At 40.3% G+C, this 144,179-nt stretch overlaps 5 protein-coding genes and 1 long non-coding RNA gene across 21 annotated transcripts; 2 read left to right on the forward strand and 4 right to left on the reverse strand.

The window, feature by feature from the left end:
* Nucleotides 1–6,220: 6,220 nt before the first annotated feature.
* On the reverse strand, nucleotides 6,221–15,222 carry COQ3 (coenzyme Q3, methyltransferase). 3 transcript variants are annotated; one of them, XM_074862134.1, is made up of 7 exons: nucleotides 15,121–15,222; nucleotides 13,792–13,915; nucleotides 13,268–13,420; nucleotides 13,019–13,118; nucleotides 11,182–11,424; nucleotides 9,847–10,006; nucleotides 6,221–8,399 (listed from the first exon to the last, which is right to left on the reverse strand). In XM_074862134.1, the coding sequence occupies exons 1-7, from the start codon at nucleotides 15,212–15,214 to the stop codon at nucleotides 8,203–8,205; spliced, it is 1,071 nt and encodes a 356-aa protein (XP_074718235.1). In that variant the 5' UTR covers nucleotides 15,215–15,222; the 3' UTR covers nucleotides 6,221–8,202. The 3 variants fall into 3 exon arrangements, with proteins under 3 accessions (XP_074718235.1, XP_074718237.1, XP_074718236.1); XM_074862136.1 differs by lacking the exon at nucleotides 15,121–15,222 and adding an exon at nucleotides 14,258–15,102 and having other exon boundaries at nucleotides 13,792–13,885; XM_074862135.1 differs by lacking the exon at nucleotides 15,121–15,222 and adding an exon at nucleotides 14,258–15,102.
* Nucleotides 15,223–19,049: 3,827 nt separating this feature from the next.
* PNISR (PNN interacting serine and arginine rich protein) lies at nucleotides 19,050–49,126 on the reverse strand. Of its 7 annotated transcripts, none has more exons than XM_074862144.1 (13): nucleotides 49,018–49,109; nucleotides 44,360–44,436; nucleotides 36,040–36,158; nucleotides 34,624–34,809; nucleotides 31,454–31,677; nucleotides 29,599–29,785; nucleotides 29,127–29,317; nucleotides 28,383–28,520; nucleotides 27,240–27,339; nucleotides 26,471–26,524; nucleotides 25,005–25,175; nucleotides 21,294–22,395; nucleotides 19,050–21,053 (listed from the first exon to the last, which is right to left on the reverse strand). In XM_074862144.1, the coding sequence occupies exons 3-13, from the start codon at nucleotides 36,125–36,127 to the stop codon at nucleotides 21,023–21,025; spliced, it is 2,472 nt and encodes an 823-aa protein (XP_074718245.1). In that variant the 5' UTR covers nucleotides 36,128–36,158; nucleotides 44,360–44,436; nucleotides 49,018–49,109; the 3' UTR covers nucleotides 19,050–21,022. The 7 variants fall into 7 exon arrangements, with proteins under 7 accessions (XP_074718245.1, XP_074718240.1, XP_074718244.1 ...); XM_074862139.1 differs by adding an exon at nucleotides 44,567–44,674 and having other exon boundaries at nucleotides 36,040–44,436; nucleotides 49,018–49,107; XM_074862143.1 differs by having other exon boundaries at nucleotides 44,360–44,674; nucleotides 49,018–49,107.
* A 4,226-nt stretch (nucleotides 49,127–53,352) lies between these two features.
* Nucleotides 53,353–60,577, forward strand: LOC141940736 (uncharacterized). Its single transcript, XR_012628095.1, has 3 exons — nucleotides 53,353–54,149; nucleotides 58,568–58,644; nucleotides 60,413–60,577. It is a non-coding gene; the product is annotated as an uncharacterized LOC141940736 (long non-coding RNA).
* USP45 (ubiquitin specific peptidase 45) lies at nucleotides 55,333–111,479 on the reverse strand. Of its 6 annotated transcripts, none has more exons than XM_074862145.1 (18): nucleotides 111,360–111,479; nucleotides 102,826–102,935; nucleotides 99,946–100,115; nucleotides 98,206–98,309; nucleotides 97,605–97,705; nucleotides 88,315–88,460; nucleotides 86,935–87,030; nucleotides 84,718–84,848; nucleotides 72,394–72,481; nucleotides 68,998–69,079; nucleotides 67,913–68,004; nucleotides 65,839–65,895; nucleotides 64,372–64,515; nucleotides 60,571–61,240; nucleotides 58,802–58,899; nucleotides 58,348–58,434; nucleotides 57,733–57,886; nucleotides 55,333–56,536 (listed from the first exon to the last, which is right to left on the reverse strand). In XM_074862145.1, exons 2-18 carry the CDS (start codon nucleotides 102,923–102,925, stop codon nucleotides 56,403–56,405), a joined length of 2,454 nt encoding a protein of 817 aa, XP_074718246.1. In that variant the 5' UTR covers nucleotides 102,926–102,935; nucleotides 111,360–111,479; the 3' UTR covers nucleotides 55,333–56,402. The 6 variants fall into 6 exon arrangements, with proteins under 6 accessions (XP_074718246.1, XP_074718247.1, XP_074718248.1 ...); XM_074862146.1 differs by lacking the exon at nucleotides 111,360–111,479 and adding an exon at nucleotides 111,144–111,225; XM_074862147.1 differs by lacking the exon at nucleotides 111,360–111,479 and adding an exon at nucleotides 110,155–110,173.
* Nucleotides 111,480–114,799: 3,320 nt separating this feature from the next.
* Nucleotides 114,800–117,509, forward strand: TSTD1 (thiosulfate sulfurtransferase like domain containing 1). The gene is made up of 4 exons (XM_074862152.1): nucleotides 114,800–115,100; nucleotides 115,291–115,461; nucleotides 115,617–115,776; nucleotides 117,087–117,509. The coding sequence occupies exons 1-4, from the start codon at nucleotides 114,815–114,817 to the stop codon at nucleotides 117,148–117,150; spliced, it is 681 nt and encodes a 226-aa protein (XP_074718253.1). The 5' UTR covers nucleotides 114,800–114,814; the 3' UTR covers nucleotides 117,151–117,509.
* A 2,890-nt stretch (nucleotides 117,510–120,399) lies between these two features.
* On the reverse strand, nucleotides 120,400–138,509 carry CCNC (cyclin C). Of its 3 annotated transcripts, XM_074862153.1 has the most exons (12): nucleotides 138,392–138,509; nucleotides 137,507–137,613; nucleotides 133,802–133,886; nucleotides 133,489–133,558; nucleotides 131,913–131,964; nucleotides 129,064–129,119; nucleotides 127,787–127,822; nucleotides 126,018–126,109; nucleotides 125,223–125,290; nucleotides 124,860–124,939; nucleotides 122,791–122,909; nucleotides 120,400–122,146 (listed from the first exon to the last, which is right to left on the reverse strand). In XM_074862153.1, the coding sequence occupies exons 1-12, from the start codon at nucleotides 138,421–138,423 to the stop codon at nucleotides 122,092–122,094; spliced, it is 852 nt and encodes a 283-aa protein (XP_074718254.1). In that variant the 5' UTR covers nucleotides 138,424–138,509; the 3' UTR covers nucleotides 120,400–122,091. The 3 variants fall into 3 exon arrangements, with proteins under 3 accessions (XP_074718254.1, XP_074718256.1, XP_074718255.1); XM_074862155.1 differs by lacking the exon at nucleotides 133,802–133,886 and having other exon boundaries at nucleotides 138,392–138,410; XM_074862154.1 differs by lacking the exon at nucleotides 120,400–122,146 and having other exon boundaries at nucleotides 124,812–124,939.
* Nucleotides 138,510–144,179: the final 5,670 nt, after the last annotated feature.

Below are 144,179 nucleotides of genomic sequence, written 5' to 3' on the forward strand. Positions count from 1 at the left end.
GACTGCTGCCAGGATTGGTTTTGTTGTAATATTAATGATCTCTCTGGGCATCTTGAGTTTCATATACATGTCTTTTTAATCATTCAGCTAAAAATAGCCAAGGTATAGCTGCAAAACAGTCATGCTGTGTTTCATTTGGATTTAGAGAAGGAGTTAATAATAACTTTAATGACACACAAAGGTACAAATACATAGGAAATTAAAAGCATCCAGAATCTAAACTACTTCTTCTGTGCTGTACAGAAGTACCTATATCTAAGTCCACACTAAGTGCAATTCCAGAAGTTCCCCAGAGTTTACTTTGCACTTTCTGGTAAACAAAGCCACTTGCTGAGGTGATGCAGACCTGAGACTGTCACAAAGGATGTAAATAACTCAGGGTTCCTTGCTTTTGCCAAAAAAAAGGGGCTTTGTTTGAAACCTCCTACTTTCTGCAGGTAAAAATACTCGGGCTGACAGCTGAGTATAGCTGTCTGCTACTCAGTTGACAGACCTACAGTTTCACAATTTTTTAGTTGTTTTTAATTTTATTACACTGTTTTACAAGCTTTATGGACAACTGACAACCCTCATAATGTCATGAGGGTGGTTACACCCTTCTAGAGTCAGATCTTTCATGTAAAACTTTCTCGGTAGCAGAATAGCGTTGGGAACCAGATACAGATTGCTTGCCATAGCCCGGTGCAGTCACTCCCAGTCTTTGCCCATTTGTAAGTGCTCTCCCATTTACAGCATCCTCTGATCAGAAGACGTAAGATTTGCAGTACATACTGCCATGACCTGCTTGGCATCTCAGTTCATATTTGATTAATAATAGAGATGTATGAAGTTTTTGCAGATTTCCTTACACAGATTTCCTTTCCTTACCATATTTACTCTTTTCAAAAGATCTATACGGTCTTCAGATTTTACCCCGTTAAGTAAGAAGTGTTGGTTTTTGTGGGAAAATGAGTTGTTTAGTGCATCTGCCTTAGATTAGCTAGCAACTAGCCTAAGGTGATAATGACAGAGATAAAAGTGCTAGCTGCTGCAGACCCTGCAGAAACAGAGCAATGTACCATTAGCGAGCACAAACCCTGTCAATCCAGGGCAACAGGACCACAAAATGGGATGAGATCATTCCAGCGTGACACATTTGTCTGCAAATCAACTCCCCGCTGAAGGCAGTGGAAGGAGAACAAGAAGGGATGGAAACAGGGGAGAGGAGAGCCCGTTCCAGAGGCTGCGTCCCTGAGGCTGTGCTTTCATCTCCCAAGAGCTCTGGAAATAAAGAGGGATGGGAGAGACAGCAGCAGAGCTGAAGGCCTGCTGTCTTTGTCCTGTGAGAAGGCGAACTGGTGAGCACCATAACAGATAGCATGATTTTGGTTTATTGTGTATGTGGTTCTGGAAAAAGGTGCTTGTCAAGTAGTCCTGTAGACAGAAGCTTTTTTCTTACCTACAAGAGGCTTCAGTCAGGGAGAGGTGCTGCACAACCCGCACGGGAATGTTGTCCTGCGTAGACAGGCCATTTGAAGTTTCTTCCATTATCCGCCATGAAGTCCTTCAGCCCATGTAGCTTCCTCCCTTTCTCATCCTTTCATGGGACATCATCTCATCTGGCTACAGCTTCAGAAACCTTGTCATCTAGGTTCATCTGGGGTCTCACCCTTCCTCTGGGGAAAAGAAAAACAAGGTGTCTCCAGAGTACTTTTTGCCAGCAACTATAGCAGGGTACACCAGATCTCATCCTCCCCACACACATTTCTCCTTAGCAGACACATTTTGTTGGCAGCTTTGGCAGGACTTTTCTTGCTGTGGTGTAATGAGAAATGCTGTTCTGGTGATTCAAAATTCAGAGGGTTTATTTTCCTGGCTGCAGAGCAGAGGCCTCCAGGCAAGCCTGTGATCAGGGAACCGCCCCGGTGTTCAAAAGCTTTGCGCTCTCAAGAAGTTAGATGGTCTCACGATATATTAGGATTGGGAGAGGCAAGGAGGGGGGTAATGGACATGAGGGCACCTCTCTTTGACATGGAAAGGAAATCTGGTACTCCTGTGTTTAGAAAGAACACTGGGGTTTACTGGTTTTTGACGTCCCTGGGCGTGGCAGAGACACAACGCTCAGTGCTCCTGTGGCAGTGGCGGGCACTCAACAGCTGTGGATGTGCCCGCCCAGGTCAGGACCTCCTCAGTTACAGCTGGGGAGTGGGGCAGGGAGCACCCTTACGGGCAGATCCCTCAGGGCTCTGGGGTAGCCAGGGCCCGTTGGTTTTGTAAAGAGTAACTTCAATGCGGATCAAGGGTGGCAAGGCACTGAGCTGCTCCTTCTCCAACAGCTGGAAGGCAAAGCTGGGAATTAAACCCCAAGTTTTAATGCTGGGGCTGTGCTTCATCGGAGGGCGTTCAGGGCAAATCTGCTAACTTTGACAGTTATTTAGGTGAGTTGGATACATTCTTCTGAGGTCTCCTTTTTATCGTATGTTTTCTTTACTTTCATTTTTGTATGTCTTCAGGTTGCATGTGCTTATTCTAATTCAGGAAAATAAACACTACATCTCCTTCTGTATCTTCTGTTATTACAAGTTTTTATAATACAACTACTGTACAAAGCAATATTAGCAGTTCAATCTCCAGGTTGTTTCAGGGTTGGGTTTTTTTTTTAAGTTAACACATCACATGAGGATGCAACAGAGGTTTCAGATTTATTAATGGAACACTAATGGTCTTCACAGTCCTTTTAAGCAGAAAAAAAAAATATATTTTAGAAAAAGTGAATATTGATTATATTGCTGGAGTGACTCCATGCAGGAATAAGAGCACAATAAAATGCAGATCAAAGTATATATCCTGAATCCCTAATGCACTGAGAGGTGGCTGTGCAATTAATGCATGTGTAAGTCAAGACAGGTCAGGTGATTTTACAGCCTAGGTGAAATCCCAGCCCTTCTGGCTAGAATAAAACATGACATCATTTTATCCTGCTTCAAGAAAATGGGACGTGTGTCAATATAAATAAAGTCTACCGTTAGCACAAACTTTAAATTATTAGAATGTTGTCCTATAACCTGGAGGAACCAGGGGAAACACAGGCTGATTTTTATCACGAACATGTCATCTGAAAATAATGTTATTTTTATTCAGATTTATAATACTGTTCAGTCTAAGCAAAATCGAATTATTTTGAAAGGGTTATAAAAGCAGGATTCTTTTCATTGGAGAAGGGGCTGAGGAAAATACGTGGTTATGATGGCAAGACAGTGCATTACACAGAAAGAACTCTTTTTTGGTCACTCATCATGAAGCAGGAGACAATGCAACAAAATTCACCCCGAGCTGGAAAAATAGAAGGTTATTCTGAGGGAGCACAGAACCAAATAAACCACAAACTCCACTTTAGAGGTACCGAAGGATGATTGTACACTAAGTGATACTATTCCCTTACAGGCCCAGCAGAAGCAGTAAGGGAGAAGCAGTGCAATTTCAAAGGGGAGGTGATGGGGAAGAGAAATTATGCATTTGGGCTTCTGCATTTTTCTCTTTAACAAGATAATATTAGTTATTTTATTAAATAAATGCTGACTCAAGTCAACAGCGTTGCAGTTTTAGGATACAAGTTGTTCATATCTGTGGGCATCTTGGTATAGATGGTGAAGATGTTTTGCTCTAGCTTATGCTCCCGATAAAAGGGAATTAAATGCAAAGTACAGTGGGAATACAGCTGCATGCAGCAGGGTAGGAGGTCCTCCACACAAACATGGGGAACACTATGAAGGAGGGAGCTGGCAGCTACTCATGATTACTAAGTGACTAGTATTCAGTTTGAAGCTGGAGGAGCCCACCTTTCCTTCCCAGGAGCTCAGCGAGGGGGTAGGCATTTGGAATAAGGCACTGGAGCTTAACATGGAAAAACAAGTGGGAGGCTGTGAATACGTGAACTGTTATGCTTCAGCCTGACACAGAACCACTCTCCCAACCACCAGTTCCTCTTTGAAGGCACACTTGAACCTGACTGCTCTCTATACTTTGGCTTCACATTTCTCATCTCCATCAGAATCCTATTTATCTTCCAGGCATCGCTCTTCTTCCTTCTACAATTTCTGGCTTTTCCAGTGCAGTCCCCATTCTGAGTACTCCTGGGTGCATCTCAAATCCCTGCAACTACAGTATCAACACTCATGTGATGACTCATGTTCTGTCTCACTTTCTCCTCCCGTCTGCTTCATCAGGCTGGCTAATTACAGAAACTGAGCCTTTTGACTTCTGAACTTCTAGACTGCATGCGATTATTCCTTTCAAGAATTTCTTAGAAGCATGCGGAAAATAAGCTTCCTTTTTTTTTTAATTAAAGCTGAGATTTCAATATAATTAAGGAATTTGAGAAGCCCTTTTCAGAAAAACTTTCTACAAGACAGTCTTTATTCTTATCTCTACTCACAGCCACTACACATTTCCTTTCCCACTACTTTCTCCCTCCTTTTATCCATTCCCTAGGAACCTGACACAGGGTGTTTGTGGAAATGTATGTAAAGAAATGGTAAAGTCCTGCAAAAATGGCCATGAAATGTCACCGGATCACCAAGGAACAATGGGCAATGAGATACCAGAACAGGACATCATGGAAACTTCAAGTTCTGTTTTTATTTAAAAAGAAAATTAAATGCAAATCTCCTCTTGAGGCTCTCATACTACTCAAATTGGGCTTGAGTGCAACTAATATTTCAATTATTATCTGAAAGTGCTGTTCCACAGGACAGGTTGAGTCAACCTAAAAGCCTACTGCCCCTCAAGGGACTGTTCTGCCCCGCCTTCTCCCTGGCCATGTGCTCCCACTGCTTCCCTCCTGGCTGGCACTAGTCCTCGACAATGGCAAAATTCAGCCCCCTGAACAGCAAAACTATCACCAGCACCCCAAGGAGGCAAAAAAAAAATAGTAAGATTTACAACTCAGACAAGCATCAGTCTCAGCAAAGAGCTGGGACTGGGACCGTGTGAAGCAATGAGACAACATGACGAGCCACAGCAGAGCTGAATACCTGAGACCACCCAGAACAGCATCATTTGTTCTGTGGGATTTTTTTTAGCCAGATTAGCTCCTTGCTCCCATTTGTTGTGTTGCAGAAACAAATAGCTGGGAACAGGAGAGTCAAGGGTCTACAACCAGAAATAAACACAGATGCTGAAAAAGAGCAAGCCCCAAATATGACTTTTTCCCAATCTCAAAGCAAGAATCACCTCTTGTCCCAGGTGCACGCGTGGTGCTATGACATTATTTTTTTTACCTCCTACCACCACTATTCCTGTAAGCGTCAAAGCTATGGCTCCATACTCATGAACAACTTGCAACAGGAAAGCCAAAAGATTTGCAAATTTATTTGACTTAAATTCTGTTCATTTCAATAGCACCTATTAAATTTCCACAGCAACTGAGCTAAGAAAAGCAGGAAATCTTGATTGGTTTCCTATGCACAGATTTTAAGAAAAAAGTTTCTGCAGCATGAATACATAGTACATATTCAGTGCACAGTACTGAATTTGATTACGCTGTGCCAGAGACACACATTTATGAATAATGCAAAGTTAAAAAAAACACAGCTAAAAAAGTAACATTTAGGATATTCTTGCAGTTTTTTATCTCACTAAATTTTTTTCTAGTGCATTCATTTACTTTCTGGCTTCAGAAGAGTTTGTTTCAACCAGAGGGATGAAATACAGCTAGAATAGTTAGGATACTCCACCAGGAGAGGAAAACTGAGGGCTACTGACCAAAGATGGAGCACATCAGGACATCTGCAGACATGCCATGGGTACAAGGACCTGTTCAAGCCGTCCCCCCTCTCCTTTGCCCACACCACTCACTGAACTCTCCCATATTGACAGGGCTCCTATACATGTGTAGGAGCAGATGGTCAGGTGCTTTTGATAAGGTTTTTGTCAAAAACGGGGGTATCCATGGGCAACCAGGTCCACATGCTTGCTGCTTAAATGCCAGCCATTGTTAATTAGGTATGTGATCCCTCTTGTGAGCCTGGGCAGAGAACCCAAGCAGCATCAAAGGCATTTTGTGCTAAGTGCAATAGAAATAGCAATGAAAAAAACAGTTCATTCCCCAGGCAGCTCACAGTTTAATGAAAAACTACAAGCAAGTGGGAAGAACAGAAAGGATGAGAAAGCCAGGATAAAAGCTGGTCACACAAACATCTGCATTTAGGGCTTTTAAAGCAAACAAAATTCAGCTGCTCTATTTCAGTTTTATCTACATTAGTTTTATTTCACTTGACAGGTCTCAAAACAAATAAGTGAAGGGGGGATTGTCCCCACCTTGTTTCTAGTAGGCTACCCCAGGAATCTGTCCAGGTCTCAGTGCTTTTCAGATACTGTTTCTTTCAATTCACTGTTGGCAAAATTTGAAGCAGTCATACAGTTGTAATAATTTAGATGGAAGTTGGTAACTTGGTTAGGGAAACTCACTCAAGCCGCATGGTTTAACATGACTAAATACACTGTTAGGAACAGAGACTGCTGGTTATCTGCTCTGGCTCCATGTTTCTCTCAGTGTCACTCGTCTCCTGAACACCATGCGCCATGCTGCATGCATGACCAATGGAGCAGACTCCCCTGCACAAGAAGAACATCAGACAGCATTAGTGAGACCATTACTGACACGCTGCATCCAATTTCCACTGTCATACTTCAGAAAGGATATTTACCACAAAATTTTATACCAACTCAGAACCTTATGATGTAAGGGTAACAGCTGTAGAGATAATCTCAGTCCATTTATCTAGGAGAAAATTAAGGGCTGACTTGACTCAAAACTACAGCCGAGAGGTCCTTAACCTAAAAAGTGAAGATGTCAAGACATCACTGCCTGGGATCTGAGGTTAGACCACTTCAACTGATGAATTTTTGGAACAATTTACTTACTGATGTAGTGGCTTCTCCATCACTAAACTTTTTACATGAAGATGAATCATCTTCTCAAAGCCAAGCTATAACCCAAAAAAATACTATAAAGCAGAACTTACCGTCATGGAAATGATCACACTAGATAATCCCTTTTTAGTCTTAATACCTATGAATTACTATTATTTCCATTATAAATTAACTATATTCTTCCAGGCATCATCCATCCATCATGAAACTTGGATCCCAAGGCAACATGAAGATACAGTAAAGCAGCAAGAATGCAAATGTGTAAACCAGTAATTTAGCCCACCAAACCTCTCCAGCAAGAGAAATGCACAAGCAACAAAGAAAAAATAAAAGTTTCATTTTCATCGCTGCACACACAGGCAGGCCACCCCTCTACCTGTATACAAGCTGAAAGAAAAAGGAGGAGAGAGAAGAGGTACATGGACACACACACAAGACATTTTAGAAAGTTCTATTTCCTTGTAAATCAACACTTTTCCTTACCCTGGCACTAGGACTTTAAGACTGCGTAGGTATGGCACTTAAGTTCTCAGACAGACTGCTAATATATCATTTTTCTAGCATAAAGCTCTGGTTACTTAGTAAAATTTTACCTGCAACTTTACATCCCTTTATTTGGGCAGAGGGTGAAAGTTGAAATCATAGGCACAGACACAAGTACCTTTATGGCGAAGAGGCTTCTGACAGCTGGGGCATGCTGGTCTAGGAGTACCTCTTCTTCCACTGCACAGTTAGCTCATGTCAGCTGTAGAAATAGCACCTGACAGAAAAGGTTTGCTGCTCTTTTTCTTTTTTTTATTCTCCTCTCAGGGAGGAGGCATAATATAGAAACAAGTGTTTGTGGTTCTTAAGTGTTTTGTATATTTGAGTAACTTAAATACCTAAGGCATTTTATTTCTCATATATTGTTACATTTTTTAACTCATTCTACATTTAAGCTATTATTCCATGGAGATCTGAGTTCTCCTGGTAGGACTGAGAATGCCACTGCATATAACAGCTTCCTCCAAGCTACTGACAGAAGAATTTGCATTTCCCTGTCCAGCAATTTGAAACTACCTTCTTATAAAAATACTTTCTCTTTAAAAGCTTTACTCATTTCAATTTTAAGATTCCTGAGATAATGGTCACTTGTTTTTTTCTGAGACTGCACTAAAATATTTGGCCAAAACCAGCATAAGCATTATTAATGCAAACAGCAAGCTTGTTGTTACAAAAGGTTTTATTATGTCCATCTGGGTAAAACCTTCTTTTCTGTTCCTGGTGGCAGTCCATCACCACACATCTCGGTCACACAGCAGTGCCAGCTGTGGCTGAGGGCTGTTCACTCTCCGACTCTGACAGGGCGTCTGTTGGGCTTGACTGTCCCCAAGCCCCAGATTTTACCGCGTGCATTGCATAGTTAACGCTCGTGCTTTCCATCCAGCTCCACGACCCTGAGAGGGGATTATACAACATCCCATTCACAGTCTTGACCGAAAAGCCATCTAGAAAAGAAAGAAGCCATAAAGCAACGGATGTTCTTAAATATCGTTAAGTCACTGCCACATCAAACCCTTTAGAACAGCAAGTCTGAAACACGCTGCCTCCTCCGAGCTGGGGAGCAGTGCTTCACAAGCTGGCCTTTGTCAGACGCCACCACAAGCAGTGGCAACAGGCACCACTGGTGACAGTGGGTCCTGCTGCTGGCAGCAGTAGCAATAGCTCTGTGCCAGGCCACGTAGCATGAGCACACTATATGGTGAGCCACTGCGAAGCGGTATGCGAGAAACCCCAACTTCACAACACCGCATCTGGGTGACTGGTAATGTTTTCTCTAGGTGGAGACATTCTTCAGATTGACATCACACACTTCGAAATGAAATTCTAAGTTATCTTTGGAAGGAATCTGCAGATTCCCCTTAGGAATGGAAAATATAAGAGGCAGAAGAATGCTATCAAGGACTCAGTGCAAGTAAAGAGTGATTTAGTACTCCCTGCTGAGCATCTCTCAGGTCCCTGCATGGCTCTGCCGTGTCCCAGCAGGATACATGAAGGAAGGCAGAAAACAAACACCCTATCAAAACAAATCACTCCACTGCACCTGCTTCTCCTTTTGAAGGGAGAACGGAAAGAACCACCAGCATGTGAACTAGTTATTAGTCATGTTCCTTACAGCATCACTGCAGTGTGCCAGGAAAAGACCTTGCCAAGAGAATAGCTCAACCCATAATCCAGCTTCTTTACAATGCACTAAAGCGAAGTGAAATATTCGGTGAGAGGGTTTTAAAACATTTGCAGGGAAGGAGGGCAATACGCAGAAATCTTCCCAGCTCAGTGCTGTCTATTTTAAAAGCAATCAAACCAGGGCAATTTAATTATTTCTTCAAATCAGAAACATACAGTTTCTTAACAAGTGACTAATGGATTTGCAGTATGTTTCATCTCCACATTTTTGAAGAAATTTTTTAGTAACACAATATGAATAAAGAACACAGATCAGCAACCAAAAATAAAAACACCTTCTCCCAAGGGGAAGATGACAAAGAATGCAGTGGCAGCAGTGCAGCTCTGGAGTGCCAATACAGTTATTTTCTCAAACCTGACCTAGAGCGTATGAACCACTTCAGAGCGTACATTCTGTCACCAGAACAGGAAGGAAAACCTTGGAATTTTTATTTAGACTATCAAACAGGGGGCAGCTGTAACAGTGATTTTGTCTGAGTAATCCCTGCATTCTTAGGACTCCACTTAGTTTATTTATTTTATGCAAAATCCAGTAAGCAGTCATATCTTTAAGCTAGAAATGATATGCATAATGTATGACTCATAACTCACACAGGAAAAGCTGTGTATTGTTGCTAGCACTCACCCCACCTAGTTTATCCCTTTGCCATTTCCACAGGGACCATTTGGATATCCCTCTGCATTCCCATCATATGGCCTGGAACTTACTTGATTCCAGGAGGCGCTCCAGTTCTTCAGGGGGAACAAACTTCTCCCACTCATGTGTTCCTTCTGGTACAATGCCCATTATTTTTTCTGCAACCACAATTCCCAGGATATAGGACAACTGTGTTTTATTGATTGTAGTAATGAATAAGGAACCTTCAGGCTAATTAAAAGATTAAAATGTTCAATTAGAAGAATATTTAAATTTTTTTTAATTGTAAATTTAATCACGTTAAACCACATAATTTGTCTATCTGCAAGTCTACATGCTGCAAGAGTAAGAACTAATTTCATCCCAGGATAGGTATTTACAAGTATACCATTTAAATACAATAAAGAATATAATGTTCTAACAGTATGACTCAGTAGTCCTCAAAGAGTCAACATAATCAAAGTCTTGGGTGGTCTGAAAGCCATTTTCTTGTCCCAAAAACATCTAACAAAGTCACTTATAACGTAACATTGCACAGGAAATGGATAAATAAAAGGTATTAAGGCATATACAGTATCTATTGTAAAAAGAAACGCTTTTTCAAATTAAAACCCAAGTAAAATGTGCAATACTGCCTAATTTTTGAGACTGCTGAATGTCATGCTTGTTTTAATGATTATGAGGTCAAAAAACAAAGCCAGAAATGAATTCTAAGTACTTACGAGGCTGTTTCGTAGAAATAAAGGATAATTTCTATGTCCCCAGCAGACTGAAAATTAGTTAAGCATTCCATTCAAGTAATCTATACTCCTTCTAATGACCAGAAAGATAAATCAAGGGATTAAAGGAAAGCTGCTGCTTGTGTACTGGGCCTACCATCCTTCTTTACAAATTGAACAGCATCAAGAGGAATAAAACAACACCCGATTATCTCCAAGCAGAACTATGACCCTTTAAAAGCAATCCAGGAGCACATCTAATGTGATGCTAGAGCTGGAATAGAATCTTGTGAGTCAGAAACATTATTACAGTCAGTTTCGATGCAGTCTGAGCCACAGCTGTCCATCAAGAGCAGCACTGCCATGTTTTCTCTCACCTGGGTGAAATCACATACAACTAGATTTCTTAAGGTCTTGATGCAAAGCAACACTGCAATGCTAGGTAATGCCATTAACACTTTTCTAAGGCAGGGCTGGGGAAACAAATTTCCTCTAACTTTAGTTACTGAAGTTGGGAAGCTGTACTTGCATCATGGAGTAGAATGGAAGGCACCTCGAGAGCACGGTTCAGGCTTCGAGGGGGAGAAATGAATGCAGATGTAGGTGTTTTCACATTCCTTCTAATGAAAGCCTTAATAGTAAAAGAGAATAAATAATTTCCAATAATGAAAGCAAAAACTCACTTACCTTTAACACCCGAGAGCAACACTTGATAAACATTTCAAGGTCAGCCACATGCTCCACTACTTCAGAAGCTACAATTACATCAAAGGTTTCCATAGACTCTTCCACAATCTCCTCCAGTGAACTGGACTTGTACTGTATTCTCTTGGCCAGGACCGGATCAAATGACTTGTGCTGATCTGCTGTTCTAATGTTGTCCTCCAGAGGATCAATTCCAGTAACTGAAGCTCCCAGTCTACCTAAAGGCTAATAATACAGAGTATAATTTATTCTCTGCATGAAAACAATTTACTTAAAGGTGTCTGCAACTTTGCAATGTACATACACGATACAGAAAACATCTATCAGAGAACAAGACAAGCAACAGTAAATTATAAGCTCTGATCCAGAAGTTTTATTTTAAATGTTTATTAAAGCAAGAAAACCCTTAGATTTGGGGAAGGTGGTGTTAATTTTCTTATAAAATTATATTCTGGAATATACACATTTAAATTGTCTTTTAGAACAAATTGTTCTGAATCCATTCCGTTATACCAAATAAAGATTTCCTCCACTATTACCCTCTGATAAAGAAAAAACAAAGGGGGAAAAAATCAACACAGTACTTAAAGGGGGGAACACAATGCCGTATTTAATTACTGTCATTACTTTCTTCAACATCCACCTGTAATGGTAAATCCTCATATCTTTTTAATGGTTACTTAATATATGATTATCTCTAGGACATTCTCACTGCTGAGAACTAAACACTAATGTTTACTAGGATAGCATCAGGCTTGGCTGTCACTCAAGTTTCTCCAGTGTCTCCTTACTCATAGGTTAACACCTCAGCCATCACCCCTTCTGAAACTGAAACAGGTTGCAGAATATGACCACGTGTATGTTATTCCAACCTGAAATTCACCGGTTGTTCAGCCTGAGAAGGTGATGCAGCACACCAGTTTTGCCAGCCTTGTCAGGGAGCAGGTTCTCACAAGACTACAAGATTTCGAACAGAATAAAAGAATAAAAAAAAACAAAACGGGGAGAGATTCAGGTCCCTTTGTAACACCTTTCAGATGCTGATGAAGCTCCCAGCCAGCCAGATCTGTAATCCTAAATTTGCAAACCATCCCTAGTCTACTGATAGGATATAGCACTGTTCAGAGCCTGTGGGGCCAAAGGGTTCCACCACAAATAGTTCCTTCTCAATCCCAAATTTGTGCAGACTCTCAGGAAGCATCAGCCCCAAACCAGGAGAATCTCTCCTGATAGGGGGGAGGTGTGTCTCAGGTGTTTGACATTATTCCATGCTTTTCCCATGAGATCAAAGTAAAGCAAGAATCCCCACCCCCAATATAAAAAACTGAAGATAAGCAATTCAAAGAAATTAATGTGTAAGAACAAGCTTATAATAGAAAATACCTCTGGTAATGAGGATTGTCATGACTAAAGTTTTCTTGCCTAGGCTTGTAAATTAAAAAGAGGAAAAAAACCCAGAAAAAAAAAAAAAAGTTGTCATACTGTGACTGCCCAGAGGAATACTCAAAGACTTTTACATCATTCTTCCGCTCTCTTTTTCTTTACAGTGTTTGAAATCTTATTTTTCTGATGAACCTCAGAATTTTAGAATTTCTCATTACCAACTCCCTCCTTTTCTGCAAACCACCACCACTATGCTAACCAAATATTCTATAGGGTTTGTAGAATGCACTGCACTCCAAAACATTCAGTAACTAATATATCGTAGAAGAGAAAAGCTCCTCCTTGGAGGATTAGAAATTAAGCACTGTAATAGTAAAACAATTCAAATACTTTGTACGCTTTTTAACAAGAGAAACCAGAGCACACCGTTTCTTACCTCACTTAGCAGTCCACCACCACAGCCAACGTCGAGAATCTTTACTCCAGAAAGTGGATTTCCCAGATGATAATTACTACTCATGTTCAACAGAGTATCTCTGAAAGAAAAGGGATGTGATTAAGGGCAAACACACAAGGTGGTTTAGTACATGCAATACAGTTACCTTAAGTACTGGTAATTTTTTCTTCTTTTATAATGTTTTCTGAAATAGTACATATTAAAAAAAATCTGTCTTTAAAACCATACCTAATAAATGGCACTCTAATATCATTCATAGAATGAAGGGCTGAATATTCTCCTTCTTCATCCCACCACTTATGTGCAAGGAGCTGGAATTTCTTCATTTCCTTTGAATCCACTGATGAGTGTGAAGTGCTGAAAAGCCTCTTCACTGTGAACCTAAATAATGAAAGCTGAATGTAATGAAGCTAATACTGATATTTCATGTCAGCTGAAATATGGGAAAAACAAATTCTGCATCAGAAAATGAAAAAAAAAGATAAAACCAATGATCCTTTAAAGACTCTAGTTATACTTAATTAATAACAGTTTTTATACACTGTATGTGTAATATATCTTCCAAAACAGATGGCTGCATACCTGTAATTTTTAAGGTAGTAATTAATAAAATAAAAATAGGCCACATCAAACATTTAAACATTTGTGAGATTTAAAAATGACTTCATGTGACACTGTCATAAAGTAAAATTAAATTGTTACAGGAAATTATAGTCCCTGACATGCAGGATTACTTTAGACACAATACTTACACGCTGCTTTTTATTTCAGTCTTAGAGACAGGCAGAGTACTACCGGATTTCAGCTGTATTTGCCAGTTGTAGTTCTGAAGCGTACCTCTCAGGCCTGTCTGAAAAGACAGATCAGCATGGTCATCTGCATAAATAAAAGAAATGCAACCAAATGGAAAACATCAGCTTTATGAGAGCTCACAGGCAAAAACCTAGTTTAACAATGCTGCTCTAGAACAACAATACTAACCATGCAAATCTTTACACATTTGCTCACTAAAGTACTTAGGGAATGCATGGGGATTAAATAAAAGAGCATATGTAGTTCACCACCCCAGTACTTTTCAAATTATGAATTATGTATGATGACACTTTTCAGAGCCTGAACGAAAAGGAACTTTTCACGTCGCTGAAACATTTCAGTTAGCGAGAATTTCACCAAAATGTTTACTCTGACCACAAGTTGTGCATACACATGGACACTTACAGTTATCAGCACTGGGCTCCGATTCCTGTTTCATTACATATTGGAATAAGAAATATACAGCTGCACACTCCATTTGTATTGTATGAATTGGTAAGGAAACGTAAGAAAACCTCACGGACAGTGCAGAGTCGGGCCAAGCCACTCGTCTCGAAAACCACTCTCCAGGGCTGCTTTGCCAACGCCCGGCTGGGCTCTCCCAGCGTGATGCGCACCCACTCCGCTCCAGCAGCGCCCGGCCACCCGCAGCGCCCACACCCCGCAGCGCCCACTGCGCCCACGGGGACGGCCCCGGAAAGTGGTTTTAGGCCGCAGCGAGCCACGGAGAGCTCTACGCGTACCCCTGGGCTGAAGGGCTGTAGAGGAGGTGGCAGGGGGACAACGGCTCCCCTGGGAGAGCTCCGTTAGCTGCCTGCAGCGCCCACCGGGACCTGCCGCCAAGGCCCGACGGGCTGGCGTGAGGCCGGCATGGCCTCACCCGCACGACTGCGACCACGCACCGGGTGAGGACGGCCAGTGCGCGCCGCCGCACACGCTCAGGGCCGCGCCGCTGCCCAGCAGGCCCCGGTGGCCAGGCCGCTCCCGCCGAGGCTGCCGGGCACCCGCCGGGCCGGGGGCGGTGGGGGGCAGGCCGCGGCCGGGACGCCGAGCCCAGGCCGGCCGGGTGAGCGAGGGAACGCCGCCGCCAGAAGCAACCGCCAGGTCGCAGCCAGTGGGGGGTTTGCTGGGGCCGTGCTGGGAGGGAGCCGGTAAGGCGACACCCCGTTAGGCCACTGCCGCCGCGGGGGGCGACGCGGGCCGGCCAGGCCCCGCCGCCCGCGGGCACCGCGCCGGGGCCCTCCCGCCCGCGCCCTCCGCCTGCTCACCGCCCGCAGCCCCCGGCAGCGCGCCCGCCGCCCGCCGGCGCCCGAGGGCGCGGGTGAGGGCTCGGGCCGCCGCCCCGCCGCCGCCGCCCCACATCGCCGCGGCCGCCGCGCTCGCCCCGCCCCGCTCCCAGCGCCGGGCGTGCGGCGGCGGGACGGTGCCGGCTGCCGCTCGGGGCGGGCGCCGGGAAGGTTGGTTCCGCCCGGCACTGGGGCCCGGCCCGGCTCTCAGCCCTCGCCAGCGGCTTCGCCGCCCCCACTGCTCCCCTCCCACCACCGTACAGCTCCGGGCCTCCCCCAGGCAACGGCTGCCGCTGCGTTAGACGTTGTGAGGCTTCCGCTGCTGGGACGAGGCGCTGCCACCCGCAGGGCCTCTCCTCCCCGGCAACGCCGCCGTTTAGAGTATTCTATACGATGTATTTATAGATATTTATAACATTTATTATTAAAGTTAGTGACTTTTATAAAATGTAAGGGAAACAGAACAAAACGCTGGGCAGCCCATTGCAAGCACTTATTCATAGAATCACAGAAAGGTTTGGGTTGGAAGGGTCCTTAAAGACCACCTAGTTCCAGCCCCCCTGCCGTGGGCAGGGACACCTTCCACTAGACCAGGTTGCTCAAAGTCCCATCCAACCTGGCCTTGAACGCTTCCAGAGAGGGGGCAGCCACCACTTCTCTGGGCAACCTGTTCCAGTGTCTCACTATCCTCACTGCAAAGGATTTCTTACTTATACCTAATCTAGGGCTACCCTCTTTCAGTTTAAAACCATTACCCTCATTCTATCCCTACACTCCCTGATAAAGAGTCCCTTCCCATCTTTCCTGTAGGCCCCCTTTATGCACTGGAAGGCCGCTATAAGGTCTCCCCGGAGCCTTCTCTTGTCCAGGCTGGACAACCCCAACTCTCTCAGCCTGTCCTCATCATCTTTGTGGCCTCCTCTGGACCTGCTCAAGCAGGTCCATGTCCTTCTTATGTTGGGGGCCCCAGAGCTGGACACAGGACTCCAGGTGGGGTCTCACAAGAGGGAATTAGAGGGAGAGAATTGCCTCCCTCAACCTAGTGGTCACGCTTCTCTTGATGCAGCCCAGGATACAGACAGTTGGCTTTCTGGGCTGCAGGTGGACATTGCTGGCTCATAGTTTTCCATTCACTAGTACCCCCAAGTCCTTCTCCGCAGGGCTGCTCTCAGTCCACTCATTGCCCAGCCTGTATTTGTGCATGAGATTGCCTCCACCCATATGCAGGACCTTGCACTTGGCCTTGTTGAATTTCATAATGTTTGCACAGGCCCATCTCTCAAGCCTGTCAAGGTCCCTCTGGATGGCACCCCTTCCCTCCAGTGTGTCCAGCGTGTTGTATTCAAGCTTATTTAAAAAAAAAAAAAATATTCCAGCTTAAGAGGTGGTTCAACAAGCACGAAAAAACACTTTACCTTTCCCTTCACAACAGTAAAGCACTGTGATGTCCTGATGCACTTTGCATTGTAACACTACTGATACAGCAGGGTTGGTGCCCCTTCTGCCTGCAAGACCCGGCCTGTACAAATGCCAATCCCTATTGTCCCAGGGGTGCTTCATGGCACACGTCGCCATGGCTTCACCCGGAAGCTCTGCTGGAAATTAACACAGTGATTTTATTTAAATTTATGCCCTTTTACTCCTGCACGTGGACCTGATCCTTGTGTGTCTTGGAACAAGAAAACACACCTTTAGCAGAGGCTTGTTCGGATGACACTGTGATTAGCTATCAGCTTTCAGTCTCTTTTATTACCAAGTAACACACTGGACTTGCTGGAGCAGGCCCAAATCACAAGACTCCTCACTTCTGGGAGAGGGGAGGCATGGGAGAGAAGTGATACCCAACAGCCTGCATTGCACATCTGTGGCATGAGAGCTCTTGGGCCCCTGACACGACCAGGCCTGAGACAAACTCCTGAGCGCTTCCTCTTGGGAACCATCCAGGCTGGTTTGCTGCTGCCTGTTGCAGAGGCTGCCGTGTCATGGTTCACAGGCCAAGTCTGGGCTGTGGCCCAAGAGGGGCAAGGCCGCCTTCCCCGCTCCCTCGCCCTGGCACTGCTGCCCAGGGCCCTGGACTGAGGCTCAGCTGAGGGTTTGAACCTACACGCCGCTGTGAACAGCTCTGGCGGTTCAGAGCTGACAGACACAGGAGCTCTTCTTCCCCTCCTCCTCCCCCTTGGCAGGCTTTGGCATTTTCAGATCCCTGTGGTGAGCTAGTTTAACATGCTTAAATAGTAAAGAACTAAGCCAATTTCTTAAAAGAATAATTTTCTGATGCTTTATTGAGCTGCAGGTCTCATGAGAAAGTCCCATGAACACCAAAGCTGGCAGGAAGGGAAGGGTGTGGAGCAAGGCAGGGGTACCGGCAGCATTCCCGGGCTTTCCGAGCAGAGGATCCCAGTGGCCAGGTCCCCCTGCCTGGCCGTAGGCATGCTGGCACCCACAGGCAGGAGGCACAGCCTGCACAAAGCCAGGGGCAGGAGCACCGTCCAGGCAGGAGGAGGTTTGGAGTAGTATAGCCAGTCATGGTTTGACTCGTTCTTCCCTCTATCTAATGCCAGTCTGTTTTTATTAACCGACCTCTCTCTGTGCTACAACCCTCAGTGCTTGAAACCTGCCCATTTACAGGTCTGTAAATACAATGTAATTCATCTAATAGTTAAAAGTTTGCTTTTTTTTTTTTAAGGCTAAATAAGGACTACTGAAAGGTCTCAAGCTTGTCTCAGCAGCAATTAAATATATGGCAAACCTGCTTGGTATCTATGTGCACTGCTTCCCTCTCACCTACTTTCCATCCAGCAAAGGTCCCGGTGCAGTGGACTTACAAGTCGTAAATAACACCTCAGAGCTTCTGAAAAAACAGAGCTCAAAGAAATCCTTTATGCTAAGACACATGGTCTCCTTAAGACACAAAACTAAGCCTTCCTTCAAAGTGTGCTTCTGCATATTACGTATGCAAATTATTTTATTACTTATGCAAATTAATTCATTATTTTTCATGTATTTAGCAAAGCAAATGCAAATTCTGGAGAGAGCAAGCCATTCCTTATGTTGCCATTGCTTTTATATTTGTGATTTTAAAAAATTTACTAAAAAGCCATTAAATACATGCACAATGGCAAGTATTTTACTGAACAGGGTAAGCTGGTTTTAAACTAGAGGTAGCTATTCAATTTTTCTATTATTAAACAGAGACTTTAAGATAATGGCTGTTAAAAGCAGCAGCCTAGACTCTAACCTCTCCCACAAGACAGGGCCTCAAAAACACAAATAACAAGACATTTTTTTTCCAAACCAGTTATTATGCCATATTTCAAGAAGTGTGTAGTTGCTCGTTCTTTAAAGTTAGAGTATTTTACCCGACTACACTTTTTTGGCCTATCCACGGCCCCAGCCAGTTCTTGTTCTTAAATGATCTAACAGGGCCTTGGGGTACATATTCACATTGGTTTTGTTGTATTCCTCTTCAAAACAATTTGCATGGAAACCATTTTTCACTTGATTCCACACCATTCCTTATTTATTAAAAACATTTTTCAAGGGAACTGCCTCCAAATGTCATGTTGCTGCATGACATTCAAAACTGTATGTCTTGCTCTCCTGCACTGCACTATTTTTGCAGTGTTTATTTTAAAATGTAAAAGAGTAGAGCAACAACCCAATTTAGCCTTTTCCAAAATTATGCATTCCCATTTTTGTATATATTTGCATATGTTTTCCTTTAAGATCACTTCAGTTGTATGGAATTAAAGACTGGATGTTACTTTAGCCTTTACCACTGGAAAAACATTCACAAGGGAGTTACTAAAACCCAAGAAGTCTAATGTATGTGAAGCTGATATAGTACCAATGTATTTTTAATTACTGGTGTGCTGAGTTTGTTGTTTAGTAAGATTTCTGAAACAGTTAAATACAGAGATCGTATGCTCTTTTTATTGGCATACAGTCACTACCCATAGAAGTGCATTTGTGTCAAAAAAATAATTTTCATATTTACAGGAAGTGACAGAATTCCAGTTGTTGGCAGAGTATATAAAGCTTTTCATACACAGTCTTTTTTATTATTAGACAGAAAATATAAAATCTGAACTGAAAACCAAATTCAATGCATCATGGAAACTGTATTCCTCAATAGCTTTTCTTAAACTTAATTCTAGCTTCTCTCTCTCTCAGAAAACATCCTTCTAAGACATCTGAATTGTTATGATACCTACTTTTCAAAAAAATCCTCACTTTTACCTAGAGCCAATAGTGTACTGAGATTGGATCAATACATTGTTATTTATATCCATACCAATGCAAGTAAAAGTAACGTGTTCCAAATTATGCCTTATTTAATATAAGGTATAAGTAAGGTATAACTGCTTACTCTATGTAAAAGGACTTAATTGGGGGTGTGTGTTATAAATAACTGATTAACTAATTATTTATCTGTAACAGTGTTTTGATAAACATGCATGTACTCACCAGCCATTAGCTTGCTTAATAAACGTATAGTTAAAATGTGATTCTTTGCACTGAAGCAGTTTACTTCTGCATCTATATGAAAAAAATTACATTGGCAAAAATGCTGCATAGCTGAATTCTGATTTTAGTTAAATGGATTAATCTGTTCATGAAGACATGCTTTGCAAGTTGCCAGTACTAGTATACTTTTCTTAGAAGATAGAGCCATCAAGAAGATCTTACTTTGATGTTAAGCCTTTTTTCACAATTGGTATCATACCAGACCTTCTAGGCACAGATCTCGATCTTTTCCTGAATTAATGTTCTTCTGTAACAGTCACGGGCCTAGGGCTGTGTAGTGTTGCTTTTTTTTAACTAGTATTATTTCACACTCTTAATAACAGCAAAAATTCATTTCCTGAAGAAGGAGGTAATCAGTGACCTCTTTCACTTTATGGTGATATTAAAAATAAAAATTTAGTCACACTGCGGTCTAATCAATGTATTAGCTTTACAGGAATCACAATTCTCATAACACTAACAAAAATAACCAGCTTTAATGTTTACTACACATTTAATGCATGTCCCAAAATGTAAAGTTAACCTATTATTAGTTTTCTAATGTGTACTGAGTGCCATTTATAAATATATTCCATAAAAACATCTAAAATACTGATTCTTGTTCCTGTAATATCCCTGAACATCCAGAAAGTTCTCTCTGAAAACTGGGTGAGGAATATAGTTCCAGAGCTTAACACTCACACAAGATCAGTTAGTTGCACATATTCCTAATGGGGTTCAGTCTGTTTAAGTATAGCTTGTATTACAGTGACCCATATTTTACACACACAGCATATATTACTTGCTAGTCCAAATAAAAAGATTATTAAAAATCTATTACACATATCTAAAGAAAAAATAAGATGTCTTTTCTTTGTTCTTCCACACTCCCCAATAGATTAATCTCATAGTGTCCATGGATTACATATTTTGACAAGTGTTTTATGTTAAAATCTTTTTCAAGTACTTTAAAAATTTGTTATACCAAAAAAAGCTGCCTTTTTCTTTTTTTTTTTTTTTAGAAGTACTTTCTACAATTTAACACAAAATTCAGGTGCAAGAATTTTAAACAAAAAATGAACTAAAGAGCTTTATTGACATCACAGTACATTCAATAGTAATTTTAAGAACATTACAGCTGAAAGAGAATGGCCTGTTTTATATTCATAATAAGCACTACCGTTCTTGAAAAAATGTAATACAAAGAAATCCTATTAGGTATTTAATTCTGAGCAGCATTTGGAAAAAATACACCTATTTACAGATAAAAAAAGGATTCTGGTTTCACCTACATAGCCACAATGTGCCTCTATAATGAGACAAGCCTTTTATAACTCATGGAATTTTTAAACGTCATAGCACTGGTGCCATAAATTCCTCAGCGTTTACGACGAAGAGGAGTTGTTGATCTGAAAAATAAAGGAAAAAGGGCAAAAAGTTAATTGGAAAAAATAAAAGACCCCCAAACCCACACACACTTTAGGCTTAGTAATTAATAGCTTTAAAAGATTTTCCAAAGTTACTTTTGCCTAAGACAAAAAATTTAATAAATACCATACTTTATTAAAAAAAGTTCATATGCCGTACACATGAAGATGAATATCAAAAATTTTTTAAAAGTCAGACAAAATACTTAAAAAGTATACTACCTTGATCGTGACTTAGACTTGTGTTTGCGGCTTGCCTTCTTACCAGACCTTTGAGATTTCTCCATGGAGCATGACCGAATATGCTTCAATTTCTTAGCCTTCTTTTCTTTACTGCTTCCTGGTGATTCAGAACTACTCCTCGCACTAGATTCAGAGCCTGACTGTTTTTTGCTATCTTTGGTAGAAATTTTTTTGCTTTCTTGTCTGGAATCCTGTCTTATTATTTTCACACATATTGAATCACTGCGAGAGAAAGTTCTTTCACTGTCTCTTTTTCTCTTTAATCTACTGTCATCATGATTGCCAGCCTTACTTTCTTTTTCCTCTTTTTTGGGCTTATCTTTTCTTTTTTCCTGATCTCTCTCCCTTTCTCTGTTCTTTTTTCTGTCTTTATCTACACCTCCACCCTGCTCCTTCTTCCTTTCTTGATCTTTACCCTCACTTTTATGTTTGTGCCTATTTCCAGTAGGGCTTCTACGCTGGTCTTCAGTTTTACGTCTATCCCTGCTCCTGCTGCGGCTTGCACGGTTAGCTCGCCTGTCTCTTGAACGGCTACTACTTCTACGTCTATCCCAGCTTCTCTCTCTCGAAGGACTCCGATTTCTTCGCCTCTCCCCTCTTTCAGCACTGCGATTTCTACTAGATCTTCTCCTTTCCCTTGTTTTCTCCCTGCTCCTACTCCTCTCTCTCCTATTTCTGTGGGAGTAACTCCTGCTTCTACTGCGCCTAACTTTATGTGAAGGCGTCCTACTGCGACTGTGTCTCTTCTTCCTTTTAGGAGAGGAAGAACGCGAAGAGCTGCGACTACTACCTGAGCTAGTGCTATAGGATGAACTAGATACAGTGCTGCTACTGCTGCTGCTTCTGCTATTGCTGCTAGTGCTACCGCTGCTAGAGCTTCTTGACCCACTCCTTCCTGTCCTCTCTTTACCCTCTTTTTTGAGTTCTGTATCAGGTGCGATTGCATTTGGAGATCTTTTCTTTTCATGAACCATATCTGCTTCAGTTTCTTTTGCCTCCTGGGATGCTGAGTTACTGTTTTGTTCTTTGTTGATAAATTCATTCATCTCTTTTGAAACTTTTTCATTTTGTAGCTTCTCTTCTGGAAAAAAAAGTATACGAAAGAAAAATGCAATAAATTTGGACTAATATGTCAATAATTTCCATACTGTTACTTTTGGCAAAACCAAATTTCCAAGCACTTTTCATAATACCTATAATTAATACACTGCCATCATACCAACTACCTACCAAACAACTTGTTATTTCCTATTTTTAGAATTCTAGAAAAATTGTCCTCCTGGTTTAGAAAAAGTGCACAAGCCCAGACACTTTTAGAAGTCCTTGCTGTTATTTCATGTTTCAGTGGTTTAAGATGAAGTTCTCAAACAAATATCCTTAGCACCAGAACTCCAGAAATTCATCTACACACACATTTTCCTCCTGCAACCTTTCTACACACCGGATCCTCCCCTCTTCCTTCCTACAACACTCCTCTAGTGGTACCGACACTTCCTGCTTGCCCTCCAGCCCTGTGCATCTGGGTTTGAGTAATCACTGGCTGGTCTAATGAAGTTGTATCTCCCACCCAGTGCATGGGTGGCCTCTCAAACTCAGAGCAATGTCAGCTGTACCTGTATGTTTTGTAGGCCTCATTACTCAAAAAAGTCATGGAGGAGTACCTTCTGCTGTAGTGACACATGCTTGTTTTTTGAAATAAAATATTGGGTTTATGGCTTTTTCCAAGGATAACTTATATTAGTCCTAAATGCTAACTAGTACAAGCAGTTTACATTTTTCCTTGTTTTTAACAGGCTTTATAGCCAATGAGTTGCAAGGGAGAGAGGAATAGCATAGAAAAGAGACTTCTAGATAATGTTTTGCTTAAGACTCAGCTCAAAAGTTAAGGCCACAGCATTTAACACAGATAGATGGTGAAGCTCTTACAAAATAAAAAGTTAATGTCAGTTGAGATTATATATAAGCTTGGTAGTCAGCAAATACTATAAACATGGTAAGACGACCACAGAAGAATTAAAAATACATTTGTTGAAAGTAATATAATGAGTAGCAGGCCAAGATTTTCATACAGCAAAATAAAGAAATTCAGATCCTCAGAGCATTTTCCAGAGGTTTCCAACTTTAAAAAAGTTTTACTTATTTCTATTCAACCTAGGAACCTTTGCATTGCTGGCCAAGTTTATCTCCTCTTCCCATTTTAAATTGAACCCACAAAAAAATAAATGGACATTCAACATTTTTAACCCAAAAATGGCCTTTTGATGTGGGCCATCAGTTCCTGAATTAACTTAGGGAATGAAACTCCATGCAGAAACCCAGTGCAATCCAAATGGCAACTGATGGCCAACTCTAACCTAGAGTCCCCGAGTTATTAGGTAACACAGGCAGAGGCAAGATACTGTACTGTATATTAGAAATCTTCTGCCTTTCCTAAACGCCACTACAAATGAGACCCTCTGTTTAGTATTCTTCGGTATTTTGGATGTATAGAATCAGACTCTTTATTCTAGATTTATATTTCTGTAAATAGCCCCATGGAGGTGTCCCCAAACTGACATCTGGCTTCCTGCACTAGGAAAACAGAGGTCACAGGCCACCACTCAGTCACTCTCCATACAGCTATCCTTTTACGCATAGATCTTAAAACACTCAGAGTGAGACAGGAATGTTAAGGAAACCAAAAATTTAGCTAGTTCAGCCTTTTATTAAGGGATACATATGTCTTATATTTCTAGGCCTTTAAAATTAAAAGGAGGAAATCATCCATCTTAAACTAAGAAAAAAGTATGCTAGCGTAATAACACTTTTTGCCCCAGCTTATGAACTTAGATCACAACTGCTTACCATTGTATTCATCTGTTGATCTAGACTGCTCTTCAGCAGTGCGAGGTGACTGTGATACCCTTTTGACCTATACTATTGGTACAAAAGGACTAACCTTACCTTGTGTGGAGAAGCAGAGGTAAATCACAGATTTATTTTTGTTTTCTTTAAAATCAAGCCTGCCACCTTCTCAGAGGCTAAGTGTGAACTGTCTGGGTTCAATAATCTTTCCCTGGTATTAGGTACAGAAACCCAGTTGTATGAAGATGCAGCATATGGAAACAAACCTCAACTACAACTGAGAACGGTGAGTTCAAAGAAACTGCAGCTTCCCACTGTACATTGTGAAAGGCACACTGCTCAAGAGTATGTAACAGAAAAGCAAGTTTTTCAGATGATGTGAAATGGGCTTTGGATACTTAGAGCATACAACTTTAAGAAATCAAGTTTATTTAAACTGCAGTCCAGTGCAGAAAGGTGAAATTTATCCCCAAGTCAAGAGTGAGATATTAATAATTCTTTAAAAAATACATTATACACACATGCATTTTTATAGTGATACTATTATTTATACAGTACAGTATCTGTATCATGTAGACACCGCGTCTGCTCTTTTAACACTGAAGTAGAATAGCTTATGGGAACCACTACGTATGTTTTTTTCTATTAGAAAGAAAAGAAGCAAACCCCATTCTGATCAAGTAGCTCAAGCATCTTTTTTGTTAAAACTTTTTAATTAAAGAATGGTATTTCTAAATTTGGCTTCATATTTTTTGGCTTAAAATGTGTTTCCCCTCCTCACCAATTTACATATACTTAGTACACTCCATATACAGCAACATAGTAGGAAGACATTATATGATTTACCTTCTAGCTGTTTTTCTAGTAGTAGTTGCTGTTCTCTCTCTTTTCTCCAAAATGCTTCCTGTTTTTGCCTGATTCTGTGTCGTAATTCCTCATCATCAGTATCAGATGATTCAGAGCCTCTGTCACTCCTCTCATCTTCACTGTCTCCTGATCCATAACCACCCAGTCCACCTGCGTGCATAAAGTCCAGTCTATCACGAGGAAAGATTAAGCTTTGTTCTTAATATTTCTGTGGGGCAAAGAGGAGAGTAACATTGCCCTTCCTTCACTTCCTCTTCTCTGAAGAAGTCACTTTATTCTGGTAAGTGCCAGTGTTGTTTGATGTGACCAAGGCCCCCATATCTGCATTGATGCTCACTGTCTGGTTCTACTCCTTCTGGAACAGCTCGTCTATTTTCGGCAAGTAATCACTGTGATCATGGTACTTTTTTCATTGTATGGAAGGGCAAAAAAGCTCCCTGCAGAGATTATAACAGTGCCTGCCTCTGTATCAGCAACTGGACAGAAAATGCCTGGGACCTTTCCCAGAAGACACCTCTGAAATGACTTCAGCCGCCTCCGTAGTCCAAGACTACAGAAATTCTGAATGCCATATCAATTTTTCTATATTGATCTAGAAAACACTGCATTTTGACAGGTACGGAGATGGAATAGAAATGAACTTTCTTCTCCCCTAGAGATATTAGTAACTACTGGACTGATAAGAAAGGTAAAGTCAATTTAAACATCTGACATGGAGATATTTTAACTTTTCTTCAGTCTGAGATTCTTACGATCTTTATTGAGTTAGTTTTAAAACATGCAGATACTTGTGATGATAACATTCAATCTAATTCATCAGAATTCCACGTAACGAACACATAACTGATCACTGACACTGGTGTAGTACGTTTTAGATGATAAAAAACATATTGGGAAAGATCTTTCACTGTTGTGTCTCAAGTTGGAATTTCAATCTTTTTCCCGTGTTGTTTCTAGTAATATATGATATGGGAGCCTCTGTGCTTATGTAGCTTTTCCATAAAATAGTAATTCCAAAGTTTATAATATTTTTATTTATAGATTTTCACATTACTCTTCTACCAACTTTCCCTTTTTGTTTGGATGGATCAAAATAGGCGAACAATATAAACCAGTATTCCTCTCTCTGAAGACTGTAGTGTGCTTCTGAAACAGTCATACTTTGAAAAGTAAATTTATCTAAAGTTTTTATGTATTTTCAAAATCAGGGCAAGATACTCATACACTAACTCACACTGACTAGTCCTTTACTCCAAAAACCATCCCACTTATATCAGTAGGATCACCTGTGGAACAAACAAAGGTGCTGATAGTAACAACATTATCAGAAAGTGACCCATACTCCTGGGCAATTAAAACCTAGTTTCAAAATGCAATTTCTAGAAACGCAAGGCAAGAGTGAAACTCCCCCTTTAAGCCCTCTCAAAAATAAGGAACATACTTACCGAGTCCAGTGAGGGAAGCCAGTGCACTGGACTGTGCCAGCTGTTTTGCAGGAGCTTTGTATCACATCAACAACAGGAACAACATGTTAACACAAATAGCCACGATTTCATAGTCATGAGTCTATGGTATTGTTAAATCTACTACTATTGCTGTTCTTTGGAGGGAGAGAAGAAACATTAAAAACGCATCATCCATTTAAAACCACTTCTAGATTTTTCTGACCATGAAGATTTAAAATTTAACTGCAAATTAATAGTGAACAGAAAAAAACCAAATATATACTCATAAATCACTTTCCAAGTTACAGCATCTGCACATAATTTTCAGGTTTCAGTAGTTACATATTTAGATTAACTCAGTTATGTTAAAAAAATCTGTTATGTAAGTACAATACATGTTAATAGTGAAAACAAACAGATTACTAATTGAGGACTCAAAGTTCGTCTCTTTTCACTTCTGAACAGCTAAGAACTTGAGATAAAAGATGATAGCAATAAGAAACAGCTACAACTCAAGAGCCATTGACACACAAGTACCATTTTAACTAAAATGAATTATATGAAAGAAATGGAATAACTGAAGTAACTCACAATACACTGCACAGGACAACAGTACATGATTACTGGATTTGAACTCTACCAAGTTGGATGCATTATACTGGAATTGTTCTTGGGGGGTAACTATGGAGGTTAAATGTTCTAGAGACATGCAAATATAGAATATTTACAGAAGAAACTAAAAAAAAAAAACCCCAAAACCCCGGCATACCTTTAGTTGCTTTACGGTGAACATCTTTGGCCACGTAATAAATTTCTTCATTTGTGACATCTAAGAGAATCTCTGTCAGCAGCATTTTTGTCAGCATCATCTGAAGAAAATTGTATATACAATTAAAGGCCAAAACCTCTTGAATAAATGCTGCATCCAACTTAGATCCATAGAGCTTCACTTCTTTTCATGGCTATGAAAGTATTCTCCTGCACATTTTATTTAATGAGTTCTTTCAACAGACATGACTTAAAAATGTAAATCTGAAACTGTTTAAATTTGACCTGATTTCAAAACTTTCAGAACAGTTTGTATTTTGACTGTGAAGTGTCTCCACGTGTATTACGCACAGCCATCCAGGGCACTGATTCCTCATGTCAAAGATGATACAACAAAAGAGTATGTAAATCAGAAATGTACTTAGACTAATCCCATTTAGTCTTTCAAAAAATAAAGAGCACATTTCTGTCTGGCATGCTGCCTCACTGACCCCAATCCTTCAAAAACCATCAGAGGTTACTTAGATAGGATTTTATTATTACATATTTACTACAAATATTGAGATGTTGGTAGGTAGCTCTCCAAGCTGCTCAGTCTGGCCATGTGTTTTACAAAAATACAGTCATGAAACTTTTCAGAATTCAGAGCCTTCATTAACAAGGTTTCAGTTGTACAATTAGCATACAACTATGAGTTCAAAGTATGAAGTTTCTGTAGACAGTGACATTGTTGCTGGTCTAGTACTTAGGCTTCTAGCACTTCCTTGAAAGAATACATCTCTTAAATGCCCTTTCGCAGGAACTGAGGTTGAAGCATAGATTTCAGATGGGTGCATTTAATCATTAAGTTTTCAAGAATCTGACAACTTAAACCAAACCACAGAATTAGTAACAATCAGTGTAAAGATTACAGTAATTACATTCTTTCACTACTGTGCTAAATATGAGTTATATAACCTAAATCCTTGTCTACATAAGACAGACAGCATTATAAAGACACATGCAAATATAACCCTGCTTTACTGTATGATATGTACTATACCTCTACTGACAGTATCGGGCAGCGAAAGTGTTTTACTTTGCTATGCCCGAAAAACATGAGCAAATTGACAGAAATACTTTGAGAAAACTGTATTATTAATACCATTTGATACTCCTTTTCTTCTTCTGTCATTTCTGGCTCACTTTGCTCCTCTTGAGGAGCTGGGGATGGACTCCTGCTGATTTTCCCAACACTTACAGCTTCTGTGTTTTCAGCATCTTCATCTTCCTCATCACTGTCCTACAAGAACAGCATCACACATTTAAGGAAAAACTTAGATGTAAAACTCATTAGTTTCTACTTATGATAGTCAACTTGATTTACTTTATACTGAAATCTGTATTACAGATATCATAAAACTCTATTTCTTTTCTCCCCTCCTCATAAACATGCAGGTACCTCTCTATCCACATGAGACAAGTAAATAGTTGTCAGTTCACTGCCAGACAGGTACTCAGAACTGCAAACAAGTGAGATAACTGCTAAAGTGAAGGCAACACAAAGCTTCCTAAATGGGCTCAGTTTAGCAAATACAGGTACCTGAATTTGTTCAGCTATTGATTTAGAATTCAAACCTTCAAAGACCATCTATGTTCCCAAAATACAGAAAAAAACCCAATTTCATCTTTCTTTGCTACTACAGATCAAATAATATACTTTTACCTCTCAGACCTTAACAACTTCAAAACACCAAGTAAATATCAACTAAGCAGCAGCTTAACTGTACTTTCAGCAACAGAAACAAAGAGATAACCAGGAATACAGAGTCTCTTTTTTGAAGAGACCAAAAAGTTGATACCTTTCAGAAAATACAAACCTGAGCAAAAAGCAAACTCTTCTACTTACAAATTTACTTTTCTGAGGTAACCGTGGACCATCCCCTTCTTCAGCCTCCTCACTTTCCTTTTTTTCTTTTTTAGACATCTGTGAACGTTGCTGCTCCATCCTCTCTTTTTCCAATTTTTTCTGTTTCTCCCGTTCCATCTTTTCCAGACCCTCACGAATCCAGGCAGGCAGAGTTCTACGCTTCACAGCATCTACATAAGCAAGGTTTACAGTTTTGTAAGATGAAAAAAACCTTCCCCCCCAAAAAGAAAAAAAAAAACCACAAAAAACAACCAACCACCAAGAATGAAGGAGCAAACCCTCCATCCCAATACAAACAAGCCACACAACTGATTGTGGGGAAAAAAACATTTATAATAGCTTTTTCTTTCCCTTCTTTTTTACTTTATTTAAAAAAAAAGTCTTCAAATTTTGCAATTCTTTTCAAAACATATCTTTTATGTTTTTTCATTAAGGAGTGGTTAACATGTACCAATCTGTGGAGGCTCCTGCTTCACAGGCATCGCAATAGGTGAACGCTGTCGGTCTCTGAATGAGGGTCTTTCCCTTCGATTTTGAGGAGGTGCAGGAGGTGCTGGTGGACCTGGCGGCCCTGGTGGTCCTGGCTGCCAATAAGGTGGATGAAATCCACCTTGAGGTGGACCAAAAGCAGCCCCATGCTGAAAGAGTAATGCAGTTTATTTTTCTTCACATGTAACACTAAATACAGCATGTGCGCAAGTCGGTCTACAGAAATCCATGCAAGTAGGAATCCATGATTTCTAGGCTACTGAGATCTCTCAATCTTTTTTTCTGTGGTCCCCAGGAAACAAGTTTTCCTTAAATACTTAATGAGTAAACTTAGATTTAAGAAGGGATACTAATGAAGCTGAAAGGGCTTCAACCAATCTCTTTTCATATTGTGCTAAACATTAAGCCCTATAATCACCATCTATCTCCATCAGTTCTTTGCCAGCTTATCATCAGAGCATGCAGTTAAATGAAGAGTACACAAAATTAAGGTTTAGAAGTCTAGCTATGTTAGCAGTCTTTCCTTGTAACTACGACGTGAGGACAAAAAATGAAAAGTTCAAGCTTTTATTACAACAGAACTTTGCACTGTGCACTTTCCAGTAATCATTCACAGATGTTATTAGTATGGCTGATTAAAATATTAAATGCATAAATATGCAAGTTTAGTACAGACCCTGGGTTCTGAGCAAGCTCTATCCAATCCAAAAGTCACAAGTCTTGAGGCATACATGAGGGGGTTTTTGTTTTAGTTTTTGCTGCCCAGAAAAGCGTAATGAAACTATTTAAGGGGAGAGTGTTTAGGAAGAAAGTTATAGCATCAATTTTTTTATTAGATTCTACTGACTGTCTATTTAAGTCACTAATGGTAGAAGCACTCTTCCACTATAATTTCAGGCCAAGCATCCCTCTGTTATTCACTGTAAAACAAGTTTTCTGTTGTACTTAGAGAAATTAATTTTAAGAGTTGGTCCCACAATAGTAAACAAAGGAAATTATAATAAACTAGTGTACTTGAAAATATTGGTTCATTTCCTAACAATATTGCTGAACAAGAGAATTTAATAATAGAGAAAAGTAGGCCAGAAGATAGAAGCACATTTCTGCCTGTCTTCCCTTGGGTTTGTTTATGAACAGGAGGTAGGTGTTTTAACAGGTGTAGTTCGTCATTTATATCAAGAGTTTTGAAAGAAAAATACTGAAAATAGGGGAAAGATCCAAAACTTCTTTGTGTTTAAAGATTTGTGCAATGTCCCCTGCTATTATTAGTGCTAAAACCACCTACAGATTTATTATGCTATGCAACTTGTATGCCAGAATGAAGAAAAAATGGGATGTGGATTTTTTAGAAATACCATTGTTTATTCAAAGAATCACAGTAGATAGATATGGAAAAGATCAATGGATCATCCAGTCTATCTCCCTGCAAATACAGGACTGTTCCCTATGGTACATTATCTGCTGTATTTCTGAACTTTTTTTTCCCCTCCTCCTTCTCCTCTTTTATTTTTCTTTTTAAACACAAAACTACATAATGTTAATTTATATACTGGAACACAGTGATTCATTTTAATATTGCAGACAACAGCCATTTCTCATGACTAGTATAGAAAAAACCCTTTGGCCTCAGAACAGAACTGAAAACTCTAAAGTCTCTTCTGTAAAGTATTTGGTAAAAATGTATCTTAGCAGATAACAGATTCTGTAGATGTTTGTAGAACTGAAGAATGAAAGTCGCCGCTAGATGATATTAGAGGAACACATCCACGGAAGGGACTCTGCGCGTCTACAATATTAAAGCAACAAATATGTTTCACCTGATAGTCAAACTGGTTCACTGGCCCCATTGCAAAGTTATCGGGAGGTCCCCCAAAGTTGTGATTGTTCTGGTTAAATATATGCCTGTTGTCAGGAGCAAATTCCCCACTGTCCTGACTGTTGCTGTCTTCAGATGGAGGAACAATTTCCATTTGACCTGGGGTTGGAGCCATCCACTGCTGATCTGGAGGTGGGTGAGGGGGTTGGTGAGGCATTCCCCATTCTGTTTAGGATTTAGAATACAATTCAATACCAAGTTAGTATGATTTATATGAGTCACCAATCACTCAAGTATTCTTGTATTTATCACAAGTTTCCTCAAAGCAACAGAGATGATAAACTTACGAAGAATCATAAATCTACAGACTGTATTATACTGTCTCAATAATTTCTTCAACTAAATGAAGGAAATACAAATAGCTGTAGCTGAACTAAAACATGGTGGGGGGCAGAACTGGACAGACACATAGACACTACATGATATTGAGTCCACCACAGCACTTACTAATTGTGTAAACTGTTAAAGCACTGCTCAATATTTCTCTATGTTTATGTTGTTTCAACTTTCAAAGTAATGAGCTATTTTATGTCTTTGCATAATAGACTTAAAAGACCTATTAAGGAAAGCAAATGGTTTTGTGAGCAGCAGAACCACTGAAACCTGCTTTCCAAAGTCTTGTGGCTTGACAATGGACAATTCCCTAGATTTGCCAATATCTAACAGAGGTCCCAGCATAAGCTACAGTCAAGCCCTCAAATGTAACTTACAATTGGCTAACAGAGTGAAAAGGGTTTAAGGAATGAATTAATAGCTAATGTGACCATAAGATTTATCTTCTTAGGAAATCAGTCTAAGAACTATGTCCACTATACAGATATTTGTAGACTGTGACAGAATTAATATCTAGTCTCTGAGGATAACTCCTACCTTCCATCCAGTCCTTTAATAATTCTTTCAATTTTTCTGATTTTTACTGTCCTTCCCATCTGCATCATAATTGGATCCATTACTGTAGCAACTAAAAGGGGTTAACATTGCTCTTCTACTTGGTTGTTCTTTTTTTGCATGTTCAAAGCTTATATCACTCCTTTCACTCTCCCTGTCATCCTGGTAGGTCATGTTTAGCTGATTAATCAAATCTTTTTCCGGAGTCAATACTCCTAAAGTAGTCTAAGGGACAGAATCCTTTATCCTTTAAGTAAAATTTACAAAAGTTATTGTTCATAAGGGTATGTGTTAACATTTGACACTATTATTTAAATGTCCAGTTTACTTGAAGTCAACTGACTTGGAAGTTTGCAAATCGCATACAACAGATGCTGTTTTCACTTGTGGAACATGAATCCCTTCACTGCTAGTTATGCAGTTGGTTTTCAGATTGCCATTTTGCTTTTTTGCTAGTAGCTCATAAAGGACTTTTGGATCCAAAACAAAACTTGGAAGGATATGGAGAAAGATGAAACTTTGTAGAAACAGAGTAAATACGTGAAGAGAACTTTGGCTAGCCATACATGCTATGATTTAGTTTGTCTGCTGTGACTACTCTTACACATTAAGAATGACATTGCCTAAATTAAGGGAAGCTGGGTCATATCTGCATCAGCACGGCCTTTATCAGTGTCCCAAAAACTGGGAAAACAATGTATTCTCCGAATGATATACCCAATGATAAAAAAATGCACTGGCACATTGTTTCCTGTTAACAAAAGCCATTACATTATTTTCTCTCCTAGAGCCAAGATGTTTTCCTGTTCTGCATTTTCTGGGTTACCTTGGGTGCCAGATATTTGTAATTATCAGCAAAATGTCTTGCTCACTTTTACCATTCTGTGACTATTTGCAAAAACTACCACTTAAGATATTATTCTCTTTCACCTCACAGTCAAAAAAAGCATAGGAGGAAGAACTCACCGCCACAGGATCGTATGAAAAAAGAAGCTGTCCAGTAATGACACAGTATTTCTGTGAAAACCTCTACTTGATATACAGAAATACAGCTAGAATACAATCCATGCACCGCCACATAGTAAAGTTAAAATTCTTACACGTGGCTACAATAACTTATAGCCCACGGCAGTTAAGTGAAACTTAAGTGAAACTGATGGCTACCTCCCTTTTGTTACACACATGTAAGAACTGCCAATGACATTTTAAGCCTACTTGTATTAAACATTGCACTTAAATAAATTTGAATAGTCACAGTGAAAACTGGAGGTGTTATTCTTTCAGTCATTAACAGAATCAAGCACGAAGTGCAGTTTTCACCAAGACAACAGAAGGCATGCATGCAGGCTTACTAACTACCTTGCTCACGCATGTCAAATTGCATTATAGTGCTGTGACATAACAAACCCTTCAGAAAACAACTTCATATCTACCCCATGCTTATTGGCAGCGTTATTTTATGAAGTTTTAAAAAGAAAATTAATTTTTGGCCAAAACTGAAGTTTTGAGGAAGTTATAAAGAACTGAAAACAATCAATACTAACAGAAGCGTTCAACCAACTTACAATAACTGAAAAATTAAGCAGATGACAATCAGATATGAAAGTAAAATAGGGCAAAGTATATGAAACATGCAATTAAAATGTATTTCACACACAGAATTTTGCCCATCTCCTTTTTCAAGACTTTAAGACACCTAAAGCCAGCATCTGCCAGTTATATTTTGAACTCATTCTACGTGGCAAGATCATGCCAGAAGCAGGTATTACGCTACAGGAGAGGGCAACAGATGCTCTTTAATTCTGAGGCATCCTGCTGCCTTCAGTGCTGCTATTCCTATTGCAGTGGGATAAGCAACAAAACACATAAGATGTAAGAATAAGATCCAGTGAAATAAAGATATTACTGCGATTCACATTTTATCTTTCTACAACATTCAGCAACAGAACAAATCTTCTGCATATGTATATTATAAAACCAATTTATTTATTTTATATAGAGATTACTGAGCTGTGTTACCAGACCTTTGTATCTGTACTGTTACCCACTTCGTGGAACACTTGACTGGAAAGTAGCAACTGTGATACTCAGTTAATTAGTTAATGCTACTGGTAGTTTTGCATCTTGAAACCTAAGGGATGGGGCATATTCACCCCAAAACTGTCTGACAAAAACAAAATTTCATTACATTAGAAAAAAGAATGAATGGGAAGGAAAACAAACCTGGCTGCCACATTCTGTTGAAGTTGGGATCCCCCTGAAAATTATTATGGTTGTTTGGACCAGACTCTATTCCTGAAATATCCTGTCCGTTTGGCATCATTCCTTGTTGTTCCACTACACTCTGTTGCCCTGAGGCTTCTCGCTGAGCAATCCATGCCTGAGCTAATGCAGCCCAGTCAATCTGGCCTAAAATAAACAGAGGAAATTTAAAAGGTTAGTATTCACATGTCTGAAGTCTAACACTGTTTCTCACGTACAAGTCTCATTGCTCAAGAGAAACAGGCGTTTACCTTCAGCAAGTACCATGAGCACCATTAAAACTTAGTCACAGTATACAGTAAAACTGAAAGCAAATGTCAGTATACATACTTGCTGAAGTAGAGTTTCTCTGCATATGTTCAAAACGCCATAAAGCAGATTATATTAGGTTCACATTAGCACTGAATGGGTGGTAGTAATACACTTTTTTCATAAGTGAACTAATTTTGGTATCAAAGAGATATATATACAGCCTTAAATTCTAAATTCATGAAGATTCAAGTGTAAGAAAGATACATAATTAGAAAACTACATTTTGCAATGTATACTTTTCGTATAACCCCTGATTTCTGGTATGCTATTTTATGTTACAGTTCTCTCCCCCCTTTTTTTCCTTTACTACCATTCCCACCAGTAAGTAAATAAATTGCACTCTCAGATGAGTATGTCTTCTGCTCGTTATCAAGTCAGGAAATCTCTCTAGTGAAGTTATAGAAACTGAAGTGATAGAAAGTAATGTAAAACCAGTGTGCCTGATCACTCTGCCCAAGTATTAAATACAGACCTCCACTCTTTTCATCCACTTCTTTATTTGTCTTGATACTTCGAATTGCTGTCACCTCACTCTCAATTTAAGGTAAATTATGTTCTACTGTTTAAAGTGGGGTTTTTTTTGGTGGGGAAACAAAATCCAAACGAGATCATGAGCATCACTGCTGTAACCTAAACTGAATATCATACTAATCTTACAGTGACAGTTTTTCTGTGTGTACATCTGCATTAGTACTTCTGCCACACAGGCACTCAATAAACAGCAGATTTTTCTTAAATAAATGATTCAGCTTGGCTAAGAACTGGCAGGAATACAGATTCTGCAAAAGTACACGAGATCTAAATGCTGATCTCTATGATTGGTAAAATGTTGATAATTTGTCCAGGATAACTCAGGTTGCTCGCCTGTGTTTTGCATATTAAATATTAAGTATGTCAAAACATTTGGAATCTATGTATGTTTTCTATTTTTTCTAGTTGTTCAGTATTATCTTGAGAGCAGCTATAAAAAAGCAACTATCAGTCATGCTCTGTAACAAAGGTTCAAAAATTCAAATGACAACAGATTTGAAAAAAAAAAATCCACAAAGCTTTCTATATACTTACTTGGATCTTGCTGGTGCTGAAATGACTGCATCCACTGCTGTTGGTTCAAAGGCCATTGCTGCCAAGGTTGTCCACCTTGATCCCACATCTTTTAAGTCTTTATATAGTCTATATTTCAACTAAAAATAATAGTTGTATGTTTAAATAGATGCCCATGAAATATCACATAACTGAAACTTACATAACTGCAGATATAGTTAAGCCTTGCAAAGCAAGCTGAAGCAATGCTGGCTTAATATTTTAAGCTGGAGGAAATGGTTCATCCTTTAGAGTAATATCTGAAAATATTACTGTAAGACTTCAGAAGCCTAGTAAGCTTTCTCTGTATTTTCGCAAAAAAATTAACTACAAAATGACGTTCAAGGAGAGAGAGACAAGTTTGTAAGACAAGAACTCATCTGACAATAAATGCAATTTAAAGTAAGTCAAAATATAAAAGACATTACTTAAATTATATCCTTGCCTGTTTCTTAGGGAAAAGATGTGTATTTTTCTACACAAGTGTCATGCAAGGCTGTTAAGCGAGACAAAGGAAAGTCACCAAATGGTAAAACACATCGTTAATGATTGCACTGGAGAACTGCACAGGTACAAGATGGTGTCCACATGCATTTTATGCATTGTACAGGCTCATTAAAATTTCTAAATAATATATGCCTTCAAACCTGAGAAAGAGAAAAAAACAAATCACTGCGTAACTGCACATTTACCACATGGTCCCTTAAAATCACGAGAAAACTTTTTTGGTGCTGTGGTGTATATCCTCACTGAGCAGGCAGCAGCAGCCCTAGGACCTGATGGCACGGGAGCTCCACACCTGCTTCAAGTGAAGCTCCAGGACCAGCTTTGCAAGAATTTGATGAGGCACAGCAGCCTGCCAGGTAGCTATGCTTGTAATGGCATACCAGTTCCTTCCGGGCATTTGTACCTCCCGCATACACCTAGCCTGCTACACACGGAGGACCAGAGAGCAGCCACCTACACTGCTCCAAACAGCTTTTTTCAAAGACAAAGCCTGGGCACAGTTTTGGGAACACCACTCCAGGAACTGTTCCCAAACATCAGTATGGGTAAGACTGCACTGAGTGTGACTCCCTCTGTCCTACCCAGCCTGTAAACAACTTCTCAACAGGCTTTCCACTCTCAATTAATATATCCTCACACCACTCAACACACAATCCTTGATTTCATACCATAAAAACATCACCCACATAGGCTGTTTCAAACACTCCAAACTTAAAAGAAACAGAGAAAAATTCATTCCCTGAGGTCACAGGAGCAGCACACAAGACCTTGTCACAGCCAAGCGCGATACAGAATAGATGAACACAGCCTGTCTGCTTCAGAGGAAACTAGCTCAAAGCAGGCGGTGCCACCCGGGTGGCCACCCAGAAACGTAACCGCAACCGTGCTTACTGAGCAGGACACACGCAGCCCCACAGACAGAGCCGGCTTTCGGCAGACAGAAGAAGAGCAATTAGAGTGGATCCTGCTTGCAAAGGGATCTCGTGCTTAGTGCTTACACGTTCATACAAATAATTGCATGACTGCATAGGAAGAGAGCATCACACTACAAAAATGCACAAGAGAAAAAAGCTGTACATAACATCGTGGGGTGTTGAGTCATGCAGAGATGAATGCAAGCTTGTATTTTGCATACTTCTGTCAAATTTTATTTTTAATCAAAAAAACATAATCACCTCTGTTTTGAGGCCACTTACATTCAAGCCAATACAAAAATTACATGTGTAAGGTTTGGAAAAATTCAGTTGCAAATACCTTTTTGGGGGGGCTTTAAACAAGACCAGATCAATTTTGGGAACAGGGAGGAGTACTGGGCAAGACCTATGTTACTATTTTCCCTGTCTTTTCTTGCCAAATTAAGTAGGGGTTTTCTTCCATTTCGATGATATCTTTACAATAGCTGAAGACAGTGTCATTTTTTTGCCTTTTAACATTTTGATCTGTACCTAGGAAATTAACTTTCCTACACCAGCAGTTAAGTGTAAGAATGGCTAATAATGCACTTAATGCAACATTTAAGCTGGCCCTGCCATACCCAGCTGAGTATTCATACATACGTATTTCATACACTAAGTATGAAGAAGTAACCTCACATACTATTTTCTCCCTAAAGTAAGAAGGTAACTGTTTCTTCCTCCACTCAGTTCATCTTTCCATCCAGAACCCAAATTCTTACAATTGTCAAAATAAACTTGTTTACATCTTAAAAGTTGTAACAATTGTGGTTCAAGATAACCACTAGCCTTCAAAGCACTTCACAGCCTCATGGTGCTGCTCCCTTTGTTTTCAGCAGTTAAATCACACTAGCAATAATAAAAATATATTTCAGTAATTCGGGTAGCATTTTTACCTAAATACATAATGCCTTGGAAAAAGTTTGTGACATTTCACTAAAATAAACGCAGCAGAAGATTTAGAAGATTAAATTGCTTCACCAATAATATAACATGCAGGTTTGCACATAACTGAATGCCAAAAAAAATCAAATTTTCAAACAGTTAAAGAAATATCAATTTCTCTTATGAAAGTGTAACAATATTAAGAGCACCTCTAAAAATTCAATTGAATTGGAACCTCCTACACACAGCTTTTACTTGATTGGATCAGATGAGATTTTTTTTTTTCTGGACTGGCTATATCTCTGTCCTAAAATCTTGGACACGCCAGATTTTTTTTTACGTGTTCCAGCTAACACAATTGGCTTGTAATAAACTTTTGTACCTGTTAAAATGCTTATCAGTTATCTGTTTCTCACGGATTCTGCACTGAAGAGGATGTTTTGTATTCTAGCCTTTTTTTCTTTATTCTCAGGCCTTGATCCTCACTAACTGAAGCACTAGTTTGGAGCGTTATGAAGGTCTAAGGTAACAAATGCCTCCAGATCTCCTCTGTATAACCTGCCCCTGAGACAGGAACTACCTTACTATTATATAAGGTGTTCAAAGAAATTAATTCCACATTTTTTTGTGGGGGAGATAAATTATTCTGCAGCTGTATCCACTGGCATCTGAAAAGGTGACCAAGAGACACAGAAGACAGGCAGTGACTGCAGGCAGCAGCAACAGCATTTGTTCCCCTCCTGGCTTCCCTCTCAGCAAGTTATCATGCCCTAGGACACCGAGGCCAAGTCCGCACTCCTACGGGAAGTGGTGCCGAAGGACTTCACCATCTCCCCATTAGAGAGCAGCACTGACCCAGGGCACCTAGCACTCCTCTGGGCTGCTCCCAAGCACGTTTCAGGTGTCAGCATGGACCCGGGACCCAGTGGGCAGTTAGGACATGTCCATTCTGGTTTAGAAGGTCAGAGACTTTCATTCAGTGCCAGCTGGCTTCAGAGCCTGAGTAAAACACACGGTCAGGTTTTAGTTGTTAGCATACATAGCTGCTTCTCCATCACTCTGCAATATAATATGGCCTAGAGTCTTCAACTTTCCCCAGAGAGATTATTTTACCTTATTATTGCTATTTTGGGGAGAGAAATCAGGTGGGGAAGTGCAAAGCAAGAGGTCAAGACAGGGAGTTGATTTCTATTTTGATGCACAACAGTATGACAAGACAGCAACAACTGTGTAAAACCTTGAAGAACTTCAACATTTTATTAATTCAATTTATGCCATCCAGAACAGACTGATTAAAAATCACTGCCATTTGAAACTGCTAATTTTAGTTTGTGAACTGTATTTGAAAGCTTTTAATTCTGTATTGCATTAGTACTTTCAATGTTTTCCTGAAGAAACGTTGATTTTCATAGGTTGGCAACTATAAAATATGCTAGCTTTCAAATACACAGATTTATTACCAAATTCAGTGCAAAAACTAATCAGAAATGTGTACTACACAAGTACTTAAGCAATTACATCACTTTCTTTATGTAACTGTATATGCAAAAGCCCTTTTTCAAATATCATGTGAATATTGGCCAAACCTCTTTCTAATTTTCTATTTATTTCAATTTGTCTTTGTCGTTGTGCTATATTTTGGACAGAAACAGGAATAGGATATGGAAGAAACAAAAATAGCATCTTAAAATGTTTGTAAAACTAACCTTAAGGTATACTGGCTAGAAGAGAAGACAACATGTATTCAAATTCTTTTAGAATTGAGAAATAAATGATGTGTTTTAGAGCCAGTGAACAGAAGAGGTCTGTTCTAAGGCCTCCATCTATATGGTGACCTGAAACAGCAGGACACCATCACTTTCTGAGAAACAGACTTCCCTGCTTTTTTGCTCCCCAGTTGGTTTCCTGCACTTTTTCCAAGTCTTCACAAACTGGTGTAAGGTAAACATGAAAAAGGTACTTGCTGTAAAATTTTCTCACTTATTACAGGGAGGCTACAGGCTTTTAAAGGTGGTTTATTGTCTTCACAAATTGTTTTGCTAAGCACTGCAGTGTTTAATGGTTTCATCTGCTTTTAAGTTTCTGAGGCAAAGTGGCTTTAGCTCTTCATTTTGAGTCATCATATTCTAAAAGATAACTAAATAAATGTTCTATACAGACACATCTATTAAATTACATGCACACAGACCATTTGATGTTATTCTTTTCTATATAAAAGTAACGTAACTTTGTATATTGCTGTGAAACTTTACTGAGAAGAGTATATAAGAACTTTTCAACAGAATTCCAAATATTGTCCCATCAGACATCACTGACATTTTCCTTTGCTAGTGATGCTATTTTAAATACGTCAAGAATAAAAACAGACGGAGGCAAGTCTTACAATAATGAACAAACCAGAAGTGAGAGATAGCAAAACAACGCTTTTGAACCTCAGTGCTATGAAATGGAAAGGGCACAATCTACTTCTAACAGAACTCACAAAACACAGCAAAGAAAACATAGCCTGTTCTCAGTAATTTTAAATTTACTGCAAGGGATTCACCCCCAATACAGGTGGGGGGGATGGAGGGAGAGGAGCCAAACCCAAAACCAGCAAACAACACCCCTCTCCCACCAAATCAGTAACTTAAAGGCTTGGAACAGCTGAAACCTCTTGTACTAATGTATGTGACAAGAAGCAAACATTTTCCTGGGACTCATCAAGTAGTAATAATGGAGAAAAAAGAATCAAAGTCCTCTCCCATCTAATTAAAATCTGCACTGCCAACACTAACTTAGGATGCTGCCACATGAATTACAGAGTTTTAATTTCTTACCAAGTTCCCAAATCAGCATCACCTGAAGGAAAGAGTCTTCACCTAACACAATGGACAGCTCTATGCCTACCTCCCACTAGTGACACAAGGCCAAATACACAGCAGAGCATCCAAATCACAGTGAAACAAGCTTTGTTTTCCACTGAAAGGGAGCGCAGGGAGGGGGGGATGAATACTGGCTAAAATCTACTAAACTCAAACATTAGCAAGACACTTACTAACAGAAGGGTACATCAACTGAGAAGACATTAAAACACTGGTTCCGATGTCACCAGTGTGTACAACAGGTTTTGAAAAGCAAACAGGTTCAAAGAACGGATCCATTTTACAGGTACCTACTTGCAAAGGAAAATGCAGATACCACCCTCCCTTATGACGATGGGTTAAGGTTCTTTTACTTAGCTGTTCTACCCTCCAATTCAATTGGATATAGCTTTTCTGCTTTCTCTCTCCCCCAACCAACACGAATAAACAAAAGAACATTTACTGGTGCTTCAAGAGCCGATCCCTGATGTCAGATCACACAACGGGAACCTGAATCTATTAAAAATCTGTTTACCAATGAAGAAACAGAAGCCAATTCAGGATTCTTTTTGTTTTATACAGAAACACAGTCACATGGGAAAAACACCCTGTCAATTCACATTTCATTTCAGTTACATGTACTTAACAGATTATGAAAAGTTAATGCGGTATCTCAAAATTCTGCTTGAATTTTTAAGAGCAGACATGTTCTGAAATATGTTCTGCTGTATGTTTAAAAAAGATTCCTATTCAAAGGCTGGATCTACTGGAACTTTATTTAATGGCAGGATCTGCTGAAGCTTTATTATAGCAAATTACTGGCACTAAAACATGCCACCTTTGGAAGGATTGCTGGTGAAAGCTCCCCTGCTGGTGATAAAAGCTGACATAGTGGCATAGATAGGACTTACCTTGATCCCCAGCAGACAGCAACCTCTGAGAGCCAAAAGCACCCAGAAGAATTTAAAGTTGGTGTCAAACTCTCTACTATACTTTAGTATTTCACCCAACAAAAAGCTAGGTTAAGACAGAGAAAGAACAGATATTTTAAAGGGCACCTTTCCACTCCTTTCCTTGATTGTGATGTGCATCTCGGCTACAGATCACACCTCAGTGTTAACCTGTCCTTTTAGGCAAGAGGCATCTCCTTCAATCTGCCTATTTGTCCACAAAGTAAAATATTTCCCAATATGGTTGTATGATGTGTCCAGACACACCACACACACTGAAAAGTATACAAGTAGAAGCTACTTACCAGTAACCAGAGTTTTGAATGATAATTTGTATGTTCACCTTTCACTCTGAGAGACTCCCCCCAGCACTCTCCACAAAACACAGTTACCTTGAACCAAATTACAGACTTTCACACCGATGGGAATGCCACCCGGTCAAGTAGAGCATGGTTTCCTGACCATTTCACAACGGCACAGTGCTTGCTGAAGGCCCCCGTAGTTAAGTTGCCCACTAACGTCAAAGATGGGCCCCCATTTTTAGGAAAGGCCCCCAACAGAACTTGAGCTCTAACGGACTCAGTCAGATTCCTCAGACAACTCTACATCGACAGGTTCATAGTGTAAGCTCATAAAATCTATTATCCAGTTCAACAGCACTTGTGCAGAGGTAACTATGCTCAGACCTCTCTACAACAGAGGAGCAGTTTTAGGGAGTGAGGCTCAGTCCTGCCAATGTCAAAAGACAAAGCCCACTTGTCATCCTGGAAATGCTATCTTCTTACATGCCTTATGACATTGGCTGCAGCAGAACTGAAAAATATCAAGAAATTTCCCCTGGAAAGATAAGTAAGACCTGCCCCTAAATAAAATTTAGTAGATCTAATGGATAATCTGAATTGCTCCAATTCATGCAGATAGTCCTAGACAAGAAGCACAGAGACTTACAAAGTTAGCTCAGCTCCAGAAAAGCATCAGGAAGATAACTAACCATACCTAGTTGGCCAGATGAGTACATTTAGCAGACTCTTTCTTCCTCCTTCTAAGAACCTCCCGTCATTGTGACTACATATTTCTCCCCCAGTATGAATGTCACACAGCCTCCGAACTACGCAAAACACCTTACATATCAACAGCTTTTGGAGAAAAGATCTGGAGATTCTGAATGGCTTGTCTCAGGAAATCCACGGAAGTGAAATATCTTGGCAATGAAAAACAAGTATTCTTTGGAAGATTAAATTAAATAGGATATTTGTTAGAAGCAAGATTACCTCAACTCCAAGAAATCAGGAGACAGCCTAGGACCCAGGCTGTCCCTAGGAGGAAAGTAGCAGGTACCTTCTGCTGTGTCATGAGCTGAAGAGATCAAGGTTAGGAACTCCTACATCAGACATCAACATCATTTGACCAGATCTCCAGGACACAGTCTGGCAGTCTGGTTTATTCAACCCTGTAGACAGGTAGACTAATGACAGATGATTCTGGAGCCTACAGAAGCAGAGCCAATAATCAAGCGCTTTCTGACGCAGAAGAGAGGCTGTTGCATCACCTTTCTGATAATGTTACTCATCATCCCTGAACAGCAGGTCCATGCGTGACGTGAGATGGCCTGACAAGTTTTACTTGTGATCTGAACTCTAATACATGGCTGCAGAAGTTCTTCTGGTGACTAAAGATCTTGTCTTGCAGGCCTTCCAAACAGACATTGCCTTTTAGCAAAGAAGTACCCATTATCTAAATAAACAAAGAAGCTGAAACTGCAGTCCATCATGCATACTTTGGAAATCCCTACACAGCTAGTCTTTGGATTCTACAGTTTAAAGTTTACTCTTTTTGATATTCCATTCATAGGTCAGGTATCTAGGTAGAAAACCAGATATTCCATCTCCTCTAAGATAGCCTGTCATTGCAGCCATTACTTTTTTACTATCTTTAGGTCTACAGAGTAGCTGAAGGAAAGGACCCCAAAAGGTAGGAATCCTGGTTTGTAATAAACCGCAAGTACTGTTTTTGAAACAAATTACTACTAAATAATCAGTGTCGTTAGCTAGGTAATCTTTCTGCATGAGCTCAAGGCAACACAACCAGCAAATGCACATCAATCAGTCTCTACTTGATGCTCTTTGTGGAATTCCTGGGCTGCAGGGGGTCATCCACGTCACACCTTGAGAAGCATCCCAAAAGCATCCTCTGTGGGCAGAGCTTCTCTGTCTCATATAGGCTTAGGCTCTGGAGATGGACCTAAAGGAAAATGGAGACGTCTCAGAAGCAGAGGTCCTTGAAATCAACAGTCTGATCTCTTGATCTTTTGTGTGAGTGCCTTGTTCCAACGTAAGGTCTTTTCCTTTCATTCAAGGTAGTTGATACTGACTCTGAAGTTTTGGCACAGTGACTGAAGGTTTATGGTGAATTTTCATGTTGAATTTTGTGGAACCATTCAGTTGCAAACAGGAAAAATCTAACCATGCATTCACAATACCTGGAGCAAAGCAGTTGGTAGAAAGACAGGAATCAGACCAATGACACCAAGAGTTCAAGCTGAAGTGTTGCTTGAGAGCTGTTTTCCCCCCTCCCCCACCCCCTTTCTCCCACTATGCTATTACTTCATCAGATTCATGAGATCATAGACATCACTGATGAGCCTGGAAGGACTAGTGGATAAATACTCTAGGGATACAACCCCAACAGTTCCCATGTTTCTCCCAAGGAATTACATGGCAGCTCATCCACGGTATTACTGCCATCCAACCAAGCTGGCATCCAAAGTCAATAAAGGACACAGACTGCATAAACTCCAAGAAAATCTACCTCAATGTACTCCAAACTGGAAGGAAATGTAGACTGAGCACTTCTTTCATGACTGTGTCACTGGATTAAAGAATACCTTACTGTAAGAATCTGTACACAACAGGTGTAACTGAAAAGAGATATGCAAAGGAAAAATGGCCTTGCACACCTGAAGGAGGAGCCCCTCTACCAAGAAGAGGAATTTAATGCAGAAGGGGTACCAGAATCATCAGCTGATGGCCTTAATGTGGGAGACCCAGGTAAGTCAGAACTACTGTGCAGGTGGAAAGATCTGGGAACATGAAAAAGCACTGCACCCTATGCACCCACGTAGGAACAAACTCTAGGAGTCACTACAGAAGGGCTGCAGACACACATTCACTCAGAGTCAGAACAAATGCATACCATCACTCAGACAAAAACATACCAGCTTCCATTTTATTTGGGAAAATGAATATTTACTACTATATTATACTCAGCTGCTGATTAGAAAATTAAACATTTATGGCATGAGTTAAGTTTGCAATAGATCAGAAAAAAAAAAGTTACAATAACTATCTTGACTGCTACTCTGTTTCACCCATCCCACTTTCAGTTAGCCAAAGACTTCTATACATCACCTACAGCATCACCCTAAGTAGTTGTAGGCATTTAATGCCCAGACACTATGCATCTTTTCTCCTCCTGAGAACCAGAAGCTATACCAATGTGCCTGCTGGAATCTATTAGAAAGATGTCCAGTCAAAAAAAGTGTAAAATCCTTCCAGCCCATTTACAATTGTGTATCACTAAAATGCTGGAAGACAACTTCAGTTACTCTAATGCATTTTTTAACATCAGAACAATTCTTTCTCAGATTGAAGAATAGAGGCTTTCCAAATGCATAACCAAGATCCAAAATACAGAACCAGAAAAAGAACTGAAGAAAACAGCTTGTTCGGTATCTACAAAGTTTTGCAGAACCTGGTTCACACGTCAGCATGTCTGACTAATATTTACAGTACTACTAAGATGAAGTAGGCTTGAACAAAGGCCAAATTAAAAAAAAAAAAAGAGTACTATGAAAACTTCTTCAGTGAGTCATTCAAGCAGTGTAGCTCCCAAGGTCTGTTATTTTAAACTTAAATTGACATACCCACTGAGCTGAAGCCAACCCTTTTAAAAGAACAAAAAGATCAGATATTGGCAACTCAGGTATCACTTACTTACTTTTTGTATTTTGACGATATAAGAACAAACGTATGCTTTGATTATCATAAAACACCAAAATCACTACTAAAACATTTACTATGACGGAAGCATCATAGTAACTTAAGTAGGTTGAGTCAAAACTCTACTGCGTTTGGAGGAAAAAAAAAAAAGTCAATCTGATTATTTTTTGCACATATCATTCCACTAGAAGACCTGATACTAGATTTTCAATTAGCCATGTAACACAGCATTTTTCTTGAAGTCAACTGTCCATCTGCAACTTCCTCCTTCATGAACATGCTCTGCACAAAAAATGGTAGTACCAATAACTAAATAAACAAACAACTATTCCTCACTGGTCATGAGCAGATATTGCCCTTAATGAAAAATACAGTTATTACTTAAGGAAGACAAATCAGCCAGTGATGAAAGTAAGACCATTTAATAAAACCTACTCACAGTACTATTTGTTGCCATGTACCTCAGTCATGAAAAGAAGGGAGACTGGACACTCTAGTCTCCATAGTATCTTTGCATAATCCTGTGCCTAACTGAAAATCAAACATGGTTAAGACTCTTCTCTACCCTTACAGGTTATATGGCAAGTTGTCCACTAAAAAATCGTGGAACTGTGCTAAATTTGTGGACTTTTCAGCCCTGCAATACCTCTGAGCCCAAAAGTGGAGAAACTACTCTTTCAGAGCAGGAGTTTGCATGTCACGTGTGACAAAGACAATACAGGAAGTCTCGTAATGGCATAATAGCGGAGATGACACAAGGTTTGCTGCTGCCCCAGACAAATTGGAAATCAGTATGCTGTCTTCTGATTTGTCACTGAATTGCCATTGATGCTAGCGACTTGTCCCTGGACAAAGCTGAGGCTCCTAGTTACCCCTGTGTTCTACAATCAGCCACTGCATCTGTCACCTCCACAAGGCGTACCATCTCTCAGGGCAGCCTGATTTTAGAATTCAAAAGGGGTTTCTTACTCCTACACACGATACAACTATTCAGCTGGACTGGACTGTTATTTGTAATCCTCTCTTTGTAAAATGATGCTTGAATATTGTCTGCTGGCAGACATGCCTTATGCTTTGAAGATTGCCATTTCTCATCTTTAAAAGGTAACTGATCCTTTGCCTTAAAACAAATCCTTTAGAGCATCCCTTGCCCCCTGCATCCCACACCTTTCAATGAAGATTATTCACATACAAACATTTACAGGTATGATGTAAGAGAAGAAAACAACCACCACCAAGGTGGCTGAATGCTCTGTAATTTGTTTCAGAAACTTGGTAAATTTCAGCTGGGGTAGCACATCATAGAATCATCCAATGGTCTGGGTTGGAAGGGACCTTAAAGTTCACCTAGTTCCAACCCCCCTGCTGTGGGCAGGGACACCTTCCACTAGACCAGGTCGCTCAAAGCCCCATCCAACCTGGCCTTGAACACTTCCAGGGAGGGGGCAGCCACAGCTTCTCTGGGCAACCTGTTCCTGTGTCTCACCACCCTCATAGTAAAGAATTTCTTCTTTATGTCTAATCGAGATCTATCCTCTCTCAGTTTAGAAGTGTTGCCCTTATCCTGTTACTACAGGCCCTGGTAGCAAGTCTTTCTCCATCTTTCTTATAAGCACTCTTTCTATAACAAAAGGCTGCAGTAAGGTTTCCCTGCAGCCTTCTCTTCTCCATGCTGAATAACCCCAACTCTCTCAGCCTTTCTTTGCAGGAGAGGTGTTCCAACCCTCTGACCACTTTTGTGGCCCCATCCTTAGCTATAAAGCCTAGCACATCCCATCCAAGTTTAGTTCAACACTGAACTTTGTGGGATTGTCTAAAAAAGTACTGGGAATCTGTGTGGATAAGTGCTTAATGCAAAAAGGCTTGGAAACCTGTGGTCTGTTTAAGGATCCATTTAGAAACATCCTGCATTTGCCAAGGTACTAAACCAGGCTCAGGTATCCTACAAATGTTGCTGTGTGCGATGATATTGTTAATTTTAGTTCTCTGGAGCCCTCCAGTGGAACAAACTCGTGAGAATAGCCACGAAAGCCATGAAACAGCACAAATACTCCACAAAGACATTTTATCTGCAGGAGCCAGCCTGTTGACCCAGTCAACTACCAAGTGCACGTGTTGCCGCCTAACTAGGTTACTGGCTAAATCAGTAGATATTCTCCCCTGCGCGCCGAGGGGCGTTGCTTCACCAGCCACGGGCAGCATTCCTCCGGCACGTCCAGGGCCGGCTGCGCGCTCCCCCCGCCGGCCTGCTTACGTGCGCTCCGCTCCTCACGGGCCTCTCCCGGTCACCCCGCCGGACCAACGGCGCCCGCGGCGGCTTCACCCCCGGCGGCTTCACCCCCGGCAGAGGCGGCGCCGGGCGGCCCCGGGCCCCCCACGCGGCCCTGGGGCATGCGCACTGCCAGGTAACGGGACCCGTCCCCGGCGGCCAGCGGGGACCCCCCGGCGGGGCGGCGGCGCATGCGCGCTGGAGGGGGCGGGGGGCGGGGGACACGGACACGGGGTCCCGAGGGATCCCCGGCCCCGGCCGCCCCTCGTCCCCCCGCGCCCCCGCCGCGCATGCGCAGCGGGCCAGCCGGGCGGCGGGGGAGGGCGAGGAGCTCGAGTCTTCCCTTCTCGTCCGGGCCGGCGGTTTCCGCTGGCGGCAGCGCAGCGCCGCCGGCTCCTCGCGCCCGGCGAGGAGCTGCCGCCACGGCGCGCGGCACCCGCCGACACCTCCCGGCGGGGCTGGGGGAGGAGGAGGAGCGAAGGGGAAGATCGGGTCAGCTCGACACCCGCCGGCCCCCCGGGAGCGCTGGCGAGCGCAACCTGCCCCGCTACTTACACTCTCCCCCGCCTCCCGCTGCAGGCGTTGCCGCTACTACCGCTCCGCGGCCGCTTTCTCCCCTCTTTCGCTCCTCGTCTTCACGAACAAGACAATATGGCGCCTACTGGCGCTCACCCGGAAGTAAAACGCGTCATGGTCTTGACCCTTGCCTGGAACACGCGAACGCCTCTCACCGCCATCTTTGCTAAGGGCTTGTGGGCGGGCGGGCGGCGCCTCCCCCCGTCCCGCGGCGGGAAGCGGCCGGCCGCGGGCAACGCCACGCCGCCGCCATCTTAACTGTGGGCAGCCACACAAGTTCCTGTCGCTCGCCGCTCTCCATGGCAGCCGCGACGGGGGAGGAAGGCGGGGCCGCTCTCCTGACAGCCTCCCCCTGCGCGGGGAGACGGACCCCGCCCCGACAACGGCCGCCGCTGAGGGGCGCCGGGGCCCCGCACGGCCCGGCGGCCGCGGGCCGCCGGCGAGGCCGCATCGGGAGGGCCCTCACTCGGCCCACATCACCTTGTCAGCGCAGGACCCCCCCGAGGCCTCTCGCGGCCGGGCTGCAGGGCGCCGCCGGGCTGGAGCGTAGTTGGGAGCGGTGGGAAGCAACCGGGATTCCCCTTCCCGCCTACGTGCGTTAGTGTGAGGAGACCCATGGGAAGCTCGTCCGCTCTGTGGCCTCCGCAGGTAACTGCTAGTCAGAGAGCATGATCGATGGTTCCAGTGCGGGGCGTGGAGTCTACGTGGAGAAGTTTATAAAGCTTCTTCATTAAGTGGATGTAACTCTGGGCATGGAAATATATAAGTAACTTACATGTTGCACAGCTGCAGGGTGTCAGCATTCTAAGTAAGGTCAGTGTATGCCTATCTGGAGCAGGACAATTCTTTAAGTGGTTTATTAAGAATATCCAAATTAACTTTTAAGTTATCATGAGATTTACCTTGAAATTATAATTGTATTTTAATGTATGAAGATAAACCAAAATCATCCTTGGTAAATAGTGCTTGTTGTATCAACATTGGGGTTGATTCTGTAGGCAAGGACTTAGTGGTTGCATTGCTTTTTTGTGGAATAGAGATTTTCATTAGCTAGCACATTACTTATCGCTGTGATCACTGCCTTTCCTTCCTTTAGCATCATCTGCCTAAATGCCTAAAACATCCCTAATCTCTAATCATTGGATAAAGCAACATTAATACCCACATGGAATACCAAAATAAATTAACTTTATGAAATCTATAGAAAATTGAAAGCTTTAAGAAACTTGTGCTTCACTTCGTGCAATGATTTCATTGTAAGATTTGTTGGTGGCACTTACACTACTATTACTGTTGACTGAAGTGTTCTAGATTTTCCCTTTGTGTCACAAGGAATGGCTGGGCCGAGAATGCTTTCCGTGGATAGAGGTGTTCTGGAAGTTTTAAGTCTGTCCAGCATCAACTGACACACACCTGGAAGCCTGAAGTGGTACTTCTGGATGGGCAAGCTTTAAGCTGACACTGAAACTGGGGATTTGAGGGGAACCCACTCTTGTTCCTGGTTTTATCACAGAATTACAGAACTCCGTTCTTGTAAAGGGAACAAACTGTCTCTTAATCTATGACCTATGTCACATGTTAATGCGGGAGAAATAAGTGGTGTAGCTCAAGTGTTCAAAGATATGGACTCATCTCTGGGTAGCTTTTCCAAGTGCAGTGAAGTTGTGACACAAGATGAAAGGAAAAAAATTCTCTCTTTAGCTGGGAAAAAAGTGGAAGCATTGTGAACTCAATTGTACAGCATACAGCTTATATTTAGGCAGTATAGTTCTCCAAATGCTCGGATGTTTTATTTATACATTTGTTAAATAATATATAGCATGGATGAAAAGACAAAATGAATAGAAGACAAATGGCGGTTTTATTCTGAGAAACTTGTTAAAGCACCTAGGATAGATTGGAAAACTGATTGGACTTGTTTTTTAAATGGTCCATGTATAAGGCCCTGTTTACTTAATAATATTTGGAATTAGACATCTACAAAGCAAGTGTACAATGTATCAGTACTGCAGTAAAATTCTAAAAATATTATGTAAATATCTGCAGAGTAGACTATTAGTTCAAACAGATTGAAAAAAGTAAATGAATGAAAACAAGGTGAAATTCTTAACATGCTTGATTTATTGCTCACAAGTATTGAGGATTCAGGAACAGGGTTTTTTTGATTACTTGGATTGACTTTTGTATAAGTGCAAGCACATGTGAACATATCGGGGATTTTACCCATGCATAAATGACAGCAGAATCAGAACTCAACTTAGTGAAATGGCTAAATAGGGAATGGCTGCCATTGACATCGTGGTTTCATTACAGAGTTCGCTGTAACGATCACCAGGTTACACAGCTCAAAACCAAAAAACTAACCTAGGAAAGCAATAAGTGTTATGAGGTCATAAACCTACTCAACATAAATGCCTGTCTGTTTTCTTTTATAAGCAGAACTGCAGCTTTATATTTTGTACTAGAAAAATATTGGAAGCTTCAATAGATGCAAGAAACATTCTTGACATTTAAAAATAGTTTTTCTGCTAATATCAGTGAAGACAGAAGTATTTATAACTTGGTATACATTCTATTTATATAAAGTAGTCTTAAAGTAGTTACGATGCATTGCAATTGTTTTATTACAACAAATAAATTCACTTAGACTTTTTATGTAGTGTTGTGCAAAGGAAGTGTTTTGACTTGCACTAACAAACTTCTGTCTGAAAATATATTTTATAATCTGTTTACAAAAAAAATAGACTTTGAATCATTTTGACTAATCACTTTCCTCCTGTTTCTGCAGTTTATTTATAAACCAACGGGCAAGGTACAAACAGCTAAAACAGCTGGCAAAATGACATCCTAAGACACAGTAAATAGATATAGAAGCAAAAATAATCCATTCTAAAATAATTAGACTGAAATGATTCTACTGAAAATTAGTGGCATCTCTTCCACGTAGATCTATAAATCTTTGTACAAATGCAAAAAAGTTTCCAGATGATGAAAACTGAGGAGCATAAATGTTTTGTTTAATCAGGGCTGCTGTGAAGCTGTTTTGTGAAGTATGCTATCACTTTTTAATTAAAACTGGATTTGCTAATTTTTGCTAATATTAGAGCTGTATTCAAATGCTTTTTGTTCCCATTTTAATACATCTTAAAGTTTCTCCTCAAGAAATTATTCCTTTCCAAATCTTTGTTACTAATATGTTCAAATAAGATTTTTTTATAATGGGTTGAGAATGTAGATGCATTAATTTAATGTCCCTTTATGATTCAGTTTGTGTTAGTATAAAAAAGTCCAAAGAGAAGCAAATGGTGAAGACATTTCAGCCTTTTAACGAATTTATATACCACTCTCACCTGCTACCACTTGAAATCCATAAGCAAGGGTGCTTCACTGATACACACAGAGGGGCAAAAAGGAATGGGGGGGGAAGGTTTGGCAGACTGCATGGATTTCGTTTTCTAAACAAAGATGATTACAGTGCGTATATTGTGGGCAGAGAAGTTTAGGGTTGGTTTGTTTGTTTTTCCGTCACCACTAACTATTTGTAGTCCTCTCTTAGGAGAACAGACTTACACAAACATGACGTCTGTAGATGTATTGGTGTAGATAGGTTAGTACACTAAATCACGTCCCCATCACTCTTTGCCTTATTTAGCAAAAATGGTATATAAATCCAAAGATAGCAAAGCGCTTTCTGAGGAGAAAGACTCTATAATTTGGACTAACTCCTTAGCTGATACAGCCATCTTTGATACCTCCACTCTGGGGAGATTTTTGTAGGGGGTTCCAGCTGCCCACATGCAAATCAAGTACTTCTCATAAATTATGTTTACTTACTGAAGAGTGAGGAACTATTTACTTTGCTTTCCATCTCATTGTTTTAAAGGCATTGTCTTGTGACTGGTCAGCAGAGGGCTGCTCAGGAGTCACAGCTTTTCTCAGATACCTGCAGGTAGAGCCAGTGTGGTAGGGAGAGGCAAGACCGTAGTTACAGTAGCTCTTCCAGTAAGAGTTTTGCTAGTTCATGGAATGCAAGTGATGGGACTAGGAAACATTATGGTATGGTTCAGGATCGATGAAAGAGAAGACATTGACACAGAGGCTTATGGAGACCCCAAAACCATAAAGGATAGATGAGGCTGATGAAGAAAACAGTGGTGTCCTTGAGAGAACAGAAGGGTGGGACAAAGAGAAAGCCATTTCTAAGCTATTCCACATGAAGTAGGCTACTGCACTTCTTCAGTGTGGGGGGGACACCACAAAGGTACGGTGTGGCTCTACAAAGAGTAGATGCTGTAGGCCTGAAAATATTTTTGGTCTGGTAACAGAAGATATTTTAAGGAGAGTCTTAAACTTCAGAGCCCTTGAGTTAAATTCTGAAAACACCGCTTTTTAAATAGTGTGCACATAGCTGGCAATTGCAGGAAACTGAGACTTTGCAAATAGCCTCTACAATCATGTTTAACATTTTAGCAAATACAGGATGTAAACCTGTTTTCCTGGAACGTTCTGACCTCTTGCAATCCTGATAAGGAACTATAACAAGTCTTCAATATGCATATTTATGTACAATCACTTGGGTGGAGCCAAATTTTGCCACAAGCCCCCCCCCCCCATCTTAAAGGACACACCAAGTGTGACTTGCATCTAAAATTGTGTATGACATCTCATGTTAGTCATCATTTTTTCATTCTAAAGCCATAACCTCACCTCACCATAACCTGCCCTCATTTTTAGAGAATGTTTCCTTCTATAATATTTTCATACCTGTTCCTGACTCTGAACTTAGTGGAGTTGCTGCTAACACTGTTTTTCATTTCAACTCAGGAAGCCTCATCCAGGAGCAACAGTGATGGCTATCATCTCAGATAGAGGCGTTGACTTTTTTTCATGCCATTTTCTCTCCATGTTCTATAAAACAACTTAATAGCAAGGAAATGTTTCCTGGCTGTTAATGGGGAAATAATCCTGCCAGCATCTTTCATGGCATCCTAGTCAGTATGTCCACTTGGGAAGATTTCAGCGGTCCAAACAGTGCGTGAACTCCAGTTAAAGAGAAGTGAAGACCACCTCAGGAGTTTCCTGAAAACAGCATTAAAATTAAGAAATAACAGGTTAAGAACCTTGTCCTGTTTCTCTCCTAGTTTTGTACTCTAGGGAGGTAGTTCTAGGCTAAAAAGTAGGAGATTAATATAGGTACTTAGGTACAGTAGTTTTACAGAAGTCAGCGAAACTAGGAACTTCACGCTTTAAAGTCTGTCTGCTTTAAGGTGGATGAAATACACTCCATCTGTGGTCTCCTAGCAAGATTGTGTCACAGAAGTGAAACTTAGTTGGTATTTGCTGTGACTCTTGCCCAGAACTAACCTCGAGTTTTGATCAGCTATATACACACATGGGAAGATGTGTGTAAGTAGATGAAGGGTATGGGAAAAATAAGGAGGTAAAAGAAAATTAACATTTTAACTAGTCCAAATATGATTTTTTTTCCTTTCTTTTTTAGTGTAGACTTAGGTTAAGATGTGTTTAGTTGGAATACAGATGGCTAAAGCTGACTGCTTGCTTTCTCTGAGTTTTACTACTTTTGGGTAGACTTGAGACAATTTTAATCTGTGCAGGGAAAATGATTGTGTTGCCCAAAATGCATAGCTTAACTTTGACCTAAACAGAGGAGTTTTCCTTTGGAAAATAAAACCCTGTGCAACCAGGGGCTCATTTTGTTATGACAATCAGTATGGCCTAACAATCTTTAGTGCCTGCACAAGTGTGTACAAGTAATGTGGCTATAAAATATACCTCAGCAGTTTGAGCAAATGCCGCTGTGGCAGGTTTTGCTATTTTCTTACGAAAAAGAGTAAATGCAGGTGGGATGAAGCTCTGAAGCAGAACTAGAGAACAGAAAAGTCATGCAAGTAGGTATGACAAGACATGATAGAGATAGTAATAGGGACAGCATGTTTTTTCACAAGAAAAAAAAAAATCCATAAATGAAAACAGCAAGCAGAAATAAACATAATGTTTTCTCTACCAAAGAGCAAGTTGGACAGGATGGAACTGTTACATAAGTAGTTTGTATTGAAGTAACTGCTTATTAAATAAACTAATTGCCACATAGCTTCAAAGTAGTCATCAGATTTTGACCTTAAAATATATCTATTACTCTCTGGAATGGAAATGAGAAATTACCAAAAGAAGTAACAACTCAAAACAGGGCAGTCAAACAGGAAACAGAAACAAGTTCTGCCACTACGATAACTGCTGTCCTCCGCTGGTGACAAAGGGAAGTCCAGACATGTATCAGAGGGCAAAAATCATCATTTACTGTCCAACTCACACACACAGTGCAAAAATAATTTATAGTTTATTACTCCTGTGAGAAAAGTATTTGGGAACAGATAAACAAATTCATGTTTAGAACCGAAAGTAACAGAATTACCCAGTTACACTTAAACCCCATACATATTCATACACAAGCTTATATGCTGTACATTGTCATAATTATGAAGTTGAAAATTTACTAAATACAGAAGTATTTGCAATTCTCTTTGCTAGTAGGTAAAATGACAATATATATTGATGGATTTATGGTGTGCATATATATATACATACACACACACGTCCCTATATATATATCAAGAGGATATACATATGCACACCAAGTATATATTTATATTGAAACAGCAGTACATTGCTATACCAGTGCCAGCTGGAGACAGCTGAAAGGGTACTGGGTATCTGAGGACCCACTGTCACTTTGTAGAAGCCATGTTTTCCCAATCTGTTCCCAGCAATATCAGGAAAGTGCACTGCAGCACTACCCAGAGACAGCTGTTGTTACTCCATTCTGGAAGCACCATGCTTTCCAATTACTACATGTGGAAGCAACACGATTTGACAGGTTCTTGTTTGCAGAAATCTTAACAGGTGACATCCAATCCAGTGATGGGAAGGATCTGGACTAGATCACAAAAAGTCAAAATACTTTATATTTTTACTGTACACTAGCAAATCCAGGCACTTAACGCTATCAGTATTTTTATTCTCAACTGTTCTAGAACTATGGATGAAAGCTTATCTTTATTAAAATCAAAAACAAACTTTCCATAGACCTCAGCAGAATAGGACATCATCTTACATTCTAACGGTACTGTATTTTAATGAATCCAGGAATTTTAAATGTTTGGCAAAGTGCATACTTTAAGAGAACCATTCAGATATTTATAATAGCTTGACTGAACTTCAGAGTCAACATATGATAAATTCTCTACAAGATAAAGGCACAATATTTACAGGTACTCTTACCACTGCAGCTTTAAATAGGATAAACTAAGTAACCACTACCATATTTTAAATTAAACTGTTGAGAATTATAGTAATAATCTTTCATAAAAAAGTAGATACGCTTGTGCATTTAGTACTCTTGATTCTGGAACCATCTGAACATGGGCATCACTAACATACACCCATTGTCCTCCTGATGCTCCCATGGCTTCTTTTAAACCTGAAATGCAAAAGCAAAAGAAGTTGTTTCTTCTCTTTCACATCATCATCAAACAAATATAGCGATATTTCAAAAAGCAAGAGAAGCTTCTAACCCACAAGGATAACTCATGACTTATACTGGACTGCATCTCTGTAGTTTGAAATTTACATGTCAAAGAGTACCATAAGAGAAACTGGTGGAAGACAGTGCTTACAGATGCACACTGCCATCACTTTTTTCATATTTTTTCAAAAAGACATGTCAAGTACAGCTTGTGGAGTTCTAATAGTAAGTTATACTAGCACACAACCAGTTCTGACATAGAAAAAAAATATTTCAAAAGCTGACCAGTGTGAAATTAAGAACACAAAAAGATCTGATCTGTTCTAATAATCATTGCAAGGGAAGTGTAAAACTGACGGTTCCGTTTCAAAAATAATACAAAAAACTGTCCTTCTGGGAAACGAGCTTCGAATGCACAGTGGTACTACACAGGATGGACAGGATACTGCTTGATTCTCACTCCCCCGATGAAGGGAAATGGTAAATATATTTACCTTGGTCTAACAGCTCAACATTCTTGCCTCCACATATCATTCACTAACAGATTCTATCCTAGAATCTTATTTCATTCTGCATATCCAAAACATATTAATAAGAACGAGTGTGCTGTTCTCAAAATACCAACAGAAACCCTACAGCAAGCCTTGTATCCTCCATGAAAAAATTCCTTGCTGTTCCCATTAAACCAGAGTATTCCAGATTTTTAAGCATTAAAAAAATTTCCTGTCCTAAGATACGTAAAATGTTCAAATACACAGAAAATTCAATTTAAATTGTCATGGATTCAGCCTGTTGTACTAGAACATTTTCAAATACCAACTATGCCAAATAATTACATTTACCAGGCACAATTATTCATCTGGACATATTATTTTGACTAGGAAAGGGAAGAGACGCTTCCATCAATTCTCTGTTTAACAACTGAACCAAAATTCCATTATCACTCAGCTCTGTGTGGGGTTAATACAGAAGTAGGTCATGTACCGGGTGTAACAGGAAGAAAAGAGAATTTATTTATGTGGCCCTAAAAATAACAGAATATTCTGAGCTAAAACAATTATTTGCTGTAAATCCCCTTCCAGATAAGGAGCTGTAGCCAGTGGTTGCTTTTGGTTTTACTCACAGAGAAAGGAGGCTCTGTTTGTACATACCCAGAACATTTTTAGCAGTAGAAATATGCTCTACTAGTTTCTTGGAGGGTGTCCTGACTTTCACATATGCCGCATAATGACCACCTCTCATTGACCCACTGTGCTCCACTATTCCGTAAAGACTATATAGCACTCTTGTACCATCCATAACATTCTGCATTCCCAGAAACACAGAAAACAAAGATAAATTATTTCATGATTAATTTTACAGATAACTAGCTATCAACAGTATCACTTTAAAAGAAGCAGACAGACATCTACAGCATTTCCAGTGGTGAAATACATCTATTAAAAATACTCAATAGTCTGTTAATTGAATTTAGTTACCATGGAAGCAGCAATATTTGTCCTTAATGCTGTTAGACACACTTAACACCATGAGGGCACCATAGCCTAACTAATACTAGTTAACATCCATGATATTCTTGATATGAATGGCATTTCAATTAGTTACAATTCTTATCTTGGAATACTCCTTGAAAACATTCATTCTATAATTTCTCTAGTAAAGGAAGGAATCATCATCATCTTCATCATCATCATCAATCCAGTTTAACTTGTGCTCAGGACAACAATTGCTGAAGTACAATAAAAAAAAAGATTTGAAATGTGTACCTTGCAAGATGCAGCACAAAATGGTGCTAAGTCTAAAATCAGTGGGAAATCCACATGCCTATTTACTTTCCGTAGACTCAAACCAGCCTTCAAAAGAAAAGAAAAGACTGTAAAATAAATATTTTTACTAGGAAGCTAAGGTGTATTACTATACTATTAAAATAAACCAAGAATAAGATTGTAACCGATTTAAACATTCTTTGTTGTGTTTTCAATACAGTGCCTGCTGCACATAAGCATGATGGACACGTAAGAGGTTTCCCTGGATACATCTGAATGGCTAAATGCATTCTGAAGGTATTAAGACAGTCAAAAAAACATAAGCATGTTTCAAATAGTGATTCTACCAGTTCTCCATAAAAAAGGGGAAATTTCGGTATGCACAACGACACTTAAAGAACTGCTCATACACCAGTGAGGCAGAGGAATATACAAGAGAGTTTTGGCCTTTTACCTGGTGAAATCTTTTCAAGTGGAGAATAAGAATAGCAGGAACTGAAGAAATCAGCAGCTGTTTCCGAGCATTTGTGTAGACACCTTCCATTTTCTTTTCTGTATGAATATCAAAATAATTTGTAAAGTGAAGGCAGTCATACAGAATTTAAGTATTTTTAAACATCTGACAGAATAGATCTATGTTGCAATTATTTTTTACATGTTATATAAAATGCAAGGGAAATTTTGTGGAGTAACAAGAATATTTTCTCATTTTTCTAGTTTTTAAATAAACATAATCTGCCAAATCTGAGCATTATTTTAGCTCATCCTGTGTAAATCAGATCAAAAGTTGGAAGCATGAACACTATCTAGATCAGCTTGCACACTGAGATACCTACATTTTCTGTTACTATAGCACCCAACTTTCCTGTTAAAACCATTTCACCTGAAATAAATGGATGATCACTGGAACAAGAAATGGACGGCACAGGTCTCTTTATGCTAATGTCCTAACCACTAAGATAGAGATTCATCTTCCATTCTTCAGTTCTTTCTGAATGACTACATACTTGGTGCTTATTTAAAATAGAGATCTGAGGGGGGGTGTCTACTTCAGGATGCCTCATAACCTGCTGGCTTGAGCACACAGGACTGGGATATGTGGACTACAGTCCCCCTTACAGTGCAGAGGGAATTGAACCCAGGGGTCTTACCAAAAGTAGCTTAGTGGTTAGCTATACAGTAAAAGGAAACATGCCACCAGCATTTTTTTCACTGAAAAAATTAATTAATATACTGGTTTATGCATGTCCAAAGGAACATATTTCTTTTGAGGGAGAATGGAACATTTAATGTAAAACTAGGTGACTTCTTAAACCTTTTGTTTTAGAAGAAAAAAAATTACTAATGATTAGTTGTGAACTGATTTTCCTTTTCCATTTTTCACTGTCCCCATGGAACCAAAATATTATTTATATAGCACTTACTCTCAGTTCAATAATGATAAATTAATGATGATAAAATTCTATTTCAATTTCTCTCAATTTACTCATGCTTAAATTGCTATGTCTCCAGATATCTAGAAGTGGACAGCAAATGGGCAACTTTTTGTTACTAAGACCTCCCTTTGTGTTTTATTTACAAATAATCATAAGAGCTTAATTTTTTACCCTTCTGAATTACTACACATCAAAAAAATTCTCCAGTCCTTTTTAAGGGTTTATTTTTCATTATATTTAAATTGGTTTTCTTACTCAGTGAACACTAATGGTCTGCTTGGGCTATTACAAACATCAAGGAAAACACTGTCACAAGAAGGTAGTTCTCTCATCTCCATTCTTACAAATATTTGTAAGGTTTTTTTGCCCCTCTTACATACTTAATTACAGTACTTCCCTGAGGATGTAAGTTGTTCGAGATGAATATTACAGCATTTATTTCAAAGTTTCTAGGATTGTAAAGAACAGAAACAGCCGCAAAGATTAGTGTCGAATGATGTGCCTATTGAGTTTATGATCATCTTTAAATTACTTATCTTGGATAAAATAAAAGAAAATATGCAAAATAAATTCTCAGTTACATCTACGATTATGTCCTAATATAAAATTTAGTCTTGTTGCCCTCACAGGATGAAGTTTTAAGTTGTTACAAGCAAGTTCTGCTTGGAGAGACATTTTCCGTTTAGCCACAAGGGGGAGGCCCATGCTGGCGCAAGGAAACAGCAGCGAGCGCTCAGGTTCGAAGAGGCAATTTTGTAAAGCGTCCAGACAGATAGAAGGGCTTTACCTGTGGAGTTGGTTTTCTTCTGATACTTTTGTTTCCTTTCTGTGCAGCTCTCACATAAAAGCTTGTTGTTCCCCATTAGGAGCTCTACAGAGGTGAACTGGTAAAGGCAGGACTGAACAGAACATTCCTTTGAGCTTGTTGTGTAGCTTTGGGAAAGTGTCTGGAAAGCATTTTGAGGGGTTTGGGACAGCAAGGATTTGTCTACTGAGAACATGGAATTATTCGATAAACCTAACACTGGATCTCCACGGCTCGATTTTTTATCTTCATTTAGAGTATCACAGAAGCTGAGTTTGGATATGGCACTGGAAATCATCTCTTCATTACTGTCACTTGGTTTGTTGTGTGGCATTTTAACATTTATGTGGTTGACGTGCAAACCAGACATGTTGCTGGATGGGCTGAAAGCTGTTTGCTTGGAAGCACTTTCGCTTTCTGAGGCTTCACTGTCTGCATCAAAGCTGCTTTCAGAGCGGCTGGCTTCCTTCTCACTGCCGTCCGTCTGACTTCCATTTACAGCCGAGTCAGCAGTTGCGTCTTTGGGGTACAGGACACCAGAGCTACCTTCCAGCTCAGGCTTTTTGTTTTTTTTCTGCATGATAACAGGACTTCTTTCTTCTTCATTCAAGGAAGCTTTTCTGGCAAGCCGTCTCTCCTGGTTCAGTTGATTCTGTAAATTACGGCATTATTATTTCAGTGATATACGGGAGAAACAGAAAACAGATCTGTGATCTAATGTAGCTTTTGAAACATGACAAATTCAAAGCAAATTAAACCTATTATTTTATATTCTCCCATCTCTCACATGTTTAATCTAGTTGATTTCCTTAAGATCTTTTTAAACCAATTTGGATTAGAAACCTATACCCCAGTCAGCTAAGAGCATTATACTTACTGTGAGAGCAATACTTCCCCCAACTAATTACATTCACTTTGTGACAGCTGTGGATGGCACATTTGAAGTGGTATTCACTTAATCTAACTTAAGCTTCTAAAAGGCTCTCATGTTTAAGCTAGTCCCCTAACCTCCCATCAGAGGCCTTAGCTGACGTGAAGCTCCAGAAGAAAATTCAACTCACCTTGTAGGCACTTGTCTTAGAATTAAATAAAGCATCCCTAATAGTATCTTTACTAATTTGTATATTATCTGAAGTTGATTTTTTTTAAAATCAAGACTCCAAGAAGAAAAAAAAAAACTTTGCTGCCACAGAAAACTAGTGCTGTAGATTAAAAAAACCCACAAAGCTCTGTAATTTTAGGTGATTTATAAACATTTGTGATTATTTTGTTTCTTTCTCTTGTTTGTATCTCTTTCCAGAGAAGTATCTCTTTCCAAAAGAAATAAGCAACCTTCCTTCCCCTTTGCTTTTTCTTTTATCTGAGTTGGATCAAAATTCCAGTGATGCCAGTAGGAATCCTTCCATTCACCTCAACCATTTGAGTCTTAGTCTCCTGTAAAAATCAGTGTCTGCACCTTCTTTCCATCCTTTCCTTTGTTTCTACTACATGTCCTTTTCCTACTTCTGTCTCATTCTCTTCCTCTATCAGTCTTTTATATAGTTATTCTGCTACATTTTTTCTTCACACATATTTAGTGTGTTAGGACCTAATTCAGGAGAGTTTTTATGGTCCCCAACTGGGCACAGACCCTTTCAGTAGGACTCAGATACCAGGTACAAGAATCTAAAATTGACATGACCTCATAACCTGTAGTCTAGGCATGTTCCTAAACTAAGGCTCATAATTCCCTGTGAGCATCAGGAGCCCTGCACTTGCATCTTCCACTTCCTGGCATTAATAAACTACCTTTAAACAAAGTGACACACAGCACGAGTTAAGCTCACATCAGTGTTTTTACAGAACAAACTACAGAAACTATCTTTCACAGGTTGCTTCCATAACAGGGAATCTAAGTGGAGGGAAATACCATTCTGCACACCTGATCATGTGCCTAAGCTGCAGCAAGGGTGTAACTTTAGACAGGGCTTTGGTTTAGTATTTCCTCCTGACTATCTTTAGGTAGCTTCTCATTTGGTAGAGAGGGTTTCTGGACTAGTTTTCTTTTGGAACCCACTCCAGGTTATGGGTACCAAAATGCTAGGCACTACAGGTAACTGCCTAACTTCCAGGTACTGAACTTTGTTCAGTTTATCCCTTAAATATATACCATAGACTCAATTCATGAGGAATCCTCAAGCACATACTCAGTTTTAAACTTTAAGCAAGAACTTAAGTCCAAATGAAGTCTATGTGAAAGACAAAAAGTACTCCTGAATATTTTCTTAAACAGGGTTTAAACTTACACTAAATGTACGACTTCATAATTCAAGTTCTTAAACTTTTAAGCAAGTGAACAATTTAGCAAAGAAAGAATAAAATCCCAATAAAAATTAGAAAATCCCAAATGCTATTTTCCATTAGGACCATTTCTTGTCTCAGTTAAGCTTGTTTGCCTTATAAATAAAGAAGAGGGAGAAGAACTTGCCTGAAATCACTGCTAGTGTTCGGGGGTATTATGTAAACAGCAGTCAAAAAATTCTTAAAATTGTGAAGCTCCCCATTTCAGGAGAAAAGCCTAATAAGGAGTGTTCAGGTACTCTGTTACCTACAGAACTACCTACAGGACACTCCCCATTTACACAAGCAAACTTACAAACTGATGAACTGAAGTCACATAACATCGACAAACACTGACTGAATTCAACAATTACTTGTCTTGGATTAGAAGTTTTACTGCAGAACAGATGTATTACACTGAAAATAGTTTTTTTTAAAAAGACTAAAATAATGATAAATACATGACTGAAAAGATGGAGGGGGAGTGGAGAATCAAAGCCTCACCAATAAGACAGACATACTTGACAGGTCACTTTATCTATCCTTATTGAAAGCAGAGTTGTTGGTTCCTTTGTATTAGTCTGGCTAGTCTAGTTTATTGAATCCGTACTATATTTTATTTTCTTAAATTCTGAAAACATTTCAGTAATTATGTTTGCATGTATCAACACTATTATTCACACTATTTCGGACTTTTCCATGTCTCTTCTAGTATAGATTCTAACTGGCCGCATAACCCTATATGGACAATAAAGCTTATTTTTTTTAAAAAGAGTTAGTGACAGTAAGAGCCTTTGTCATGTTTCATTGACAGCAATATATGTGCACAACAGTTACTACATGTTTCTTTTAATCTGTAAACACTAATACGTAATCAGTTCTGTTAGGCTGGTGTATTTGCAGAACCCTTTTGCTACCACCAGAAAGAACTGTATTAGGAGGTCGCACAGGAGACGGGCTGAACCTGAACCGAGCTCCCCAGCCCCTCGGGCTGCTGAAGGCCAACTGGGTCACAGAAACCATGGTCTCAGTCTCCAAGAGTCTCTGCTGGCTGTACTGTTTTTGTTGTACCCAATGCCAACTAATCCCTTGGACAGCACTAATGCAGACTTGCCTGCTCTCTTGGCCCGCATTACAGTTCTTGTGATTGCAACCAGAAACAAAACTAGGAGGACAACAAAAGAAAAGCAGCCAACAGAACCAAAAGCAACATGAATTGAAACTAACTTGCAGATTTCTTTTTTTCCTTACAAATGAAACTCTGTAACTGAAACTAAATGGTTCCAAATGACTATCATTTCTCACACTTCTAATAATGACCTAAATATTTTAAAACAAGTCTATGTCAGCTATATGTATACAAAAAAACCCTGTTGATAGGTGTCAAAATTCCCACCCCTGTAGCCCTAGAAACTTCAAAATAAGTTCAAGATAATTGGTTAGCACAGGTATTTAAGTTCTTACCTTATCTTTTGTTAAAGGATGTTTCTTGACAATTTTGGGTTGGTTATTCAGTGTAGTGATAGAAGAACAGTTATATTGACCAAGATCTGCCTCTTGTACACTTTTACCTTTACCTGTTCTTCCCAAAGGCACAGGTTTTGCAACCTAAGAAATTAGACAGGAAATTAGTAAAGGAAATATGCCAATTTTGTATTCCTTTGCAACCTACAGAAAAGATGAACATAGGTGGGTTTTTTCCTTTACTTTAGAAAATAGTAACCTACATAAATGCAATTAACCCCTGAATCATGGTTTAAAGCTACTTTGAAGTTTTGTCATAACACCCTGTCAACATGTTTGAAGGATCAACTGAGAGCCACAAGAAATAAGAATGATACAAAATTCCTCCACAGAATACATACCAAATAATCTATTCTAGTATTGCATAAGCACACACGTAGCTGTGCGAGATGTGAATTTATCAAAGGGGACATAGGTCCCTGTAAGTCAGTCTCTGGTGCACCTTATGATGTGATGAAGGAGCTGCTGCACATCCACCATCACATTAATGGCAGCAGCATATCTAGACTATAAAGCAAAGTGACAACCATAAAGTAATACACATCCTCAAGTAAGTGCAGCGACTGCTAAAAGCCAGCAGCACTCTCTCACACAGAGCCCGTGAAGTTCCCATATTACACGTGAGCCAGGAAGCACAGGGGCCCAGATACTCAAAATGCTCTTAAAGCTTTAACTCCCACAGACATCTGCACTCAATGCACCAAGAAAGATGAAGAATTTATTATGAGCAAAACTGATGTTTGGGGACAAGTACATTTTATACAGGACTAAATATTACATTAAATACTCTCCCTTAAATATACATGAATATATGCAGGATGGGGGAAGAACCACTCGCAACCCCACTCTCAAATGAAAACCCCAAGTCCCACAAAACCAGAGCATATGCCTTCAAAGGGACACAGTTCCTCTGCAGCTAACAGTGGCATTCTGTGAAATGCCAAAAACACCAGAACAAATATATTCAAAGTCTGTCCATTTTCACATCATCTTATCCCATAGTACACTTCAGCCCAAGGGACTCAGGTTCTCTAGATCCAAACCAACAGGCTACAATCTGTCTGGACATTCAAAAAGAAAGTTTATAAATCATTATTTTCATATAAGTCTATACTAAATCTACTACTAAATTGAGCCAATCTCAGACCTACATATACTCTAGATTACTATGGTTCCAAGTTTGGACTAATTTAAAAATATAAGCACTTATGGCATTGTATGTCTATATATACATATAAATAAAATCATATAATGAACAGACGTATGACAGTACATGTATTTATGGACAAGCATACATTTTTAGGCTTGAAATCAAAACTGTGTATATATAGATGAACATCTTCATAAAGGTATGTAAAAACAATCCACCAGAAGCAATAGTTATTTACCACGTATTCCGTTTCTTACCCTCTCCTCTATTATAGGAAGTGAAAGATCAATGAAAGGTTCTTTTACTGTTGAAATCTTGAAGAAAAAGAGAAAATGCATATTAAATGCAAAGAACATTATATGCGTTTAGCATATAGCTTCCTTTTTTAAATCAATTATCAGAAACTAGATAAAAAGCTAATTAGTTGCAATATGTATCAAACTACAATGAAGAACTTCCCACAAACTTTTTTTTTTAAATTTATTTTAAGTTAGCTCTGATTTTCTTTATAACACTGCACAAAATTTCAGCATACAGACATAAAGGGCAAGGCCATTCATCTGGGCACAAATTGGACCTAGAAGCAGTGTGGTGCTGAGTTTCTCTGAGCTCCAGAGTCATGTGGACCTTCTAGACAGTACAATTCTGCAGAAAGCTAACTTTCAGAGTTTCCTGATCCTGGAAAGGCATTTGACCTCATACACTGTTAAGCAGCAAGGACTAGTTAATGACAGTTAGATGACAGATTCTAACCTGATGTTCTCAGAAAGGATTAAGTCAGGCTTACTGCTTGCAGCCAAAAGCTTTATTAGAATTTTTCACACCATAACATACACTAGTAATTGTTAAAATAAATCCAATTACTGGGGAAAAGGGGATTGAAAAAAAAAACCCTTCTTTTCTGTACCGGTTTTATTTTGCCATCTATAAGCCATGTAAAATCTAAGCTGAAACTGGAAATATCTGGCAAAGTACACCTAAAGACATTCTCTCTCAGCACTCTCCATCTGCCTTTATGACTACAACATCTCATTCAAGCCTCTTCCTGAAGCTCTCTCCCTTGCCATTCTCAAATTCCTTCCAAAACTGACTTATCTTACCTCTGGATAGACTGCGAAAAACAAAAAATAAATATGTTAAAAAATTAAATCATGTTGTACATGTGAGTTACTGAACACAGTCATGCCCTCCATTACTGTCACTGTTGCCCTTCTCTTATATTTGTGACCCTACCTTCCACCTGCAACATTTGATATGGACTGTAGGCTTATTTTTACCTGTTGTACAAGGGACTCAGCATGGTTTAGGTTCCAGTAAAGCAAGAAATGACATCAAAGCTATTGTAACTATGATGACTGACTGCCCAATGAGCGATGTTCAAACAGGGGTTCCTCTTAAAGAGTGAGTTTGCATGAACAAACATTAGTCAAGATATCTTTGCCAATGCAGGCAAAGGAAAGTGAATACTAAACTTTTCCTCAAAGGGCTACAGCTAGCAAATTGCTGAGTCTTGTGAGAGCAGAATATAAGAATCCAGCAAAAATAAATGAGACATGCAAAATACATACAACCTCTATTTTTTATATAGTCAAAGTTCTTCATTGATACTAGTAGCACATTGAAGTGTAATCTGCACATCACACACAGGGAAGTTTACCTGGCACTGGAGGACTGTGCTTAATTATTCAGACTGATTGATTTACTTAATCTCTATAATATGAAATATAATGTTTAGTCTAAAACACAAATGTAACATTCAGTTAGAGAAGTCATGCAAATAAGATTTTTCTCTTCCAAAGTTAAAGAAAATTACAAGGATCATGGAAAGCATTTATGATGAAATGTCAGTAATATTAATTATGAAAGGAATATGCTGTTCATTAGAGTTATTACATTAATTATCAAAAATAAGGAAAAAAAGTAATTTTAGCATTTCCCCACTCATACTAATTCAAAGTAAATAATTCCCAGTTTTCAGGTATATCCCAGAATAGCAGGCAGGAGGATTTACATTTTAAGATAGTAGGTGTTTTAAAAATATCAAATAAAATTGGGATGTAACACAGATGATTACAGAATTTGGAACCTCCAGCCTTCAGTTAGATGTAAAATCAGGCCCAGTACTTGAATCCTTTTTAAATTTTCTTAGGTTTGAGAGGATAATGCTTTAAAGGAATAAATCATTTGAAATGAGAAACTTTCAATAAAGTCTTGTTTTTACAAACAAACAAGCAAGTATAAAATTGGCAATACAATTTTATACTTTCAAGACAATGTAATCAAACCAGTATGTGATCTATTCCACATCAAACCAAATTCCAGAATACCTACATTTTCACATTCCTCACACATGACAGTGCTAGTCAATTCACCAACAAAGATCCTATCTATGAAGTTCATCTTCACACCCTCTCTTCCATATGCTGAAAAAACATTGCCTTTTTTAAATGTAAAAAGTAACAGATCCAATGCCACACTATAAGTACAACAAAATTCTTTCTAAGATATATTATGAAAGCACAGTTTTAAAACATATTCAAAATGTTTTGAACACAATACAATAACTAATACATCATATACTGTATTATCTCAACATTTAAAAATATTTTAGTGAGACTGTTCCCTTTCATCCTTCCCTTCCCCACCTACTGTAACAGAATAATAATACTGTCTCTCAAGAAACAGCCTTTTAAATAAAATCTCAGTTTTCTTCTGAATACATAATATTGTGTTGCCTTGATATAGACACTAGGGTAGTAGACAGGTTGTCACCCTTTCTAAATGGTTTTTGAAACTATAAAACTCTAAAAAATGAGACAAAAGCCTGTTCTAATACATCTCTATGCCTTAACTGTTGCAGATTTGGGAAGGGTGACTTTCAAAACATCTTAATAATTATTAAGACTTTAATTAAAACAAAATCCCCAAAATTAGAACTTTTGCATAGACATGCACATAAAAAAATTAATTAAGAAACTCTCATCCTGAAAAAACATGCCTTCTTTTGAAACAGCTTCCTATCTCAGGTTTGTAATCATATTTAAAGTGCTGGCAGTATCAGTCAACTGACAGAAATCAGTTTTATTTATGAAAAGTGGCCTCTCTGAATGATACAGTAACTGTGGCTATATAACAAACCTGAAGATGCATCAGGCTATTTCAGAAAACTAAGTTATATCTATCATTCAAAGAGGCATTATTAAGACAGTGGGAGCCTTTTTCCTTGGATACAAAGATGCATGTCAGCAGACACTAAGTTCTCTATACTTTAGATACACACTAGGTGGCACTAGAATAATACATAATAGAAGTCTTGTAACTACAGTACTTCGGGTCTGCTGTTTGCAATAGTTTTGAAGAAAATCGTATTTAAAAACTCGTGCATTTTTAAAAGTTTTCAATAAAAAGTTGCATACCTTTGACTCTTCTTCTGGTTTCTTCATCTGCTGTTTTAGTAGTTGGATTATTAAATGCTTTTAAGATACCAGTTTGTATACGCTATAATTTGGGGGGAAAAAAAAAAAAAGGCAAGTATTTAAGTGTAAACATTCTAAAAACTATTAATATATTATTAGATTTTATTACTCTTATTTCCATAAAATAAGCATAATTTAATATTTTAAAACTACTGTTGTTATTCACTAACAGTGTCAAAACTACATGAGCTTAACTTAAGTAGGTAACCATCCAAAAATTTCCTCCCCTTAAAAAGGGAGCCATTGTAGAGCACTCAATAGGTTATCAAAAAAACTATGAGATTTTCAGTGAACAAATACTATCCATTTCTTCCACTGTTGGGGGAAAAAAATATACTGAAGAATGGACTATTACTGATTGACTAGGATACAAAATACTTGAAGGTAGATAAGTATCTTTTAACAGCCAGACTTCAATGAGTGTGTTTGGGCAGTATTTTTATTACTTCTGTTCATTTTCTAACACTGAACATTTCAAAGTTATCATAGAAAACCTCAGGAGAGATACAAAACTTTCTATGAACACATAAATGTCATCAACATTTGCTCAAAAATCCTAAAAACTTCATTTTTGAAAGAAGAATCAGAAAAAAGCAAATTCATACAGGTGAGCTGTAGCTGCACCTCAAGACAGAGGGTGCTCCCTCTGCTATTTCTCAGCTGCCCTGGGATAAGGAGATGCTGTATTCCTGAGAGGTGCACCCCAGCCGCAGAACTGCACAGGCTAGTACAAAAGTCAGCCCAACCTCCAACACGCTGCGGAGAGGGAAGCGGGAGGATGACTCGGGTCCCCTGACGAGAACACTGCCGCGTGCATGACCCGTGCTTCCCTTTTTCCTGGAAAATGGACTTGCTCTCTAATCCACAAACTCTAATGACATGTACAAGTCTCCCGTGTCAGTGCGCAAATGACATTTATAATTAAATGTGTCACTGAAGTCACACTTAGAGCAAGGTACCACTCTAGAGACAAATGGTGATACTAAACCTTCTGCAAGTAACTCAAACCCTATGTCCTAACAGGAAAAGAATAATAAATAGCTCTTTTTTGCAGGCAGCAAAGTACACTTTCAAGCCATATATTACAAAAGCATAGGATGACAGACAGCATCAGAGGCTCGGCTTCTAGTTCAGGCACCCATCAGACCAAGTCATACTCCTACCTTATGAGTATGTGACCTGGCTTGTGAATTAACTCCCGCTGCCCCAAGCTCCGCTTTGTTCTTCTTAAAGCCAACAATATACTAAAAGGGCTAATCAATAGGTAATTCATGAAGTTGAGAACCATAAATGGGTTTAGGGCCATAAGCAACCCTTTTGTTGAGATTAGCTCGTTGAACCATTTATTTAGGTCAAAGAAAGACATAGTCTTTGAATGGGCAGGGTGCTGTGGACAATGGCAGCAGACATTAATCAATTAGCAGCAGGGTTCAGCCACTTCAGGCCTGGTGTGAAACCATCTCCAGTCCACATTGCTGGAAACAGCAGACGCTATATCATCTTTATTGTAGTATCAACAAGCTTTTATCTTAAAAATCCACTTGTGTACAGCACTTTCTGAAATTTTTTTAAAAGGGACAGGAAAAAGTTTAACACTGGTGTCAGATACAAAATACAAAACCACAGAGAAGAGGCAGAACTGTAATGTGATTTTTTGTTAGTTCCTATAACTAGTGCCATGTTATGTATCATATATATTTCTCATCAAAACTCTTAGGGTTTAAAAACAATTAATCCCAGCAGGAATAGGGAAGCAGGGACAGCCACGACCAGCTCTCTCGCAGGTGGCTGGCAAAGCAGCAGCTAGCCCTTTCAGCAGGGCTGTTCCTTCTTCCAAGAGTAAAGTTTAAAAGCAGTGTGAAAGAGAGAGGTTAGTGGCTGTAACCCCTGCTACAGGGTTCTGGTGGCAAACACGCTGCTGCAGGCTGTCCCCAGCCGGAGCCTGGGACCGTGGTGGGGAGGCTGTGGGGGCAGCTGCTGGGCTCCCGCGGCAGACAGAGCTGCTCTGGCCGGTGGCCGGCCAGCGCTTGCCACCGGCCTGACGTTTGCTGTTTATCACGCCATCTACAGACACGAAACACGGGATCATTAAAAAAAAAAAAAAAAGAAAAAAAGAAAGAGAGCTGCCCGAGGGGATAAAGACATGCTTGCAGTAAGGCACCATTAGGGCAGCAGAGGGGTGTAATTGCAGGGCAGGGTGGGAGCAACCTCTCCCTGCCTGGTGATGGGGCAGCAGAAATACTCTACTGTCCAAAACGTAGTTTAAAATTCTTACCATCTTCCATTACTCTTTTGTAGTAGCTACTGTAGCTGTCACTGCTCTCTAATAATAAACGATTCAAAAGGCAAATACAAATGCAGGTTATCATAATGACGGCACATTCACTGGCGAAATAGGAGACTGACTTGAGGGGAAAGCACAATCACCTACTGGAGAAGCTTAGTCACTGTAATAATCCTGCTTCTGGTGAATGATCATTTGTGAAGCAAATACAGTTTCCATCTTTTATTACATGAAAATCAACAAACAAAAAAGTTTCCCTCTACTGCAAAAACATGACAACTGTTTTCTAACTGAAGCCAGCTGCTTCTGTCGTGTGTCCTGTTTGACACGTAATTTCATAAGCGTGACAATGTCAAGGCTTAGCTGTTTCTCCCTGTAGTTCAGTTCTGTTTACGATGAAGTATACTGCTGACAAGACCAATACATATTAATATTGTGGTAGGATAAGGATTTGTTCAGCTCACTGTAATGCCAGGAACTGGGCTCAGACACAGCTTCATATCTTATCTGCAAGATAATTCAGCTCAGATCATGACATTTGTCACATTACTAAATGAGAGGGAAGAGGAAGTATAGTGGTCAGTAGGAGATTTAAGGCCCTCCTTTTGAGAAGACTTAGAAAAGGCTATTTACCAAAATATCATCTGAAAAGAAGGGTCGAAGACTAAGTCAGGCAGATGAAATCTGGTATGGTCAAAACAGTTGAAGCAAGCAAACACATGCTTTCTTGCATTCCACAATGCAGGAGGCAGAAATAACAAAGGAAAAGAAACCAAACAAAACCACACAGGGTTAATATAATAAACTGCTTATATACTTAGCATACTTAGATCTAGATTTTAAATAATGAAAAGCAGCACCTTATTTATAAAACAAATAGTTCTTCACACTTACTTCACTCTTACTCTCACTCTTCTTCATTAAGTACTACACTCGTCATTAAGTACATCTTTAAAACATTGGGAACACGAAGAACATTGAAGCAATGACTTGTAGTTCACCATACAGTCCTTTAAAAACATGTTCTTTAAAAACATGCACAAAGACGTTACCTTTGTTTCTTCAATTCTCATCGCATCCAACAGATAGTGCAGAAGCTCCTGGCTGTCCTGCTGCTGGAAACCCTTAAATCGAGGAGCCCTACAAAAGAAGCAGTAAAGAATTTAAATCTACTTTGGGAGGTTCTTATTGAGACAATGTCTACATCAGACTCTTTCTGGATGCCAGGGGTACAAATCAGTACAATCCCTGCTGGACCTCACGGGGCTCTAGGAAGCTCCTGGTGTGGCAGCAATTACACCAACAAGGCTGCACTTTAACCTGGGTAGCATTTTGACCTTATTGGGTATGGCTTGACTAAAATACAGCTTTGCCAGTAGAGTGTCATCCATACCAGCAGCACTTTGATGACAGACTACACCAGTATTTCTGTATCACCAAATAGTCCCAGTGTCATGGAGGAGAGGGAAAGAAGATTTTCAAAGTGCTTCACCTCCCCTCTGCTACCTCACCCTTCTCTCTACCAAAAAGAAATATTAAATGTGCATAAACCACATATGTATATAGGAAACAGTATATAGGTTTATATATAAGAAACCAGAAACAGCACTATAATCTGAACTGAAAAAAAGATGATCTTGAAAGGGAAGGGAAGTCCCAAAGTGGTACAAACAAACAAGAACCGCAGGTTAGAATCCAAATGAGAATTTCTTAACTTCTTAAACAGAAGTATACATAAGCATCTCTTCCAAATGGCTCCACAGTCAATCAGTCCAGTAATCTGCAGCTTACTGAGTGAGCAATCGAGTAAGATAGTAAACATGCTAAAAATAAGTAATATTACATAGCATATGAATTTCAAATGCTATTCAAGAAATATAAGAGAAAACTGTAATAATATGATATTCTGATATACGTAATTTACACTGTATTCAATCAGATTCTATTTATGTGAAATTTCTTCAATTACTATTACAGATATTGGAAATAAATGCTCTAGACATAGGATTTCCATTCTAAGAGTATCACTAATGAGAAAAGACAGAGTTTGGGGCAGGTTTTCTTGGCAGAAGAGTTAATCACTCTTCCATTATCAGATAAGAGTTACTCCTATACTTGCTTCACAAAAGCATTAAAAGGACCTTTTAGCATCATGAATTATCAACTCACACCATACCCACATGCAAACTTCTGTCCTACAGTCTAACAAACTGTAATATTTCATGTCTGAAATTCATATTAAAACAGCAAACAAAACACAGCTTCATACATACAATGGAAAGAGCCTGAAACCAATGAGACAATCTCTTCGCTGTTATTTTGACTGAGACAATATATTTGATTCCAGATTCCCAAAACTACCAGGTTTGAAAAGGCAGGTAATCAATTAGCTACATGCTGTCTGGTTTTTTTTTTCCCCCCAAAGCTGCTTACAGGAATTGTGTACCCAACTGGTTTTGCGGGCAAAAAAATCTTAGATGACAGAGACTGAAATTTCACAAGTCTTCTGCACTAGTTCAAAGGAACCTTCCTGATCCACCCATCATATCAGCCAAGTATATCGAGTATTTTGCTCCCACTGCGCGCTGAATACAAAAACTTTACAAATTCCAGCTTTTTTTTTCAATTTCTGAGTGCACCCAAACGTGTTATCTGGACAACGCATGGAAGAACATAAAGTATCCACACAGCTGCTGTGATTTAATGTCGCTACATTTTTTGTCACCATTAGTTTACTTTACTAATCTGGATAGCCAGCATTAAAAAGAAAATCCTGATACACTTATCTTTTCTCATGCTATCCAAGTTTAGAAAATGAGGGATCGTGTGGTCCATCTCATCAGAACTTTATAACCCTTGGTGAAATCTTTTAAAATCTCATTTCCATGCTGCATCCGCAAACACAGGTGGCAGATACGCCAGCCCCAAGCCCACCAGAATCGTTCCTGTACGGCAGCCCCCCGCAGGGATTTCCCTGGCCATCCCCAATGGCAGCGAGCAGCATCTCGGGCTGAGCACATGAAGTGGCCTGCAGGAGAAAGCCACGAGGCTGCGGCTCTCCAGCTGTGATTTTGTTTGTGAGGTGAGTGATAAGCCCTTCTTGTACAACTGTGTGCCACAGCCCTCCTTTTTACACTAAAGTGGAATGAAGGAGGGTTTTTTGTTTTGTTTTTGAGATGCACATGAGCTAAAAAGCATTAGAGCTGCAACTGAAAAAGATACTGCTTCTGCATAAATAATGTCATTACCTTTTGGATGTCTGATATCGAACGACTGAAATTCCCAGACTATAAGTCCACTTTCTAGAATAATATATACTGACTACTCAAGTTAAACAGAGATCTAAATCACCAGACTGCAACAGCTTCTTTAAAAAAAAAATTCAGTGTACTTCCAAACTTTTAATCTCTCGAAATTAAAAGTCTTGAAGGAAATGGTCTACATGCCTTAGGATATATATATCTGTTGTCACCCTTGTCCTCTCAGGCTACACCGTCCTTCGAGCTGTTCTCCTCCGTGGCATCCGGCCACAGCACCAGCAGAGACAAGCCAGCCTGTGGGTCAGCCCAAGAGCACAGAAGGGACACTGGCACTGGCTGAGTTTGTACCAGTGTGCTTTGCTACGCCGGACAAACAAAAAACGAAGGCTCCACAGGAAAGGTGATTCTTTTTTAGCCTTTCTAGACCACCAGCAGCATCTGCATGACTCTCATAAGCCAAAAGAGGAAAAACATGTTTCAAACTACACTACCATCTACACCAGCGATGTTTTAGCCAACTGCACAGGGGTAACATCGCATCTGTTCAGACGCCATTCAGTAGTCTCACTCACAGCTATTCAAAAACTGTAGATTCCTTTTTTTACTACTCACAGCATCTAAATATACTCTAAATACCATATTTTACAGGCATAGATTACACAGAAATTACAAAATACACTTATGAATATGTGGATAGAGCCGTAAGGTGTTATTCTTACTAAGATAACCAGAGCTAGAAGGCTTCTTATAAACAATTTGGATCTCCAGCTTCTTGCAACCCCAAATGAGACTGTGAATTCACTATTAATATATTCCTGTTCACATTAACTATAACTTACTGGCCAAACCATACCTGTCTTTCCAGACAAGATACCCTTTAGATCTTTAATGACAGTCTTGGATCAATTAATCTAAAATGGGATTTGAAAGGGTGTTTTTTTGCATTTCCAGTAATGCCACTGAATGTCAGCTGTGACTCTCACTGCATACTGAGGAGAGCATGTGCAGGCGTGCACCCCTTCTGAAATCTACCCCAGGAGACAACTGGCTGAGCAGAGCTCAAACAAGAATTTTATCAAACTGGCAGAGCAGCCAGAAAAACCAACCACTTACTTGGTTACTCAGTTTTATTAAATGCATGTTAAGCCAGTTTTCATTTTCAGCCTCAGATTTCATGCTCTGACTAACCAGTACATCGAGCTGTAAATACATCAGTATTTTCTCCAGGCACAACAATCTTACTTGCCCAGCCACACTCTTCAACTGTTCTAGGGTTCCTGAAAGTAAGGTTTCTTTTCCACTCATACACTAAAGCTGCTCAGGTTTGCCTTGGAATTTTGTGCTTGTGGACAGGAGAAATTAAAGGCAATCAGAAAAATGCATCAGGCATGCAATGTGCCTACAACAGTAAAACAAAGTTGCGCAAGATGTCAAGATGCCAAGTTAGGGCACAGCAGCCCTGGGCTACAGGCAGGACAGTGACACAAGGGTCTCAGTTTTGAACCGCTCGCTGGAGGCACTTTGGGCTGTAACTGGAGAAGGATCTAAGGTGACGAGGCATCTAAGGTCAGTGCCTAAAATTAAGTGGAATATATCTGGACCTGCATATGCAAAACAACATGTTGACATTTACAAATATGACACTTTCACATTTGTACTTCATAGCTACTTTTCGACACAAAGTTGAAAATATCCCCAGTTAAAAATGATTTAATGATGCTGCTGTACTAGAACGCTTACTATAAAATCTGGAATCAGCAGAATGGGTGATTTTTTTAAGCATTCCTTTTAAAGACAAAATTTTTTTTGCATGTGCAGTTCAACTTAAAAAATGACTTTCAAATTTTAAAAAATAATCAATTAATTCAAACCTGAAATACTCCTCTTCAAAATTAAACATTTTGGTTTAATATTATTAAAATGCAATTTTTTGCTTCTATTAAAATCAGATGGTTTATTTCCAATTAATTATAAAAGCCATTTATATTAATAATATATAATATATATTAAAAAAATAAACAACGTGTACCTGCATGCACATGTTTATATACATGCACAGTTTCACTTTTCAGTTTGCTAAAACAGTTTTCTCATTTCTTTCATTGATTGGTCAGGAATCTGAAAGAATCTTTTTTATTTTTTTAACCCAGATACCAAAATCAGTTCAATTCTGAGAAACCTAGTTAGTCAGCCACAGTGCTTTCATTAGTTTTATTTATGATAAATTTCTTGTTTTCCCGGGATGGTGAGAATCAACGAGTATATTCAGACTATCTCCTCCAATGTATGCACATTAATAGCTCCAGCGTATAGCGAGAAAACAAAATCTTTCATTTACACAACCTGGATTCTGGTACTAATAATGATTTTTTTTTTTTTTTTTTGCCACAGAAGCAGGGCCACTGCAAGAGACATTATAGTAAAAAGGAAGAAAAATTAATAGTTACTCGACAAAGAAGCAAGCAAAAACTCCATCACTGTTACAGGAGGTTCTTTTCATTGTAGCCACACCTCACAGAGCTAGATTTTCACCGCAAATCAGAAAAAAGCCCCACACATACCTTTGTTACTGTTTATGGTTTGCAGTGTAACCTCCCACTGATGAACATACAGTAATCACTTCAGATTAAAATAATGTACTAAATGATATTTCAAGGAAAAATAATTTACCCGTATGTTCCACATTAGCTTAAATTAAAGGAGGAAAAGATGAACTCAGCCATGGCAGTTTTTCATTTCTTAGTCTTTCAGTCTACTAGCACATAGTGCATCCACAAGGACATTATTTAAGCTTCTCTGTGCTTGTACTAAATCCTCTTCTAACCTCACATAAATCTACATGCTTAAATTTTAACGGCAACAAGGACGATGGGAATGTAACAGCTACCACTTTAAAAGTGAAGTGGCAGGAAAAGTGACTTGTAAAGATGCTACATAAGGTCTGAGTCATTTACTTGGATTGATGATGTCATTGTTAACACTGCTTAATTTATAATCTGTCATTCATGTACACAGCATGCTATGTAACATTGTATCTAATTCTAAATATCTGTTGTTCTATGGAAACACATTTGAGATTACTGCATTTGTTTTCAGGGGGAAGCCACAAAAGAAAACCAAAAAACAACAATAAAGAAAAAGGAGGGAGGAAGGGAATTTCACACCACACAATGCCTTTACTGGAAACTTCCTACACTTATAAACCAGAATTAGGGGAAAAAAAAGGAATTAATCCATGCTGATACACAGAAATCTGACAACTAAAAGATGTGTGCTCTTGTCTCCTTGAAAATATGCTTCAAGCAAGATCCTTGGCAAAAGTGGGGGACTTGAAGATGGTTGGTTGAGTTGACCGCTCACAGATGTGCTGACATATGGAAGCCAGTGCCAATGCGATACAACCTGTTGTACAGTGTCAGCAGGATAATGACAGAACAGGTTGAATTCCTGCTAATGGCCATAAGTGGTGAAGGACAACTGTGACATCTACACGCACAGTACTTGTCTAGCCTCTCGTTACTCATCTGGAGACCAGTTATAATTGCTTGACTGTCAGTTAAAGAAATACTTCTCATGATAATCTACTTCCTAGAATGTTTTTTTAACAAAAACTACACAATAACATAATTTTTAAAAGGAAAAAAAGCATTAATACTTTTAATTCCTATCTTATATTGGAGGGAAATTAAGCAAAACTGGGATACAATTACAGTCAGTCAAGCATACCGCACCGAACTGCCATACCTTTACTGTCTCTAATAAAAATTGTCTCAAAATCGTCCTTTCAATAATTACTACCTTTGAGCAGAAGATAGGCTAATACCTTGGAACACTTTAGAAACAGTAATAAGTGCTTGGAAACAGAAAACGGAACATACTATTTGATTTTTTCCAGTAGAGCAAAATGCAGAGGAACCTCTTTAACCCTGCAGTACACTACAGTGAACCAAAGCAAAATGTTTACTTAATGTTAGCCTGAGAGAAGAAATTTTGCTTATCTGCAGATGAAGATGGTAATCTCTCAAGACTGATCAGTTACCAATGAAAGTTACAAAAAAAGCATGCAAAGGGACAGTTTATAAAAGTTACCACAATTCACAGGACTTACCTTTCCCAGTGACACTATCAAATACCTATTCGCTGTCATTACAGAATAGCTAGAATGAAAAGTTTTGTTCTTCCTAAAGCAATCATTCTCATTAGTGATCCCAAGCTATATGCAGCAATATGACAGAAAAGAGAGCAAAATCCTACAGCATGATTAATCCCCATGATTAATCTTATCTTAAACCTGCCCCACAGACGTAAGAGTTCTGCTACCACAATGTGCTTGACAGAAAAAAAACCAACCAAACATGGTCTTGCCCCAACATGTAACTAACACCACCAGACGTGCCTGTCGTATCTTGATGACATGGATTGACAGCACTTAGTTCTCCTTTGGATGTGCTGGCCAATTTCTTTCATCTTTTTCTGTCTCACCTTCCCCCAGTAGAGAAAATGAGGCACCATCACTTTCTTGTGATGCACCAGATCTCTGGTACCTTGAGCGAAAAGCACTTTTTAGAAGCAGCTCTGAATGGACATAATAGCTGACATGCTACAACAGAGCCATTACCCACTGGACCATCAGAGGGAAAATATGGCTCTTTTTACCAAGTAATGGAAATATCTGTCTGGGGAAATTTCTTCCTACTAGCTGGTAGCCAAGTGAAGGCCTTTATGCATGAGATCTTGCATCCCTACAAAAGAAGTCTTCTCTTTATATGGACATCTAATTCTTCTTTCTTCCTTCAAGTCCTGCTAAGATTTTCAATGGCACTCTGTGACAGGAAGTTCCACAGGTTAGCTCTATAAAATGTTGAAAAAAACCCTTTTTTTTCCCCGTAGCTTTAAATCTGTTGCCTTTCAGTTTCACAGACAGCTCCTTGACCTCTTATGAGGGCAATTAAATAAGCACAGCCAATTTATCTTCTATCAGTTATTGTATTCTCTTGCTGCCATGCCTCCTTTTCATGTCCTCTCCTGCCTAAACTCCCAATATTTAAGTCCGTCTTGATGTGAAGGCTTTGTATTTTTGTTACCCCTCTCTAACGCTCCAAACCAGCTTTATCTTGTAATGCTCTATTCTGGTTAACATGAACACTGCTACTGAGGATACACCTCCAATACACCAAATGAAATGATCAATTTTCTCCTTCATTGTTATCTACAAGCAATGCTTATGTAGCTCACCAATACCACACACATTGCAAATACTTGTGTTGTCCAAAATGCTGCACAGGTCGTCCTCCCGAGTGAAAGAAGTGAACACAAAACTCAGGAACAAGTGCAGATGATTCCTGCCAATCCACACTGCTTATATATGCAATTAAATCTACTTAGCACTCATAAACCTCACCCATCCAGCTTCATTAACTTGTTCCAAAAATTAAGGAAACTCTGAAATAAAGACATGCAACCTCCTGCTACTGCACAGAGAAGATTCAGTCTCCTCTGTCAGAGAGCTCCTGAACATGATGCAGCACCATCAGCAAGGCCTGTGGAAGCACGACAGGGACCCAAAATAATTCTTCACAATTGGTCAAGGAAACATCAACTGTGTGTTCTGCTGCTATTATCTTTAAATGGTAAGAGTCAAATGGGAAAAATAAGCAAGTTGGAAATCTTTTCTAAGAGATTTTTCTCTACAGCAATATTATTTTAAAAGAAAAGTCTCAAAAAGACTCCTAATTAATGAGAAAAACGCTGTTTCTTTCACCCCTTAAATCTAGTACAACATTACCTCAGTTTTGCTTAGCATTTCTTCTCAGAAGTGATAAATGCAGAATGCTCCAAGCATTGTTTAGGTTTCCCTCCAAAACTAATCAATAGTCCTAACTGCACATGACCTCCATTCTCTCAGTCCCACCCCTGTCTTGAGTTCTGCTTTCTGCACCTCAGAAGAAAGGATGAATACTCCTTGGGGAGGGAAGACTTATGTATGTTTTGTGACCACCACTAATATCTTTGTTAGGCAAGTCTTTTTTCCTGCGTGTTAACATAGCAATGTAATACCCCTATAAATAATTTTTTGGTGGAGGTTTGAAGCAGCTAAATACTGTAACTACTTTCTGGACTCATCACTTGTGTGCTGCAACATTTAGTTGTTACACAAATCTAAGCTTTCTTCCACCAATAAAATTAGTCAATCATAACAAATAAAGGAAATAAAATTTATGTCCTCTTAATACATCACTCTTGCATTAGTCACTAAGTCTCCAGATAAGTCAGAAGTCTGCAGTCCTGATATTCAGCATAGTGGAAAACCAACAGAAGGGCCCCGTAGCTATGCTCACAATCTGTCCTTGCAAAACATCTGACAGCTGCAACACTAACAAAATTAACAGTGGATGAATTAGTACCAGACGCTAAACAGTTGCTATAGAAAGATTCATCCATTTCTTTTCTTCTTCTCCCCTTCTTCAACCTGGCTACCCCACCACTTGATAAAATTAACACTCTACCATTTTTTTATTTTGTTATTTAATAAAAAAAAAGCACCACAAACACCCAAGACGATGAACTTCACACCGTGATCTCCCTAGACTCTCAAAGAAGCAATTTGCAGTTGAAGGACTGTGTCCCAGTTCTCTTACTGAGTTGAGCAGCAAACGTGCATCCACTTGCAGAGTTTCTCACTTGCAGGTTTTGGGATCCCACCCGGTGCCATGACAGAGCTGCAGCTGAACAAGGCAGCGCCTGCTCCCTTTCTTTACAGGCTCTGCCCTCACCTGACCACATTCCTATGTGCCTTTGCCCGCTCCTTTTCAGCTCTTCCTTCCTTCCTGCCTCCTTACGTCTCATTTCACTGAGCACTTTTCAATTTTTGAGTAAGGATGCCCAGTTCAAATATGAGCATTCAAACTCTTGCATACTGCAACACCTGAAGCAGGTGGAGTCCTGAAGTCCTACAATGACACCAAAAAAAGCAACTCTGGACATCAAATCAGAAGTGTTATTTATTCCAGCACTGAACTGGAAATGAAGGCAAGTGTCAGGTGTTAAATTATACAGCTACCTTTACTATATCTTGCATCAACTGATCCAACATTAAAACATGTCACCATTCAGCTAGGAGATTAAAAAACAAGACACCCAAACTCATCAATACCAAATTAATTAAATTTTTTATGTATTTTTAGATATACAATCCAATTGCAATTGCATCATCAGGGAAAAGTAACCATTTTTTAAAGGATTAGCCTTCTGCTACACATGAGAAAAATGTTATTAGGAAACTGTTGTGTTATTTTTGGGCTAGACAGTCCTGACAAGTAGATAGATCTAAGTATATAAAGAACAGCAGCATACCGTCACCTGCTGACAGCTTCAGCATTTCAACCATTCATGTTTCTAAGAAGCCTAGTAAGATCTGGAAGTGACTATACTATTAAGTAAAAAGTCTATATTCTGCACGACCACTCAGTGTGCATGTGCCTGTTTTGCAAGCTACAAGCAACTACTCAAAACAGTGTTATGGTAAAGGATGGGAAGACAATTCCTGGGTCACTGAGTCCAACTCTTGGTATCACAGACAAGTACATCCTATGCTATCTGTACAATCTGCTTCATAAATTCTTTACTGAAGAAAGGTATGGTCATATGCTGTAGACCAGGACTGAGACAGCAATGTCTGTGATAGGGAAAGAACAAATTAAAAAAAAAACAAACAAAACAAAATGAGGAAACAAGGCTGCAACTGGAGTCAGCAGACTGTTATGTAAAATATATAAAACCAAAACTTATTATTAGAAGTCCTTCCTCATGTCCTTCTCCCCAGTAGTTAACTGACACTTCTTTCTCTGACATACGTCTCTGAAATAGGAACATTTTTTTTTCAGTGTTTTCTTCCTTTTACACATTCATCCTATCATGTCTTTAGGAAAGATGCTGTTTGCGCTTTACCCGTTAAGTAAAACCAGTTTGTGCTAATGCATGTGAAGGCCACAAGTAGCGCATGCCTCTAAGATTACTTTGTTATGACTTCTTGGCAGGATTCAAAAAGCAGTTTATGGAGCATGCTGCAGCAACACAGACTTCTTCCTAGCTGGGACTCCTGCAATCTTGCCATGTTGTCTCTTTCATTTCAGCTTTGCTAAAGAGTAGAAAGCCAACTTGAAAAGATGAAAAAAGGCTTTGTAGAAACAGCGTGCCAGAACACTGCATTCATACTGTTTAAGTTAATATATAGTAAATGCATTCCGTTTCCAAAGATAAAGATTTTCCGTTCTCCTACTTCCACCACTGCAGACTGCTGAATTTGCTGAAATTCTCCCTTTCTTCTGTCTTGATTATGTCACCATCAATAACAAAGTAATGAAAAGACCAAAACCTTTTGTCATACCTGTGCAGCCCCTTACTGCCCTTTAACACCTAATTTCTTGCTAACAGGATGTGGCTGACACTTGTGGTTTTGATATGAGAGCTAGTAAAGGATTTATACCTAAGTTGTGTTCTACAAGTTAAGTAAGTAAGGAGTTAGAAAAAGAAGTAGGGATGAAGGCAAGAGATGGCAGAAGCTGACAGATACATGGCTAAACAGCAAAAGTCTGCTGCCCACATTAAAATATGTTTCAATTTTAGCTGGTAGTTAAAGTCTGTGCCCACCTTAAAAGATCAAAAAGCAACAACAACAAAAATATCTGAGATTTAATACTGATGTATTGTGTAGCCATCACTTTATGACTACACAAACACACACAAACAGAGGAGATACAAAATAGCTATCACCACAAAAATACAATGCCATCTGAAGTGCACTGCATCAGGATTATTTTACAATGAGTTTGCTAAGGTGGGCTTCAAAACATGTTTTACGTCAGCTTTTCCCTTCTATCCTTAATACTTACAGAGAAAAAACTACTATTCTTATTTAATCATTTCCTTTCCATTTCTTGGCCAAATTTTGTTCGTATAATCACATTTTTGAGTCAGCCCTGAAACAGGAGGAGGAGTGACGAAACAACATATTTTTCTTCCCTATATATTTTTCTTCCAGGTCAATAATGCTAAACAGAGAACACTGACTCAAAATCACTGTAAGGACACTTTATACACATCTCGTTTTACAGCTCAAAAAGAATCAAAAGGAAGTCAAGTACAATAGAAAAAAAAATAACATTAAGTTTCTGAAGTTTAATTTTGAGGATAAAGAAAAAGTAATAATGAATTTCTTTATCAGAATTAAATTGTCTCCGCTCCAGTCTAAAAGCTGTTTTCATATCTTAAACCCATGCTTGCACAGTGAGGTTGCCCTGGAATGCCATGGTAGGAGGCTGCAACTTTCCTCCTAACTCTCTTGCTGCAGAATGCTTAAAATGCCTTAAAATAATACTGTAGCAAATGAATTAACATGCATTACTAATGCATGTGAGATTTAATGTGAGATTCAGCTATATCATCCTCCAGTTACCCTGCCTCTACAGCTTCTTTTACTTGCAAAGTCAGTATTTAAATATTTGTATCAGCATTTAAATAGGTCTTCCACAGGTTTTTTAAAAAGCAAGATTGTTTGCATCATAATTGAAGGCACCTACAAAGCACCACTGTAAACATTTTCCACGCCAAGAAACGGGAGTTTCTTTAGGGCTTGTAAGCTCTTTGCAATCTGGAGCCATATGCCATTTCAGTACTGCTTCAAGTCCTTACTTGTTAGACCCTTTTTACTTTTGAATTGATGCCAAGGTCAGACATCATGGCAGAGGTTTCCCATTTAAAAGCTTACCCTTTTTTTCAAAATACCTACATACACTCTGCAGTATTAGCACAGCTTTATGCTAATATACAACAAAACCTGAAAGGTAATTCCATTTTCTTCAGTTTTATCATGCCCTCTTCTGCCCCTTCAAAGCCCACTGAAAGTGGTTATGGACTGGGCCATACATTTCATGAAGAGCAGGTACAGCCCCTCAGTGCAACAAGGAGCCCTGCAACTTGAAAACATGAAAAAGACATTTTCTGGACTGCCTGGTAAAAATCTAATAGCACCTTAGAAAGGACAACAGACGTGGCACATTTAGAAACATATCAGTGAAAAATAAAAATAAATAAATTAAAGATACTGACAGTACATACTTTTGACAAAGCTGGCTGAACAGCACTTTGGGGGAAAGTGGACCTTTTCCAGCCTCCCTCATGCTGTGAAGGAACAAGAACATCGCTGAAGTCAAAGGTCCTGGGCTGGAGAGGTTTACCACCAAAGGATCCTTCAAAGCAAAGGTAAATTGCACATCAGATTTCAAAGTTAATGACACCTAAGACTTATTTCAAGTTAGTAACATTTATGACGAACAACAATGTCACTTTCAGTCTTAGAGTGGTTTGGTTTGGGTTTTTTTTAAATGTTGATGTCACCTGCATGACTGAAATAGTTTAAGAGAAAGCTTATTATTCAAGCAGTAATAGTTGCAAACCCAAACAATTCTTGTTGAGCAAACTGGTTGGTAGGCAATTGTTTTGGAAACAGGCATGTCAATGACCCAGCCTGATTCTCACAAAAACAGACTACCTCTTGCATTACACCTGCTTTACTCTTACTCCCATGTGCACTGAAATTCAGTTGGCGAGACAACGGGGGTGACCTCCTCCATGGGCCAGCATAAGACAGAGCTCAGTGGCACTCTGTCTGCTCAACCTCAGGAAAGGGGAGGCCAGCTTCTCTGACCTGTGAGCCGCACACTGAAATTTCCACATATCCAACAGCCACAGAAACACACCCTGTTTCTCCAGGAACCAGGCACTGGGAAGGCACCAGCAGTGGTTCACAGCAGAAGCCAACAGCAGATGCCACAGGTCCACAGTGGCAGCAGGGACAGCCCCTCCTGGTGTGAGATCCATCCCTGCCAGCAGGTCCTGTGCCTGGAAGGAGCCAGCCAGCAGCCACCCAAGCCAGCCTTAAGAGCAGGAGACTCCTGCACTGCTTACATGTCACAGACCGCCAGCTCTCCCTAACATACTCCCAGGTTCACACATCACCACAGTGCTTCCTACTAGCTGGCCTGACTCTCACAAAACCAGATTACAACTTCCAGACAAACACAGAGACTGCCTCGTCCAGAAAGCAGATCCACACAAAACGTAAGCACTATGATACACACAAGTACAAAGTATTTGCATTATATACACTATCAAAAGGTGGGAAAATGCCCTTTACCAAGCCTGAAGCTGGGAGCTTCTACATTACTATTAGTTAGACTAGTGCAGCCCTCTAATTCTGTGCTGACATACAAAGACCAGAAAACAGAGCCTTTGCTCCAAAGATCTAATTTACATTGTAAGCACTGTCATTAAACAAAAAATAAATCTTTCAACCTTATGGCTGTGCAAGTTTTGCATCAAGCATAAGCCAACATACCACTGGCTTTCTAAGCCTCTGGGCACAAACAAGCTCCAGACCTCCACTGTGGCTCATGATAACTTAGTGAAACACATCGCTGCTCAGAACTGCCACTGGAGGAAATATAGACAGCAATGCAGTGAATTTCACACTGTTCTTGCCTGGAGAAGCTATGAACGTCACTGACAGCAACATACAAAAAACTTTGTAATTTCAGAGGTATCTGAAACAGAATCCCACCCCTCAACCCTCACTGCCACCAGAAAGCTCCCAGCGAACAGCAGAAAAAGAAAAAAAGAAAAAAAAAAAAAAAAACAAATCCTCTGTAAACTGCTTTCTTTAGCTAGCAGAGAGAAAGGGGTATTATCTTTACTGCCAACAATATATTATGAAAACCTAAGTCTCTAAGACATGACCAGGAACAGCAGCATATTCTTTTGGTAATAAGCACAGGAGTCTCTCTCCCATATGCCTGCAATGAGCTTGAGGACAAGAAAATTGGTGCTCCCTGAAATTTTGCTTCTCTCAGTTTAATCCTCTGGCCTGTGAAGCATGTGATAAATTTTACAAGCCTTATTAATGAAGGGCTGGGACAGACTGGAATAAAATATTTCGTGAACACTTTCTAAGCCAAATACACTATTTCCTGTATCATACATTCATACTGAAGAAATGAAAAGGGAAACAAAAATAAGTCAGTCACTCTTTCTTAAGGTCAGGCATTGTTTGCTTCTTCAGTGTCACAAAATATGAAATAATGAGATTATTCCTCCTCCTCTAGGGCTGAATAATTAGTTTTGTGAAAGGAGTGAGTTCACAGATATCATAAACTGGCTAAACAATTAAAAGGCAAAAGAAAAGGAGAGTAAGAGCATGTCTTTAACAGAGATGCGATGTCCCATCCTCCAGCTTCTTCCCACATTTCCCCAAATTTGTATTTCTCACTGCATACTTACCAGTTGGGAGTCTGAAGTATGACAGATTTTTAACTTTGTTCCTTTCTCCTTCATCTCATACATCAGTTCATTTAGTACATGAGTCTGTGCCAAGTTCTTAAAGAAAAAAAAAATAAATCCAAGACACACACACTGATCTTTCAACTATACATTTTTCTTTAGTCATAAATTCTAGCTTCAAGGATAGACAAAACCAGATATATTTCATAATGTACAACTGAGGTTTAAATTGGACCACTAGAAGAAACGGGTATCACTCTTATAAGTGCCAAGATCATTGATCTTAGACTGTCTCTAAAATGCTATCTAATTCTGTTCCTGTAATTCCAAAATAGTTTTCTAGTAATAACTTTGTTATTTTTGTTGAACAACAAGATTTGTTAGTTTGTTGGTTTTTTTTTCATGGTGAGACATTAGTATCAGAAATCATTTGTTTCTTTTAAACTCTGCAGTCCCTCTCATTGTGTCCCAAGAAGCACAAAGGCTTTGGCACACTGAAAAGCATTAACCTCTCTGAATTTAAGAGAGAAACCAACTTAAGATATCTCAGCTTTGTTGCTTTATTTTTGGTTAACTTTGACTGAAGATCACTTAGGTTTCTACAATGCCCTAAGTATGGACAGAGAACAATTTGCAGTAATTCTACTCCTTACAAATTTACTATTTGTTTGCTGCATTTTGTAATCACCACCATAAACACAAGGTAAAGAATGCAAGTTCAGAACACCTTTGTCGCAGTTTTCTCTCATTTGTTCACTCCTGTCTGCAGACATACAGATGTCTGATCAACTGACAAGCAAGAGGATGGTCCAATATAAAACCTGCTAAAGCTGCTGCTTTTTTTGAGGATGTTGGGTTAGTTGTACACTCAACATCAATAAAAGTGTATTAGTATAGCTCATTCCTCCTATTCTGATCAGAAAAAAACCCATAACCAATAAAAGTACTTTTTAAACCTCTACGATAGATGCAGTTATAAATCATCACAATGCACTGGGCAGACATTTACATTATACATAAAGTACCACTTTTCACACCCACCAGTATGGTAAATACTGTGCATTACTCATGACTGCTTAATGCTGAACTACAAATAAAACCATATGCTAGAGTACAACCCACACACATATGCAGTGTGTAAAACACTTGACATTTTCATTTGTCTCATTACTGTGAAAAATGCTACTGATCCAGGAATTCTTTTCTGTTATTAGAGGAAATACTGCTTGGATAGCAAGGAATAAAAAGAATTTGAAAAGGATCTTCAGAAAGCAGAATAAAGACTGGTAACGGTCAGAACCTTTTCTGCAGCCCACAGTTTATACAGATTAAGTATTTCTGAAATCTATTAGAGAAGTCTGTATGATCTTTCCATCTTACCTGCATGACAGCATTAAAAAAGCATGTATTTCCTAAATTATTTATTCCTTTAACTGGAACTGATGCACCATTACCAGAACTTTTTCCTTTCAGTATTTCACTTGTTTCACTGTTTTCTTCACGGAGTCGTATGATTTTTGATGAACCTATAATTAAACTATAGATTAACATTACTATATAATTGCATAGTTTAATCATTTCAGTCCTTCCATGGGTTACATTTGTAATTTTTAGCATATGTGGAAAGATACCTTGATGGTACTCTAAACTGCTTTACGTAATCTTTTAAAAAAAAAAAAAAGATACATCAGCAGTTAAACCCCTGGGGAAACAAAATCCCCCCAACAACTACACATATTCAACAATAACCATTCTGTAAGACCGTAACTTCTCCAATTACCCAAGCAATAAATAAAGTAAAATGGGCTCTGTTAGTTTATTAACAAGAGGCAGTTCAGATGTATGTTCATTAGGCACACTAGAGACACCACACAAAGACTGTTTTTTGGTGCATTTGAAGAGAGGTAACCAAAAGTTACCACCTGAATGCTGAAAGTCTTTATCAGTTATTGCGCTCTGTTTGAATTACCTCATATAACTCAGTCAGTGGCTGAATAGGAGTTGTTATCAGTTCCCCCAAATGCTACATTTGCTCCTCAACTCACCTCCCTTTGTCACAGCCTGAGGAATTGCTAACACAACCCAAATACATACAGTGCTAGTGTTATAATTTCAAAAAACAAAAATTAGATAAAACTGCAATGGAATATGCTACCAGTATAACGTCCACATATTTCCCTGTTTTCCTTATTATTTAAATAGATGAGGGACAGCAAAGTTAGACAGTCATTAACTTGTAGCCTAGAGGTAATGGAAAGACTTGAGATAACAATATTTAGCCTCCAATTCTACTAGCAACTTTCATACTGTCATGGTTGCAGGACTAAATATGAGCATTACTGACATCTGCAGTGTCTTAAATATTGATTAACAATGCATGTCAATGTAAGCGAGTTATGGACTTAATAGATGCCAAGAACTGTGATGCTGCAATCTCTGTCTTGACATATGAATTCATATATTTGTTCTAATGAGTTTCACATTGAAGTCTCATTAAAGTGTTCTTGAGAAATAACTAACAGACCTATTTACATTAATGAAATGCTCATGCCAAAAGGTTCTTTTATGTACACTCCTAGGTAGCTTCTTGTTTAGAAGATGAAAAAATATAATTAAATAAAAAAGAGGTCATTAAAATATCTATTGTATCTGGCAACAAGCTTCTGATGCAGTCTGTCTGCACTCTATAGTGCCATCAAGGCATAATTATTTTTCAAAATTGTATCTGAATTTGTCAAAATGCAGTTAGAGGTGTTTTGCTGTTTAAAAACATTTTTAAATGTTCTCGGTAATACTGCTTACACAGCTTTAAAATACTCTCCACTCGTGTAGAAAATCAAGACAGTACAAGGGCAAAGTAAGAGAACAAGTTCTCCTTGAAAAAGTATTTTTGAATGCAATGAATGCAGCTTGGGAGCTGCTCACACCCTGAAACAGTCACTGTTTTATGGGCTACACACAGCAACAACTCTTAACTGACGTGCTTACAAGGAGCACGCTACAGTTTCTGAGACTCATTCACCCACGCAGAGCTCCAAAAGCATCACAGGAGGAGGATGGGAGCTCCAAGTTTCTGCAACTCAAAGGCACTGCTCACTCTCAGAAAATTAGTAATATAAGTGGAGACTTCTTCCCCTCAGAAAAGTGTGCCATACAGAGTAGTGCTGGGGAGAAGAGAGGGTTAAAAAGAAAAAAAAAACCGGAAAAAAAAAAGCCAAAATTGTGTAAATAATTTGTGTATTAGTATACCACAGTTGTTGCATTTATCCATTGGCATTCAAAAACATCTGGGACAGCATCTTAAAGTAAACAATGTTCACAAGGCCATCTGGACAAAACTGCAGGCAAAAATTAAAGCATAAGCATATGGAAAAGCAGATTTTTCTCTTCCCTTTAGCAGTACAGGATGACAAATGTCAAACCTAGATCTGTCCACGCTTCACTGTGCTATGCTTTGCAGCACCACCTGGCTCTCCTTGCACAGCCACCAAATATGGACAGCACTGCCACAGCGGACCATATCTGCAGGGCAAACTCGATAAAAGCATTTCACTTCATGGTTAAATGGCAGCTTCACACAAGTAACAAGGTTCCATTTACTGAACCTTACATATAAATTATTTAAGGGAGGGAAAACAAAAGGCAAAGCATCCAGCTTTGTGATAAGAGCTGGATGAATATACAATTATAAAACACAATAAATGAGAACCAGACATCCGATTGCCACAAAGCTGGATAATTAGTATAGGGATAAGGAGAAGTAGTGTAAATTAAGAAAAGGCCTGTATGTTGGTACTGAAGTCTAGGAAGCGCCTTTCATTCAGAAGGCTTTAATTACTGCCTCTTGATTTTTTAATAATTTTACAAAGACAATCCATGTGACATTTTACTAGGTTTTTGTAGCTGTGAAGAAGTCTTGAAGAAAAGCTTTGCTTTGCCATTGCAAGCATTATCTGCTGCCTTGCTTATTCCATGCAGATATTTTTAAGGACATACACAGACCCAGAGGAGGGACGGCAGTGTTTAATTTAACTCTGCTCAGTGTCCCCAGCTCAGTGATAAATGACAGACAGGCCTGAAGCTGAATGTTTAGTTGACATGTGAAGAGTTGGTCAGTCTTAACAGAAGATGCTGGTAATGACTGTGATAGCTAATACTTCTACAGATTGGAGCTGGAGGGTCCTTCTGCAAGATTATCCCAAGGCTACAAGCATGTTATTAATCAAAAAGCTAATATGTAATTTTTTAAAGTGAATTTGCACTGAACTGTTTCATGGACTCTTGCCGACTCAATCTTGCAACACTGTAATGTTTTAACAGGCATGCTTTTGGATATGAAAAGTGACTTTTAAGTCAGTATAGACACAACAAGGACCCCAGCAGAAGGGCTCCATCGAAATGGCTGTCATCTGCTACTGCCCACAAGGGTCTTTGGCTCCTGGCCAAACAGGATAAAAGAAGTAGTCCAAGCCATCCTTGCACATGCAGTAAGTAATACCTGTTACAAAGGACCTTGTTAATGTTAATGAGAGCAAGGTGAAAAGCACAAAAGTAAGTAAATTTATAGATTGATTTCTGTCTGTAATTCACTACTACATCTTTTAAGAGAGTTGACATGGTGACCCTCAACCTCTTTGCCCCTCTCAGGCACTGTGGACAGGACAGCCGGGCCTGTCCCTCCACATCAGGGACAGCGTATCTGACTGACTGTTTTGGGGCTCACACATTCAGACTATGCCTTTGTCAGACTCCTGCCATTTTGTTGTAGAGCTGGCCTTTCTAACCCAGTCACACAGGGAAAATTCTCACCCAGGTTGTGCCTTGATCACAACAACCTCCTTTTCCTTTGACAGTTGCAGAGACACCCTACCAGAGCACTCTGCCAAGACCCACTGCCCAGCTCTCCATCCAACTCGTCACACCCTACTGACCACCTCTTCCTAGGCACCAGGTCAGCTTCTGCCTCTGGTCCCACCATGACGTCCACCTCCAGTGCTCACTCCTTCAGCTCTCAGACAGCTGCATTTGTGCAAAGGCACAGCCTTCGTGCCTGGCAAAGCTTCCCAACATCACCCTGCTCTCCCCCACGCTAGCAAACCCCCTTCCCACCAGACCCACAGGAAAGAGGACAGCAGTCTGAAATTGCTCCTCTGCTATACCTCTTGCAGCAATGCACCCTTTTCTTGCCACTCTGTTCTTCAGCTTTTTTTTTTTAACCTACTTTTGCTCACCTGCAGTCTTGTCTCGTAAGCTCTCTGGAGGCAGGGAACATTGTTTTATCCCACAGCTGCACACTACTGGCCTCATGGGTATGTGACTGCGATTCCTAAGCTCAACGTTAACATAGACAATGATTCAGTCCATGAATCAGAGCAAGTCGATGGACCAGGTGTACGAACACACACGGTGCTGACATATCCACTTGCAAAAGACATTCAGAAAACTTATTGCAGGTTCTCTATCAATTTGGCCAGTATTTCAAAAATTTGCAGTGCACATGGACTTCTGTACTGCCCTTGCTGAAACTGAGCTGTGCCTGGGGGTGCAGATGGTATGCAAGCAAAAAGCTAAATGACATCCAATTTTTCTTTCAGCCAGGGGAGTAAGCATTTTTGCTCATCTTTTCAATGCAACTTTTTTTTTAATTAAAAATGAGGGTTCCAAGAATATGCTCTTTTATTCCAAGGTCAGGCCTTTTCTATTGAATACAACTCTGGTACTTCAGCTGAAGGTCTTCACAGTAAAAGCAAGGTTAATAGATTGCCTTTCTTTTACCAAGTTCTCATCATGCTGTATTATGAAATGCTACTAAATTGTCTGGCACTCCTTTTTTATTTAAAAAATTTAAGTTTTTTTTCAACACTGTACAACAATGAGAATCTAACCCTTAGAAAAACAGCATGGTTCTCTTCTGAAATGGTCACTAGCTTTACATTTTAAAAGCCCAGTTTCCCTTGCAGTCTTATAATCCTACCAAATTAAAGACTACAAACTGCAATTTTATTTCTCTGATTCTGCCAGAATGTTATAAACTAAAAAACCTGTCTGCACAGTGTGAAAGCAAGCTATTCAAGCATCAGTTTTGATTCTCTACACTCAGATGACTTGTGCTACACCTCGCAAGCAAATATGTGGACAGGAAAGGGAAGAAACCATTGATAAAAATAACAGAATGTCTAAAAAATTTTTTGCCAATGATTCAGTTTTCATTTCTGTGCAATGTTTATAATTAACAGCAGCCCCTATCAAGTAAGTAAACTTGAAAGAAAATTTATGACCAACAACATAAATGTCTTTTTGCTGAAGTGTACCTTAGATTTGGCGAATCAACATACTCTGTTTTATTTGGCTAGTTAATTTTCTTTTTAAGTAGATGGAATGGATTATATCACTTCAAAACTGCATGGAGTGAAAATCAATTATGAAAGAATACAGTTATTTTTTTCAGTATGATCCTTTATCAAGGATGATAATATCCACAGACAAATGCAAATCCGAAAAGGTATTCATCATACTATTTGTTTTTCCATACAAGTTAACACCTATTACTTGTATTGTAAAACTCTAGATTTTTAATCTTTGTTTTACATCAGTTATATCCATTAAAATAGAAATCAAGTTTCTAACTTTCACCTATTGGCAAATCTGGACAGCTGAACTTACTAGCAAAATCTCATTCCTCTGACTGACCTTCCCAACAATAAATTTAACTACAAAAGTTGAGAATAAATATTCTTCCTTCCCACTCTATTGCCACATAAACCAATTTATTTAACTGCTCTATAAAAAAACTGAGTATGCAATCTTATGTCTCCACCGACGTCTAATTTGGCTTTTGTAAAGGAAAATACACATAATATTCATTTTTAAGACTGCAAAACCATTTATTTTCTCCAGCAAATGAGCAGACACACAGAGCGCAATGTCTCAGCATGGTTTCTGTGTACTACATGTGCATTATGTCCATGTGAAGCTCACAAGTGCGCCACACGGACAATACTGCACCTGCCTTTCTGTGAAAATCATCATGGCCTGCTAACCTTTTCCACAAAACAAATTTCTGGGTGGTACAACCTAGAAAGCAATCTTGCTTTATTCTTCCATCTTGTGCTCAACATGACCTCTTAACCAAACAGACTCCTCTAAAAAAAAAAGGGGGGGGGGCGGGGGGGGAAGCAGGCATTGCTGGGTACAACAAACCATAGGATCAGATGCGAAAATCACACAGCTGCAAGCATTCTTTTGGGAACCCAGCACTGGGATTTATCTCAATCGCTTAATGTAATTACAAAAGTCAGTCATGTAGTAGTAATGTAATTTGCACATTTTTACAGCTGAAGTGAAGTTGAATCTTTATGAGAGGCCGAGTGAAAAGCAGGGATCCTGCTGCCACACTATTCCACCACATTAGTACCAAATGACAAGCATTTTGCTTTTGTTTATTTTCCAAGATGCATTAATTAGGAAACCTATATAACCCTCCCTTACATGTTTAAGCTGATTATTTTATCTTCAAATGACTCCTGTACTTTCAAGAAAAAACCTAGCAGCCCTCATCTAAGGATATAAGCAGCCCATGGATTACATATATCCATGTTTATACTGCATTTCTGAAGAAATTTCCACACAATGCTTTTTGAATTTTAATGATGCACCATGCCAACCAGTTGTTACAAAAGAAAGAAATCCAGACCTAAGATGAATTGGTGTTACAGTGCCACATTCTGATATGAAAATTAAGTGTCTTCAGTTTAGCTGCTTTTTTAGGAAGAAACAGAAAAGCAATGGGAAAAAAACGCAAGATTGATTTTTAAGTGAGAAATATGATTAAGTATTGTCAGTTTTATACTACTTGTTCCTCACAAGTCATTTTTCATTTATTTAAAATTAGTTTATGTTTTTAATGGCTGAATACACAAAATGAATTTAAAAAATTAAGCCAACTAATATTTTAAAGGGTGACAGTTACACTGAAAATATCACTGTAACATGAAATAAAATGCTACACTTAAAAAAACCAAAAGATAAGTTATCAATAGTAGAGTTAATTTTCACTGTTATACTTTATGTCCTTTGTGACCTGAACAACAGCATGAATTACATTTCGATTTCAGGTTTTGTTTTCAAAAAAGTCCTTAAAGGCAGTCTAATTTAAATAAAATAAAAAAAAATCTTACTTAAGTTACATTTCTTTAGGGGAAGTACCAAGTGTGTCAGCCCAAGTATCTGGCATAAAACAGAAAAGGCATTGCTGTTACCTTTATCCAAGTGAAACAAGAATGCCAACTCCGCCTGGGACTTCCCTCTCACACATACCACTTACTTATCAACACACAGCTGTCTCCCAGCCTCTTCCGGTGAGGAGCCTGGCCCAAGGCAACAGACCATGCCAGGCAAACAGCTTTTTCCTCTTTTCCCTGCCACTTAAGAAAACACAACAAATCATCTTTAGGCCCAGAACGGGATCCAAACTGCTCAGCGCAGCCATACTCCGCCACCTGGAGAGCGTCGCAGACTTCCACCTTTAAAACGTTACTGGAAGCACACACACATGCTTTTTGCGTGAATACAAGCTTGCACTTGAGCCTCAGCCCTCTCCCGCCGTGGAGCAGGAGACACGACTACCCTGCAGGAGCAACCTCCACTAGCTAAGACTTCTCGCTGCCGAGGCGGCCACCTGGCAAGGCATGTACGTGACCTCCTTAGCTTTGAAGGACACCAGTGTGACTGTTCGCACACTCCAAACCAGGCATGTGAGTGAATCTGAAGGATGAAGCGTAACCGTGCAGGCTGGTAACACGCGGCACAAGACACTGGGAAAGCAGACTCTGCAATTCGCCACTATTTAAAACTGTTCTGCACCTGCCACCGCCTTGCAGGAGGACCCTCACGCTGCCCACAGCACCGCTCACACCCGACTACCTTTTACATCACTGCTGCTGAGCCTCCTTTTCCACGGCACCAAAGCAAGCAGGGCCAACTCAATGCACTGCTACCACAAAATGCACAACACGCTGAAGCTGGATGATAGCTAGTTTTTCATTTCTATGCCTGGTTTCAGAAGCTGAAGGGAAAACTTGTTTAAATAAAACAGGGGAAAAAAAAAAAGGGGGGGGGGGGGGGCGGGGGGAGGGTTTATTCCCTAAACAGAAACAATACATTTTTGTTTCCAGTTAAGTTTTGTTCCACAGTTTTGTTTCCTGCATGAGTCTCCAGTTATAGCTGCCAAATATTTAAATGCAGTATATGCATTTTCAAAACAGAGTATCAAAATGAAACACAAATACAAACATGGTAGAAATATATTCTGCCCTGCTCTGCTATAAACACCTGATTTTTAAGAAATCCTGGGCCTAATTTAAGCTTAAGTTAGTTTTGAATTTTGGTTACTTTATTTAAGACATTTCACAAAAAACTTCTAAGCACCACACTCACAGAATCTAAGCCATGAAGCACACAGTCATATTACTCAGAAATTCTTATCCAGCAGTGCAAAACCAGAATGAAATTGTTTCCATGAAATTAACTGAAACAAACACTACAGCATTTTAATCTGCAAGCAAGCTGCAATACCAATTACCACACAAACTTGAAACTGAACCTGTGAATGAAACTGAAATCACATACTGTATTTTCATCGCTCCAAGCGAAAAGATGCAAAAAGTAGCAGTTTATCAATTTAACAAACAACTTGTGAATAGATCAAAATATAAAATATGTATTTCTGAGTGGCCCTTCGTTTTTTTTCCCCTCAAAAAAGATATGTATCACCTCTCAAAACCAGTAGGATTTATGCACATGCAGCTAGAGGAATACACAGTCCAATTCAGAATGGCAATTCTTCTCCATCATTACTTCTAACCAGGTGACTATCTGTTTCTGGCAAAACCTACAGCCATTTGTTTTAGAAGTTTACTTAAGCTGTTTTTTTGTGAAGAAAATCTGGAATTCAATGGACTCCCTCAGTCACAAGCCAGAAATGCTGCCGACTTTGTTACCGTAGGGATTAATAACATCAACGTTATCAAAAGTAGACAGTTGAGAGTCACAAGTACAAAGTTCTATCTGTATTTACATACATTCAGAATAATAGTAGGCTCCTAACTTAAGAAAATAAATTAATACTATTTTCTATTAATAGAAATGAGCATTCTATCCATGAAAACCCCATGACATCAACAAACAGAAAGCATTACATCCAACAACAGAGTACTAGAAGATCTGCTTAAACAAATTTAATTAACTATGGAAAAAAAATTTAAACCAGAAAAATTTTAAGATGTTACAAATCCAGACTAGGAAAATTCAATTAATTAATGATTCTATATAGTTTTTGTGCATTGATTTATATGGCATCTTATTTAAGGTAACGTCTTCTCTACAATAAACTAGTATTTCTTCATTAAAGACAAAATCTGGGAAAACCATCCTATGGTGCCCAAAATATTCTTAAAACACAACCATACTGTAGGAAAAAATTTAAATTACTTTTATGAAAACCATTACAACAGGCATTACTTGCACAAAAAATTGTGCAATTACCAATTGTATTATACTTGCATCATACATAATTTTTCATTTATGTTAACATGCCTCAAAATCTGAAATACTCATTTTTATGGACAGTACGTTACAGATATCTCCAGATAAAACTATTTATATAAACTTACTTGGTTCAGCCCTGGAACCATGTTTTTGAAGAAAGTCAACTATCTGAGCCAAAACCTTTTTGTTGCAATGTGTTGACAGCTCTTCATCACATTCATAACACCTAAAAAAAAGAAGAAACAAACTGGAATTCAGGATATCTGGATGCACCTCCCAGCTCTAACAAACCTCTCAAACAAACTTACACAAATTACTTAAGCTCTGGGTTTCAATTTTTCATACTAAAAAGAGGAATAAAATTTAACTCTGTCATCCCATATATGCTCTTCTATACATCATCCCCAATTCACTGTGATACTTACAGATTTAAATAATCTCAATTTATAGTTCTGAACATAATCATATAGAAACAAGCAGGAAGGACAAACTCCTATAACCAGCCAGCTCTCTACAGAATACAGTGGACTCAAATGTCTATCTTACTTATTTGTGACCCCTCTGAGAGTCCTAAGGACAAACTAAATTTCTCTCCAGAAAGCCTGCCTTTCCTCTATATAAAGTATTAATTTTATCTGTCAGAATCATTGTTTAGAAGACAGTGCTTTAAGTTATGAGTAATCCTTATGTAGAAGCACACAGGAGCACCTGTATACTTATTCTTACCATATGATCCATGTGCTGAGATTGATAACAATGCAATGAGGTTCTGTGCGTGCTGTTTGGAAGTGTTTCAAAGAATGCTGGCCTTCCGAGTTCTTACTACATCCCTTAAAAAGGAAACAAACATCAACACAGTAAGAGAAAAACAGGAAGTGGGAAAAGACTACGTTATTAGTAAATAAACTACAAAAACTTCACTTTTCAAAATTAGACAGAAAGCTATAGTGCCCTAAATACTCGTTTAACATTCTCAAGGATTGAAAGGGTTTAACACTTTATAACCCAGTATTATAAAGATATCACTTAACTTTTTTTAAATGAACACATTTTCTTTTTACTAATAAAGGAAAATCAATGACAATACAAAACCAAAATCTCATCTTTTCTACTCAGAAAAATCAGTTAAAAGCATAGAAAATTATTGTTTGTTTTAACTTAATAGAAATAATTTCTAGCTTTTGAGTAAGTATTGAGTAAGTATCAATAGACAGAAAATGATGCCATTCACAAAAGTAAGAATTCTCTAAAAAAAAATGTGAATGAAATGACTGTGTAGCATATTTGCTCCACAGAATATCAAGGAGAGGAAAAGCACAGGTAACCCTCCGGGCTCAAGAATGCGAAATGCATTCCAGACAGCAAATGCAAAAGGTATATAAATTCTTTTGTACTAAAAAGCTACTCAGAACACACCATTTATGTACAGCAACACCGAGATAAAGCATTTGCAATTTTTCAAGTATCTACAGAGTGTGACTTAGAAGATGCAGGACTGGTCTCTGAATGAGGCATGAGTTTTGAAGGCTATTAACAGCATAAACATGAAAAAGCACACAGAGTTAACTCCTTTTAAAAGCCTTCCTTAATTACAAATTTTCAGACACAAGACATACCGAGTCCTCCTCAGATCTATATAATTATCTTCTAAAGCCTGCGAATAGCACATTTCTTTGCAAAATTAAATCTGTTCAGATAATGCTGGTAGAAGCTGGCTTCTGTCCTTATAGGAAGACCTACAGAAAGACTAAGAAAATTGTTCAGGCAACTATTAGCTGAACGAAGGGTGACATTGCCTGTAAACTGAATTTTTCTGTATCAAGTTTTATTTCACTCACAGGGCAGAAACCTGGGCAAGCCCTTGGGGTCAGGACCTGCCATTTTAAACTCTGAGGCCATGATTTGACATTATAACTGATCCAATCTAATGGCTAGATGCCACAAAAAGCAACATTCTCACTCTGGCACAGTTCTTTTTCCCTGGTTTCAATCAAATCTAGCAACTGAGTGCCCACAGTGTAAGCTGGTTCACCAATATACACCAATTTTTTCAATTTACATTGTTTTTTCATTCATTTGTATTTGTATTTGTAGGATCTTCTGCCAGATGAGCCAGCTGAACAAATGCATTTTGCAACCACACAGTTCCTGAAGCCAATTCTCTGTAAGCGGCAAGAGCATGCAGATGAAGAACAGAGGAAAAGGTAGGACCCTGACTTACTACTTGTGATGCCAAACCACACCATAACACATAAAGTTAACCCAAAACACTGCCAAAACCAAGACAAGAATGTAAGGCCACATCCCACACCACTGCAGAAGCTGAAGAATGGACTCTCACAACTAAGCAATTACGTCACACCGTTTCACTGAAGGTAACAAGATGTCAGACAGGGATCCACACCAGTCATATCTTTTAGAAAATCAGGACCCATTCACCTCCCTAAGTTTCCAGCATATGCTTACCTGAGAGCCACATTTGAGACACAGCCATATGTCCGAAGGTGCCACAGGCTCACCATCACTCATCCGCCTCTCCTTCAGACATTCTGCACATATCGACCAGACACTCTGAGCTACCGCTCTCTTCACATGATGCACATCCACTGCTTGGCTCACGTGCTGGCAGGTTAAGCCTAGAGAAAACAACACATACTCACTTTCATCCATTAAAAATAATAGCTATGAAAGGGAGCGTGTGTACACTAAAAGAGCAGAGTCTTCAACGAATTCAGCATTAAGAATAAAAAGTAGCAAAGAACTAAAATAGGAAAAATCAGCCAGCTGCTCCCCATATACTGAATTTTATGAAGGATCTATTTCAGTCCTTCTGTAACAAAAATCCTTCTCAAGTCAGTAAATGCCACCACTTAAAAACAGATAAACTACTTCGTACAAAAGTACAAGAACTACTTTTGCACAAAATGCATTTCCATGTTTTTTGGTTTGGTTTTTTTTGTCAACAGTAAAATACTTCTGGTTTCAGCTGGGATAGAGCTAACTGACGGTTTTTTCCTTCCTTCTTAGGAAGAATAGTAGCTAGAATAGTGCTGTGGTTTGGATTCAGTATGGGATTTAATATAAGAAGAATGTTGATAATGTACTGATGTTTTTAGTTGTTGCAAAGAAATGAAGGACTTTTCAACTTCTCATGTCCTGCTAGTGCACAGGTACACAAGAAACTATGGGGGAGCATAGCCAAAGCAATGGACTCAACTGGCCAACGGAATATTCCATGTCATCTAACATCACGCTCAGTATATAGATAAAGGTTGATTGGGAAGCTCCACTTGGGTTTTGGGGAAGATGGTTTCAGGATTGTCTCTTCTCTGGGATCACTAGCCAGGAACAGGCTGGCCATCAGTCAGTGGGTGGTGAGCAATCACACTGTGCATTATCCATTTGTATTTTCTATTATTACTATTATTATTAACATTTTAGTTTTATTTTATTTCAATTATTAAATTGTTTTTATCACAACATATGAGTCTCCTTACCCTTACCCCTCCAACTCTCTCCCCCATTCCACAGGAGTGGGGGAGGGTGAGTGAGCGGCTGCATGGTATTTGGCTGCCAGCCGAGTTTAAACCACGACAATACTACAAAAATCTATTTTTGCACATGACAACACAGGCAGTTGATCTCCTTTGCAATCCATAAAGAAAGATTTTCAAATACCCATGCATCCCTACTACAACTGCCCATTCTGAACACGAGTATCAATCACTATTCTCTGTCATATTTTTTGCACAAATTCCACTGCAGTATCACAGAATAACCTGGGTTTGAAGGAACCTCTGAAGGCCACCTTGTCCAAATCCTCATTCAAAGCAGGGCCAAATACAAATTTAGATCTGGTTACTGATGGCTCTGTTCAGCTGAGTGTTGAATATCTTCAAGGACAGAGGTTTCAACAACTCACTAAAAAAATCAGTTTTCTGTCTGACCATCCTCAAGATGAAAATAAATTTCCTCATACTAGTCAAATTTTCCTTGCCCTAACTTTTGTCTGTTGCCTTTAGCCCTCTCATTGTGGACCTCCCAGAAGAGCCTTGCTCTGCCTTCTCTATAACCACCTGTCAGGCAGTGAAAGAAAGAAACTGTACTTTCACTCCTTTGACTAAAGAAAGCCGTTGCCTTCAGCCCATCTTCACGTATCATGTTCTCAGTCTCCTTAATAACATGGAGCTCAACTTGCTCAGACAAGTCAATGTCCTTGTACCAGGGAGCCACAACTGAACACAGTACTCCAGATGAAGTCTCGTAAGCACTAAAAAGATGGAAATAATCACGTACCTCGCCCTACACTCTAGATAATACAGTCCAGCATACACAGTAGGCACAAGCCACACCACTTGCTTTTATTCAGCATGTGCAGTAGGACCCCCAGGACCTTTTCTGCAAAGCTGCTTTCAAGTCATTGATTCCCACCCTGTAATTGCATGTGGTTATTTAGGCCCAGCTGCCAAACTCTCCACTTGCCTTAGTTGAACACCATGAAGTTTCTGCCAGCCCATTTCTCCAGCCAGTCTAGGTGACTCTGAACAGCAGATCCACCCTTCAGCATTACCGACTGCTCTCCCCAATTTGTCGTCAGGAAGATGACAGAGTGTAGCCTCACAATGATACCACCCAGCTCTCTCAGCACCTTCAGATGCATCCCATCTGATCCCATGGACTTGTGCATGTCCAGTTTGCTTAACAGGTCTCAATCTTGTTAAACTCTGGACAATGTTTAAATCCCAGGGTCTGCCACTAGGCTCAGGGACCAGGGAGGACCAAGTGCAGAGCTTACATGTGAAGACAGAGGCAAAGGAAAGATTGAGTTCCTCACCCTTTTCCCATGTCCCTAGGTCCCCTGCCCCCTCAAGCAGCAGGTTTGCACATGCCATTTTACTGGCACAGTATCCATACAAATCTATCTCACCCTTTACATCCCTCATCAGATTTAACTCTAACTGAGGCTGGCTTACCTAATGCCATTCCTGCACAGTCAGGGCACCTCCAAGGGCAGCCCAAACCTGCCCCCACCCTCTCTGCCCTTCCTTTTGCCTCCGAGCTCAGCTGGAAGCTCCCCCTCCCTGCCCCCCCGTTCAGTTAAGCAGCCTCCTGCCACATGTGCTAGACCTTCCACAGGCACCTGAAAGGCCATTCTCCTACTTCAGGGCAGTCATGTAGTGTAACGACCAATCAGGTCATAAACACCTAACTGGGGATATTTCTGTTACAAATTCCAACAAGAAAAGCATTTCATGGTAATGGTACCACTGATTTGCGGTTATCATCAGTCAGCACCAAAGTTATTAGACCTGAACCTTACAGCCAAACATCACCTAATGTATTTACCTGAAATATCATCTGAAGAGTCCTCATCCTGTGGCCTGTTAGGCCTTTTGCTTCTCTTTGGTTTCTCGGGGTTGGCTCTTGATGGATCTTTCACCCGCATCTGTTACTTACTAGGAAGAAGAAACAGGGGTTGCTGTATTGTCCAAACACTTCATCAAATGTAGTGAGTTTGAACTCTAAAAGCATGAGATCAAATCACACATTCAAACCTCACAAACACAGTTTTAGGCTTTGACTAATGTCAGCTGTTGTGCAACAAGGAGTATGAATGTTTCAGGAATGAACTCTTAGGAATGCCACAAGATCAGTTTGTTACATTACATGACATTATAAATTGTAGCTGTAGCTATGGGGGACACACACTTCCAGGCATCAGTGTTAAATATTTGAGATACCAAGATTTTCTTTATTTTTGTTATTGTAAAGTAAACTACTACAGAGCTCCAGCCATACCTTACCAGTAAAACTTCATCAAAACAGAAGCTTCTCTTACTTAACATATCTCCCTTAGGAAAGGTTTTAGTCACCATTTACCGTTGTATATTCCCTAAAAGCTTCTGAGCAATTTCTAACACTTCAATAAAATACAAAAGTATTCCAAACTTCATGAAAGTGTCCTCTCCTGTGAGTGAGGACAGACTGGAGTGTAAGCTGACCCCTCTATTAAACATCAGAGAATCCATACAGATGAAGTCTCTCATAGGAAATTTGGGTCATTAATCAAGAAGACCTATGAAGAACAGAATTAAAGGATAAATATTTGCCACTAAACTTTAAAAAAAATCCCAGAGATTTCAGCACACCGGTCATTTAACCAAACTCCAAATGTGAAATCACTGAAGGAGTGTAGCTGTGCATCACACAAACAGTTTCTGAAGCTTAGTATACAGGTTGTCTTTTAACAATGTGCTTCATAAAAACAAATTTATGTTTTCATATATAAATCATATGAATGTAAGATAGTCTAATATTCATACATTGTAAACCTGTGAGCCATTCTGTTTAGAAAAAAAATGACACCTTGTGGTGTACCACACAGGAGTTAATAATGTCACCTGAGTCACCAGTACCAAACATTTTCAACTGTGCTACCTCATTTATGTAGGGGAAACCTCTAAAATGCCCTACATTTGAGAATAACAAAGGATATATTCTTGCTACAGATCAGTAGATAAGATTGTCAAAGTTTAAAAAGTTTGTCTACCTAAGTTTTTTAATCTTCTCTGTATATGCATTTAGACCTTTGTACTACTGAAGCTCTGAGGGACATGGGAATTGACCTGTATATTGAACTCCGTATTCCCTCTCCTTTCTTATCCATTAAGCCAATCAGCAGAACAGTCAAACAATATTGATACTAGAGCACCACCATCACTGGTATCTGAACAGCCTTCAGTGAAGTGAAGCAGGTAGTCTGGACCTCAGAGCTCCTGTTCCAGGTTCCTACAGACCTGGACAGACATCTCTTCATCTGCCACACATGCTGTTAGTGCTGGAAGTTTTCTGCATGAATGTATCAATTAGAGATTTACTGTGGACAAGTCAAATTTCTGTAGAGTATGAAAGAAACCTTTACTCTCTGCTTCCTTGCATCGACAGCTTCATGTCTCCTCAACCTTTCAAAATGCACTTCATTTTTTGCAAAATGCTACATCTACATAGCAATCAGTTTATACTGTATTAAATACCATGCATGATGTTCTTAAATTACAGATTTTAAAATTTCCTGTACTTAAGGGTATAAAGCTTGAAATGCTTAGACACACAAGTGAACAATGCCACTAAATTGAGCTTTGCTGATTTCGTAGGTTTGCAATACATGTTCATACAGTAAGAAAGATCTGAATATTCCAGCTCTTGACTATTTATACTCAACATATGTTAGCATGCCTAATGTACATCAACAACCATGGATCACGGCATCCCTAGAACACGAAAAAGTGCTTCAGACCCAAAAAACTTCAACTGTACTTCTGCCTTGGCACCTCATCATATATCCAAGCTTCATGTGAAACTACCCATCACCACTTGTCGCACTGCTGCTTAACCGAGCACAAGATTCATCGAGACATTCATCAAACAGTAAGGCCAATACAGCTACTGTTAGAAAACCCATGATTTTACACTAAATTATGTAAAGAGTCAATAGCAAAGACAGCAAAAAAGTCCTCCCTAAAGGAATGTAGTTGTGTTTGGGTTATTCAACATTGACATAAACGATCTATGAGTTCATTTCAGCATCACAATTTTTATCTCTTTGGGCAGATTATGTAAGACTGTCCAAACCACAGATTTCGCCCAAATGAAAGTCATGTTCATACCAGTACATTTTGAGAGCTTGGATAACTTAATGAAAGAACAATTATGGGCCCAACCAGCTGAAATACAAGCAAGTCTTTACCACCTGTGAAATCCTGTGGCCCATGGACCAGGTGATACAATCTGGATCAGGGCATGCACAGCCCACCGCTGAACCCACTCTCTAGGGTCCTTCAGGACACATGGAAAAGACAATGTCAGCTGGTACCTGCAACCACTGAAAACGTGGCATTTCTAGCCCAACATAGACAACATGGCATTAGAAATGAACACTGACATAAGAAGCTGGCAATACAGACAGGCACCCACCAGACAATGTTTACTGACCTGGGAGCTCTTGAAAAGCACAGCATATCAAGGACCTAGCCAGCCAGGGTTTGTGCCTGATTTTGAAAAGCATGTAAGTGGGATGAAAAGGTAAGAGCAAGGAGCTACTCAGCTTGCATCTACGATGCATGTAGCACAGTACGCGTGCAGTACTATCTGCCCTTTTCCAGTATATTTGGGGACAGAAAACACTACAAGTAAAAGATCTCATTTAACAACTAAAAACACGATCAACATTTCAAAATACACCAGAAATTTTATTATTATATTTGAGACAAACAAGGAAGAAACCTAAGGTGCTTCAGAAACTACTTCTCAGAAATTCTTCAGTTTATGGGAAATAAAAGATTGAGATTTTATTGGAACGGAGACCCTGAACAAACATAGACTCGAGAAAACATAAAACACAGCTAAGAAAAAAGCAAGAGAGAAATTCCAGAGGTTTCTGTTGGCCATGGACACAAGACATTCAGGACAAGTGGGCAGAGGAGAAACAAACAATTTACACAAAATGAACTTGATACACTGAAGATTAAAAATCATAGCAATATTCCCATGATTTGCCTCTTTCCAACCCATTCTCTTATTTTTTGAATATGTTCAATGAGTAATTTGACTACAGCCATCAACTGTGGAGTGTCCTAAAGGAGACAGCCTCTCCCTCTTTCCCTATGCAGAAAGATTGCATGAATCCTTGCTTCAAAGTTTCTTTTTGTGATGGAAAAACAAATACGGTAAGTTTTTCATTTAGTATACACAAAATCAAGTCACAGTGCAAATGATACTTGACTAATGAATCTGACAAATAAAAACACCCCAGTTTTTGTGATAGAAAAAGCCGAGTTCAGAGGGTATGTTAGCTCCACCCTGATCTCTATTTGACACACAGTAAAAATCTTAAGTGGAAATTATGCAGTGTCATGGGGAAAAAGCTAAAAATAGAAGGAGCTAAATCTCCTCCTTTTAAACAATCATTTCATACAAACCTAAGAACCAGTCCTTACCAAACGTGTTCAGATTCTTTGAGCTCAGCATACAAGAGTGAAGTATAATCATCATCACTTGATATTTTCAGTTTACTTTTTACTTCTTAAAAGACTCCTAATGCCAGTCTGCCTACAAAAAGCCGATTAAGATCAAAAGCTCCTTGCTACAACTGTTCCTTTCCACCTTTCTGGAAAGAACAAACCACTTCAAAAGCAGCAAAATGATCTGCCTACCTAATTTTAAAAGCTTCAAATTTGCCAAAGTGCCAAAAATCAACATGCTGAATTTAAGTTAAATCTAAGGTATGCCTAGACTATTTTAAATGTCTAGGCCTGAAATAGTCTGTATTTAACAGCATTAATATTTCTGTATTTAGAAATGCACCCTCTTTATAAAGTATGTATTTAGAAACTAAAAAGAGCTGGATGTAGTTCCTAAAATAAATGTTATTTTTAAAAATTTTATATTTTACCAGAAGTCAGTAGAGCTAGGACCAATAAAAGATACAAGGCTAGTGTGAACTAGAATTCACTTTTCTTTTGGGGGAAAAAAACCCAATAAAAACCAAAACCAAACAGGTCGTTCCTCTTCAAAGCATCTTTATGCAAAGAGGTGAAGCAGCAAACTATGTCTTCACTGTCTAAACTCCCCAAGACCTATTCCTGTCTTATCATCTTGGACTCCTTACTTGGAGGTTGAGTCTATCCTCCTACAAAGTCTACAGCTCACTTGCTAAATTTTGAAATGTGCCACCTTAGTGAGTCTTCCCATGCTGTACCTTCACTATGATGCTAATAAGAAACCCAAACCAGATCATCAGTATGTTAGAGAAATAACCTGCTGTGCTGACTACTACCATGACACCACTTCCATCTGCCATCGTCCACATTTTCCCTCCTCTTATAATTACGGTGCCAGCTCTTTCAGGCAAGTGCCACATTTTTGGTTTTATCTCTGTAATACCTATCATAACATTTTTCCTGATTCTTGATTAACTATAAGGATTACAGTTGCATTACTAGAATGCAAACAAGAAGATAAAAATGAGGTAGTAATCACCAGCTCATCTAAGCAGATTTACCCTGTGAAATACAGCCAAGTGAATATACAGATAGTCTCCAGGTACTATTCTGGATACGGGTAAGGCTCTCCCAGTAGGACTGCCCATTAACTGGGAAACCAGTACTGTTAACTATTTCATCAGCGAGCACCTGAATTCAAAGAAGCTGGGGTAAATACATTTACCTCAATCCCTCAAGTCATCTGAGGTATTCTAAATTCCAGCTGTCTCACCACTTGTAGCCAAACTTTCAAGTTAGAATTATGTCATTTTATGTTGCAAACGCAAAAAAACCCTGCATCACACTGGAAAGGCATAACACACACTGAATAGTGAAAAATTAGCACTTTCATGTAACTTAACAGAACTGTCCAGCTGTCAACAGCAGCCTAGCACCAAAGCAAGGAGCTGAGGAACAGCCCAGATGTGCAGATGAAGTCCAATGGCCAAGATGGTCCGTAGCACATCTGTGAAAGGTCTTTATGAGCTTCCACGTAACTGTCAGAGTACAGAAAGAAAAGCCTTTGTAGGGATCAGTAATGCCAGATCCTCTGCAGAATTGCTACATGTTTTGATGTAAGCTGCAAATTGATATATTTTGGACGTCTGTTCCAAGCGTTACCTGTGGCATTTTGGCTTGCTCGTCGCTAGATCAAATGTCACCCAATCAGAGCAAGAACCGCATCCATCACGGTTAGCAACTGGGCAGCGTCACCCATCAGCGGGCCAGGAGGCTCAGCGCTCTGACAGCCACCGAAACCTTTGCAGCAAACAAGCCCCCGCTGCCTGCTAGAGCAGTAAAAGGACCAGAACTGCTGACTGGTAGTGGCAGCAACACTTCTTCCCCTGGAAAATGTCATCTGAAATTCTGAAAGTGTCATCTCTGAGACTTCCTAGCCCAAAGGCACATCACACATCCTACACCATCACTGGAGCTCAAACGCCAATCCTGACATTATATTACAGTCCTAAAAGGGTGAGACACTGATGTACTTCTTGCACAAGGAGCGAGACACTACCCTTGGACCACCAGATACAGCTTTCCAAGTGACAGGTAAAATCCCATAGCATTTCTCACTTTTATTAATCTTTTTTATCCAGCCACCCATGCTAACCACGGTCTGTCAATGTTCCTGTTTGCACCCTGCACAATCCCCCTCACATTTCCTACTGAAACCCACTTACCACAGAAAAATTACTTCTAAGGATGCACAGAAACCAGATGTGTCCAGAAACAAGAATGAAAAGACTCTGTAACTGGGTTTTTGACTAAAGTAAATTGAAGGATTGAGTGGGTAAAAGAAGTAGTATTTTGATGACATATTTTTGCTAGTATCTTAGAGCAAAGGTTTTATGGAAAATTTCAGGGATACCTGTAAATATCCAACCTCATAAAGCAAACTGCAACTTTTGCTTATGTTCTCTATCCCACCTTAAATGTATTTTTAAAAAATATGAACACACCAAGAGGGAAAAACATCTGGGTAGGCACATTCATGGTCTAATATGGATTCTCCTAAAATTCACACTTCAAAAAGCGAAAACACGTAAGTACCACAAAGAGACCCATGACTTATAACTAATGATGTTGGCCCTCAAGTGAAAACTTTGTATGTGAAAAGGCAGTCAGATGACAGAGCTGACAGACTATGCACTCACGTGATATGAACACCAATGTAACAGTGCCATCACCACAGAAAATCTGAGGGCGTAACAACTGAAACAGCTGGAGAATAACCAGTGAATTCACAGTATCTTGGCAGGATAACTGTGTGGACAAAAACTGGGAACCAAGTGGTCCAAGATGTCATAAGAGAACATGAAGGATAATATGAGCAAAGGATGAACTTCAGAGAAATGCTAATTCTGTGAAGTCTGAAAAAAAAAAAAAAGGAACTGTGGTTGCAGCACAGTGTGTGAGATAGCAGGCTGAAGCCCACACAAGATATTACGTTAAGCTGAGACTCATGCTGTACCCCTGCTTAAAGGGCTGAGTCAGAGCAGATGAAGGAAAACAACGGCTGCATGTAACTTCCCATCTACTCTGGAAGGGTGTTGTGGGAGTTAGCTAATTAATGGAGGTAAAACAGATATAACTATAAAGGACTACGGAAAACTAGTTTGAGCACTTTGAAAGTCAAAGCCTTGCCACTGAGAGCAAAAAATTTCATTCCATTTTCTTCCTCCACACAACTGCCCTAGTTTGTTTTGATGACACGTCTAAAGTGGAACAACTTGTCCTTGATCTATGGTTGATGCTCACAGCAGAACCCATGAGACACTAGCTGCGTTTCTGTAAATCTTGCAGAAACAAAACTACAGAGCACCAGTTTTTCAATATTTCATGAAGAAATCTGACAAAATATTTACAACCCTAGTAAACTGAACAGCAATTTCACAAAGGCATGTTCTGCTATCAATCTGGCACATGTTCATACCACTACTATGCTTCCTTTTAAAAAGCTAGAGAATGAAAGCAGAAAGAATCCTTTGAACGCAACTCTGCTTTATATGTTTGTATGAGAGGATTATTTAATGGCATTGGGAAGTACTTGTAACTGAAGATGACATGCAACAAGAATACAGCGCTACACCTGGAATTATTGCCATCTGCTTCTATGTTCTTGACGTCTTACTTTATTCTTCTGCATCTCTGTTTCATATGCTGTCATGCATATTCTGTTTAAACGTGCAGGTAGTAACATATCTGTAGCAAGGGCAGGATGAAGTCCTAAAGTAAAGAACATCAACAGCAAAAGACCAAATGAAGTCCTTAAAAACAATCCAGGAATCAGAGAACCAAAACATTAACTCAAGTACAACATGCAGAGTTGCAGTTAGGGGGTCTAAAATACCACATCTCCGGTTAATCGAAAGGACGGTCACCAGGCTGTCATCTAATTCCCAGGCAAGTACCGGTCTGCATTCACTGAAAAGGAAACTTCAGGTAGCAGAGCGCCAGTCCTGCCTGCCAAAACACTTGTCGTGGGGAGCCCGCAGCCCGCCTTCACATGGCCACGCCGCAGTGGCAGCAGGCCGGCGGTGGCATCACCAGGCCGGCGTATGCCACGCTGTCACAGCAGGGCAGAAATAATCGCGCCAGCCTCATGACACAGAACTGTAAGACCATTTTATAACCGCATTCACTTGCGAGCTTGCCTAATGCAAAGTGAACAGAGCTTATGTTTCAACCCGACCAAAGGCGATGCTACCGACTCTCTCTAATTTAACGGACCAAGAAACTTACTGCAGGTCACGGAGACAGCCCGGTGCTGCTGTTTTCATGTCACAGTATTGTTAACCTATTTTAGGCCGACAGCGGACGGTCGGCACCTGCAGCTCGTCGCCGGCTACTCAAAGCGAGCCCACCCGAGCCGCACTCGACCACCACCACCAGTTCGCGACACGGCGGGAGGAGGCCCGGGTAGGGCTGCCCCGGCCGCCCCCAGCAGCAGGCGCCCGGCCCGGGCCCACGGCGGGGCAGTGCCGCCCCCCCCGCCCGCCCCCGGCAGCGGTCAGGGCGGCCCGCCCGGCCCGGGCCCTCGGCGGGGCAGTGCCCCCCCTCCGCCCGCCCGCAGCCCGGCACAACCGTCGCGCCCCCTCCCCGCGCCCCGCCCGGCCGCACCTCTGCGGCGCCCCCCGGGACGCGGCTCCGCAGGCCGCGGGCCCGGCCGCCGCCATGGCGGGGCAGATCGGCCCGGCCCGGCCCTCCAGCTGCGGCCGCCGCTTGTCGTCGCCGAGGCTCCGCGCCCCCCGGCTCCTCAGGAGAAACCCGCCGCGGCCACGGCGCCCCCCGAGCTGGGCCGGCCGCCTCCCCCCGCCCCGGGCGCCCCGCACTCACGGAGCGGCGGCGGGCAGCAGGCAGGCACAGCGCGGCGGCAGGAAGCAGCGGAGGAAGCTGGGCCGCAGCCAGGGCCGCGCCGCTCTGCTCCGCCCGGCGCGGCCCGCCCCCGGCCTCGCCGCCCAGCGCTCCCCGCCCCAGCCCGGACGGCTCCCCGCGGGCCCCGGGGCGGCGGCAGCGGGGGTGCGGCCGGGGGCGGGTAGCGTGGAGGGCGGGTGGTGCCGGTTCGAGGGGAAAATGCGTTTCCCGGTTTAGGAAGGGCGGTGGGAAGCGGCGCTGCCCGGGGCTGCCGGCTGGGCGGGAGCGCACCTCGGCCCTCTGAGGGGCAACGGGTAGCGGCACGTCTGGCTGCGGGGCACCTTAGAAACTCAAGGCAAAGAAAGGAAGGGGGTGCAAAGGAGGAGAGACATGATGGGGTTACCTTCGCGTCTGAATTTGGCGGGGTCTTGCTGAAAGACCTGAAGATGCTGCACTGGATTTGTGCGTGTGGGGAGCAGGCTAACAGGTTTGCCTGTGTGCAAGGGTGCGGGTAGTCGTACCCAGAGGTTATGCAGAAGGGCCTGGGCCCTGCGTCGGGTTTCAAAGTAGCCACCGTGGGAGGGACTGGTGGGAGATCGGAATCAGAGGTGTCCAGGGACAGGCGAGGGAAAGCTGTCGAGCACACGAGGGAGGAGCTAGTAGAAACGGATTGAGATTTAACTCGGCATGTGGCTAGACAGCAAGGGGGGCTTTAGTTGGACAGAGGGCAAATCTAAATTAAGGACTGAGAGATAGTAGTTTTATTGGAATAAGGTTATCCAGTGATAAGGCACAGAGGAAAAAAGGGGGAAAGGGTGAAGTTGCTGTGGCACCCCTCAGAAACCAAGGGTGGAGGACCTGTAGTGGATCTGCTGACAAACAGGCTGAAAAAATGGTTAGAGAAGCATGTAGAAATCATTGGATCAAGCAAAGACAAGATGTCAGGAAGAGTATTGTTGAAAGAGGTTGTCAGATTAAGCGGGATTTGATTTAGGTAGGAGGAATTCTTTAGGCACTTCAGTGACAACGATGACAACTGAGCACAAAGATCTGCAGGCAGACTGCAGACCGTGTAACAGAGGAGCCCAGACATGGATCGTGAACACTGTGATCATGGGGTCTATACATGAAAGAGAGAGAAGGAATATGGGACAACAATCTGGAACAAATTGGATCGAGAAGTGGGTCCTTCCTCCTCTGCACAGGAGAGATTAGAGACCTATTGAACTGCAAGAGCGATAGCTAGATTAAAAAGTTTAAAAAAAGGAAGGAAAACAATGTGTGAAAGGGGGATAGTGTGATGTGAAGGGGAATACTTTCATTTAGCACAGGAGAACAGAAATATCTGAAAGAGGTAGAACATCAGGGAGAACATCAGGCAGAAGGGGAAGGCAAGCAAAGGAGGTGGAAAAGATGAGGTGAGAAAATGTTTCCCAAAAGAAACGGTTTGAATTCTGTGCAGAGAATGAGGACAGCAGGCTTTATGCATAGGTTCCTGTTGTGTAGGGGAAAATGGGGTATAAATTAGAATTGCATGTTAGGAAAACAGATTTGTCACAGAAATCAGACAGGTCCCCATCTTTCCTCCAGAAGCACTCAACAAGGCAAAAGCAGAGCCAAAGAAAGCCAGTGTCAAGATTGAATCATGTCTGGGCTTTAGTAATGAGAGAAAATTATGGGTCAAGGGCAAAGAAGAAACACACACAAAGACCATCAGCAATCAGAGGCATGAAAGAAAGAAAAGTGAAACCAGAGAGGGAAGGCCAAAAGCAAATAGTAAATCATGGTAAAGAATACTATGGAAAGGCTGAAAAGTTTCTGGGAAAAGAAAAACAATAGAAAAAGAAGATGCAGCAACAAAAATAATCAGAAAGGCGGTAAGACTTGATGAAAGCCTAGGTTTGTGAACCATTTTTTTGATCAGTGAAGGCTTCAGTCAAACAAGATGAGGATAAAGTGTATGCAAGGGTGAATGCAGCTGGGTAGTCAGCTGGGAAATTGTGCCACTGGGAATGAGTGTTGGAGGCTGTGCAGAAATGGAGAGAGAATGAAAGGAAGAAGAGATGAAGTGGAGAGAATCCCAAGAGGTGAAATGAAGAAAGCTGCTGAGGAGGGGTTGAGTGAGTACTGGATGACAGTGCCATGAAGGCGAGAGGAGAACTGAATGTGCTGCTTCCCACCCTTTTACCAGCTGGGGGAGTTTACCTAGCTTCATCTCCTCTGACTTCAAACTCTCAGTCTTTCACAAGACGGCTAGTGGATCATTCCTATTTCTGCAGGCAAGCTAGTGTGTTCTCTCTTTGTGTGTATATATGTATGACCCAGGGTCAAATTAAAACCATAAATTATTTATAAAAATGCAATGGCATGTGAATATGCATTTCATATGACAAGTATCCTGACACTCCACATTGCACGCTTTATTGTCCTTACAGTGATATATGCAATAAATGGAGAGTAACTGTGGTCATTATTTAACTACAGATAAAATATACAGTAAATCATACTTCAAAAGAAAATTTCTAGAAGTAGTGTATTCTACCCATACCTTTTTGAAAATGGAAAATGCATAAAACTTTGACTCATATATAGATATACTGCTTCAAAGAGACAATTTACAAATGTCTGTCAAGGAGGCCATATGGAGAGGCTGGCAGAAGGGCAGCTAGTGAACCAGTTATGTGTGCCAAGTTCAATTTGTCACACTTTATGGTACTGAGAAATATTTTGTTCTCATTTTGAGAAGGAAAACTCTCATAGCAAAGATTCAACAAAATACTCCTCAAAATGCATCTTTTATGAAGAGAAAAGATCCAGCACGCCTGCCTGTAAAGACTGGAACTGCTGGTATGTAAGGTATGCAGTAAATATGGAGTACTGATTTAAAATGCATTCAAGAGAGGAACCCTCATTTCTCCACTTAAAACATGTCTTGGCTATCAGTCCTTGGGGCTGGAAGACTGACAGCTTTCAAAACCAAAGTGTATTGAAATTAGGGATGCGGTTATTACCCTTGGACCACAGCTCCTGTGGCTGTGAAGGGACGGTGGCAAGGGTGAAACTGGCAAGGCCAGTGCTAAAATCACCTTTTCTCCTCAGGTGTAACACTGAGGGGTTTTTTTGGAATTGCTTTTGAGTGGATTTGGCATCAAAATTCCTCATCCCTGTTCAGTCTCCCAGCCTCGGGTACCTTAAGGCTTCTCAACAGCTTGGCTTGGTTGTGGAAATTACCCTGCCCAGGCAAAGCAGCAGGTGCCGTGTGTGGCAGTGGGCAGCTCGCCTATGGCTGGGCCGCCCGGGCCGCTCGGCGTTTTATAGCTCTGGTGAAATCCAGGCCTTCCCTGAACCAGGGGGATGCCCTCGCTGGCGCCACGCAGTGCTGTAAATTCATCGGATGCGAGCATGCGAATGAATATTTTATCGACGTCAACTCATAAATGGCTAGAAATCAGAGGGATTCACATGAGAAAAAAAAACCCAAAAGTGTTTTTAACCCAGCCTGGCTACGCCGGCCGTGCTCCCCGAGCCCCCGAGGAGCAGGCGGAGCCGCGCGGGGAGCCGTCTCCTCCCCCGCCGGCGGGGACGGGCGGCTGGCGGCAGGCAGGGCCCGGGCGGCCGCCATCTTGGGAGGCGGGCTGATGGGGGCCGGGGGCTGGGGCTGGTGGCGGGCGGCGCGGACCCTGCGGGCGGCGAGCGGCGGCTGGTGGCGGGCGGCAGCGCCCGGTGAGGCGGGGACGCGGGGGGTGGAGGGGCGGCTGGGCCTCCCCGAAGGCGGGTGGCGGGGTGAGGTTTGCTGGCGCCCGGGGAGAGCCCCGTGTGAGTATATTAAACGTTACTGGGGACGATGGCCCTCCCCGAGAGGCCGGGAGAGCGGCGGCCGGCTCCGGGCTCACGGGCTGCACCTCACTGTCAGGTCCCGGGGCGGCGGGTGCCAGCAGCCGCGGCCTCTGCGCCGGCGGGGCGTCGAGCCTTTCCTACCGAGAGCTCAAAGACTTGAAGAAGACCAACGTCTTCCACATAGACGTGCGGGAGAGGTGGGAGATCGACAAATTTGGAAAAATCCCAGCATCTGTCAACATACCGTGTAAGTTGTTAACGTGGAGACGTTGGGTGTTCCCCTTTGCTTGATGGTCAAGTCTGTGGACGAGTGGTGACTGAGCAAAAATACTAGAGCTGTGCTAGTGTAAACCTGTTTGTGGATGGGGAATAAATGAGACCTTTCTCTTACGTATTTCCCAGTGGGTGAATTAGTGGAAGCTCTACAAATGGACCCAGCAGAGTTCAAGGAGCAGTACAATCAAAAGATGCCATCTAAGTCAGACCCTGTGGTTTTCTCCTGTTTGGCTGGAACAAGAAGTAAACAAGCACTCGCTTTTGCCATGTCCTTGGGTTTCAGCAGGTATGACTTGTGTGTGTAAGGGTGGGATTCAGGCAGCCTCCCACCATGAAGCGGAACTTGTACTCAGCTTCTTGTGGGCATGGGTAAAAATTTAAATGTGGAGTGTGAACAAAATGACTGGTATTTGAGTTAGTCACCTCCTCTTGTCTCCCCTGAACCTTGAAATACACCATTGGGTGTTCCAGCAAAGTGAGGTGTATCACCCTGCGAAACAACCTCTCAGCAGCTCTGCACATGTGCAGCAGGTGACACAAGCTGCTGCAAGACCATGCTGCCACTGAAGGGTCTTTCTGCCTCCTAGGGCTCCCTCGCCAAGATGTTGCTTCCTTCTACAGCTTCATAAGCACTAGTCCTGAGACACAGGGTGATTGGAAAGGTGGAGAACTGCTTGCTTTGGTAGAAGTAGGATCTTAAGTAGTTTATGAAACCACACACTTTGTTAAATTGCAGTTCTAACTGTACAGTTCACTGTTGACAAAGTACGCCTTCAGTAAAGCATTGGGTTGTTTGCCAGGAGTAAAGCAGTGAAGGCAATAGCTAAAAAGACAATGAGATTGATAGAGTGAAAGCAAAAACAGCATTTGGTTGGCAGAATTGTTACACCCATACCAGAAGATGCCTTGCTGGCTTGAAGACTGCAGATAGTATTTTAAAAATTGGTTGGTTGCTCATGTTTTCGCTGAACTGAAATTCATGAACTGGAATATCCCTGCTAATTCTAGTCAAAAATATGGAACCACGTTCTTGTTTTATAAACACATTGTTTTAATAAGTGTGAAATATCCTCCATTACCTGTTTTTCATGCTGCCTAATTGAAGGAGTCAGTATTGTTTTGCATGGTGGGTTTTTGTTTTCCAGAGTTTAGTTTTGTGCAGGCTTATGTCAGATCATGTAGGTTTGCAAGGAAGTAAAGATTTGTGTGCTGCATTTATTTGATGACATCTGAAGTATTAGACATAGTAACATGTAAATCTCCCACTGCAGTAAGTCTGTTTTTTCTTTTTAAAAAAAGAAGTAGCAAACTGTTTCATTGATCCAGCTGAAACTACTTGCTTGATGTTTGATCTCCAGCATTGTGTCATTTGGAAGAAAAGAGTTACAGAACACACTGCATGGAAGCAGGCAGTATTAGAGTACAAGGAATGTCGATCTGGTTCATTGAAGCTAGGTACAAATGTATTTGATTGCAGAGAATTTCTGTATGGGTTTTTTTCTCAGATTTTTTTGTTTTGGAGTTTTTTTGCCATGTGCTCTTAAGATACCTTTTTCAAGAGCCCTTCTTAACATTGCATCTTCTACATATTTTCAGAGTTCAGCAATATGCTGGTGGCTTTGAGGATTGGGTAAAACATGAACCTCCAGAGGAAAAATGAAGATGACTACCCCAGCCCTTGCCCCATCAAGGGTTCGGGATGGTTTGTAGGTTTTAGCATTCAGACTACGCGCATTCCACTTCCAGAATACAGCCCACTCCTGTTTTCTTGTGTAAACCGACACTCACCTTCAAATAGCCACGCATATCGACTGCTTGGTTCATATTGTATCTAAAGATTATGACATGAACAGAGGACGTTAAAATTGTTCAACCTTTACTTTGGGCTATGTTTTTTGGTGAAAATATGTGAAGAGAACCTAAGTGCTTATTATGTTTGCAAAGACTTTTGTATGAGGTAGTTTATGACTGTTGAAACTAATGATGATAGGACAAATAAAATTATCCTTTCCCAAATAACCGTGTTGGGTAGTTTGCTTAAAATGGTTAAACTGCAGATATCCTCATGGAATTGGGGTAACTGCCTTACGCATGGATTTATTATACTTCACGTGTAGCTGAAGTTTTAAAATAGTTGCTGTGTTACCAAAGAGTACAAGTACAAAGTTTTAGGTTTGTACTATCTGATTGTAAGGCCAAAAGTTCACTACTGGTCAGAAAATTGAAGGAAAACTGACCTGATGCTAGAATACTCGGTGTTCAAATTGTTGTGCGATTCCTTATTTTACAAGTATATCCATTTTTATATGCAGACCCGCTTCTGAGCACAAAACACTTTAGCATTCAGTCAACTTCTGCTCCCTCAGCACCTCAATATCAAGTGAGAACTTGTCTATATTTGATGTTACTATTATACAGAGATGTAATCATTTTATGCTGGAAAATTTGTGGTGGCCAAGGAAGCCTCTAAACTCTCTTCATTTTTGTAGGTTAAGTTGTGTGTCTTAAACTTTAAACTGACCCATCCCATCCCCACCTATAAATTTGCATAGTCATAATTTTTGGGGGGTTTTTTGTTTGTTCTTTTAATGCTGTTAGCAGTTCAGAACTAGCAAAGGTGAACTGCTTTCACCTCCAGAAAATCTGGTAAGTCCTAGCACAGAAGTTCAGAACTCTGCAGGCCATCTGGAAAAAGGAGTTAAAATTTCTGCTTCTGCTTTAATCAGTATTGCAGGTGATGTGCACTTACCCTACAGCTCTTTCATTCTGACAGTACAGTCTGCATGGTGAGAAGAGGACCTAAAAAATATACCCCCTTGAGTTTAGAGAACAGAGAAGAAAAAGTAACTAATCTTACTAGAATTTTATTTCTAGTAAGTCCCTCTGCAGTCATTTGCTTCTAAAGAACTCCTGTAGTTGGTACAGCTGGCTGTGTTAGCTGTGCTGCCCTGACAGCGTATCTTACAGGGGTTTCTGATCTCTCGTCTTTGCTAATAATCAGCGACCCTTTAGTGCAGAGGTCATAATAGTGAGTAATGAGTGCATTTTCCTCCAAAGATCATTGATTTTTTTAGTGGTCTTACTGCTATACTTTATTTCCAAACCATAAAAAAATCCCAAACAACTTAAGAGCCAGAACTTAAATTAATTTCCAAAATTCTGGTTTAGTTTAACTGATGAACTAATGGGAGGAAGATGAAATTAAAATGCCAGGATGAGTATGGGTGTTACCCTGTGATCAATTACTCTGCAATTCTCACTATCTTACTTTTGAAAGGTCTTTTTCCAACCAGATCAGGAGGAGTAACAGATGCCATTGGTTTTGTTGGCTTTAGCCAAACCCTATGATCTATTAGTTTTGTCTGTTTAACATGACCTAGACTGGCAGTTTCACAACGCTGTGGGCACACACTCAAAAGGGGCAACCGAAGCCCACTGTTGGCTGTGTTGTGCCAGGCCTCCCCAGGACTAATGATGCTTTTTGATCTAGACCATTAAGGTCAGATTGTATAGAAAATTTGAGACATGCTGAAAATATTTAGTTAAATGTGTAATTAATCATGCCTAGCTGTACTGACCAACCCACCAAACTTCAGTATACAGATGAACAAAGCAAGGAGATCCAATCAACTAAACTTAATCACGATTTAGAGTTTGTTGGGAACATCTAAAACTACACAGCCACAAAAAATGACCAACAGTTATATTGGGTCACAACAAGATCTGTCTAGCCCATAATTTTGTTTGGCGGCAACCAGAAATAAACATCTGGGGAAGAGCACAGAACAGGGTAAGTATGTAGTGATACAATCCCCAGATTATTCTCATTTACAACTCAGAGTGCTTTGCATATCTTGGTGTATTTGTAAATTTTCAACACAAACTCCCAGCAGTCACAGCAGGCTGCACTGGGTTCTCTCTCCCTTTGTTGCTTCTCAACTTGACATGTATTGTTTTCATTGATGCTCCTGCTTCTTCTGTCAGAAGTGATGAAGAGTTGTCACCTCATCAGTCTTCACACCACTCATGATTTTTCTAGAATCTGCTATCTTTTCTGAGCTGAAGAGTTCTGGATTTTTTTAATAGGAAAGCCACTGTATACCTCTTTTTTATTTTCATTAGTTTTTATTAGTCTTGGTAGTTTTTTGCAAGGTGTTTCTCAAACTATTTGTAGTTTGTCAAAGTTGATGATCCTTTCTGTGTCTTCCTCTCTATCTTCATTATGTGGATATAACTTGCTTTTCAAATCATGCTTTTTGAGTTAAGTAACTTGTCTGCTTCCTTTTAGATTTTTCCTTAAGTCTTTTTGGCATAGATGGACTGTGCTTGCTTTGACACTCCGCTGTCACCTGTAACCATATAATCTGTGAAGACTTTCAGCTAATTCTCTTTTAATGAAATACCTTATTTTTATGCATTTCTCTCCTTTGAAATGAAGCACATTAAAGGTGACTTTTTCTGTCTGGTTGATAGCAAACCTGTTTGATTCATGTTATGTTCCATTTCCTGTTCCAATTTACATCTTTCTCTTTATAACTGTCATCACTGAATCCATTTCCTTCAACTGCACTTTATTGCCTTTTACCATTTACACCAGAATCAGAGCTGGTGAAACTACCCTCATCTCCGCAGTAGAGAAATTACTTAAGATACTTCTATTTACCACCAAGAAGTGCCTGATATTTTAGCTGTGAGGTTTAGGTCACATAGGTAATTTAGGTGTGAAGTAAAGTCTGCAAAGGCTCCTGAGCAGCAAGAAAACTTTTAATCACTCCAGCCAGAACTCTTCATTAATCGTGTGAAATCCCTAATTTCAAAACATTAGCTTTTTTAGCACATTATATGGTATATGTGAGAAGACTGATGTTCACCTAAAGAACAGTTCCTGTTTAAGAACTCCACACAGTGGTCAAGTTGCATTGATTTATTTCTACTCCCCAAGTCCACATTACAAATAGCACATTTTAGACTTCAAAAAACAAAGGCAAATGGCCAAATTCCACTCCATCAATCAAGTGTCTATAAAAGGTAGGGATCAAATGGCAACAAAAGTAGCAAAGACCAAAATGTATATATTTTCTATCTATCTATCTATCTGTCTATCTCACCAAAGTGGTTTGGGCTTGTTGATGTAATGTTTTACAAAAATAACCTGAACGGAAATAAATGCTAGTAGCCTAATGGGCTACATAGAAACACACTTCAGTTATATTTCACCAAATAACCAGCCAATTACAAAGACAGGTATTTGCAAAAACAGGGGTTTTGTAAGGGGCTAGTTTTTTGAACCAAGACGCATCGTAGAGCAAGGGTTTTCAAGAATTTCCCTCCAATATTTCAGACCAGTGAAATGTGTTGCTTCAGGAAAAAAAAAATGAAGAACAATGTTACTGCACTTCATTTTATCATTCAATTTTTCTACTTGGGCAAGTTGGCATTATCATTCAAAATGAAGTTGTCCAGAACTCACTTAGAAACAAAGTTATCTAAAAATCAAAAAATTCGATTTAGGCCACTTCCTGACTTCAGTGGGATATCTGCCTGAGTAAGGAACACAGGATATGGCCTTCTGTTTGAAGGAATCTCATTTTCTCCAGCACATAGTTAACCAAGGAATCCCATTTCAGTTATTCTAAAGAGTTGCTCCTAACATCACAATTAAAATTAGCCAGTATGAAGCTCACCAAAAGCTTGATCCTCTTAAATAAACTCTCTAATGAACCACACAAATTCACACTAACAGTGAAGGCAGACTAACAGTGTATATCTTTTGTACAAAAAAAAACCAACCACCATAAAAAATAGCAGTCATACCCAATTTGTACTTGACTGTGAAATATTCCAATTGTACTACACAGTACATTTACTTGCAAAAAAAAAAAAAATCATAGTATGTTGGGTTTTTAAAATTCCTAACACTTGAAATGTTTAAGAAAACTGCAGAATCACTATACATATTGCACTTCTCTGGCAAGCTGGGCTACTATGCTTCATGGCAAAAACATCCAAGTACATCTACTGAGTAAAACAGCATTTTTCTAACCCAAAAAAGGAACTGAATTTCTTTCCTGCAGCTTTCATTAAAACTGTAACAATATTCTTTGCAGGCTCTTCTAGGCTTTATTTCTGAAGGATTGCTGTTACTTGTTACAGAATCCATATTTATGTTAAAAAAATCAACAATCATACACTATCTTCCTTCAGTCACAAACAAAATGAAGACAACACAAGTCATTAATACAGTCATACTCAGGCTTCAGGTTACTGTCGCTTTAAAAATAGTTCAATGGCAAGTTACAATTTTCTCAAAGCAAACAAAACCAATAATGAACTTTTTGAGTGGATACTGTTAATCTTTTGCAGCTTGGTTTAATGTTTGATTCCTTACACTGAAAAATCTTAGTACATTTGCTCCAGCGTCAGAGAAAATGATGCGGTTTTAGAGGAAAAGCTTTCAAAATGCTTGACACAAACAAGCTATTTATTCTTCAAGTTCTTTGTCAAAGATGTTACGAAAACCTTCTGTCCATTTCATGAACACAGGAAAGATCCCAGGATGTCTTGAGTCAAAGTGGTCCATAGAGAAATTCTTTGGAATGTCTTAAGATTGGCTATAACTAGAGTTCTGGCTACCATTTGGACCCTGTTCTCCTTCACTGTTTGGAAGAAAAAAAAAAAGGCAAAAACGTGTCTTCAAAAAAGAAGGATCATGTTACATTTCTTTTTTTTAATTAAAAAATATGGTATTCTGAAAGTAGTAAAAACCTTTTGAAAGAAAATACTTCAACACATACACAAATAGTTTCATAAAAAATGCAAAGGTTATTCTTAGCATGCATAAATAACTTCAGTGTGTTTATTTGAATAATGATCTCAATATATCCCCATGCAGCTGCCTGCTGAATCTACTTCTGAAGTCAACATTCCAAAGTTCACATTACATAAGTGTGTGCTCAGGTATTTGCACGTGCAGATTCCCAACAGTGATATTCAATCACAGTAATTAAGTACGACATCAAGCAGGCCCAGTTCCAATGACTCTGGCCCAGCCACGGAGCCTCACAGCGTGGTTCCTTACATTTGCTAAACTGTATTGATCACATTCTAATCACATTAACGCTCTCCATAAAACAATGAATGTTTTGCTTCTCACTAGCTCTTGAACAATCAGACTGGCTGTTTGTAACAGAGAGGTCTGCACTATAAAAACATAGGCTATACCTCAAATTAAACATTTACTCATTCTTAAGATAGTAGTTCAGTTTTTCCATATGAAAGGCATATTAAGGAAGTACAGTACCTGTTTGGAGGTGGTTTTGGTTTAGGCATTTTACTAAGAATAGTAGCCATCTCTTTCCTCTCATCAAAGTTCTTCCACTGCTCATACAGCTTCAGAATAACCCTGATTATTTCTAAAATCTGATTAGAAAGAAAAGAGATCCTAAGGTCAGACACAATAGCGATTTTATCTTTGTCATAGTTGGTTTAAGTGTGTAATTCATTAAACATGCCCTGAAAGGAATTTAAGCAGCACAATTTTCATATTATAAACTGAGCTGTCTCACATTTAATCTGGTCTGGCAATCAACCATTTCTATAATTAGCTTTTTTATTTAATTGTGAATGGAAGCCTGAACAGAATACTTTCTCTCCCATTCAACTGTATATACCATCTCTCCTCCCCAGCAAGCTAAATAGCTTTTTATTTATTTATTTGCAACTACTGCCACAGCTTGTAACTATGCTATTGGGAAAATATGGACACCTGACAACATGACTGCAGCTAGATGACCATGGATTACCAATACAGTAACTGATGATTATCAATGTCCTATACACATCAGAGGCACAGCGTAGGAAAAAAAAGCTCCAAACCACAAATACTGGTCTGAATTCTTTCCTGTCAAGAAATAAAGAGCCAAGGAATGTCTGAATACTTCTTATTCTTATTATATTCTTATACACATGTAATAAGAATTGTTAAAATTTCATATTCCACTTCTGGAAGCATAAGCATTCCCTACCAGTTTGGACATGTTCTATCTATTGCACCTCAACTACCCTAACTTCCTATTAAATTTCTAGTTCAATATTCTATATAAAAGGTGCATAATGTTTAGTTCATTATTTGTTTCATCATTCTCTAAATTAATAAAGTAGACCTCTTTTTTCTTTTTAACACATGGACTTTGATTAAGTGCTAAAACAATATATATCCTTGAAACAAATGTCACAGTTGGCTAAGAGGTCCATGGTGCTGATGTAAAAAAATCAAGCTTAGATTGTATCACTGGCATGAGAACCAAGACATGTAAACATTCAAACACGTTCAGTATCAAGCTTATGGTAACCTTATCTGTCAAATATAGGTTGGTTCTCCTCTGCTGACAATTTATTATCACCCTGATTTTACATGCATGACAGCATAATTCACAGAGTTCTGGATGCAGCATAGCATCCACACTGTGCTTAAAAAAGACGAATCCTGGAATACAAATACAGGGCCAGGATATCATCAGTGGCATAAAAGACAATACCGACAGCACAGAGGGCAATGGTACGTCTCATCCATAATATGCTATTTAATTCCAGACACTCAGTTTTGAGAAAGACAGACTGAAAAATATGTGCAGAGTGAAACAGTCTGATAAGGAATATGATTACTAGTTTGGCTCACTTGCTGGAGGTTAAAGGAGTCAACCTTAACAACCTTAACAAAGGTTAAAGAAGTCAACCTAAACAGTAAAAGGAACTAGTGAAGATGAAAAACATTACTGATATGAGAACTGCGCCTTGGAACCTGATAAATTTGTGAAGGGGATTATTTGACATAGAATTTGCAATAGCAGGGAACTCAAGTGAACGATCTTGGAGTCCCCCTGTTTAACACTGACTGATTACCCTGAAAGTGTCAAGAATGTTTTACACTCTGCTTACTACATACATTCATAGGGAGAAAATGAGAACAGTGTGTAGGCATGATGCTGAAAGGCAAATCAGAAAATCACACGCACTGGAATTTAAATCAAACACGTGCTGGCAATCTTAAATGACAAAAAACATGGGTAAGTCTTTTCCTGGCAAAAAAATTCAAAGGATATTTGTTTTATACTCCCATCTGAAAAATGGCACCACCAGTAACACTTTGCCATTATGCAATGGTTCTGTCTTGACTTTCAGAGCAGGGTGATAACCAGAATGACCTGACATTGTCTCCCTGCCCGAGAGATCTACCTAATTTCAACACCTAACATGATCACTGAATGAAGTTCAAATCAGTACCACAGACATGTAAGACAGTAGTTTTATAACCATAACTACCATTTCCGGTCAGTCCGTAACAGGTGTCGGGAATTAAAAACAGAGTACCTTTTCCATATCAACAGATAGCTCAGCAAACCATTGCCTTGCATCCTTCTGCTGGACAACACAGGCCACGTGTAGGCAAGCTGCAAAGATCAGGTGACATGGGTACTGAACAAAGATCCACTCTTGATACAGTCAGAAACATTCTATTTTTTATAAACACTATACAGTTGAACAGAGAAAGGTTGGGATTAATTATCTGATTTTTCTTCAAGACTTTTTAAGTTGCAGGGCTACACTGTCAGTACTGTATGAAACACAAACTGAAGCACCTTATGAGGGCACTCTAAGGAATGCTTGTTGATGGGACAGTGCACAGAATACATCCACTTAAACATTACAAGAGACATTGCTTGTGTTACTTACCTAGAGCTATCATGAAAGGAGGGTACAGCAGACAAAGATCAGTTCTATATGTGTCATTCACTATCCTCCTGTGCAAAAAAGAATTTGTAAGCATCATTTTGTTCACCTTTCGACTATATGACTTCAAAAACTGCCATCAGTTTATAAATATTTTGTCAGTTTTTGCAGATGGTAGAAGCAGTGAGACTGCAGGGCGAAACAGCAAGGGAGGAGATCTCTTTCCTTGTAAAAATCTCTTAATGCCTTTCATTTTTTCCTTTGTAGTCACAGCAGAAGTTTATTTGGAAGCACTATTACAGTACCATAAATGTCTTTCTGCAGAGGGTGTTGACGTACACCATAAAATAATTATCCCTGTTTCACAAATAAGTAAGGGCAAGCATACAAGTAGCATTTTTACTGTCTTTCTGTGTTTGAGAAACAGTTCAAGAACAAAAGTTCTGCTAACACAGCTAAAAACCTCTATATACTACTTCTACCTCCTATGACAAGATACAGCAGAAAGCCAACGTTGACAGAAAAACATTACCTCTACTCATAGTCACCATTCAGTAGGGTAAAAACTGTGCTATTAGAGCTAGTCTAAAAATAAAAATTAGATCATTGCGAAGTAAAATCATTAGAGGGTTAAAGACAGAATTATCTAAGTCAGGACATATACCTGCACAGGTTAACTAGGGCACCCTTTGTATTCAAATATGGCTAAGCCTGCTTTGATTAACCACCTTTGAAGCGTAACTGTTAAACGCTTTCTTGTTGAAAGGAGGCACTATTGCTAATAATTGTCTTCATTACCATGCAAGAGGTAGCAGCATGTCTTCTTGGCCCATATCTTGCACATATTGGAGCAAAGGTCTATAAGGATGATATACTATCAAACAGCAGTCCTAGGAAAAGTGTCAACGGGATAAAAGTTAGATTACAATGCAGAATGTGTTGTCAGTTCATATTAAAAACATTTGGTTTACAAGTCAATGACTGACTATTTTTTTGAAGTAGCATTCTGACACCTAACCCTGCTCTAATGAGGGCAGTGCTCTCTCTAGAATACCATTACATAGCATGGTTGCCAGTCTGTCAATGTCCTTCCCTTAAGAGACAGAGAAAGCCACATCTGCAGCACACTGAAACCTCATTTGCTTACAAACCCGTAATTCCCACTTGGAAATACAAAACACTGCCAGAAAACAGTCTGTCACTAAATACCATACATGGAAAGCATGCCAAAATAATTGACACTGGTTTGGAAAGAAAGAAAGAAAAAGAAAAAAATCCACTGCTCTCAAATCCCCTTTTTTCAGACCCAGGTTGGTGTAAACAAGAAGGAATAACCTTCTCGCTGAAAGCAGCCAACTGTATGGATACTACAGAGAAAAGCTGCATTAAGTTACATGTTCTGAACACTGAAGTGAGCCACAGTTATTATACGTACTATATACTGCATAGCGTACTGGAAAAGTAAGTTAATCCCCAAAATGTAACTTCTTGTAAATGCAGTTATTTGTGATAAAACTCCTGTATACAAAACCCAGGAATCAGAGGTATCAAGGACTAAATCTAAACAGGTTATCTAAAAAGGGGTTATAACAACTGTAGGCACAAACAAAAACTTTGATCTGATCTCCTCTGTGTCCTGTTCCCAAAACATATCCTTTCTCAGTTGCTGCCTAACTCACTAGGCTCCTCCCTGGTTTCCCTCTCTTCTCCGCACTTGAGCAGAACTACCCTAGTACAGCGAGCCCAGTGCCTAACCCATCCAAGTCCAAACAATATGCAGAAATTAGGCACCACTTTACCGAAGCCCCCTAAGAAGCCTGGGCTGCATCCTTTCAGCTGCCCTAGAGAACACAGCAATGGGATAGCAACTTTTACAAAAAGCAGGTACAGCTTCTTTCTTTGAAAGTGCCTGGAAGAAAACGTCACATTGTGCTCCCTTCATCCACCAGCCTAATAGTTACAGCACCATCTTAGAAAATGGGAGGCCCTGAATTCAGTTTCTTTGTCACAGGATTCAAATTCACATCTCACTTCCTAGAAGATTAGTCTCATTATCAGGTTACAGACTAGCATGAGTGGGATACTACCCACACCTTCTGCTGAAGCTGGAACATATATATAGCTCCAGATTCTTCCAGGCAAGAAGAAGAGGGCATAGAAAGAATGCAACTCTTTATGCTCTTGACTGGCCATTCAGCTGGGGAAATCGGGACACTGACATCCTAGTCTCTGCATCAGGACTTTTATACAGTTACCTTTCTTTTAAAAACAGAAGCAGTTCTGGAAACAGAACTTATGCTTTACCCATCCCAAAAGCGCTATAACCACTAGGATGCAGACCCATACACACTCCTCCTGTCCCCACCACTCCCACAATCTGCCCTTTCTGTTGAGAAGTCCAGCTTCCACACAAGGAGGTGAGAATGCCCTCACTCAGCCTAGATGACAGCACAGTAATTATGACATTCTGCTGAAAATGTAAATGTTAGACCTGCATGGACATCATTCAAAAATTGGAGTGGAGGGAAAAAAAAATAAGAAGCAAACCACCAAAAAACCCCACCTACCATTAATTCTAAGAGATAGAATTCACATTCTAGTATCTGCAAAGAAGTAAAATCACAGTTAAACAGCAGCATGTTTCAGACAGCAGAATTAACTGGCATCCATGAATGCACAGGAATTTTCAACACATACTTGCAACAGTCTTAAATGGATTTAATCTGAAACTACAAAACGAAACAAAAATCAAACAATTATTAGCCATTGCCTTAACACCATTTTAACTTAACTCCAGCCATAATAACAATGCATTTAAACATTTTGGATCAAGTTTACTATGAAAGACTACTTCATTGGCAGTACTTGTCTGATTTGTTTCAACACCTGGCAGCAGCAAATTGTTTCCAGTGTATAAATACACTGGAATAAAGAAGTCTTTTTGTAGAATTAGGGCCTCTTCATCAGGCCACTAACATGCCAAATGGTCTTTTAAAGCATTTTCAGATTTAATTTCATGTGAAATATTCTGTCTAATTGTAGCAATTAAGTCAGTTCTCATGTTCCATAGAGACAGTGACATATTAGTGATACCAAGGAAAAGACCAGACTGCTTTGGCTATAGGAAATCAGTACCCCAAAATATGTTTCCATTTGCTTTTATCTGTAAAATAGCAGTGCAGTTCTATGCAAGGTCTTAGATACTTTATATTCTGATATATCATTTGGCTTTCTAGATTGGGTGAAAAGCAAACCAACAAAAAAGTAGTATTTGTCACAGTCAATCTAAAAATAATGTTTAACTTTCAAAATACTACAGCACAGGTCAAAACTGGTTTCAGTAAAAACTACAAAATATCTCAGCATTGTGACTGAGAATGCCTTGAAAACCACTGGTAAATCCAAATTTTAAATAATAAATTAAAATTATTTTTCAAAAGCCATTATATTTTACAGGCAAAAATAAAACTGCTTTCTGTAAGCCAACTGCTCCTGTGTGCAAGCTTTGAAGCATCCCAGGTGCAAGGACTATTCACCTTCCCTGGAGCAACATATTTGTAAACAAGAACATTCAAAAAAAGCTAATCTCTTTTACCATACTACATAAAAATTACTATTTCAGTCCCCACTCACGTCACTTCTCTTTATAGCATTTCTGTCAACAATTTAAGAAATGAGGTTATATAAGATTTATTACTTTTAAAAGTAACTTTCCCAATAATCTATCCAAAACTAGTTATGAGCAACCTGACATATGAGTATAAAAATATTTCTCAGAATTTAAAAGACAGGATTTCTTGCAAACAATTATTTGCTCAAGATGTATTTCGAACAGCATACTTACATGATTCATCCTATAAGGAAACTCCTTCGGAAAGGCATACGAAAACCTAGTTTTCACTACAGTAAAGAGAAATCAGTATGTTAAAAATTATGTAATTAATACTTTTACTTCTTTCCCACCTTTCTACTAATTAATCTGTATATAGCCCTTCAAATCCATTTGGCAGCACAATTGCTTGCAGTCCAAAAGGTTTGTATTTGAAAGAGAAAAGTTATGAGATTTAAGATCCTGAAAGGGAAAGAGAAATACAGCTGAAATCCAGATTTACAGAGATACTCAGCCAGATACTTGTCTGCTGGTTTGGACACTATTAAATCTTCTGGTTAACCACCAACCAGTTTATGGCACCTAACTTTCCACAAGTTATCAGTCACAGAGCTATCTACCTACTGATGTCACTCCAAATCTGGTGATCTCTTCAGGATCTCAGTTCCAACACTAAATCCAAATGGATTTTTTACATGGGATTTTTTACACAGGCTTGATCCTTCAACATGCAAGATTTTAAAGCACATAATCAAGTCTTAGAAAAAGAAGACCAAAGGCAGGGTGAGGGAGCTCAGCCAAGAGATCCTGTATTTCCATGATGTAAAGATTTTGGATATGCAAAAAACGGGCTCAAATGCAAAGCAAGAAGTTAATTCACCACACTGCAGATCAATGTCCTAGGCACTGCATTATCAGACATTTCAAGGCTGTTTCTCTCCAAGAGAGAGACACCTAAACATCTGCTTAGGCATATGATATGATTCAAGACACTTGTCTCCATGAGAATGTTCAAATATATCCTGTTTTCTAGCTTATGATGATCCCTGATTTAGATACTTAATTATCCTAATGCAAGGAGAACAGGGACAAATAGCGCACTGTTAAAAATTATGTTAAGTTCCAAAACCAGAATGATCTTGTATTAGAATGCTGAGCAAAGAAAAACTTAAGGATGTGGATTTCAGATTTGTACAAGTAAAACATTTAAAAATCTATTTTAAGTCCCTGGCCTCCAAGGAAAACAGGTAACATTTAACATCCTAGAACTGAACAATATTCCTTATATTAATCACAGATGGTATAGTATGAATTGATACTACTTCCAGAAACTCAGTATGCCATTCACTTTGATGAAAAGATAGGGTCAGTCTTTTGGACTAAAGAATTCAACACTTGGACCTACGGTGGACTTTGCTAGAAAATTTGCTGTAGGACAATAAGACTAGGCTACTGGTTGGAAATTTTAATTATTTCAAGGAAGAAAAGAATGAATAAAGCAGGTTTCTCAAGAAGCATGCAAACTGAAGAGATCCATAGTAAAAAAATAAATCATTTTGAGGGGGAAGATAGGGGAATAAAACTTTTTTCCCACAAAGCAAGCTGCAGACACAACCATATGGAACCATCCTTTCAGTGAGCTGTGGAAACAGAGAAAAAAGCTTTTGAAGAAGTTGCCAGAAACCAGGCTGAGATTATCTTCCTTACAAAGGAAGCACGTGTTAATAACTTCATGTTTCTACCTAACTAAAAGCAAACAAACCTTTTCAACCAACATTACAGTAGTCATCCCTTTTGTTAGCTTTCTTTTACTTGTCTCAATTCATCTTTTTTCTCCTTTGATATGAAGACCTCCAAAAAACCTGCTGTGTGCTACTGAATCAACTCTGGTAAAAGAAGACCAGGTAGAATAAAAGACATTAATACTAGGAGAAAGCCTGTTGCTTTTTGTCCCCACTTCCATGGAATACAGAGCACTTATCAGGGCAGGCAGGGGTTCTAGGTCTGAAGGGAGAACGGTGGGGGAAATCTTCTGCGGGATTCTGAGACTTGGGATTTTCAGAAACAGCACAGCTCAGGACTAGAAGTCTAAGTAAAATCAGCTACTGCATATTTACCAAAATCCAGCTAACCTACTGATGCACCAAAACTGCCACACAGACCTGTGCTTTGCGATGCTACTTCTGTAAAAAGAGCAACTCTTATTGCTAAATCCAGTACTGGTCTTGGTCGTGCTGGTGCTCAAGATGTATTTCAGTTCTTGGTGGTGGAACTGTCACACACGGCCAGCCCCGTGGACTGATATACTGACTGCATGTGGAGGCTACAAATGCAGCCAGTCACCTGTTCCCTCAACAGCCAAGAGGGATTTTGAAAGCAATGACCTACATTTTGAAGAGCACAGCCAGCAATTGCCTATTGAGAGCAGCTGGACCTTCTGGGTCCAGCATTCAGTTAAGGAAGCCATCACTAAGACCTTGGAGGATGAGATGCAAGTTACAGGAACTGGGAAATATAAGGCAAGTGGGACAGACAAGGAATTAAGTAACTACAGTGTGATTTTATTGCATTTATTTGTGACTAGGTTATAAAATGTATTTTCAGAAATAAATATCGTGCAAAGACTAATTTTATGATGGGGGAAAAAAAATAGAAGGTATACAGCCTACCAAAAATACTGAAAACAGGCACTTCCGTGGAGCCATACCGTTTATAAAACAGACACATAAAGCCCTACGTTTCCAATTCCATCTTTGAGCAGTTCAGAAGTCAATTTACTACTCTATACTGTTTATAAACCTTGATAGTTTAATTTTATTAATTTGCTTTTATTTATGCTTGGCATAAATTCCAACCAGAATCAACGAAAACTAATACAGAAAGGACCCTTCTGTTTCTGTATTTAGAAATTATTTATTCTAAATGGTTTTAACTGGCTCCTGGCAGTCAACATGCAAACCCCTCCATGACTTGATAAAAAGCTACCTTTTAAAAACAAGCAAATGACAAAACCCACAAAGAAAATGTTTTATCTCCCCATAGAGATAGGTAACTACAGTATAATGAAAATCACCGATACTTACATACAGAAGTAGCAGCAGAAATCAACCTTGTATTTGAAACAACACCAAATTCCTGAAGAAAAAGAATGGTAAATGAGGTGAACTACCTGAAATACCATATACTCACACTGTTATCAAATTAAAATAACAGCTTCTTACTAAACTGGGCTTCTTTATGCAGTATTTCTTTCTTATCCCCCACCCCTTTTTTCTTTTTTTCTTTAAGGTAACAGGGTAAACTCTTAGGTAAAGAGTTTTTTCATTAATTAGTTACTTTGTTGTTTGAGTTGTGAGGAACAGTAAACACTTATGAAAGGTACTAAAGCCACAAAAGCTCAGTTGGCTAACACTCTACATATAAAATAAACAAGAGGGCTTCAAGAAGGTATGTTGGTTTTCCTTAACCCACTTGGAGAGAAAACTGCCTTTAGAAACCTGTCATTCACTACCTTTTTTTATTATGTTTCCTTTTTTTATTATGTTTATTATGTTATGAAGCCTTAGCTCCTCTGCTGAGACAGTCAGCAAGCTGAACATTTTCTGTATACAGTGTTCTTTCAGAGAAGTGCACAGTTGATTCATTACTGCTATAGCTGCCCTCTAAAGTTGCAGAAGCTTTAGTGTTAAGGAAGGCTGCACAGACTTCTAGTATTTGTTCTAAAATACAAGGAACGGCTGTATATATACACTCTATGTCTGTACTTTCTTATAGGCTCAATTAACAGGCTGATAAAAAAATACTCTTTCCAATACTCTGCATCTTTCTCCTTTCTTTCATCTCTTCCAAACACTGAAAGGTATCACACTATTTGTACAGACAACAGTATCACATGTAGACACTGGATTAATAGGACTGTTTCTACCATCCACTAGGTATTTGAGTTCCTCCTGTAAAATTCATTAGTGCTGACATATCACAAATTGGCCAATTTGGGGTTTTTTTTTCATTACACAGACACTTCTCAAACAGCTGAAAAACTTCTTGCATTACAGAGGATTAAGAGCAGTGCCCAGCTGATGCTAACTCTTGGCCACATTCAAAGTAGACTACTAATGGAGGCATAGAGCCTTCTCACCACTATCCCTAATGAGTCAACTCCTTATGATAATTTCTCAAAGACAGAGTATGAGCTACAACATACTTTTAATTCAAGTAATGAAAGTGTGGTAAACTCTGAGGATCCCTCACTATATGAAAGGGAAAAGGATAATTAGGAAAAAAATTTCAAATTATGCGTTAAAGTTTGAGTAAACATGAATAAGGAAAAACACACCAGAAAGGAGATGCTGCACAATTTAAGATATAGAGTATGTAAATATGTAAACACTGTATCACAGTGATACAGCCATTTAAAATACTCTTTCCAATTTTCAGAGGCCCTTCAGGGTTAGTAACATTGAGAAAGATCAAATACTAAATAACATGTTTGAAGGCGTTCTCCATCTCCTTTTCTTAAGTGCTATAGAAATCTATACAAAAAAGAGAAGGTTTCAACCCCCAAAGCATGAAGAATGATAAAAAATTTAAAAGTCCTAAACGTTTTCTCTCTCTCATACATCACATAATTTTACATTAAAAAATTGTAATACTTCATACCTCTACTTTGGATGCCAAAAACACACACGTAGGAGCCATTAATACTGGATCTATACTTTTTAGGGAATATCTGAAATGTTATAACAAAATTATAATATGTTGTTTCATACACGTAGAACGATTAATCTATTAAGAGCACCACACTTCCTTTTGAAAAAGCAAAGCTTAAGTTAACTTTATTAGCATAAAAGCTTTACACCATCCAGAAAACAAAAGTGGCACTGTTTTTAATACAGAACTGCATTTTAAAAGGGCTACCAAAATGTGCCTAGCAAATGTTTTATTCTTGTACCATCATAGTAAACAGTCCTACCTGGCATAGAATCTCTTGAAGTAGACTGTAGCAGTGGCAATAACTTGTTGTCTTAATTTAAGATGTTCACCTAAAGCCTGGATAACTTAAAAAAAATGAACAAAAGCTTGAGTTGAGTTTTTACAACAATTTGACACCAAATAGCAAAGGATCTCAAAACATGACTAGTGCTGGGGATTCTAAGGAGCAGCAGCACTGTCTTCTCTCTCAGTTCAGATACGTTGTTCTGGTGAGACAACATGTTGCTGTAAACCTACAGACCTGCACGTGAAGAAGCACTGCATCCTGAAGCTTGTGGACACCTTCGAAAAGGGAAAGGAAACTTGACTTCACTGTGTACAAAGTGAGTATGACCTTTAAGAAGATGACAACACAAATCTCAGAAGGGTAAACCTTGGGTATTCCATTTCAGAGCAAAACAAATTCAAACACTTAAAATATAAGTCTATGGCTTCTCAGTGCCATGCAAAATGGGGTTTTTTTTCAAACAGCTAAAGCTGCCAACACAAACATGGTCATTAAATTTGGCAGAGGCAGCAGGTGTTAAAAAAAATGACATATTTAGTCTAGGGAGAAGGGGTGGGAGACCAGAGGATGCAGTCAGCTGCTCCATCATGGTGGTCCTCTGCCAGTTGGCCAAGAAACAACCCTGGTGTCATCTGTGCAGGTAGCTCTTGTTTGGCCTCCCAGGCAAAGGAAAGGTGCCAAGCAAATTAGATGCATCGAGCTGGGATTAAGAGCAGGGATTGGATATACAGAATGGCACAGTGAAACATAAGGTTGTTACTTGTTATTTTTCCCATACTTCTTTACGGCCATTATTCTGAGCAAGGCTCGGCTGTGTTAAGACTCCCTCTTCTTTTTTTGCTCCCTCACCAGAAATGTCCAAAACTGCAATTTAAAACACACTTAAGTATATATTTAAAATATGTGCAGTAAGGTCAAGACAGCGACCACTGATGGAAAAAGCAAACAATTCTATTATCAGTCATCGCTAAATTCTTAGGCTCTACTTAAGCACAGAAGTGCAGATCTTTTTTTCCCCCCATGGTCTTATTCCGTATCCCTTGGGAGTAGCCAGGGTACACCCTACTCTCACTTTTAATGAGCATCACGGGATTTTAAAACACAAATGTCAAGGACACTGTTGGCAAGAAAAGGGCTGAACGTAGGAGAAAAGGAGAAAACTATACTGGACAGCACTGATGCTTGGCAACATTTTTTTTTCCCCCACAGGAAAAGGTAACTAATTTGTTACCCATTATGATTACCCAAAGCAACATGAAGTCCCTGTCCATGTCATATCACTCTTTTCCTAAAGAGAAGAATGCCAAACTGAGACTAGCTTGCCAGTGACAGTAGGACAAGCAATAATGCCACAAAGAAGGTTAAGCCCAGACTGTACAAATATTAAAATATTTATCAGCATATCTTGGGAGGTTTGACAAGATTTTTCCCTCTGATTTGATCATGGGGCTACAAAGCTGTCCTACTACTAGGGCATCAGAAAAATTCAAATATTAAGTAAACAGAATTCTCCAAATATGTTTCTCACTCCCATGGGATTTTCAGGAACAGTTAGGCCATCTGCTGTCAGAGAAAATTCAAGTGTGGTTTAGAGAAAAAAATGGACAAGAGCCTAGAGAGACTTAATGAAATGGAAGCTTGTATATGCTGGGAAAACGTCCAATACTTCTAATTAATTTTTTAAATATTTTAAAATAAGATATTGGATTATTTATTCCCTTATGTTTACAAAATAAGTGGTTCCAGTAGTTTTTTTTAAATAAAAATTGTTTTAAACCTGAATATCTTGAGTAGCCTGTAACGTAAACGTTACAGCTTCTGCCCTAAACCAGAGAGGGAAATCAATTAATGCACTCTTCAACCAAAAACTCTATTAAGACTTGGTGATCCAAAGAGAAAAATCAACATCCATTTCCGTTTTCAAACTGTTGCAGAAGATGCCACTTTCCCTTCTCTACAGTATTAACAGTCTGCGTAGTTGCGCATAGCCATACAATCAGTTGATCTATTGCAGTTGTTTTCCAACAGACACATGCTGAATGTGACAAGCCATAGCCAAGACTCATATCCCCACTCCGGTAATGCAGGAGATGGGAGAGAAAAGGAGGATGCTCTATAAACCCAAAGCAGGGTCCCTATTCAGAGGCAGGTGATGATACAACACATATCATGGGCTTGAAGCTCTGCCTGAGCAGTGCCTGACTGTCCTCCCCATGAAGGTGCCTCTCTTTGCCACAGAAGGGGTGAAAGCCCAGCGCCACTCCCTCCTCCAGGGCAGGCTGTGTTCGTAGCACATGAGGGAGATGCTGGCAGAGCTGTTCTCCAGCTGCCGCAGGTCACACACTGTACCTTCAGGGGAGGCAGGGAGTGCCAAGGAAAAGGACCCTGAAAACCACAAACTGAAACCACCTTGCTTACTTGGTAAATCTTTCATTTACTCAAGAAAAATACTGAAATGAAACATTTAAAAAAGCATATTTCATAATTCAAATTAATACGAGTGAAAATGAGCATAGAAATCCAGTTTTAGAAGTATCAGTACTCCATTTTTCTCTGTTTACATTATGAAGCTATGACACTTTGTTTTAATCTCAAGGAATTTCACAAACTGATCAAATAGGTAAATCATTGCTAGCTTGATTTCCTGGTGCCTGTAAGCGGTAACACAGATGTATCCACAGCAATCAGATCTGCAGCATACGCAATTATTATAAAAATAGCTAGGCTAAGAGAGAAGCTGGGATAAGTAGTTTTCACAGGTATCACTCCAGCACTGACATAAGATCTTCCAGTGGCTTTGCAAAAGTCACTGAACGTCTCTGTCTCAAGTCTGGCCAGATAGCTGAAAAAATAAACATTCTGTGCTTTACAGGACTGCTGTGAAAAATATTTGAAGAGCTGTCTGCAAACAAATTACTACTTAGCAACATCCTTTGCTTAGGGAGATTTTTTTAAAATGCTGAACAATTGCACAGAAAAGAGTTTAAGTGCCTGCATGATCTGATGTGCTCCAGTGCAGCCATTCATATGGTTAAATGCTTTGCAGGATCAAGTAAGTCTTAGATAACTTCACAGACAAGCCCCATACTCTTTGGGAGAACAGGCTGTCTGTCAACAGCTCTCAGAAACTTATGGACAATTTGAGAGCCACCGGGTGCTGGGGAATCAGTCACAAGACAAGACACAGGCTGTGATGCAGGTTTCAAAGAACGTAACTGAACACAAATAACAAATTTCCAAGCTTTGCAGTTTAACAGGACTGCACAGATCAGCTAAAATACTTACCACAGCCTAACAGCCTACCAGATGCCCAGTCTGAGTATTAATGCTTGACACTGAGCCTTTAATATGCTAGCTCAACAGTTTCTGCTTGCTTCTCCTCCTTTTGTTTTTGCTAAGAACCTCTTGAAAATAAGAAAACGTACTATGTTTTGTCCCATCACAGGTAAAAACATTATAAATGCAGCTAATTTGCCTGTAAGTTCTCCTAGAATTATGTTAATATAACTAACAAATGACAATGTGATTGATATTCCGGTTCTCTGTTAAAATAGGCTGTGAAAGTGTATGTAATATCACAATGAAAACATTACATTCTCTAAGCAATTCAAACTTGCATTTATATGTGGCGGATACTGTACATATTTTATGGCAGAAATAAAAATAAAACAGTTTTACCATTAGTAAAAAATATCTGTAGCTTCCAATATTCTTCTTCGGTCAGAAATTTCAAGTCTTTCTGGCGTTCCTTCAACAGATCTTGTTTATCCAAAATCCATTGTAAACTAAAGGAATGGAAAATCACTTCAGCAACTCTTTGTCAACATCATGTCGAGTGACTCCTGTACAGACTACAGGTTGCAGGTCAGGGCTAGAGGACTAGTGACCTTTAATCAAACCACACACAATCTTGCCAAGCAAATGTTCACTAGAGTCTTCAAACTTAGACCTCTGAAAAAAAGACTAACTAGCAGGGACTAAGATCGGCCTTTACCTATAGCAAACTGAACTGGCGGTGTAGCTCGTACAAGGCAAGGTTTGCGTTATATTTAGCACATCACGGGCACCCATTTAAACCTCGACGCACGAGGTATTTGAACGCAGCTCAGCACTGGCTGCCCTACGGCTGGGGATAAACATACCGCACCTCACGGATCGCAACTGCCCGCACTCGGCCCCTTGAGACCACGGCAGCGCGGGCTCGGTCACTGGGACACGGCTCCCCGTCCGGAGAGCCCAAACACTTTGAAAGTCGCGGCGAGGTGAGGCCGGCTGGCGCGGCGGGAGCCGGGGCGGCTCCGGCTGCTCTCGCACTCCAGCCCGGCTCCCGCCAGGGCTCCGCGGCCAGCAGGCCCCGCCGCCCGCCGCCGCCGGGAGACGCGGCCCAGCGCCCCTGGCGCTCCTCTCGCCCTCGCCGGGCCTCTCGACAGCTCCGTGCCCCGTGCCCCGCGCCCCCGGCCCGGCCCGGCCCGGCCCCGCCGCCCCGGCCCCGGCAATGAATGGACAAAGCGCGGCAGCGGCCCGCAGCCCCTTCGCCCCCCGCCCCGCGGCCGCGGCACCCACTAGTGCGAGCTCTGCCAGAAGTTCCCGGCCATGGGGAGGAGAGGAGAGGGGAGGAGGCGCCCGGGCCCGCGATGTCCCGGCCCCGCCGCGCCAGCGCCGCCGCCCCCGCGCCGGCAGCAGGAAGGAGGCGGCCGCCGCCACCGCCCCGCGCCCGCCGCCGCCGCCGCCGGCCGGCAACACGCGGCACTGAGAACCGTTCCCCTGCGCCCGGGTTCCGCCCGCCCCCGGCTGCCCCCCGCAGGGCCCACAGGGCCTCAGCAGGCCCCGGCGGGCCCGGCAGGCACCGCAGGGCTCCGGCAGGCCCGGCTGGCGGCAACCATCAGCCGCCCGGTGGCCTGGCACTGCTGCCGCGGCCTGCCGGGCTCCCGGAGCGCAGCCCGCCACGGTGGGGCTGAGGGGCCGCGGCCCCGCGTACGCACAGCAAGCGCTGACTGCCGCGGATGGCAGGAGCCGTGTGAGATCCCGCCGGCTTTTCCAGGCTTCCCTGCGTGGTGCTCTCTTCTTAGAGACACGGAGAGGTTTGGGCTTGGACCTTCAGAGACCATCCATTCAACCCCCCTGCCGTGGGCAGGGGCACCTTCCACTGGACCAGGTCGCTCAAAGCCCCGTCCAACCTGATCGTGAACACTTCCAATGATGTGGCATCTACAGCTTCTCTGGGCAACCTGTCCCAGTGCCTCACCACCCTCACTGTAAAAACTTTCTTCCTTAAGTCCAATCTAAACCTGCCCTCTTTCAGTGTAAAACCACTGCTGTCCAAATTTAGTAGTAGTCTGCTCCCAATCAGGTCCCAGTTGTAAGACCACTTATCTTGCACTGTCTCCACCTCACCTAAATTCTCAAGGTTTCAGGGCTCAGCGTGCTCCATGCTGGAATTTTTCTCATTGGACAGAGACTCTGGAGGCAATATTTTTTTAAGTTTAACTGGAAGAACCTAGGCCTAAGTCTTCTGAAACTTTCTTTTCATGCTCTTTCCCATGGTGGCACACAGAACACTCACAGCTCTCAACTTTGCACCTCAATTACTGTGTTCAGTTTTGGGCCCCTCACTACAAAAAGGACATTGAATTACTCAAGCGTGTCCAGAGAAGGGCAACAAAGCTGGTGAAGGGTCTGGAGCACATGTCGTACGAGGAGCGGCTGAGGGAACTGGGGTTGTTTAGTCTGGAGAAGAGGAAGCTGAGGGGAGACCTCATTGCCCTCTACAACTACCTGAAAGGAGGTTGCAGAGAGCTGGGGATGAGTCTCTTTAACCAAGTAATAAGTGATAGGACAAGAGGGAATGGCCTCAAGTTGCGCCAGGGAAGGTTTAGACTAGATATTAGGAAGTATTTCTTTACAGAACGGGTTGTTAGGCATTGGAATGGGCTGCCCAGGGAGGTGGTAGAGTCCCCATCCCTGGAGGTGTTCAAGAGGCAGGTTGACATAGCACTTAGGGATATGGTGTAGTTGGGATCTGTCAGTGCTGGGTTAATGGTTGGACTAGATGATCTTCAAGGTCCTTTCCAACCTAGATGATTCTGTGATTCCGAGTGGGATCTGAGATGTATTAACCCATGTACTGCTGGGAAGGGTGGATCAGGGCAGGAGCTGTGGTGCCCATACCTGCATAGCCACAGGGATGCAGCAGTCCCCGTCAGGGTGAGCATGGAGGGAGGGAGGGAGGGATGGTGCCTTGGTTTCTTCAAGCAACACTGTTGCTAGGGGAAGTACTCCTGAGTTTTGCAGCGAGATCAGTAAAAAAGGATGTATTTTAAAAGTCTGAATGAGTCTAGCTGAATACTAGCCATCACCTCCCAAGCAAGGTAAGCCTGCCTGGCATTTGGCAGGGCTGGGAGTGCATGGCCACCAACAAGGGACCCTGAGCAAAGCTGCTGGGACTGATGCAGTTAGAGGCCAAGTATCCACACTCCTATCACTCACTGGCTAAAACCCCACTCCACGTTTGGGGAGGGGGCTCGTTAATGCCATTTGGCAGTATGTAGCAGTGCCTGATGGCCCCAGGGGGCCGAGATGAGGTCCTGGGCTGTGGGCAGCATGGGGGGAGCCCCAGGGAGAGGGCAGGGACAGCCAGAGCTGTGGGTGCCCTCAGAGCCCGGGCACGTGGAGCTGGTGTGTGGTGTGCTAGCACGGATGCAGTAGAAGGGTCCTCTTTGTTTTGTGAGATTTAATATGTCACCCAAACGTGTTTGCATTAAAGCTGCTATCTAAACCATTACATTTTGCACTTTGTTTCCTCAGCTTTTCAGAACGGTTTCCTAATTTGCTAATTAATCAAGAATGTTAAAACAGGGGAAGCTCTTGGGGTCTTGGAGGCATGCTCTACCCATGTTCACTGGTGCCAGAAGTTACATTCACCTCTTTCTCTCCCCTGTCCTCCATGTGCACTGTATATAAAATTAGTGGATTCAGTAAGTCGGTTCGGGGTTCATTGCCCATTTCCATACTTTCTACTGCAAAATCTGAACCGGTTACCTCTAATCGGGACCCTACTGTGGCAATACCTAGATCAGGGGGTTATTTCCTTCCCTACCCAATGTAGAGACATACATGTGTGGTCTTATACCCGGATGAGTGTGCGTACTCATCCCTCCTGCAAGCCCAGTTGTCAATGCTGAATGTGGGCAGGAAGGGGAAGGCTGCATGCACACAAGACAGACAGACAGCAGCTGGCAGCAGCTATGGGAAAGCTGCAGCCCTCACAGCCTCCCCATTCCACCATGAACCCAGGATGGGGTTCAAACCCATCCCTGCACCCACAAAAGTCAGCAGAGTTTCTGTCAGCAATCATGGTGGCAGCAAGAAGCACTCCCACAGGGCAGATCCTCAGCAAGGTGAAGTAACTCCTGGTTTATCCTACTGGGAAGGTTGTGCTTGGTACTAATGGTTGGCAAGACCTGCAAGTACATGAGGACTATTTTCTGCATGGTCTGACAAAACCTATTTGTTCTGAGACTTAAGTATGCCTTGTTTGCCTGCATGCAGCGTACCGTGCAAAGAACAGCCTGCTTGTTCCCTAGGGGTTCTCCTCACAGTGGGCAAACTCCATCTCTATCCACCACTTCAAACATCTCCCTCAGCTTCATCAGCCTAAACTAAGAGGCTGGCTGCGGAGCCAGAAGTAAATATCCTGCAAGGCAGCCAGCACCACTGTCACCAATAAACAAAGAAATGTCTCCATTCAGCAGAACTTAACATAGGAACTTTCTACATATTCAATGAGCGAATAATTGAGAATATAATTAATGTAGTTCTGGGTATCCTTTGGGATATTCATATATGAATATATTTGATTTTGTGTTAGGCGAAGATGAGCCTAGAGGTACACAGGTGTGTATACATATGAATATACATATACGTGTTTGTGTAGACGAACCTGAATGCTATCTTGATTTTGTCATGACAGAGATGATCTGTGAATGTCCCTCCCTGTTCCTGCAGCGTACAAGTGGTGCTTTGTTTGGACTTTGCCTTGAAACTGGCAGGGGCTGGGGACTGAAAGCAGTAAACCAAGAATTTCTGGGTGGCGGGAGCAGTGAGAAGCACCCAATGGTTGTCCTTAGACTGACCAAGTACCCTTGAAAGGCATTGCAGATCCAGTCCCACAGGACTCTGCAGTGATCCGTGCTGGACATGCATGAGGAACTATGAAATGGAGAGGAAAGATGCACGGGGTAAGATGGAGACAGTGGTGTTTCTAAATGGCTTTGCTGGTGGAGTGAGAAACCTTTCCTGACATGTCAGAGAGGGTCTAGGTTTGAGACTGTGTGTGTATAAGTAGGAATGTGAGGGTGAGGGGCAAGACAGGGAAGAAAGAATTTGCATACCCTGGCTGTGGTTTCCTTTACTTCTCCCTTTTCAGTGCAAGGAGACATGATGGAGACCACAGGTTGAATTCTGTGGGATTTCTGTGGAGGCCCTCTGACCTGATACCTTTCTCCAAAAAGCCATCCAGACCTTGCAGAACTTGCTGAGCATGTGAAAACTCAAAGGAGAAAGTCCTTATTCCACTATTTCGATGTCACAGCTACAAAGAGAGGAACCAGATTGCCAGCATATGCCTTTGGATCACAGCCACCCACAACTGCATCACACCCAGCTTAGCACAGCACCCAGGAGCCAGCAGAGAGAGAAGCTGCTGTACAACAGAAGCCTCTCATTGCCTCACTGAACATACTAGAGCAACCAAAAAGCAGCAGACCTCATGCTGCTGTTTATCGCATTAAGCAGGCATCTCTGTTTCACCATTCTTCCCTACCTGTCCCCTTGCCTTTTTCTTGCTCTGCTTTGGTACCTGAATTTTGTTACCTCATGTTGGCGATTTGGTCTTCTGCATGCTGCAGTGTGGCAGGGAATAATTAGTAGGGATTGGGCAGGAGACTTAGGATAGCCATGATAAATACCGTTGTTCTGCTGCACTCTGGGCACAGGGGGCAGCTCTGCTTGCCCTGCACCTGGCACTGCAGGGGCTGTCTAACTCTGCTGGAATGGGAGCACTTGGCACTGCAGGGTCTTGCCAGCCCCGCTCCCAGACTGTCCTTTTCCTGGCAGGACAGGCCTCATACTGCATGACCCCATTTCACAGCACAGCCGCAGACCACACCAGTACCAGAGCTATGGAAGAACAAACCCTCACTGCCCCACAGACCCAGAGACAGATGGAGACCCCCTGGGACACATATTGCCCTGCTCAGCCACCCTCCTGGGGCCCTACAAAGGGATGTCCTGCCATGCTGGAGATCCTCCCTGCAGCGTGGCACCTGGGGGCTCACAGTACTTTGGGGGTCCTTCCCAGCCCTGCAGCACCCCTTGAGCATAGGGACAAAGGCTTCTCCCGATGGGGGCGTGCTGGGGATGCACGCTGGTGTGGAGCCATGGGGCCCTCATACATGGTGCAGGGGGGATTGATGGCCACGTGTGGTTTCCCATGTTTGTTGGAGGATGTGGGTACTGCTGCGGCTCCATCTCCCTGGAGGCCCAGCTGGGAGGTGCTTCCCTGGGCAGGGGCATGGCAGGGGGCAAACAGGGCAGAGCTTTTTCTCTTGACATTGCTTCACAGCCTTTCTTTTCCAGGAGCTGTGCAGATAGCTTTATTTACCATGTCCTCTCTGTGTGTTTCTGTCAAAACAGGCAAACGAATATTTCATGAAACAGATGTGCAGTGCTGCTGTGTGTGCCGATGTCTCCTGCTCAGCCTCGGACCTGGCTGCTGCTCTGAGGGACATCCAGATATAGGATGAAAAAATTGCAGCCAAGAACCTGCAGGTAAAATTATACTTTGTCGTATTTGTGAGGTGAAATTATCTGTCAGCTCTCGCTGATCTCTTCCCCCTCTGCCCCCCTAATAAAACCCGTCAGAAACACATTGAATATACTTAGCAGTCCATTGCTAGATATAAATATACACAGGAGAGTTGGATACATTCTCCTTTTTTTTCCACAAAATTCTTCCAATCCACATGTTATAAATAGCATTTTAGATCATGAAACCATGATGCACATTCAGGTTTTGTTCATGGGTCCTCCTCCACAATTCCAAATACAATATTTCCTTTAGCCCTTTCCCTTAGTTGCACACAAAAAATAATCTCTACTAATACTCTCAGGATTTTTACATGTTTACATATTCATCTAATAACTGAAAACAGTATGATCTTCTCACAGATCTGACAATAAGCATTTCTGTGTGCCCTCTTCTGTTTAATATCCCCTCAGGAAATGAATGAGTGGTACAAAACCAGATTTCCTGACTTTAATCAAGCTTCCACAAAACATGCTGAGAATGTGA

This window comes from Strix uralensis, chromosome 3 (genome assembly GCF_047716275.1).
Source record: "Strix uralensis isolate ZFMK-TIS-50842 chromosome 3, bStrUra1, whole genome shotgun sequence".
NCBI lineage: Eukaryota > Metazoa > Chordata > Aves > Strigiformes > Strigidae > Strix > Strix uralensis.

Coding starts and splice junctions, on each gene's coding strand:
- COQ3 (XM_074862134.1), bottom strand. CDS start 15,214: ATGTGGGGCGGCGGCGGCGGGGCGGCGGCCCGAGCCCTCACCCGCGCC. Junction 11,425..13,018: donor GTGGTGGACTGCTAAGTGAG/GTAAGAAACGGT, acceptor CTGTATTATTAG/CCTTTAGGTAGACTGGGAGC. Junction 8,400..9,846: donor GGAGCGCCTCCTGGAATCAA/GTAAGTTCCAGG, acceptor TTTCTTTTCTAG/ATGGCTTTTCGGTCAAGACT.
- PNISR (XM_074862142.1), bottom strand. CDS start 36,127: ATGTGGGATCAAGGTGGACAACCTTGGCAGCAATGGCCTTTGAACCAA. Junction 29,318..29,598: donor GCAGGAGCCTCCACAGATTG/GTACATGTTAAC, acceptor TTGCTTATGTAG/ATGCTGTGAAGCGTAGAACT. Junction 27,340..28,382: donor AAGAAAAGGAGTATCAAATG/GTATTAATAATA, acceptor AATTTTCTTCAG/ATGATGCTGACAAAAATGCT.
- USP45 (XM_074862145.1), bottom strand. CDS start 102,925: ATGCGGGTGAAAGATCCATCAAGAGCCAACCCCGAGAAACCAAAGAGA. Junction 98,310..99,945: donor GTCTCAAATGTGGCTCTCAG/GTAAGCATATGC, acceptor TTCCTTTTTAAG/GGATGTAGTAAGAACTCGGA. Junction 97,706..98,205: donor CTCAGCACATGGATCATATG/GTAAGAATAAGT, acceptor TCTTTTTTTTAG/GTGTTATGAATGTGATGAAG.
- TSTD1 (XM_074862152.1), top strand. CDS start 114,815: ATGGCTAGAAATCAGAGGGATTCACATGAGAAAAAAAAACCCAAAAGT. Junction 115,462..115,616: donor AGCATCTGTCAACATACCGT/GTAAGTTGTTAA, acceptor CGTATTTCCCAG/TGGGTGAATTAGTGGAAGCT. Junction 115,777..117,086: donor ATGTCCTTGGGTTTCAGCAG/GTATGACTTGTG, acceptor ACATATTTTCAG/AGTTCAGCAATATGCTGGTG.
- CCNC (XM_074862153.1), bottom strand. CDS start 138,423: ATGGCCGGGAACTTCTGGCAGAGCTCGCACTA. Junction 137,614..138,391: donor TTCTGGCAGAGCTCGCACTA/GTGGGTGCCGCG, acceptor CCATTCCTTTAG/TTTACAATGGATTTTGGATA. Junction 133,559..133,801: donor TTCAAGAGATTCTATGCCAG/GTAGGACTGTTT, acceptor ATAACATTTCAG/ATATTCCCTAAAAAGTATAG.